The sequence below is a fragment of the Colossoma macropomum genome, unplaced genomic scaffold (genome assembly GCF_904425465.1).
Source record: "Colossoma macropomum unplaced genomic scaffold, Colossoma_macropomum, whole genome shotgun sequence".
In the NCBI taxonomy this organism is placed as follows: Eukaryota; Metazoa; Chordata; class Actinopteri; order Characiformes; family Serrasalmidae; genus Colossoma; species Colossoma macropomum.
The window spans coordinates 12,603,345-12,737,584 of NW_023494792.1; the positions used below are offsets into that span (position 1 = coordinate 12,603,345).

Sequence of the window (134,240 nt, forward strand, 5' to 3'; positions counted from 1 at the left end):
CACTTACCAGTCAGTGTGGATAGTCATTTGATTCACTCATGCGACATGTAGACAAAAAGAGGAAGACACTATATTAATTTCACTACATTGAGAACTGTACATCATTTTTCATGCAAAACATGAATATTTTAGGCAGTTTGTTTACTTACTTTGAAGTTTTGTAATTCCTCACAGTGTGGATTAAGAGGGAGGTAAAAAGTGGTATTAGTGTCTTGTAAATGTCGTCATATTCACCAAACAGTGTGTATAAGGGATCACTAATAATGTAGAGCAATTCGGTAATGTACAATTTCTATAAAAAAAATAAAAAAAAACTACTAACATGTTAAACCATTTTGACAACGTAATCTCTCAACATAAGTAGAAATTAAAACTACTGCAGTTATTAGCTTTAGCTAAAAATGCTAATAACACTTACCTGTAAGAGTGGCCAGTCATTTAATTCACTCATCCGACATGTAGACAAAAAGAGGAAGACACTGTATTAATTTTGCTACAATGAGAACTGCACATTATTTTTCATGCAAAACATGATTATTTTAGGCAGTTTGTTTACTTACTTTGAAGTTTTGTAATTCCTCACAGTGTGGATTAAGAGGGAGATAAAAAGTGGTATCAGTGTCTTGGAAATATTGTCATATTCACCACACAGTGTGTATAAAGGATCACTAATAATACAGAGAATTTCTCTAATGTACATTTTCTATGTAGAAAGAAAAAGACAATTACCAACTAACATGTTAAACTACTTTGACAACATAATCTCTCAAAGTCAGTAGTAATGAAAACCACTGCAGTGTTATTAGCTTTAGCTAGAAATGCTAATAACACTTACCAGTCAGTGTGGACAGTCATTTAATTCACTCCTCCGACATGTAGACAGAAAGAGGAAGACACTGTATTAATTTTGCTACGATGAGAACTGCACATTATTTTTCATGCAAAACATGAATATTTTAGGCAGTTTGTTTACTTACTTTGAAGTTTTGTAATTCCTCACAGTGCGGATTAAGAGGGAGATAAAAAGTGGTATTAGTGTCATTTAGATATACAGTCATATTCACTACTGACTGAATATGAGGGATCAATGACAATATAGTGAATTAACTCAACGTACATTATCTATATGAAGAAAAAATAATAAAACACAAACTAACATGTCAAACCACTTTGACAACATAATCTCTCAAAGTCACAAGGCACTATAACTGATGCAGTGTTATTAGCTTTAGCTAAAGATGCTAATATTTCTTACCAGGCTGTATTTATGATCATCGAATGTTTCTTCTGCAGGTCTCACTGTTAACTGCAGTGCTGGAGCTCCATCACTCAGATGTATGCAGGTAAATAGAGAAATATGTGATGACACAGACTGTTATTGTCTGTTTGGTGAATGAGAAACTAAATAAATCAAAACATCTTTTACCTTTTCCATGTCATCACTCCTCACAGTGTGGACCCAGATGAGGAGGGAGGTAAAAAAGTGACATTAGTGTCATTTAGAAATATAAGTAAATGAAAACAAAATAGGTTGATAACTAGAAAATAAGTTGTTATTAAAGAGAAAATATGGAACATCAGTTAAAATACACATCATTTCTGTAGCACGTTATCTAAATATGAATGAAAACCAAGAACCAACTAACTACGTCAGACCACTCTGATGCTAGAATATTGTCCTAGAGTCAGTGCAAACTAAAACTGACACAGTGAAATTACCTTTAGCTAGAAATGCTAATAACACTTACCAGTCAGTGTGGATAGTCATTTGATTCACTCATGCGACATGTAGACAAAAAGAGGAAGACACTATATTAATTTCACTACATTGAGAACTGTACATCATTTTTCATGCAAAACGTGATTATTTTAGGCAATTTGTGTACTTACTGTAAAGTTTTGTAATTCCTCACAGTGTGGATTAAGAGGGAGGTAAAAAGTGGTATTAGTGTCTTGTAAATGTCGTCATATTCACCAAACAGTGTGTATAAGGGATCACTAATAATGTAGAGTAATTCGGTAATGTACAATTTCTATACTACTAACATGTTAAACCATTTTGACAACGTAATCTCTCAACATAAGTAGAAATTAAAACTACTGCAGTTATTAGCTTTAGCTAAAAATGCTAATAACACTTACCTGTCAGTGTGGACAGTCATTTAATTCACTCATCCGACATGTAGACAAAAAGAGGAAGACACTGTATTAATTTTGCTACAATGAGAACTGCACATTATTTTTCATGCAAAACATGATTATTTTAGGCAGTTTGTTTACTTACTTTGAAGTTTTGTAATTCCTCACAGTGTGGATTAAGAGGGAGATAAAAAGTGGTATCAGTGTCTTGGAAATATTGTCATATTCACCACACAGTGTGTATAAAGGATCACTAATAATACAGAGAATTTCTCTAATGTACATTTTCTATGTAGAAAGAAAAAGAAAAATACCGACTAAGCTGTTAAACTACGTTGACAACATAATCTCTCAAATCAGTAGAAATTAAAACTACTGCAGTGTTATTAGCTTTAGCTTACCAGTCAGTGTGGACAGTCATTTGATTCGCTCATCCGACATGTAGACAAAAAGAGGAAGACATTATATTAATTTCACTTCGTGGTATTAGTGTCTTTTAGATATACAGTCATATTCACTACACACTGAATATCAGGGATCAATGACAATAAATTTGAGAAGTGCTGTGTTTCACTATATTTTGCAGATGATAAAAAGAGGTTTTACAAACAGAAGTAATTTGGGAATCAAATGACAATGTAGGGTCCCTTAAAACCCTAAGATTCCTCGTACATGATGACAGTGATAACAAACGAAAAGTTGCCAATTTCAGCTGTACAATTCTGGCCAGGAAGTGCCTGCAAGTATAATGTCAGATGCAGTACTATTCAATTGCAGAAAATTCTTAGCCATCCAAACATGTATATCCTCCAGGCACCTAGTAGCATCAGATAAAACAAGCTGTGAATTTGGCAGTGTTTGAAAATAAACTTGTGTCATTAGTAAAACAATGAAAAGATATATCATGCTTAAAAATATTTCCCAGAGGAATCATATGCACGATGAACAGAATAGGAGCCAATACTGACCCCTGGGGAACACCTAAAGTAACTCCACTAAAGGGAAGATATGTCCATTCCTTACCCCCAGTTAAAGAGGACGTGATGTTTTAAAAAATGGTAAAGTTTAAGTTCATTAGTTTACCTCACAAAATGCTGGAAACAGTAGAAATGTTATTGTCTAGGGCTGTTTTTCTTACAGTGGTGTCATGAGGTTGTGTTCATTTAGGAGATCATGAACTCATAAGTGTGCAAAGACATTTTAGATGCAAATCTGCAGAAGTCTGCAAAGAAAGTACTCACAATCTGAAACAGAACAGGTGCATTTCAATAGAAAACTTTGTAAAAAGAAAATTGTATTCTTGGATGAGTCTTTTTAGAATTAAAAAGCCACTTGATTTGACATTTTGTTTTCTAACACAATGAACTTAATACATTTTTAAATATGGCACAAATGTCTTAATACTTTTTAGAGTCACTTAAATGGGTCCTTTCCACTGATGGTCAGGGTAGAAGTTGTGTGACGTATCATGCAGCAACAGAAGAGCTACAGTAACTGGAAATGTACGAAGTGCACCTATATGCCAGGCGTATTAAAAACTATAAATTGGCAATACAATCGATCATCGCTGAAAGTAATAGTAGTAAAATATGAAGCACATATTTTTTACCTTTTGTTTTAAAGCATGGACTGGGTCTGCTCCTGAAGGGAAAACCTGGGCCTGGGGCACTGTAGCAGAACATCATGTAGAAACAACACAATACAGAGTCCAGACAGATCAGGAAAAAGCTAGCCTTAATTAAGCGCAAAAGTGCACATCGATCTGTTTTTTTTATCCTGCACATTCATCACTTATCCACAGTGAGGATAGCACATCAGCTGCTCGTTACCTATTAGCACTCATTTGGATATTTCAAAGCTAATGTTTACACTAATATCACTCAGGAAGCTGTTCAACATGAGCCTTGTGATTGAGTCAATCCGCATTGATGCTGCAAAACTAACAAAAAGGCTGCGTGGAGAGCAGCTGCAGATGGAAGAGGCTCATTTCCAAAGCGCTTTTCACCACCTGTTCACTCCACTGTGTTCTATTTCAGCGCTCACAATCAGAGTCGTGTAGAGACGCTTTGCTCACAATGGACAGTTCAGCTCGAACTGTAAACGTCATTATGACCGTTAGCGATGGTGGTCTCCTTGGTTACCAGAGTGGCTGTCCGCCATACTGGTACGATGTTAGCCGCACTGATGACATTCCCGCCTAAACCAACAGACAACAGGGACGCGAGAAAGTGTTTTAAGATGCAACTTAACATGACGTGAACGATGACGTTGTGCTAAATTATATGCCTTTTCCCTTTTTTTCCTTGTTTCCTTTTTGTTTGGTAATTTGCATCAAACAGAAGGTGTCATGCTGCACTATAATGAAGCTAGAGACGACAATATATACACATAACTGACAAATCAGACCGCCATGCTCCTCTTCACTCTGCTCTCTCATTCTGGAAGAACGTAATGCAAATGAGCTGGGCGGCGACCAATCATTCATTCATTCATTCATTCATTCCTTCATTCCTTCATTAAAAGGTCTTGACTAGTCAAAAATGAATCCTCGGTGAGCCTACAGATCAAGATACAGGTCTCATAGGGTGAAGCAGATTTAAGATCAGTTTGCTGAGTAGTTAGCAGCTGTTAAAAAGCAAATTACATGAGTGGAATTGGAATATGTTAGTTGCTCAGTGGAATCTGCAAATTGTTCTCCATCAGAGGACACTCACAAGCTAATGTTGCTAACATTTGTAATGCTAATAGACCTGCTGCACTAAAAGATAGAAGTGCTAGGTGAATGACGTGATGCCTGCTCTAATAGTTCATGCATCAGTTTGCTGGAAACATATTGTATCGAACCGCTACCCAGATAGCAGACAGTTCTGGGCTGATTCTGGCTTACATCCACGAGTGTTGGTTGAGTTCCGGATAGATATTAGGCATGTGGGCCACAACTGGGCCAGATGCTGGACAGCTGTGTAAGGTTTTGACTCATATTTACGTTTAAGGGCCAATTCTGGTATGAGTGTTGTGGCCCAACAATGTGGTTGATGGAAAAGGGCCACAGCACAATTAAGTTGTGGCAGATTCGTGCTTGGTTCATTTACACCTCAGTACTTTTGGCCTAAGTCTGGCATGTTATAAGTGGTCCACTGCAATAGCAGACCTTTCTGGGCCGATTCTGGCTTACATACGCAAGTGTTGTTTGACTTCAGGGTGGATATTAGGCATGTGGGCCAGAATTGGGCCAGATGCTGAACAGCTGTGTATGGTTTTAACTCATATCTACTTTTAAGGGCCAATTCTGGCATAAATGTTGTGGCCCAACAGTGTGGATAAAGGAAGAGGGCTGCACCTTAATGCTGTGGCAAACCAATGCTCGTTGATTTGCGTCTCAGTACTTTTGGCCCAAGTCTGGCATGTCATAAGTGGCCCATTACTGAAGTTTCAGAAAACAGCTGACACTCGTTGTAAGGCTTAAAATCCTCATTTAACGTATTTTCCCACCCAAGTTCATCATTTTCAAATGGACACACCAGCAGCCAGGGCTAAAGAGAAGACAAAATCTCTTCAAGAAGACAAAGAACAAGAGGGTAAGTAATATACTTTAAAAAATCACATGTACAAACATTAACATGATTTGTGACGTGCAACTTTAGTTCAGTGAGATTAACTATTTTGAATTATTGTTTCAGTATGGAAAATGAAAAGTTATAACTATAGCTAACACTTGAAAAGCACAGGCTAGCTAGATTAATGAAATGGTCAATCAGTTCAAGGTTTAGTTATGTTATCCCTCGTGCTAATTCGTCGTGAATAATGTTAACTTATTCCTTTTAGCTAAATGTTCAGGGTAATTAACTAACGTTAGCTTGCGGTTAGCGGGTTAGCTCGGAGCTAGCGCGTTGTCTTGACAGCAGTGTTAAGTCCTCTCATCTGCACACACATCACCCTTCTGTGTAGGTCAGTAGAACCAGAAGAAAACAGTAAAAACAGGTGCTGTCGTTGTTCACCTGAGGTGATATTTCCTAGTTCATATGAGGGTTCATTGTCGGGAGCGCTTTACATTAGTTAGACCTGTAAGTAGCTTATTTTTAATTATGGGTTTCTTAATGTTTGTTAAAACAAAACCTTTTTTGCTGATTACAAATCTTGCAGTTGTGGAGTTCTTGCCTCATTATTTAGTTTCTAAAGTAAAACCCTCTGTCCAGACGACCTGTTATTGGGGTTCTGTGACTGCTTACAGTGGAACAACTTACAAAGTGACAGAGCTCATTCAGTCTGCAGAGCGGACTGTTGGAAAAGCTGATTGTGGTGTTGCTCCAGATTGTCAGGTAAAGGGATTTGTTGTACAGTGTAACACAAACTGTTATCTGGAAATCCGTTAAAGAAGTAAATGATAGCTGAATGCTTTTCCTCTTTCCTCAGGCATCAGGAAGTGGACAGGTTTTGACCAATGTAGAATTTTAGGAATGTTTATAAATGGTACGTTTTTACGTTAGAACAAGTATTTTGAAAACTTTTATTATTATTACTATTATTATTATTAAGGTCACTGAATAACTGTCATTATCTATTTTAAATACATTTTTGAACAACAAATCACTTCAAACTTAGATTATTTATTATGTTACTATAGGTTATGTAATTAACAAAAAACATACGTTGCTTGTTTTATCTTGTGTATTCACTAGCCTTTGTGTGTTTGCTTTTGTGCATCAGTATTTTTTCTACTTTGAAAATGTTTATAATTGTGATACACAATAAACAGTCTGAATACATTCTAAATGTTTTTGCTTTTTGTTTTGTTTAAGGGATTCTGCACTGGTAAAAATGAATGTATGCAAAACGAAGCAAAATGATCATATACCCACATAAGCTCACGATGGAGCCAATTTCTAAACCCACCTCTTACTGAACTGGGATCCAATGCAAATCCCAGAAAGTGTCCATGTTTAACATTATATAAAATAAAATCATGCCTTTAAAATCATTAGTGACACAGCAGATTATCCAGTTTTGTATTTGTGTACTAAAAAAAACTTCAGTAATTATTGCATACAGAATCAGAAAAAGTAGCTGTTGATCAAGCTAAATTGCAGAACAATGTCACATACACAGTTGGCTTGATCTCAGGAATGTATGTATTTTATAAAGACATAGTGAATGGGTTGACACCTATGTTTTAGGGACATACATAACTGTTTTCATTCCACAGACTGCTTATAATATTATAATTATAAAGTATAATTTTTCAGACATTTTTGTCATCGTTGATGTAAAATAAAATGTCTGAGAAATTACATTCTAAACCCACTGAAACAGAGCTCCAAGGAAGATATAAGATTTAGCCTCTATTTCAGTGGCCTCTCCACTTGGCTCAAGAATTTTTCATCCGCCACTGTTTAGAATGAATGCAGAAATATTCTTAGAAATGTATTTATGAATGTGGAAAATATTACACTTTTTGACAAAAGGCAGAAGGTCTGCGGAACAACCAGCAGTATATGTCCTTGAAGATGTACACACAAAAACTGCAGATAATGACCTGAAGATGAATAAAAGTGAAGCTTTCTGTTTTTATTTATTTAACCAAATCAACATGGAGTTTTCATTCTGAAATGGCTTTTGTCAACACTTATCGATTATTAGGAAGAAATATTACTAATATTTTGCATGTTCTGCAATAAATGAGTGCGGCATCCTGAGGGCCACTTCCGGGCCGGGGACGAAGGTGGGTAGTCAGCTGTAACTGTGTGCCATATATGAGCCAGAACTGGCCCACACCTTTTAAATACAGTGTGTGGGCCAGATCTGGACCACAGCCATTAAACTTGCACACATTACAGTACATTGGCCAGAGCTGGGCCAGATCCCTTGGTTCTACTCACTTTACAGTACATGGGCCAGATCTGGGCCACATATGTTAGTTCTACTCACTTTACAGTATATGGGCCAGAGCTGGGCCACATCCATTAGTTATACTAATTTTATAGTGTGTGGGCCTCATCTGGGCCGCATCCATTAGTTCTTCTCGTTTTACAGCATATGGGCCAGATCTGGGCCGGGGACCCAGCCAGAATTGGGCCAGAACTCAACCAAGGATGTGAAATTTTCCTAACTGGGTAATGGCTGGCGCTGGATCCAGAGACTCTAGAGGCGTGTCCACGTAAAGGCTCAAGGTATGCGCATGCCAAAAGGGACTGTTCATGTTGTTTATGTCATTGTCTGTTAGTTAAAAGTATGTGATATGTGTCGTGACCAACTAGCTATGAGGACACTGAGGTCCGGACCTTGGTAGTTTCACTTTTCTCCATTCATGAATGTAGAAACAGCACCGTTAAGATAATACAGTCTACTTAGGGCCGCCGCCATGGTGTCACAGGCCACCCAAATGGGGACAGAATATTTATTATGCGTCATTTTTTATGATATGAAATTTGATTGTTTCCTATGAGCGCTGTCACTGTATTATGGCCAATCAAAATCTGACAGCTCTGCCTTATTTTCCTCAACCCTCCAATAACTGCTTAGCAACTGTTGCTATTCGCAACTGTTTCAGTAATCAGTCATGTTCGTAACTAGTATTGGGACGCCGAGACCCTCGGAAGTTTCGGTATTTTTTGAGATTTAGTGTGGAGCAAAGAAACGAAACTACCCAGTGGTCCTCAGCTGACCTCAGAACAGCTGTAGTTAGGTCATAGACTGAAGTGCTCGCTTTGTTTATCTCTGTACTTTGACTTCTAGACATGTTCAGGTATGCAGCATGCAAGCCAACCTATGGGCTAGGCTAACATAGGCTAATATATAACATCAATATGGTAAAATATGAAGCCAGCTGAGAGTTTATGACCACAGTCACCACATTAAAACTGTAAAATGCAAAACCTATATTTGATTGTTTGTTTGGACTGCTCGTAATGCTAAACCAGCATGCTTTGGTCCAGCTCCAGTATCTGCTCAGTTTAGGCTACACACGCCATAGTTGGCAATTTTAGTGATTAGATGAGAAATTGAAGTTGTACTGTGTTACCCAATCATAATATACTACAACCAGCATGAGAAAGTTCACTGTTACCCAGCATATTCATGGTATAGCATCATGTAGCTAACATTATTAAGAAATCAGCAGATACATTAGGCTGTTTTTTTTCTCATTAACTGAGTAGCTACCTTTCCTGCTAGTTTTAATGTGTGCTTTTTCAGTAATCAGTGAGGACAAAGATGCAGAAGAACAAGCAAAGAGAAAGTTTCAAATTTATTTTATTTCATTTATCTCTATCGCTTGATTTAATGTAGGTTTCAACACATATTTTCAGCTGAAAATGAACAAATATATAATCAAATGATTCATTAAATGAACTTAACTTATGGTTGGTGTAATACTTATATTCAGCAGTTAGTTTATTCACTATGAGATGCAGAATGGACTTCACTAACATTTTGATCCTATTTTATGGCCCTGTTTGTGATGTTCTGTGTCAGGGGGTTTTGGTGTTCGTGTATTGAGAGGTCATCGTCGGGGTGAAGTGTGTGGTTAGTGGAGACTTCACCCATCAGTGTTTCTATGTGTCTTTTCTGTTATGTGTTTTATGAGGGTTATGACTCATAACAGAAGCATTGCCACTCCTGTGTTTCTTCATCTGTCGATGTTCAATATGGAAATAGTTGTGTCCAACAGCCCTTGCAAAGGTAACAATAATTAATATGATTAAAAACATCAGTAAACCTATCCAGCCAAAATGACAGAATACAGATTAACTGGATAAGAATATGCATTTGTAGTGTAACTCCATAACTCCTATAATCTGTGCAGTTGCTAGTCGCTCGTCTGCCTTCACTCGCATATGAACTTGAGTGACATCCCATTCTTAATCCATAGGGTTTAATATGATGTCGGCCCACACTTTGCAGCTGTAACAGCGTCAGCTCTTCTGGGAAGGCTTTCCACAAGGTTTAGCAGTGTGTTTATGGGAATTTTTGACCATTCTTCCAGAAGCGCATTTGTGAGGTCAGACACCAATGTTGGACGAGAAGGCCTGGCTCGCAGTCTCTGTTCTAATTCATCCCAAAGGTGTTCTGTAGGGTTGAGGTCAGGACTCTGTGCAGGCCAGTCAAGTTCTTCCACACCAAACTCGCTCATCCATGTCTTTATGGACCTTACTTTGTGCACTGGTGCAAATTCATGTTGGAACAGGAAGGGGCCATCCCCAAACTGTTCCCACAAAGTTGGGAGCATGAAACTGTCCAAAATCTCTTGGTCTGCTGAAGCATTAAGAGTTTCTTTCACTGGAACTAAGGGGCCGAGCCCAACTCCTGAAAAACAACCCCACTCCATAATCCCCCCTCCACCAAACTTTACACTTGGCACAATGCAGTCAGACAAGTACTGTTCTCCTGGCAACCGCCAAACCCAGACTCGTCTATCAGATTGCCAGACGGAGAAGCGCGATTCGTCACTCCAGAGAACACGTCTGCACTGCTCTAGAGTCCAGTGGCGGCGCTTTACACCACTGCATTCAACGCTTTGCATTACGCTTGGTGATGTAAGGCTTGGATGCAGCTGCTCGGCCATGGAAACCCATTCCATGAAGCTCTCTATGCACTGTTCTTGAGATAATCTGAAGGCCACATGAAGTTTGGAGGTCTGTAGTGACTCCGCAGAAAGTTGGCGACCTCTGCACACGATGCGCCTCAGCATCCGCTGACCCCGCTCTGTCAGCCCTGAGTTGCTGTCGTTCCCAGTCGCTTCCACTTTGTTATAATACCACTGACAGTTGACTGTGGAATATTTAGTAGCGAGGAAATTTCATGACTGGACTTGCACAGGTGGCATCCTATCCCGGTACCACGCTGGAATTCACTAAGCTCCTGAGAGCGATCCATTCTTTCACAAATGTTTGTAGAAGCAGTCTGCATGCCTAGGTGCTTGGTTTTATACACCTGTGGCCATGGAAGTGATTGGAACACCTGAATTCAATGACTTGGATGGGTGAGTAAATACTTTTGGCAATATAGTGTATCTTTTTCTTTTCCTCTAAGACACAGGTATAAATAATAATACAGTTATGTTTAACTAACAACACACAGAATTATACATTGTTTATGTTTATTGAAACAAGTTGTTATGTGTTTAAGTGTTTGGCATGTGTAATGTATGAAAAAGCATGAGCTACTAGGCTAACAAGCATGTTATACCAACCACGACCACAAGGAGCAGATGTTTTAAGTATTTTTTAAGTGCTGAGGAAGATCCATAAATGTGGCTTTACAGGCCTCAGGGGGAGAGAACTGCTGAACTAGCTGTAGTGGCTCATTTCAGATTACAAGCACAGTGCAGCTCAAAGACAAGTTAAAGTAGTAAACAAATGCATTTTTACTCACAATAGAATATCTTGTTTGCCCTTATGCAGGGGTGGTAACAGTGGAAGGGCTGGAATTTAATTGAGCTGCATAAAACATGGCATGGTGAACTCAACATCCAGTCAGGGGTGGATTTAGGGCTCTACGCAAAAGCCTGGAATGGGGCTCTCCGGGTGCGCACTTTTAAATTTCAGGCGAGGGCTTCCGAGTGACACAACTGTCTACACTGCAAAAAAGGATTTCTTGGTAAGTGAAATCCTCTAAATCTAGTTGATATATCTAATATTTCTCATTTTGAGATTGCTGCAAGAATATTATAGGAAGGGCCCATACATTGTTCTTTTAGTTATATATTGTTCTTTTAGCTTATTTATTTAGATTTATTTAGATTTTTGTGGGTTTGTGTGGGTGAGTTTGTGTGTTTTCTTGTACCAAAAAACAGTCATAATTATTTTCTGCGTGACCATTTTCAAACCTCTCTTTATCACTTATAATTTAACAGGATTTCATTTGTTAATGTCCCTTTAGGACTGATATATGTGAATGAGCTCTGCTTCTTTCAAAAAGCCATCCAGGCTGAAACACTCCTTATAACTTCAGTGTGAATGGGTGTTGGTTGAGCGGACAGACACATGTAAATATTTTGGTGCTTGTTTTTCATGACATCACAGAAACAATTCATTTAAAATGTGCTGTTTTTGCAGCTTAGTTTATACTGGACTATATACTGGACTTTGTGTACTGGGGAGCAAACATGTTTTCACTATAACTAACAATATTTACTACATTCATCTGTGTTATTTAAAAAAGCAACGAAATGTTGGCTTTCCATGAAATGGGCCTTTTAACTTATTTCTACTTATTCTTTTACTTGTTTTAAGTAATTGTGTTAAGTGAAATTATCTCACTATATTTATAGATATATATATATTTATAGATAGATAATTTTGCTTGTTTAAAAAATATGCTGCAGAAACCAGAAGCAAAGTGGCACAGGGTTTCAGTGTTTTCAAGCCAATACCAAACACTTATATCTTGATTTGGATTTCATAAATGAAGCCTACATCTTTGCTGTGAAGTAATATATGATTAGGGCAAAGTTGTATGTCAACAAGGTTATGCATAAGTATGTTAGTTGATTTGCTATAAACTGTTATCAGCCTTTAAAGTGATGTCATTTTTTATCATGTAACACACCTCAGCAGCATGTTTATGTTACTAATCACCTTTAGTGCTATAAAAACAAAGGATATGCTTTTAAATCGCTGGAAGATAAAGAGTTGGACTTTTATCATAAAACACCTCCCAGGACAAAATAGATTTACAGCTGCTGTTCATGCTTTTAACCACCCAGTGTCAGTAATGTGCCCTGAAGGTTAGTAAGCTTGGAGTAATGAACCTTTTTTTTTATACTTTGCTGGTATAAAACCTCATCCTGTGTGTGGGCTCACAAGGACTGAACACGTCTTTGTGGTCAGTGGCAACAACATGAAACCATTTTTACAGCATATGTGATCACTGTAAAAACCCTAAAATGTTAGATCCTTTTTTTACTACCTTTTATGGCAAGTATACACATACTACTCTTGAAGAGCTTTCTAACTTCTCCATTATGATTCAATACATTCTGTACAATCTGTACATAAACATTTAAAAGTAAGATGTATTACGTTTCCCATCCCTGTAAAGTAGATCAAGTGATCAGATCATTTTGACATTCTAAAATCTTAGTGTGCCTGAGTCTCTCTCTCTCTCTCTCTCTCTCTTTGTCTCTCCTTATGTATATATACACCGATCAGGCATAACATTATGACCACTTCCTTGTTTCTGCGCTCAATGTCCATTTTATCATTTCCACTGTACAGTTATGTACTGTAGTCCATCTGTTTCTCTGCATACTTTGTTAGCCCCCTTTTACCCTGTTCTTCAGTGGTCAGGACCCCCATGGTCCCTCACAGAGCAGGTACTATTTGGGTGGTGGATCATTCTCAGTGAAACTGATGTAGCACTGCTGTATATATATATATACATATATATATATATATATATATATATATATATATATATATATATATATATATATATACACACCTACTAGCATGCTACACAAATAGCAGGAATATTCACTTCCTTTTTTAGACATGGAAGGAAGGGTGGCACATTACCTCAGAATCTTTTGAAGTATAAAGCACAATGGCCCTGATTATGTTATGTTTATAAATAGGTATGAGGTACACAACAGGAACTGCTCATTGACATTTGCCCTCCACATCTAAATGGCAGTCCAGAATACTCAAGGTCCTGTGCTTCAGAAATTCAATTACTGGTAATGCCTCACATCGATCCTGACATCAGGATAAAAATAAAAAAGCTAGTCTGTAAGCTGATTGTCTGTAATCCTAGCCATGGTGGCAAATGGGTAGGACAGAATAACAATGAGGCTTGCAGAGAGTGCAGCAGCCCTGGCAAAAAATTTGAGTGGGTGTGCGCTGTGTTACTGAAGTGCATAGAGTCAGCACAAAAGGTGTCGAACACTGTTGCTGTTTGAATTTGAATAAATAAAAACTATTAACAAAATTTAGAATTTTATTCACTTGTTACATCAGAGTGTCACAGACTTCTCATCTGCAAAGGCTTAGAAGGCTTTAATCCCTTGTTGCCACAAACTGCCTTATGCAGAGTCAAGCCAATTAGACTGAAAGCTCAAGCGGTGACAGTGACTGGAAGTGAACTCAGAGTGAGTGTGCAGGTACCAGCCCAAAGCTAAAGACATTCAAATTTACCATTAGGGTGATCACCTCTGTGTGTGTGTATATATATATATATATATATATATTTAAAATAGTTGTGAAAATTGTCATTGTAGTGATTATACATAGATAGCTAAATCTCCATTTTGGCAGATGTTTTGCTTCTTTCAACCATTACTTCATAAAACAAGTAAAAAAAAAACATAAATAAGGTCAATAATCATATGAGATTCTTACCACAATCTCAAAAAGAGAAATATTAGGTTTATCTACTTGATTTAATATGATTTAATTTGTCAAGATATATATATATATATATTTTGCAGCATAGACAGCCAGTCAGGAGCCCAAAGCTTCAAATGTTTTTTTTTTTTAAATGTGCAGATTTTAAACTTTTCTTCAGTTCTTTTTCAAAACACAACCACAGCATGATTTTTTCTTGAAGATTTTATATTTTAATCACGGGCAAACAAGCAACTAAAGGCTAGAGGTTTTAATCACAAAAAAAGTAGCAAGTAATTTATCTCATCTCAAGCAATATAAACACTGCCTTAGCCAAGCAGACAGAGTGAGGTCTTCAGAAAGTCTCATATTTCATATTAATGTGACAGAGTGCATCTGTCTGTTAAGGCTCTTCATTGATATCTTCTGTCATTGATATACTTCAGTCACTGAAAACAAAGAAGTGTGGAATCTCATCTGGCATGTGTGGGAAAATAACTTCCCAGAAAACGTTCAAACTATCCTAACCAAAAAAACCCTGAGTAATTAGACAGTATATAAAACACAATTTCATGACCACTGTCACTACCAAACATCCACAGCTTTTCACAAGGGTTGTATCCACATGTATTGTTTTTAAATTTGTACCCTGAAGTGTGAACGTGCTCTGTCCAGAGTGTTTCCTACCCTCTGCCAAATGACCGCTGGGATAGATTACAGCAACCTCCACAACCCAGGAGGACAAGCAGCTTAGATAACGTGTATGCGTGTGAACGTGTGAACATGTTAAAAAGGAAACGTGCAGACGTCTTCAATGACACTGCAGCCCATTTTCCTGAGTACAGTCCTTGAGAATGTTTGTGATGAATCATTTTGAATTTCCTCCCAGCTATTATTGCAAGGTTCTTATTTTCAGGTGATAATTGTGTAAGGAGTCTTAGGAAAATGTGACCAGTTTCCAGTTACCCATGTGTCAGTGGCTACAGCAAGGTCACAGTAGAATGCAATTACTCACAGCCTTTGTTAAGGTTTTATCTGGCTATCTATTCTGATTTCTTCTTAAGTCTTAATCATGCTAATATACATTGAAACCTGAGGTGCATTTTGCTCCCAAAGCAGTCAAAATCTACTGTACCAACATGCTACTGTAAGGGAACTGCAGCAGTAGGTGGTATAAGAAGGAATCGTTTTCACATCTACCCAATAGTGAGCACCTTGTGCCATCGTTATGGCTTCTTCTTTACTGTCTGCTCCCTGTGTTTTCTTATTTGTCATCATTAACTGAACCATCCCCAAAGCTCATCAAAACATACTGATAAGTCTATCAGTAAAATAGCTGGAGAACTTGCTCCCACTAAGGGGTAATGTTTAAATCTGATGTAAGTGATACATGTTTCGAACAGAAGATGTCATAGTAAAGAAAACCATTTGTTCAAAATTACTACAAACAAATGAAGGTGTAAGGCATACTGCTGTTAAAATTACCAAGAAACACTACAGTCACAATAAAAAGGCTTGTTTCTTTTGAAACCTAATCATTGTATCTGCCTTTATCCTTTTAATAATTGATCACTTCACACAGTGGTTTTCCATCACGTAATGGAACATGCTTAAAAATTTAAACAGTGCAGACAACGTGTTCCCGTACTAGAGGCAGAATAACATCTCAACTAATGAGGTGAAACTCTAATAAACCTGCCGTGGAGTTTTTCTGAAGTCATTAATAAACATTTATTTAGAGGCTTACATAAAGCACACGATTTTTAAGATTTCTTGTTTACATGTCCATTTATTTTTTTAATTACTGAACATTGAACTCAAAGATCTAACTATTAATTAAAAGAGAACTTTATATTGAGCCATCATTTCAAAAGTGTGCATTTAGTAAGAAAATACTGCTACATAAACACAAAATACATTGTGACAATACATAAATATATAACCATTAAATAAATACATTTTAGCTTTTTAAAACAAACAAACAACTGTTAATAAGCAAATTTAAATAATATAAAAATATACATCTTGAAAGCTTGAAAGTAAAAGTGCATGTCGGATGTCACCACACCCAGTTCTTTCTGCTCCATCTGTCAAAAGCCTATGGACCTCAGTCCCCACTGAGAACATGAATGTAACAATGCCTTTCAGTCACTTCCTGTTAAAGAGGGCGCTAACCAAGGCTTTTCTTTTTAAAAGTGTGCCCTGATGTAATTCTTTAAAACAACATAGAAACACTTAATAAACCTCATGAAGGACACAGCTATTGCTGTCCAAAACAACAACAAAAAAAACGTATGTATGTAAAATGTATGTTATTTTTAAAGTTTTATTCATAGTAATTTTGGAGAGTTTCTATTGATCATCACAAAAATTCACACAAAATTTTCAAATAAACACAATTGCTGTATTGAAATGATACAGAAAAATACTAATAGAAAAAATACAAATGTGTCTTTTTTTTGGACAGCAATGATGCTGAAATAAATATAGAATTTATGATTAATCAGGTCTATAAAGTGTGAAGTGAGGAAAGTAAGTGAAAGAGGCCACTTACAAAACATAATTCAGTTAGACAGCCATGGGAGAGAGTCTTGAGGATGTTCTTCTGACTCTTGGCCAATCCTTCAAACTTTCCTGCTGTGCTAATAATGCACATACAATAGTACCAAATTCTTCACAGGCTCATTGTTTCCTTCAATAACAGCATGGGCAAATGATGAAGGAACAAAAGATGAATTTCCCACACTAGTCACTGACAAAAGTAAACTTGTGCTTGTTGGCCACTGTACACACCCTGAATGACCTACATGACCCTATATAATCACTCACAAAAAGTGATTTGACTACCGCGGCCCTTCATGGATAAGATTTGATACCCCTGCATTACACAAACATCACATAACATTCATAACCTATTCCTTAGACTAGTTATCCAGCTCATCTCACATTCAAAACAACCTAACTTTACTCTCAGCCTTTCTTGTTAACCTCATTACTTTCAGCAGTCTAAAAATCATATGATGAAACTATGGTACAGCGGATCTCTTGCATGGAACTTCGACTTCGGCTTCATGCCCTCCTTCACCCCACACACTCAAGCCAGATCAATTTTTTTTGGATTTCTCTCAGCAAGTGTTTCTATCTTACCATTTTAAACCTTACTGAACCTGAAACATTTTCTTTTCACAAAGCCATCTCATTACCTCTTCCTGCTAGTACCTTCAGTAGTCCTTCTGTTTTGAGTGCCGTCTTGAGAATCACATTTGGGGCTAGCATTTTCTGTAATGTTCATTTTGTTTGATACAACCTCAGATATGTGAAATTTGTCAATAAGGCTAGTAAACTTGTTAAATGCTGTTGTGACGGCTTAAATTTTGCCTCATATTGCTTTAAATATCAGCCCTTGGTAATATATTTTAGTGCTCTCTTAATCAAGTTTGAGAACCATGAAACAACAGGGAGTGTCACTTTATAGCAAATGAGGCATCACTGAAGGGAGTGCCACATTTACTTTGTAACTGATCTCACTCTGCTCAGACCTCTCTGTTATATGGAACAATTTAACTTTGGGATAAACAAGATAAATTTTAGAAATCGACCTCACACCCAGGCCTACAGTTTAACAATCCTATCTGGGTCCTGCCCTATTACCCGTACACCCATGCTCCTCTGCCAAGCTTTGATGCATGATGTTAATTACTGGACAGAACACAAAACAAGGAAGCTTGAGAAAGATACTGCTCTCTAGATTAAATGATGCACTGTAAACAGAACTGCAGCAGATACAATCAATACCCATTCCTTCTGTGCTGTCATTTTCAAGGCACTGCTTCTAGTACGATCCCACAGATTGTATTTTTTAACCTTTTTGGTGTAGTCACGCTCTCTGGACTCACAAGTGTATTCTCCATAGTCTTCTGCATTGACAGCTGGTATGAGATAGAGGCAATCAGACTGTGTCTGCTGGCAAGGGCTGTAATGATTTCCGTGCATCCAGTAGTAGGTGGCATGGTGGGACTCGATGGGGCAGGAAAGGTAGTATGGGAATCCCCTGGGAACAGTGTGTTCTATTTTTAGGGGCACAGGTGATGAAGACGATACATCTCGCTTGATTCTCATGAATTTATTTGGAGCTGGAGAGGAAAATAATTATTTGAATTAAAGAACAGAAATCCAAATAATGAAGCATACTGTATTACCTTTATTAAAAGGAAAACATGCAAAATCATACCTGCATTGTTATGGCATACATGTGTCTCACCAGTGGCAATATTCTGAATCCCCCCTCTGCAATTAAAAATAGTACAGTACCATTTTAGAATTCGTATTTAGGTGTAGGATAGTTGTTAGTGTTGACCAAGTTTAGAAAACATACTTGATTTGTGAGGTGCAGCCATTTTCAGTCCATGCGCAGTATGGATCACGTGCTAGAACACAGTCCTGACAGGAGGCATTGTAGTCTTGGCACTTCTGCAGGTCTAATACGGACATCTGCCCAGGGTATCCGACAAACAGCTTTCTCTGGGGAGTTTATCAATGACTACAGTGAATACACCACCTTTTACAATTAATGTCATTACACTTCTATAAATGACTGCATTCAACACAGTCAGGTGCATAAATATATGGACATCAAAGTTATTCTCCATCACAGCATATTGAAGTTAAAATTATGTGAATATGAACTCAGACCTTCAACATTAATTTGAGAGTATTTACATCAAAATCAGATGAACTGTGTAGGAATCACAACTACTTTCATATATAGCCCCCGATTTTTAGGGGTTAAAAGTAATTCTCAGCTGTTCCATGGCCAGGTGTGTGTTATTCCCAGATGTGTGTCATTATTATTTCACTTAGAAGTAAGCAGACAAAAGGTCTAGAATTGTGTGACAAGTGTGCATTTGATGTTAATTCTCATTATAAAGTCCAAAGAGTTGTCAATGTCATTTAAGCAGGCCACCATTAGGCTAAAAAATAAAAACAAACCCATCAGAGAGATGGCAAAAACTTTGTGTGGCCATATTTTCCTAAAAAGAAAGAACACACTGCTGAGCTCAGAAGCACCAAAAGGCACAGAAAACCCACTGATAACAACTGTGGTGGATGACAGAAGAATGGTGAAGAAGAACCCCTTCACAACAGATGGCCAAGTCAAGAACACTCTCCAGAAGGTAGGCATATCTGTGTCAAAGTCGACAATCAAGAGACAGTAACCGCACAGTAATGATGGGAAAGAGAAGAGTATGAAGAAGGCAAGGAACTGCTCATGATCCAAAGCAAACCGACTCAGCTATCAAGCATGGTGGAGGTAGTGTAATAGTGTGGGACTATGTGGCTGCCAATGCACTGGTTCACTTACATTTACTAGTGATGTGACTGCTGACCAAAGCAGCAGGATGAATTTGAAAGTATAAAGGTCTATATTACCTGCTCTGATTCAGCCAAATGCTTAAAAATTCATTGGACAGTGCTTTACGGACCACAAATGGACCGAAGCATACTGCGAAAGCAACCCAAGACAAACAAGTATAATGTACTTCAAGTCTGTCACCTAATCTCTATCCAATTCAGCTTGCATTTCACTTACTGAAGGTAACACTGATAAAATGGTAAAATAAATGGTAAACAGGTAAAATGTTCCAAGAAAAAGAACTGCAATGTGAAAGCTGTAGTATAGGCCCAGCAGAGTATCACCAGGGAAGGAATCCAGCGTCTGGTGATGTCTACGGATTCCAGACTTCTGGCAGTCATTTTTTTTTTTAAATGACAATTTAATTTACGATTGTGTCCAATTACTTTTCAAATTGGGGCTATGTATGTGTGAAAATAGAGTACAATAAAAATGGAGTGGGAAATGTATTGGCCGCACACTGCTGAAAAGTCAGTCTAACAAAAATGTATATGTTATATAGTAAAATGTTAATGTTATCCATTACACAGAGTACAAAAAGCTAGACACAACCCAAGCAAACATTTCAGCTTCTTGCTATCATCAGTACTTATCTGGTTGTAATTTCTCCATCATTCACCCAATTTAGTTGTCAATAACCTTAAATTAAAGCACTTTGAGCACATATTCATTATTTCATTTCAACTTCAATATTCTGTGGTGGACAGCTAAAATAAAAACATTGTCGATGTCAAAATATTTTTTGGCCAGACTGTAGGTTTTAACCTGTCTTTAGTCTAAAATACACAGATCAATTATCTTTATGCTTTGCATTACAAAAACAAAGGCAAGGTTAACTGTTAAACCACAACTCCTTTTTTAACTCTTCAACAGCAGAGCTAACAATGGACCATTATGCCTAAATGTAAGTCAGAAATGTTTACACAATAATTTAATGTGTGTCTAATGTGAGAAATGTGATATTTCACTTCTGTTTTTATGGAATGTCATGACAGAGATGTCTTCTCTTTTCCCCTTAATATCTCTTTTTAAAATAAATAGATACTGTGCAAAATTAGCTGTACCTTCTCAGAGTTAAGCTTCATAGACTGCACAGGAGCGGAGCTGCCGCATAGGCGTGTTTCAGAAATGATGAATGCTTTGGAGCCATCCTCCAAAATCTTATGGATCATACCAGTGTCTGCACAGAACAAAATGTACACATACAGATGACTAAAGCTGATAAGAAAGCCTACGGTCTGAAATATCTAGCCAGAGTAGTCATACGTCTTCGCCTGATGCAGGAAGTCATGTGCTTTATGTAAATATAGGGCCAGTGATTCATTTCTGTTCAAAGTCTACAATGACCCATGCTTAAATTTCCCTGTGTTTCAAGATACACCATCCTTCTGATTGTCACAAAATCTCACAAAATCACAATTTTCACCCGAGTTCTCCAATAACATGAACAATACAAAATGAGTACACATTTCTCACTGTAACAGATGATGTTTTATATTGGCCACAGGTGCACTGATGACAGACCTGCCCATCAGTAAATGCAATCAGCTATGTTATCAGTTAATGTAAACCACCTCAAAGATTATTAAATGTCCCATTGCACAGGCATGAAAAACACTTTCATGGCAAATATTAAAACAGACGGGCTCCTCTCTTGCTCGATGTTAGAGTGGTTACTAGCTCTAGAAAAGTGGTCATGACTATTACACTGAGTACTTATACATTCAAGTGTCACACAACGTCTTGTTGATTCTAGGCAGTATGTCATTTAATCTGTATGGGCCTCCCTTTACCGGTATAGTAATTAACCAACTGAAAAAAATATTTATTCAGAATGGCACACATGAATTCGGAATGTAAGATAAGGGTCAGCACTAATCTCTGCAGCCTGGAAGGCCCATAGTTTATCATGCCTGGCGTAGATGATGCTAATCAGTGTCTCAGAAGTCTTGGAACTTCCTGCAATTGGAGTTTTTTGTTATCTAAAATGAGGCTCAGTGGAAATGTGTGCTACTTTATTTAGTCTACTTGTCTGCAAAGTTTTTTCAAGAATCAAGAGTTATTCTGACAGTGACGTCAGTTTCAAGAATGTCTATAAAACAGCTTATCACCATCACCATAATATCTCTAAGGTCCATGACATTATCTCTACTGCTGACAGTGTGAATGTATCTGTAGTATTTGTATAATCGTGATCGTTTTGTCTTGACCAGAATACTGCACTGTCCCTTTGTCTGTTATAGGCAAGAAATCTATAAGAAATTTGCAAAACGTTTAGACTGCTGCTGTTAGGATCCTCATACAGCTTTTAAATCTCTTTCCTGGCTTTGTACCAGTCATTATTTTCACACGTTGGAACAATACCGTGTAGAACTAATACAAGAGCACATACCTGTGGCAAGCAGCAGCACATTATACATATTTTCATCTGCAGCCTGCACTCTGTCCACTACTATTCTGGTGTAATTGTTGTTGCTGATGTAGAAAGGAGAGTCTTTCTGTATGGGGCGAACCCAGTCAGTCATCTCTGGATGATTTTTAATGATGTTGATAGTAGCCGTGGGCAGAGACCTACTGTCCTTCACACACTAAAAAAAATACAGAACAATGGTTAGTTCCCTTTAGTGGATGAAAATACTGCACAACTTGTGTAGAAACTTTAAAGTCACAGTTGAATAGTAAGTTAATAATTTCTATTTAATCACTGTACATCAACTCTCTAGGACCTGTCTGGTCACTTCATGGATTTCCACAGGAAAAAAAAGAAAAGAAAAAAAAAAAGTCAGTCAAAAACCTCAATTTAGCTCCTGCATCCATGCAGAATTTCCACACTGTGCTCCAATAGTTTTTAGACAACACAGAATGAGGAACGAACTAGTATTTCTTCAAAGTATTTTTGCAATGCCACCAAAAATGTGCTTGACTGAACATGTGGGTGATGTTGTTGATACAGTGACTTGTGGCTATGTACTTTCTGACTTGCATAACCGGTTCAAATTATTTCCTCATATCACAAACACCATTGCACAGCACATACAAAGGCCTATACAAAGCAAATACAACCCCAATTCCAAAAAAGTTGGGACACTGTGTAAAATGAAAATAAATGTAAATACACAGAATGCAATGATTTACAAATCTCATACAACCATTTTTTTCACAATATAACACAGAACATATAGATATTGAAAGTGAGACATTTCACTGCTTCATGAAAAACATTAACTCATTTAGAACTTGATGGCAGCAACGCATCTCAAAAAAGTTTCAGATGAATCAAAATTTTAAATTCTTTTTGGAAACCACAGACACTGTGTCCTGCAGACTCTAGATGAGAGGGACCATCCAGCTTGTTATCAGCACACAGTTCAAAAGCCTGCATCTCTGATGGTATGGGGTGGCATTAGTGCCTATGGCCTGGGCAGCTTACACATCTGGATAGGCACTATCAATGCTGAACAGTATTTTTAGGTTTTAGAACAACATATGCTCCCATCCAGACAATAGAAAACATTTGGCACATCATGAAACAAAAATCCGGCAAAGAAGACCCAGGACTGTTGAGAAGCTAAATTCAACATCAGACAAAAATGGGACAACACTCCTCTCCCAAAACTCACTTCCCAGACATTTACAGACTGTTGTTGAAAGAAGAGGGGATGTTGTGCAATGGTAAACATGGTCCTGTCCCAACTTTTTTGAGATGCGTTGCTGCCAACAAGTTCTAAATGAATTAATGTTTTTCATGAAATGGTAAAATGTCTCACTTTCATCTGATATGTGTTTTATGTTCTATTGTGAATATAATATAGGTCTATGAGATTTAAAAAACATTGCATCCTGTTTTATTTACATTTATTTGCATTTTACACAGTGTCCCAACTTTTTTGGAATTGGGGTTAATAATAAGACTGAGGAAATCATTAGGATAAAAATAAACAGTCGTGATGCAATAACGCTCAGAGTGCAGAGCCTGTGCTCTAATTAAATTGTTCTCATTGCTATCACTCAACTTCTCCATATGGTTTCTTATTGGGGAATATATGGGCACTAATAAGACTTCTGGTCCTAAATTTTACTTATAAATGATGCTGTCCATTCACAGAGTGGAAAAGAATAGCTTACCACTGGCAAAAAATATGACAAAGGAGGAAATACACACAGAGACAGAAACAATCTGCTCCATAGGTATGGAAACACTGAGGTAACAACCTGTTTGGGGCATGATTTGGAATATAATGATTCATCTGATTCTATTCTATTTTTATCATGTTAGAGGCAGGCAAATGTAGCATTAGAAGACTTACCCAAGGACTGATATTGGTGCAGCATAGTGAGCTCGCTTGGGTTAGGCACTGCCCTTGATACATAAATATCCCATGGCCTAATATAGCTCGCTGTATTAACCCCCATTGTGATAAGCATGACTGTTCAAAGTGACTAAAATGAAGACACACAAAAAGAAGGCAAAAAAGAGGCACGAGCAGTTCCTTACAGTTCCTGGCCTTGGGCTGGGAATCTCTTCTTCATAGTCTTTAAAGGTAGAATTCTCAAAAATGGCATCAAGTTCAAATAAGGAGTATTTGCAAACAGCTGTGGAGTTCCTGTGGCACAAGTTATAAGATGCACCTCATTAACACAAACAAGTATCTGATCAATAACAAAGAACAAATGATCAATAAAAAAAATCTAAATCAACCTGATAACTTCTCAGGATTTCAGTAAACTTGCATAAGAAACCTGTCTGTCAGCAAAGGTCTTTCAGTCTTTGTGTAAACAACTTAAGAGTGCCATTGTCTGAGAGAGGAAGAAGTCTGAGGGTCTCTTTCCTTGTACTTTTAACAAGGCCACATATCACAGACACTTTCGTAGCAGCCTTGGTAACCTGCCAGACCTAGCTGGATTTACAGCGACATTTACAAAGTTCAAATCAATTAGCTAATGTTACATGTTATTTAGGCAACATATTTTGCTGAATTCTTAACACTTCTGAAATATACTGTTATTTGGGCAGTATTAATATTTTTAGGAGGCTTTTGCCCCAGTTCAAAAGAACAAAAGGTTTGCCAGCTAGTGTGCCAGAAGGTATTCAGTAATTCTTTTGTAAGCTAATTTTAGTGTACAGAGGAGGACACTAAGGAGAATAGAACAGAAGTGAGAGCGCGGAAAAAATACTGAGACAATTGCATTACCAAGAGGGATAACATTCAAATAAACAGCTACTAATCTAGTACTCTATGATATATATATGTGGAAAGGAAGTTTACCAGCTGCTTGAGAAGAGTGCATAGACCTGCGAGTCTCTCCAGTCCTTTGAATGCAGTACAAAGACATCCTGCAGACGGTTGAAGTACAGAGACTCACCAGGAATCCCACACACAAGACGTGCCTTCAGGAAGGATGTCCATATATTCTGGAAGAAGCTCTTGGACCCTCCCTTATCAACCTGCAGAGACAAATAACGAGAACTAAACATCTGTGAAAACAAAGATCAGGGTTCTAATGTTCAAGTCAAAGTCAGAACAGATGCCTTCCAAACCACTTCAAAGACTATTTATATTACCGGTGTCTTGTGAAAAAGATTACCACATCCAGAATGCTAGCATAGTTAATGACTGAAAACATAAAAGAACGAATTGATGAAGTATCCCTTTCAGTCGCAAATGAAAAGACTATAAATATTTTCAAAGATAAACCTTGGGCTGATGCAGGGTGATCTTAAATGTTTTCATGGTGTCTTTAAAATATTGTGACGACAAGCTAATCTGTTTTCATAAGCATGGAAATGAGTACCTAAGAGCTGTTCAGATGAGGATCCTACATTCTGGTAAGATGACAGATTATTTCTCTGTGCCATGATGAACACAGCCATAGGGAAGGCCTAAAGAAACTCTAAGGCTTATTGCTTAGACCAACCCGTCAACCACATTCCACTGCACGGTAGAATAAAACAGTAACTGTAAACTTAACATAACTGTGCTCCATATCTAACAGTGGTATACTGCACCTTGCATACTCTGGCCACTCTAGAGATCCAAGGGTCAGCCTCTGGGCTGCTGTCTGAGTTTTTCTCTCGAAAGAGGACATAAATCTTCTCATGCATCGGATCCTCAGGTCTCCTGGCCAAGAAGGCAGAAATGAAGGTTGGTTCTGGAAGGGGAAAACAGAGCTAGAGTGAGTAATGACTTTATTAAAACAAATACATGTTCAATATCATTTGTTTCAATGGGCGACCTTCGGCTATAGAAACAAGTGATCTTGTTGGCTCAGAAAACACTGGAGCCATGGAAAAACGAGCTGCACAATTGTAACCCACCCATAATCCAAGAGTCATACATCCACACACTGGTTTGACTGCCAACTTTTCTGCGAAACTGTAGTGAGGTTCCCTCCCTGTATAGGGGAGCTGCAGCATAGAGGTCTCCATCTAGACAACAAGTGCACACAGTACATCACTGTTAGAAAACAATACCTGCACACTGCAAGCAGTGGTTATAAGGTCAGTCTTTGTTCTAAATGAAGGAGCCTGTTTTTCCTTAATACTTCAGAGCACAATTTTGGAAGGTCACTGTGGTAGCGGGGGCGTGGTCAAGCGTCAGCTGCAGAGCTGAGGGTCAATCCAGGCAAGTCAGCTGGTAATTAATGTATGGTCTGCACTTTTCTCAGCATGCAGATCACAGCGAAGCTGAGCTAAAGCCAGAGCTTAAGTTACCTACCAGGAAAAATGCTGAGTCGGATTTGCATTAAAACTAAAGCTTTACAATTGTCACTCCTGCTTCCTGCACAACCAAGCGTCATACACTTTTACAGTTTTGTACTGCCTTTTTGAGCTAAAACACTTGTTAAAGGTGTTCTGGTGCACTGTTCTGCTCAGCTTTCATTTGCACACTGTCATTTGCTTTGTTTCTGCCCACGACCCCTTACTGAATTCTTACAACTCAGCAGTAAGTCAGTAAAGCGTTGGCCAAAGAAATCAATAAGCACAGTACAACCAATACATGTGAGTGCCCTATCGATTTCAACCTATTCCAGATGTGTAAGTGATGGGGGGAGTTGTACCATAGAGTTTAGTTTAGATGAAGACATGAAACTTTACCTATAGGTGCAGAAAATACTAGCTCTGTATCTAGTTGTATCCCTGCTATCACAGCAACCAGCTCACTTCATAAACAGCCTATTTATGACCCTGTTTTGCTGCCAAAACAAAATCTCCAAAATGGTAACTTTAAAGAAGAAAAAAAAGTGGCACCCACATAAGAAAAAAATCATTTGAACTTCTAGGTCCATGCAAACTGAGTATGAAGGGTTTTGCTGAACTATCGCCTTCAAGCGCCAATTTTTTTTACATATTTTTAGCTAGAACTTTAAGTTGTCTGACGTCTCACATACCCACTGCAAGAGCTACAGAGTTCTGTGAACATGTGTGAGGAGAGATGCCAGTGCCATCCATACATTCCTCTACCTCACTGAAGTGATTGCTATCCCTGGGATGCTATGGGGAGAGAAAGAATTGTTTTAGACAACAGAAAGGAATCTAGTTTTGACAAATGAAGAATGTAGACGAATTATACATGTGGAACAAAGGTGTTTTACTTACCAACTTCCAACACTTTGGATTTTCTCCATTTGTACCACAAACCAAAATGCTGTTCTGGAATTCCTCAATTACAGTGACTGCATATTCACGAGAACACTGAAATTCAGGGAAATGTACATTTAATTGGTGCCCCACAAGTGTGCATTATCAGTGAAGACAGTATCGAGTCCTTCTCTCTTCATGGTATGGAACATATAGAAATGATCAAAGGTGAGAAATCAGTTTACATACATACCTTATCACAACTTTGATCTCTGTTAGCTATCAGAGTGAAGTTCTACAACAACAATAACAACAAACAATTAATATCTGGTAGGTTTCAAAGCACATCATTTGCTTAAAGTTTCTGCACTGCTTTGTTATAATGCATACACTTGTACACTACAGTTCAAAATTATGGAATCACTTATCATAATAATTGCTTTTTTGCAATAATTGCAATTTATTTAATAATAACCAACAGTGTAGAAGTACTACAAGATAGATGACAGAAGGTATTTTAAAATATTTTATTCATCATATACATCAAAAAGTTGTGAAATGATAAATAATATACTGTGGCACAGGTTGTTGTGCTTTACACTCTCTTGCTTCTAAGCTCCCACTGACACCCAGTTCCTTTCAATTCTAACGCATAAACACAGACAGTGGGATAGTCTCGCCTTCACTAATTAAAGGTCTTTGTCAGAATAAACCCAGAGATTAACTGCTGGAGAACAACATCCCAGAATCAACATGAGAATTTTCTTGAATGTGCTACAATACTGTACAAGAAATTGCTTGATAAGTATTCATAATAAAGTCACTGTATACATATATTTACAACCAAAATGGTTTTATATCAAGGAAAACTTTCAAACAGGAATGTACACGACTTTTGTATCATGCACATAATTCCTGTAACCCCCAACAGCAGCACAACAGTTATATAACTGTTCAACTGTTGTGGGCTTCAGTACATCATCAGTGAGCTCAGCACATGAGCTTCAGCCAAGGTAGCTAAGAAAAAGCACTACTGTGAGAATACTAACTAACCTTTAGCAAAATATCAGGAAGACCTGTGGACACATGTTAAAGGTCTTCTGTGCTGTTTTAGATTTATTCAATTAAATAAAGACATTTAAACTCTTCCTAAACTGGACAATTTTGTGCCAAGTTTTAATTTACCTTACAGATGACTCTTCACCAATACATCTTATTATGTACTGAAATGCTGTGTACAGGACTAAAAAGCTTTTGATTTTTAGCTCATTTTGTTTGAAAAAAAAGAGATTTTAACATCATGAATCAAATAATTACCTTCAAAACATGGCTGTCGTTTATATTGACTTGTAATACACAATTTAATCCTCCAATGAACAGGGTATCTGTTTCTTCTTGAAGGAAGAAGACGGAGTGGCTTAAATTTCTTGTGTAGGGAAGCCGGTGGTCTGAATTATCTGCGTCAGAAAAAAGTCAGAGGTCAGTAAAATAATTAGCCCCGCTTATAAGCGGTTAGTTCTGATACGGATCCATCTTCAAATCTAGCTGAGCAAGCTCCCAAACAGTTAGTCTGTATTTAAATGATAAGTAGTGCTGTTTTCATCTGTGCTAGCAGCACTAGCGCTTAGACACGATGCTATTTATTCAGCATTAGCCTAATTCAGAACAGTGAAAACTACTCAGACGATGCTCGAGCTCCCTAAAGCCAGTCTTACCTTGCCGCAGGGTTAGTCTCGGAACCTCCCCCGAACACAGTACAGACAGAACAAACACAGAGACGAGGAGAAAATACTGGCAAATCAATGGCATTTTGTCTTCAGGACCGGCTGTCCTTGCTGCAGTAATACTTCACTGCTTCAGTGCGGTACGGCGATGGTTAGGAAATGGGTGGGGGGTGGGGCGTGGCCTGTAGAGAGGGGGTTAAGACGAAATCAGTGGTTCCGCCCTCTTATTGTCCCCAACACCTGCTACTTCTTGTTTTAGTTCAGTGTTCACCAGCTGCTGGTCCTGAAAGTCATCCTTCCTGTGAACTGTAGCTCGAACCACAGTCTCCCACACCGGCTCCAGCTAATTTATTTCCACAGACGTTGGCTGGTTGAGATACGTTGGTGTATAGGAGGTGGAAGACCTCCGTGAAGCTGGCCCCTCATGTGGTCTTGAACGGAATAAAAATACTGCTGTTTGTTTGTGCTGGTTTGTGCCGCAGCATTCATCATTTGTGCTGGCACCGTTTTTGAGAAGTTAAACATTATATTTTATTTCCTGTGACGTCACTCAGCCCCCATAAACGTGCTAATTTGTTCTGGTTTTGCCGCTAAAATAACTTTTTGTGCTATTTTAATTCTCAAGTTATTAAGTTATTAAGCAATAAGCTTTGAGGTGTGACGTCAAACATTATTATAGGTCTTTCAATGTATCATACACAAACAAGCATTATTATTAATATTATTTATATTATTATAATTGTTGTTGTTGTTGTTTTGTTATTGTTATTATATATATAGCCTCATAAAACACCTGTCTCCTTTTTCGACCACCCAAAACAGGGCTATCACGAGGCACAATTAAAATGTGCGCAAAATCTATGTTGTGTCTCACACTTAGCATCTACTACACACAACTATATATTGCTGTCATTTTTTTCATGCTTTATGGTTTCCATCAAAGACTGCAAATGACAGGCCCTTGGAAGAGAGCAAGAGGTGTAGAAAGAGTTGTTTTACTCTCTAGTTGTAGAGAGTAAAACAATGTAAATAAAACAGTGAAATAGCATACAATTAAAAGAACCTAAAATTCTTATATAAGTAAATACAATTAAATAAAAATGAGAATAATTAAAACAATTCATTAATAAAAAAATGATGTACACTTTATGACTAAAAGTGTGTGGACATCTGACTGCACTCATATTAGCTTGGTGGACATCCCGTTCCAAAACCATGGGCAATAATTATGCTGGAACAGGAAAGGGTGTTCCCCACACTGTTGCTGCAAAGTTGGCTGCATATAGTTGTCTTACACATCTTTGTATGCTGTAGCAGTAACAATACCCTTTACTGGGTTACTGGTTGAGCCCAAACTCTGAAAAACAGCACCAGTCCATTGTCTCTCATCCACCAAACTTTACTGTTGGCACTGTGCATTGATCCACTGTTTTAGAGTCCAGTAGCATTGTTATTGCGCATAATGGTCTTAGGCTTGTGTTAAGCTACTCAGCCATGGAAACCCTATTCATGAAACTCCCGACTCACAGTTCTTCACAGTACTGATGTTGTTTCCAGAAACAGTTTGGAAATGTGTAGTGAGTGATGCAGCAGAGGATAAGCACTACATAGTGGCCCTGCTCTGTGAGTTATGTGGTCTGCTGCTTTGTGGCTGAGCTGTTGTTGCTCCTAGACTCTTCCATTTCACAATAATAGCACTCACAGTTGACAGGGGCAGACCTATCAGGACAGCAATTTCACAAACTGACTTGTGGCAAAGGTGGCATGCTATGACAGTGCCATGTTGAAAGTCACTGAGCTCATCAGTATGACCCATTATACCGACAGCGTTTGTCTATGGAGATTGCATGGCTATGTGCTTGATTTAATCCACCTGTTAGCAATGGGTATGGCTGAAACACCTGAAATCATACTTTTGGCCATATAGTGTATCGTCCTCACGTAGTATTAAAAAAAAAAGAAAATCCAGTAAAAAAGTTACAAATATTTGAGGAAATGTGTAATAAACTGCAAAACAATAGCATAACAATTAAGAGAAATACATAATTATTTTTTTTTAAACAGGCTCCTCCATAGACATGCTTCAAGGTTCAGTCTTTGAAGAGGGAGTCACAGTGAAACCTAACACAACTGTCTGTTTCAAATATCTATGTTTAACATGGACCTGACATGAAATGGGAAAGCACTCCAGCACTAGCTTGGTGCTAAAACACTGCAAATGGAGTGCAAGCAAAAATTAGCTTTATTGTTGTTGTGGTAATCTGTTAAATAAAAGCAATTTATATTATGAGTGATATAAATGTACTAACAAGTCTTGCATGTTCATTAAGTTATAAATATATTTGGCTCTAAATGTTCACACAATAAAATATTTCAAAATATTCAAAGCTAAAATGTTCACACAATAAAATATTTCAGGCTTCATTTTCTGTTCCTGCAGCTGTTTAGACTGTCATCTTCAGTACTTTCATATCCAAGTAAGCCAGGAGATCAAACCTCGGCTTGCAGCCATTAGTGTATTTATGTTCATTATAATAAACGTTCATTCATTCATCTTCCAAGCTGCTTATTCTCCTGGGTCTCAGAGGTGGTGGAGCCTATCCCAGTGCTTAATGGGTGGAAGGCAGAAAACACCCTGGACATGTCACCAGTTCAACACAGGGCAGACACACAGACATACAGAGTCAAACACACACATTTAGTGTTTCCAATTGGCCTGACTGCATGTGTTTGGACTGTGGGAGGAAACCAGAGCACCGGGAGGAAACCTATGCAGAGCATGGGGAGGACATGCACGCACATAAAGGGAATCAAACCCAGACCCTTCTTGCTGTATGTTATGGCCTTATTAAGTTATTATTTTTTATTTATTATTTGTTTGTTCAGTTGAAAGTTTGGTCATTGAACATTGTTTAACATTGTTCATGGAGCTGGAGTTGTCCACGGCATGCAAATGAAACTGTGGGAAATTCCTGCTAAAAAAAAAAAAACAAAACAAACAAAAACCAGCATACAGCAGCATGGTTGGTCATCAGCAAAACCAGCATATGGTGTTCTGGGTGCTGGGTGCTAAATCAGAACCAAACCAGCTCATCACTGGATCTTTTGATTTTGGTTTACAAGAAACTGTTTTCAAGTTTGTGATGTTCCTGAATAAAGACTGTAAATAAATACATATGTAACATTCAGAGTTTAAAACGCAAATATTCAACGCTGACGCAGTGTTTACATGCGGGCTCAGTGTTAATAGACGGTGCTTAGTAGAGGCCGATTTTTAGAGCCGCTGAGACAGTGTTCACTGCATACCGATAGGGGCGGTGTGGAGCACGGAGCATGTCAACCAGGTTACAGAGGAAGAAGACGCAGTAGAAGACGCATCTGCAGAACTGATGCCATGGTGACTTTCTCATTTAAAATCATTTTCTCAGGTCTTATTTTCTATGTGGAAGATATATCCTAGATTATCATGGGCTGTTCAGGCTGCGAGTGGCTTAAAACAGTCGAAGGTTCTTAGCTTAGCCATAGTTTGGCACTGCTAGTGTTAGCCGAGTCAGCTAACTGTCATTTAATCATCTGTCACTGTAACTTACTCTTTCAGCGGTTCCGATTTTGTGGAGATTTGGACTGTCCGGACTGGGTTTTAGCTGAAATCAGCACATTAGCACGAATAGTTGAGTACCTTCTTTCATTTGTTATGCCCGTGTCTATCGCTTCATTTCCTATAACCATGCACATCACGTGATTTCGCTCATGAATGATAAGACCGGTCTGTAGTAACCACTCCTGACATTATTATTATTCAGTTTCTCGTTTTTTTGCACCACAGTCAAGCGTCAAGATGAAACTACTGTGTGGACAGGTTATAAAAGACCTCCTCGACGACGGCATTGATGTAAGTTTTCAGACATTTGTTTGTTAGAGCTGTTATAGTCCATATATTTAGCCTGGATGGATATATTTAAAACGTAATTTTCTTTTCAGTATGACAAAGTCGCAAAGCTAACCTCTGATGCAAAATTTGGTGAGTTGGAAGTTTGTTTTTTGATCTGTGCAGTATGCACCCCTGAAAGAATAGATCACCCCAGTAACCAGTACAAAGGAGAGCTTTTTTTCCTGAATAATTTACTCAATAATTTGAACAACATAAATAGTTCTTTAAAACAAGCAACTTACAAGTCTCCTACAATCTGAAAACCAGACAGGCTTTCCAATGTAAATATATAAAAACATATTTGTCGTAATGTGTATAAATAGTGAAATATAAAAGAAAATGTGTCAAACATGGCATAGTCATTTTATCCCCAAAGTAGAAGAGTAAATATCAGAACAGCATTGAATTTATATGGGAGGATATGGACTTTGTGATGCAGCAAGGCTAATTCCATGGTGTTGAGGCTGTACTTTAGCCTGGCTAGCTCTCACTGTGAATTATATACATACTTCAAAATAGTGCAATATTACCTCCACCAAGAGAGAAATCAAAACAGTATAGGACTGAAAACTGATATACACACAACTCGGTAATTGAAAAAACACTTAAGATGAACAATAATACTTAATGGTACAAAAACAGTGTTTAGGGTGAATCTGGAGAAACATCTGAATGATTGCTGTGAAAATTTGAAGCTGAGGTTGCTATAGGAATCATTAAAAGCACATTCTATTTGAACATGGCTTTTATCTGCATAAAATATCCCTGTTACATTTTATCCTGTGTTAGTTTGTGCCACTCTCCCCTACAACATTAACTATATGTCCAAACGTATCCAGACACTCCTTCTTATTAATGAATTCAGCTGCTTTATGGTGCACTCATCGCATTCTATTGCACACACACACACAGTTTGTATAATGACTTTATAAAAGAATTAACAATAGAATCCCCCACTGGGGCAGCAGCACATGAGCCTAAGGTCATCATGCCCAATACCATTCGTCAGCTAGAGGATTATAAAGCTCCCCAGCTTTGGGCTGTGGAAAAGTAGGACTGTGTTCTCTGGAGTGATGAAGCTCCATCCAGTATCTTTGGGATGTGTTGAAGTTTGTGAACTAGAACTAACTTCCTGACCTTCCTGTGTGACTTTCTTGTGGCTCAATGCAATCAAATAATTGAGATCTTCAAAATAGGCCATAAAGTATAACTATTCACACTGATTATTTCTTTAGTTATTTACAGATTTGTGTTATCATCGTCTGTTTGTTGTATGTTGCTGTGTCAAACACAATTATCCTCACCATGTGCATCCTGGTTCCAGACAGTGGAGATATTAAGGCCAGTGTTGCAGTGCTGAGCTTTATTCTCTCCAGTGCTGCAAAGCATGACGTTGATGGTGAATCCCTGTCCAGTGAACTTCAGCAGCTAGGCTTGCCTAAAGGTGAGGATGATCCTGGAACTGATATGATATGAAATTGGTACGGTACAGCATGTACAGGTTTCCAGTCTTGATCTTGGAGTACCCCATCCTATAAATTTTAGTGATCTAACAATGTTACGTTAACTGGAGAAGGCCATCATGGTACTGAGCTGATTTGTTGGATCAGTGGGGAAAGCACGGAATTGTGTTGGCCAAGGTTACTCCCAGACCAGGGTTATAGGAGCTACTGATTTAATAAAACCATCTCAGCATTGTTTTACTTAATAACAAATTGCTGGTGTAAGTAGTTAATTTTTTGCCAACCTGGCAATTATTCAGTAACTAATAATACCTATATCTCGTAGAGCACACCACTGGGCTGTGTAAGTCCTATGAAGACAAACATGCAGCCCTGCAGGAGAAACTGAAGGAGAGCAGTCTGCGTTGTAAGTATAGCACAGAATGTACATATGTGAACAGAGTGCATGTGGGAATGGGAATGGTCCAGCTGTTTTATGTAGTCTTAAAGATGAACTCTTTCAGGTGAAGTTCTGTGTAATTCAATTGCTACAATATAAACAAAATCACACAAAAAGTGTTTGATGTGAAATGCTCTGGTAAAACCTACAGAGTCAGAATTGTTCACAGCAGTGGAGACAGGAACCAGACATCCAAAGAGTTTAATTCATCTATATGCTAACTCACAAAAAGTTTTGATTACAAATAATTACAAATATGTTACCTGATGCTGAGTCATTGTTTTATGATAGATTTGCAATAGGGTTTTGATCTAAAATGTAGTTTTAAAGTACATGCAGGGTGTTGTAAGGCAAAATAGTACCAACAGAAACCTTTTTTATATATTTATATATATATTCTGAATATATGTGTAGGTTCACTGGTTGTTTTTGAAAAGCAAAAAAGGTTATATTTGCAGAGTAGACATCAAAACACCTGGTTCCTATTACCACCACTGTAAAGAAATCCAAGTCAGCAAGTTCCTCTTGAATGTGCCATTTCAGATCAAACCAATCTGAACAATTTAACTATGCTGAGGCTCTTAAGACACAGTGGAGTTTCCCTTTAATGATGCGCTACTGCTTGCTTGCCAGTGAATACATGCTGAAAACTGGTGTATCACAAATGAGGATCATGATTACTTTGTGCATCCAGTGGGTCGTCTGGAGGCAGTAAACTGGAGGGTGGACTACACTCTGAGCTCCAGTGAACTGAAAGTAGTGAACGAGCCCACAGTCCAGCTGAAACTCCAGGCTCAACACCCAGAATCTGGCTCCACAGAGACCACCGTAGTGTCTGTCAATGCAGATAAGTTCAGAGTGTTACTAACAGGTATGAAGTGTTTTACTCAAAATGATAATGTTTTGCTATTAGAATGTTATTGTATTATTCTCTTTAGGATATTTGAAATCTTTGTTGTGTGACAGTTCCATTTTGTAAATATACACATTTGGTGTATGTAAAGTATTAATTTATGTTTTTTTTTCTTTGCTTTCTAGAACTCAAACAAGCTCAAGCTATTATGAATGCACTGCAGTGATTCCACCTTGTATTACGTTTTTCCTTTGAAAACACGTACAAATACAGTAGGTTCAGATAGGTTATATGACTAATGCAGATTAATAAACATTTGTGTTTTAACGATGTGAATATTGCAAGTTGTCTTGCAAATTGTAAAATATCTTTATGAACATCAATGTCATGTCCTCCATGAAGGAGCAAACATCTTGATGGATGGTGGGAGATGTTGTATTGAAACAGAAGACAAACCTGAACTTGTCCCACTACAAGAGACTTCAATAACTATGATACCCATCAGTTTCTTCAAAAAGATGTACTGAGTCTGTTTTTTAAATATTTTGTACAATTTTGTATAATTTTTGTTGATGTTAACAAAATAAACAATCTAACTGTGTTATTGACCGTAGCAGTGCTTTATTCTGGTTCCCAGAGATTTCCATCTTTTTATACACTTGTGATGCTGAAGTGGGGGTATGTTATTTATTCACATTTATGGCATTTGGCAGATGCCCTTATTCAGAGTGACTTACATTTTGGTCTTTTTGCAGAGGTAGGCAGAGGTACTGTCAGTCATTCAGAGTGTTTTGATGTGAAATGCTCTGGTGAAAACTACCAAGTCAGAATTGTTCACAGCAGTGGAGACAGGAACCAGACATCCGAAGAAACCCTTTTTTTTGTTTAGCACTATTTCACATTTTATATATTTATATATATTCTGAATATATGTGTAGGTTCACTGGTTGTTTTTGAAAAGCAAAAAAAAAGGTTATATTTGCATAGTAGACATCAAAACACCTGTTTCCTATCACCACCACTGTAAAGAAATCCAAGTCAGCAAGTTCCAAGTCTTGCTCATAGACTTCCTGTTTGTATAGTATAGGGAGCTTGCCTGAGTAGGGATCAAACTCTGCAGGGAGGAGGGCAGAGCTGTTACCCACTACACTATACCGTACAACAGTTTACTGTCTTGCTTGGGAATGTAAGAATATTTAATAATAATTAAATAATGGAAATAATTTTGCTGCCTTGTCAAGAATTAATGAGGTGCAGATAGCCAACTACGTAGATTCTTACAGCTAGTTCTGTCCAGCAAAGGAACAGCATGCTTACTAGGGAAGACATACAGGGTTATTCTCGGGAGGGGGCACTGAATTCCTATTTATTAATTTTGTTAATGCAGAAAATAAAGCAAAAAGGACATATCCATCTTTCTGCAGTATTCTTCTTTTGGTTTTCTTAAATGTATGGAATGTATGGACTGTTTTTCCCTAAATGTTAAGCTGTGTTTTGTTTATGTTTATATTTTGTTGCTCCTTGAGATTTATACTTAAATGAAAGAAGCATTATACATAAAATGAATTCTTCTTCATCTCATTATTATTATTAAAATGTTTCCAGGTTATTGTAGTATTTTTTTACTGTTGTACATCCACCTTTGTTACGTTCTGGTGCTTGTATATATTTTATCTGCTGTAGTGATTTGGAGGAAAAAAAGAACTACAGCTCCCGTCAGCCCCGTGGTTTCCGTTTCGTAAACATAAATGACCAATGCGCGTCTGTATAAGTAGTACTCGTCTTGCTGCAGCATGTAAGTTTGTTGTGCACCCCTATCGTTTATTCACGACACAATTTGGTGTTATAGAGATGTTTGTGCTGGTTAGATGATTAATGGCAGGAGACAGTGCGATGTGTTTCAGGAATGAGCTCTTAGTAGAGTTAACCTCCACATTTACCGACTTTCACTGCACAGTGGCTGCTGAACTGTTATGTAACAGCTTAGCGTGTCTGTTTTCTTGGCTAGTCAGTAATCTCCGTTTGTGATGCTAGAAGCATATTTAGGCTGCGGTTAACGGCCTGTGAGTGAATGTGATGTGTGTTTGAATATCCACAGCGCGATGCCCGAGGGTCCGGAGCTCCACTTGGCCAGCCTGTTTGTGAACAGAGTGTGCGCAGGTGTGGTTTTTAGCGGACATGTGGAAAAGTCAGACGTCAGCAAAGGACCCCAGGTGCCGTTTTCCAGCGATGCCTACCGCATCAGTGCTACCTCCAGAGGGAAGGAAGTCCGCCTCACACTCACTCCCATCAAAAGTGATAGAAAAAGCAAAGTCAAAGCAGAGGAAGACCAGCCGCCAATGGATGTGGTCTTCCGTTTCGGAATGTCCGGCTATTTCCGTTTCACAGCAGTGGACGAGCTCCCAAAACATGCGCATGTTCGATTCTACACCAATGAGGACCCCCAAAGGGCGCTCAGCTTTGTAGACACTCGCAGATTTGGCAGCTGGCAACCCAATGGGATTTGGCAGCGAGATAGAGGGCCATGTGTCATGTTCGAGTATGAGAGCTTTAGGTGGGGCCTGAAACAGTTAACCTTTACCCGGTGACTCTGTAGTCGTGCATCATTCTGTAGTCCGCGTTATGACCATTTTAGGATCTCCGGGTTTAAGCTCGATTTCTCTGGCCAGAATGAATGGGGTTGTGGAAAAATCGCCTCCATCGCGCCCTGTGGTAAAGAAAAATGTTTAGGACCTGATACGTTTTGTCCTGTGTACATATTTATCTGTACATAAAACCTCTAGGTAGAATATTTTGATGGCCTAAATCTCCGTATCAAAAAATAATATCAGCATAAAAACTACGAGGCTAAGGTCAGCTTCTTTTTTCGACAGTGTGTTGTTTGAATTTTCTTTTTCTTTTTTACCTTAAATGGTGCAGCAGTTGTGATTAGCTATCATAAACATTAAACATTGGCAAACAGGCCAAAATAAGTTAGTTACCCACCTGTCAAGCAGAAACAGAGCAACCTCCTCATCCCTTTTCATGGTTTTCAACTCTCAAGGAAGCTGGTCAGCTCCTTCTTCACCAGCTTCTTGTTGGAATTTTCCTGATCCACCTTAAATGGTGCAGCAGTTATTATAAAACCTCAGCACCATTTAAGGTGGCACAGAAAATGCGAACAAGAATCTGGTGAATGTCCTTCGGGGACTTCCTTTTATCTGCCTTCATTCTGTACACAGAAATATGCTACCACACTTGCAAAGCATGCTGGTTTGTGCAGTTGTTTAAGGAGGCTGACGCTGTAATGGCGTCAATTCAGTGCACAGTAGCAGTATTTATATTTCAGCTGTTTAACGACCTCATAATTCAGAGGATCCAGTGATGTTCGAGAGAAGAATGTTTATAGGACAAAACGTATCAGCTTTAGAACATTTTTGATTACTAAAGGATGCGACAGAGGCAGTTTTCAAAAACTCCATTCATTCTTCTCATAGAGGAGTCCTTTTTAGACCTGCAGTTTCTTTTATGGGTATAAGAGCAGGGCACTGACTACAGAATGACAACATGACTGCAGTGGTCTGTTGGGAGCCACTGTTACCACATTTTGGAGGAATTCCAAAATGTGGTAACAGAGAGGTTTGATGTGAAATGGTGCATTATAGAGAAACTTACTGACTGACGTCTTTACAGTGGTGGTGATAGGAACCAGGAGTCAAGAAGTCCACAACACAAACATAGCCAGTTTATTCACTGTCTAAATGAGCAGTGAACCTTCACGTTTTCTCAGTTTAATATCTTTTTTTAAATGGCAGATTAGTGGTAAATCTAAAAAAGTTTTCTATGGGGAATATTTTGCCTGATAACACCATGCATGTACCTCTCTGGCATGAATTTAATATATTTTGGGCCAAAACCTCAAAACTATTGAAAAACAATATATTGGGCAGCGCACTCGTAACCATTGTGTGTAGTAACTTTGTGATGTAGTTCTGAGAGGCATTAAATGCTTTGGACGTCTGGTTCCTATCAGTACCGCTCAGAACAGTTCTGCTAGAATGCTGCATTTGGCATTAGTAAATTATTTAATCCTTAATGATGTAAAAGTACAGACATTTTTGAAAAAATCTCAACTAGTCAGTTAGTAAAAATACATGGATAAATGTAATTAAACACTAATACTGCACATATTATGTTCTTTATCTTTCAGGGAGAATGTTTTGTCCAACCTATCAGACAAGGCATTCGACAGGCCCATCTGTGAGGCTCTGTTAAATCAGAAGTACTTCAATGGGATTGGTAACTACTTGCGGGCAGAGATTCTTTACAGGTTATTTCTGACTTCCCTGCTCCACATCTCTCCAAATGTGCCCTGCCAGGCCTGTGCCAGTATCATTTTAACTAGGAATGATGCATAATGGCTCTCAGACTGGGAAAAAACCATTGCATGCATCCCAGCCATTTCATGACTGGCATACATGCATACTGAGACTGACCTTTTTCTTCACCATCTAGATGTTGAACACATGCACATCAGATTTGAGAACAAAGACTCATTTTTGCCGCTGTTCCCATTCCAGAGCAAATATCCCTCCCTTTGTGAAGGCAAGGTCTGTGCTAGAGGGACTCTCCGCAAAAGATGAAAAGACAAAGGAAGTTAAAGAGGCGGCTGCAGAGGTAAAAAAAATCCTGTTGATAAAAGCGCTAGTCTTGCACATTACCACAATAACAGCCCTGTTCTTTTTCCTATACAGAAGTGTGATGCAGCTGGAAAGAGGGAGGTGAAAACTGGGTGCTCGGACATTCTTTCGCTTTGCCACAGCGTACCTCTGGAGGTGATAGACCTTGGTAAAACGTGGTCTCTGGCTTTTTACACTGTGTTATTAACAGTCTGTGAAGTATTATTAAGCAGACGCTATATCTGTGTATTGAAATATAACGTAAGCCTGATATACACATCTATACACATTGAATTCAAGTTGTATTGAACGGCACAGTCCCTGATACCAGTGATGCAGCTGTTGATTTGTTTTCTCGATGCTCGAAACTCTTTACTTAGAACAGTACACGATAATACACAATGCACATTGCATATTGAACATGAGCTCGCTGCGGCACCCCAGCCTAACAGCTTCCTCTTCTCATATGCAGGCGATGTGATCATTACTGTGAAGTTATTCATATGATTACTGTGATGGACTAGAAAGGTTTGATGAAAAATGATGCTCAAATATTATGCCTTAATGTCGTGTTTTTACATTTAACGCATTATAATATTGAAGAACGTTAAATTGTTGAATCAAACTGCTGTTTAATGAATCAAAACATTTTTAGTTTACAAATCATTTTTGAATCAAATGGATTTACAGTTCAAAGATTCACAGTTCTTGTTTGGTTAGCAGCAAGGTTTATACTAATGACTGAACTCCTGTGCCTTGTGTCTGTGCATTTTAAAAACTCTGCCTCATTCTCTACGTCAACACATTATCATCATTAACGCCCCTACTGCTTCTGCATTCTATAATACTGATCACGTGTCGTCTTCTCTCATATAAATTGACAAAGTGCTGAAATTAAGGACTGGATGTTGAATCTTTAACACAGAACCTTGTGTTTTTGTCAATACTTTTTGGTAAAGAGAGAAAAAGAGATTCACTAAACAGATCAGATCGAGACATTTTGCTCAAACATTGAGTGATTGGAATGAGCAACACTAATTTAAACTGACTGAATAAAATCAGATGACACATTTGACTTTTTTCTACTTTATGAAAGCTTCAAATGGCTTAAAATTTTTGTAGAAAGTATGTCTGAGTATTATTTTAAGTTTTACTTAATTATGCTGTCTCCTCCTGTTTTTTCTTACTTTTAGGTGGAAAAGGGTATGATCCAGGGGATGCCGATTTCACAGAATTTGAAAGCTGGTTGCAGTGTTATTATGTAGATGGAATGAATTCAATCAGTGACCACAATGGAAGAACTATATGGTTTAAGGTGATGTTTATACACTTAAGTCTTAAGTTCACTGAAAAGACTGACAATTAAAAAATAAAGCAGTTAGTTACATCATCTATGTATATATGTAATTTTTTTCTTGTGTGACTTATAGGGTGACTCTGGTCCTATGGCACCTAAAGGTAATTTATTATTGGGTTTTTTTTGTTGTTTAATCAAAAAACAAATAAGCAAAACTGACTGAAGCCATTCACTATTTAGGTTCCAAATCTCTCAAGACAAAGAGGAGAATAAAGAAAAGTGAACATGACTATACAGATTCAAAGAAGGTGAGATTCAGAAATGCCATGAAAATCACTTGAAATAACTCTGTAGCTGCTCATACATACTGTATATCTTGTCTTATCAGGCTGCCAAAAAGAAGCGAACTGGGAGCATTTCAAATGAAAAGCCTGTAAAGAAAGATCCAGGCCCTGTAAAGAAGGTAAAGTATGTGCCTAGGAGACAGAGTGGCACTAGGAGACAGAATGCAAGTAAGAAAAGACTTGATACAGAAGCAGCTGGTGAGAACAAAATACCTAAAACGCGCAAGAAAAGCAACTCGACAGGTGATTTTCAGGTTTTAATGTCCATTTTTTATTTTTCACTTTGCTTACAAAGAACATTTTTAACTACACATACTTGGTTTTGTTCCAGGGCCTCAGACTAGCAAGGCTAAGAGCACGAGAAGGCAGAGTGTACAAGAAAGCAACACTAAACCTAAGAGGACCACCAGATCCCAGAAAAAGAGCAGTACAGAAGCTTAGGATCATTTTTAGAAGTAGTCGAAGATGTGTTTAGATATTAGTAACCATTTGGAAGTATGTAAATACAAAATTGCGGGGCCACCACAGATGGGTAGCTGTGCAATAGAAGAGAAACCCTTCTTAAACAAACTTGCCATACATGCATCAGGATGCAGAAGACTAAGATCAACTACTGTATGGGACCACTACTATCATTTTCTGTCTATATTTTGTAAAAGGATAAATAAAAGGTGTTTCTAAAGCCTGTGTCCTGTCTTATGGCATTAGCTTTGTAGTTGACAAGTTCTTTGTGATGCACTAAATATGCAGTCAGTCCTTCTATTGAGACTACACTGCAGCAGGGGAAAAAAATGAAATAGCTGAAATTTAAAAGTATTTCTAAGACCAATTAAAAGTATCAGGTTTTCAAGTTTCAGAAATTACAAAAAAAACATTATAAAGTTTAATGCAATTTGTTTTTAGTGAAAAATATAAACTGCTTAACTTTTGATTATAAAAATGTCCTTTTAAAATATCACCAGCCGGTTGATCCGTACTCCGTGGTTTGCTTTAGTGCAACTGTAAAAGGAGTGAGATGATCTGAAACGGTTTAAAACTGAGGGAGATGTCACGGCCGCTCAGTGCAGCAGGGTGAGTAGGATCAGGCTGCTCCAGCAGGTCACAACTGTGGTCAAAAAGAGAAAAAATAAGCACTATTCAACCTTGGTTTGTTTTAACTGAAGTTCTGTAATGTCATTTCCAAGGGATTTGACTGAAATGTATATAGGATGAAGCATCTGTTATTTCCACAAATTAACACAGACTGAAATGTTGTATGAACATGTCAAAGTTATGTGACAGGCAGCACATTCAATAACAACAATAAGGTAAATGGCTGTGTCTGTTAGCAGGTTTTGTTACCACATTAACATGGTCAATTTGAACAGGACGAATATCCCTGAGGGAGCTTTGGGTTTGGTTGAATTTTGGAATTATTGTGACTATGAAGAATGCAGATTTGTACGAGATTTAAAATCATGGATCTTGTTGGTATTATATTACATCAACTCCCCAGCTAAAACACATCCAGCTCAAGCAAGGCTTTAGTCACATAAAATTAATGCAGTAAACATCTATACAAACAAAACTTACTGCCAAGCCCCGAGCACCGGAAGGGAGGTAGACAGCACTGCAGCAACACTGCCCCCATGAGACTCGTACAGACGAACGACAAGGGCATTCTTCCTTCCTTCAGCCTACAGGAGAGAGAGGAAGAGGCCGACTCAGCGCTGACAGAGCAGGTAGGAAACAGTTCTTTGTGAGGTCATTTCCAGCCTACGTACATGTTTCACTGTTTCCAATATGACAGCTGATGAATTCAAAGTGAACGCGCTCCAGGGATGGGCGATGCTGACATCAGGAATCAGATGCAATGGGAAGTTGAGATTGTAGGCATGCTGGATGACTGATGCATCCTGAAAAGAACCTGTTAGAAAGCCAGAGTTTCATACTGTTCATAGCTTTGGTTAAATAGCATTTTATAGCAAATTTATATGGGCTGACCTGCATGTGGCATCACTGCATATGTGAACTCATGATGTCCCATATCTGCATTGGCATCAGGTGCCTTCGGGGCCCGCAGTCTGAGAGAAGTTAAACAGTGTAAACAGGTTTGCTGTGGAATGTGGAGTGTTAATAGCATATGATCTTGATAGTCTTATTAAACTTTCAAACTTACAAGGATAAAGTCATGACATTCTGATGAACGGAATAGCCATATTTGCAGTCATTCAAAAGAGCCACGCCAAAACCATGCTCTGAGAGATCTGCCCATTTATGGCCCCAGACCTGCAGGTTTATATAGAAATCAGACATTTGTTTGGAAACTGCTAATAGATTGGGAAAGATTATCCATTTGGTATTAACAAATGCCACAGTTCAAGTGACTTCAAACTTTACATAATCAAATGTTTTATATATATATATATATATATATATATATATATATATATATATATATATATATATATATATATCTCGTATATGCACCTCAAAGCGAGCCCAGTCCCAGGAGGTGTTTCTGTGTGTAGGTCTTTGCAGGTGACCGAACTGAATCTCATAGGTGGCATTGGGACTTCGCACTTGTACAGGAAACTCCACCTTCAGGAACTTATGGGCCTCTGCCCAGTGCACCTAAAAAAGAAATCTCTTTCAAACATTGGCCTGAAGGAATCAAGGGCTTTGCACTCATTCTTGTGAGTTCTGCATTACACTACATTGACACATGCTGTCCTTACTTGTGTTTTGAACTTGACGTAGGGGCAGCTGGCATCCAGTATGACCTCCTGTGTGATACTGCTCTTTTCTCTGATACGCAAGGAAAATATAACACTACCTCGCAGGCCACCAGAGCTTGTCACTTCAGCAGGCCGTGTCACATCCACGACTGGCTTCCTGGAAACAGAATGTTTGTGACCTGCACAATATATTGCACAAATAGTCCGACTTGGGAACAGATGGACAACTGAATTACCTTACTAACAAACAAAGTGAATTCCCTTACTAATATAGTCTGGTGCTATAACAACATGTATTTAAATAAATAATGGAGACTTGACTCACCTGGTCTGAAGATGGTAATCCATCACATCCCATGCGTCCCAGTACAAAGGAACATCATCAAACAACACAAACTGGTTTCCAAAACAACCATCAGATATGGCCTCCCTATAAACAAATACATAAAAACAAGTGAATAGGTCCACATAATACAGACTCTCTACAGTCTGTGCTATTCAAGATTCCATTTTGTTTTGTCTGACCTGTTTGTCTGTACTAGAAGCAGAGACACTAAACGACCCATTTTGTCCAAGACAGCCCGCAAAAGGCCATTTTCCATTAGGACAGAACCATCAGCCTGTAATTAAGTGGGCCATACCTCAAAACTCTGATGTGTACTGAAAACAATAATTTGTTCAGATGAAAAATGTATTCCAGAACACAATACCTGCACTGTTACAGACACTGCAGACACAGGCTCAGCAATCTCTGTGACTGGAGCTACACCCACGCAGGAGGCTTTCACCAAGGCTGAGGAAAACAGGTGCAGAGCTGATAAACCTCATTGACCAGCATTGCTCACAAATAACAAATCTTTCCCAGTCTTTGTGAATCTAAGGCAATTTAAGCATCCCAAACATAACATCATGTGAACAAAGCCTTTTTTTTGAAGCTGCAAGTACCTAGTTTTGTCTGAGCACCATCTTCTGCCAGTGCTATGACTTCATTGCGTTCCCAGGGAAGAGTGTTGAAGACTGCTGTACTGGAGCCCACTCCAAAAAGGGGACTAGACCTCAGCGCATTACAAGCAGTACGCAAGAGTCCTGAGCCAGTCTGTTGAATCTCTTAAGACAAATACAGTTAAAAGGACATCTTCAGTAATTTTCAATAATTAACCGACAGTGTCATCATTACCTTTATACAAATCAAAGCTCAGATTATTTAATATTGACATCACATTCTGTGATTAACAAAATGGAAAATATAGCAACATTTACACTACTGATGTAGGTGTACAGTAGAACTTGACCAACAAATCAATTATCTGATAATACTGTTCAGTACAGCCTGTAGGTTTATTGAGGATAAGGCACAGCAACAAAACAGCTGTGCCACACAGGATCCCAATCAGAGTTAACAATAATTGTACAATAACACCAATACAGGCTGAACTGGTAAATTTCAACACAAAACACCATCATGGTAAAATTAATAAAAACATGTAAAGTGTATATAAACATAATCTTTAACATAAGCACAGTACCTCTCCTCTAAAAAAACAACTTTTTTTTTCCATAAAAGGAACTGATAAAAATATAAAAAAAAATTAAAGATAATGAACAGAAACCAAAATCGCTAACAATAATAAGTAGCTCTGCCCCAACTGCTACAATATTAATATTATTTAAGACAGCAGACATGTCTTAACATCAAGTCTGCAGGAAAAGTAGGTGAGCTCTTGCCTGTTTTGGTATACAAAGACATACTGATGTAAGCAATGCAACACATTTAAGTAAAAAAAAACAAAACAAAACCAAAAAAAAAAAACACTGAATTTAACATTTCATTAAAAACTCAGCTGCAGTCAAGGGATCCTACAAATTGGGACAGTCTTCATGTGACATTACAGCCGAGAAACCCAGCCTTCTCTGGCTATATCCTTGGCTTTAAGACACAGCTTGTAAGTTAATGTAAGAAATCCTTAAGTAAGGTTTATGTGATTAAGAAATGTGACTTGTGAGAACTGACAATATCAGTCAGTAAAGCACTTTTTACAGCCCAAAGGTTACCCTTATAATATTCTAGTGCATCCTCTACCACCATCTCAATGCAACTGCCAGGAATTACATCATGGAACTGGTTGAGCAGAAGAAGCCTACAAAGAAAGCAATACACAATGAATCTCAAGTTTTGTAAGTTCAACTACTATTATTCAGTCAAGGCCTCACCTCCATAATTTCTGGAGCTCTTTAGTTGGGTATGAAAAACCTGCAGCTTGACACAGAGCCAGGCAGCTGGCCACCTCAACGTCATGCAGCAGGGCCTCACACTGACGATTCCCCAGCTTTATCTGTGACAATGTCATACTATTTGGTCACACAGGGCAGAAAGCAAATATCATCCTAGGAAATAGAAAATACTAAAGTCATAACTGTTCTTCTGATAGAAAGCACACAAACCTTTGCTTGTGTGGTGTAAGTGCCATTGTGCAGCTCGAGGAATAGCTCACCAGACCATGTACACAGCAGGCTTGAGCTAGCCTGAATTTCAGAGAACAGCTGATCTGGGCTGGACATATGGACCCTGACAAATAAAATTCAACAAACGTTTAGTCAAAACAAAACTCACAAATGTTACTGGCACCCCACTTCCTCTTTTTGACTATGTTTTGGCTATACTAAGGAAAACAGGATTCAGAGCGGGAAGTGACCTGGGAAGACCATCCGAATCCTGCACACGTTGCAAGCGGTCCAGCATGAGCTGGGTGGGGCCACCACCACCATCCCCAAAACCGAAAAGCACTGCACTGTGATTTGCACGCCCCTTGTCCTTGTTGTTCTTGACAGTGTTGATTAACTGTAGAAAAGAGTAAATGCAATGAGTCCAGCTGGCCACTAGGGGGAGAAACTCGTTTTATGCAAAATCTTCACTTACATCCTCAACTTTGCCTTTCATCTCATAGGAATTCCCAGGAGGAAAGTGAGTAAGCACCTGGGAGCCATCAATGCCCTCCCAAAAGAAAGTGCTGTGCTGATGCAAAGGAAGGTTAAATTTAGTAGGTAATAGTGAAACTAAATGCAAAACAATGTAATTGTATTAATTATTCAATGTGAGATACTGGCAAGAGTTCTTACTGGAAATGTGTTGACAAGGTTCCAGCTTAACTTTTGAGTGAGAAAGCAGGAAATTCCACAGCCTCGCATAATCTGAGGAAACTGAGCTGAGTAACCAAATGTGTCTGGTAACCAGAACTGCAGTGCAAGAGAAGTAAGAAATACAAGCATGGCTTATTCATTAAGTTAATTCATTCCTATCATATGAGAAAAAGTAGGATTTAAACATTAATGTAGCCATAAAACTAAGCTATGATGCAAAACCTGTCATCACTATTTTGATCTTTGTTTGTTCATAAACAAAGAAAAAGCTACTTCATTTTTTGTTTTGTTTTTTAAACTTACATTACCTCTTTGCAGTATTGTCCAAACTCTGTCTTAAAGAAGTTCTGACCCTCTAGAAACTGTCTGATCATGGACTCTCCAGAAGGCAAGTTTCCATCCTGATTTAAAGAGACACTGCGTCATACTCTAATGCATACTCAGTCTGCTGTTGTAATAAAAGCTTTAATAGAAGTCACATCACAATGTATGGAACATTTTGCTATAAAAAGCAATAAAGTACACCAATATGTCTTTTATTACCCATTTTCAAGGTTTGCTAAAAATAATGAAGTAAAATCATCACCATCTCCACCCATGTTCCTCCAACTGGAACAAACTGGCCTTTCTGCATGAAGTGCTGGATCTGAGAGAACAGGCCAGGATACCAGTTCTTCACCCACTGAAACTGCTGTGCCTACACAAAAACATATGATACATGAATGTTAAAAGTCATTTGAAGTCATAAAATGTAAACAGAAGATTTGAAAAGGAGATATGTTTTTACCTGCGAGCAGGTAAAGATAAACTCTGGGTTTTTCTCCATCAAGCGAACTGCTGTGACCCAGCTGCGGGCGCATTTTCTTATGGTCTCCTCATATGGCCACAACCAGGCTGTGAAAGGAATTAAAAGCAAACACCATTTGTGAACATGCATCCTCTTCTTCCCCCACCATAATCCATTAGTTAAACTATGGTAAATCTAAGCTTTTAAGCAAGTTAACCTAATTAAACTTTGCTGAAAAGTAGCACGAATATCTTTAATACTACAAGTAAGACCTGAGTCAATGTGGCAGTGGCCCATGGCATGGACAACATGTTGGCTTTGCCCATTCCTCTGGCTGAAGAACTTCTTGGCCAAGTCCTGGGCTGAGGAGTAAGAGCTAGGATTGGCTGGGTCACACAAGTTCACCATCTCATTCACAGTGAACAACGCCTGATAGCCACGCTGCTCTCCCTCACCCAGTACCTGAGTTAAAAGAATGCAAGTTAATTATGGAAGCATATATAAATTAATTCTTAATCCAGTAAAAAAAAAAATCATGACTAACATAGTCTCTTACCTTAACAAGGTCCACAAGCATCTCAAAGTCAGTGAGAAGCTCCTGCACGTCTCGATTAAAAACAACAAGCTCGGCCTTCTGAAGAGTATACTTCCTGTTTGGGTCAGGAGCTGCTATCATAGAGCCCTGTCCAGCCCCAAACAGTCCATTACACGCTAACTCCACATATAGTGTGATGCTGTAACATATTCATGAACTCAGAGTGAGAGAATGAAACAATCAACAAACTGCTAATGGAAAAGAACATATGTGATGTATAGTTTTAGATTAATGCAATGTTGTATTGATATTTCAAAAATCATCACTGCAAAACACAAAAGAAGATTCAAAATACTTAATTTAACTTGTTCATGAGAGTGAATTATTATGGCAATACCTCTAATACTACACAAGTGCACAGCAGTATGTTTGAGTAGAGAGAATGCAGGCTGTCAGTTAAAATGTTATATCCACTCTTAATTCTTCTCAATGTGTCTTAATTTTCTGTAAAATGTCAGTCTGACTCTGTTCTCTCTGTGATACAAAGATGACTAAAAAAGTGGAAAAACAATGACTTATAACAACCACACTAACCTGTGAGGTTCGCTCTCTCTTAAGCACTCAGTCAGAATGTAACTGGTCTTTTCACCCTCTTTGGTCAAACCCTGTTAAGAAGAAAAAAATGTTCTGCAATTTAATGAACGTTTATGTAAATATTCTAAGTAATTTCTATTTCTATTTCTAAACCATTTTTATTGGTCAGTATGTCATGAAACGTCCACAATGTTACAGTTAAAAGCATTGCATATGGTAGTGCTGATAAAACTGTAACTCTCATATCTCCAAAATGGCATCTTTAGAGAAACAGAAAATCTTCTTACTTTCAATGTATGTTGTAAGAAATGTAAGAAAATTTTATTCTAAGTGGTTTTGTTCAGGGCACAAAGTATTAGCTTTGGAGACAAAGTATTGTTCGGACAATCCTTGAAGGCCGATTTCCTTGGTCAAACATGCCTACTAAACCTAGAAATCAGCAGACCAATTGTATTTTAGCAGGACACCAAGCCTCCAGAACCACAGCTGGACAACTCTGACATAAAGTATGTGTAGACAAAGTGTGTGTTTTAAATCAACCAGTAAACGTCTGCGGCTTTGTTGCACATTTATTTAAAAGGCATTTACCTGAACTGGTTCCTGGTCTCGCCAAATCATCCCCTCTCCATCGCTCTCCCATCTCAGATGAACCTCCTTCCCCTTCCAGGCCTCTGGTATCTTCAGGACAATTTTGAACCAGCAAGTCCACCATCTGTCATAAACACAGAGCACCATTCATGAACGATTTCCCACTCAGATCCCATCAAGAAGCTGAGGTTCACTGTAAACTTACGTGGGGCCGAATGAATCACCAACTTTGCATGGCTGAAAGGTTTGCTGGACTGCCTCTGAGTAGGGGATACGCTTTGCAGTCTGGAACACTGAGATGGACTCAAGAGGACAATTGTCTCCATAGAGTCTGAAAGGTATGAAGCGTTATTGAGAGCACTGCTGGTGAGCCATAAACAACTGGAGTCAGCACCCTTACACAAAACTCTCAACAACTTGCAAATAACACTGTACACACAGTCAGAAGCGAAATTAAACGTATCTGTCTATGCTTGGCATGAGTGGCTTCACAACTTTGGATTCTTCATTTAAAATGTACATGCTTTAGTGCGAACATCTGTCAAACGATGGTCTGATGTAGCTAAAACACGAAACACAGGTCTTACAGAATAGCAACCAAAGAAGCGAAACTACACGACACACCTTCCTCTCAGATTGCAGTCGGTGAAATAAACATCAGAGATAAACTTTTCTGCACGTTCCAGAAGAGTCCGCCTGTTCTTCAGCACCGGCAGGTGATACATGATTAAAAACACACTCGTTAAAATGAACGAACAGGACTCATGAGCCGTGCAGAGGCTCAGCTTCGGCTGATTTAAACTGCACTTAGCCCCCGGAAGTGCAATGGCGTTCACACTGGCAGTGCACAGTGTCTCCCTGTAGAGGGCGCTCTCAGCTTCTCCACTGCTACTGACGCTTTTTCAGAGCCGCTCATCGAATTAAAGAATAACAGTAGGAAACGTTAAAGCTCAACACTCACTATCAGACTGAATTTCTTTGTGAGACATGAACAGAGGAAAAAAGAGATGACTAAAAAGATCACCATTTGGGATTTATATTAACCTGAAAAGCTTTAACACAGCAATGGATTTAATGCATTTACACAGTTTCTCATTTTGCTGGAGGCGTAAACCTACTAATGTAGATATGTCATTACAAAGATGTTCAAAGGCTAATTTCACCTTATGTGTATAAAATCTAACTTATTATGATTAATTCTGATTTATTCTGAACAATTTTGTTATAAAGTGTTCATCAGGGGAAAATAACAGGGTCAACAAAGGGTAATAAAACATGGTGGCTTTTAAAGGGGAATTTCTCTACCAGTCTTTTTTTCAAGTCTAGAAAATCAACAACAAAAAAAAAAAGTAAAAAAATATGCAACAGAAAAATAAAGTGTTTAATGGATGCTGTAGCCCCTTTACAAAAAACACGTTAGTCACATCAAAAAAATACTCAAAATGCATTACATTAACAGGGTAGAATCTATGCAATATTTTATAAGGCAACTCTTTCATTTTGTTATTAAGAACATCCTCATAGTGAAGAGTCCAAACTGAACAGCTGTTTTGCCTTTGTTAAACTGATCCTTGAAATGTTACTAATGGAATGGGTTTATGAGATAATAGCTGTCTTATAAAATTATTGTTACATTTCTTATCAACTATATTAAACCCATTAACAAAAATCACAACTGCTGCTAACACAGGTCCTACAGAATAGCAACCAAAGAAGCGAAACTACACAACACACCTTCCTCTCAGATTGCAGTCGGTGAAATACACATCAGAGATAAACTTTTCTGCACGTTCCACAAAATCACAACTGCTGCTAACATTAAGCTTTAGGGCCTGCTAGAGGCTGCATGCAGGCTCATACAATAGCCCCAAATAGTGTGCAGACAGTTTAACCATCGCTGAAGTGAAATGAAATGAAGTTCATTTGTTTCAGAGAAAAACACTTTTAACACAACATCAAACTTATGACAAAAGTCTGGGGCTGTTTTTCTTATTATGGTGTTGATGAGCTTGGTGTTCATTCCTGGGTTTACTTTACATCCAAACCTGCAGAAGTTTGCAAAGAAATTGCTCAAACTATAATCTGCAGAACCCCAGTCATCTTTTAGAAGAACACCTTATCAAAAAACACTTCAGAGTCTTGGAAAGATCTGTTTAAAATCAATGGCAGTACGTTTTTTTACACTTTTAAGTATGGCACAAATGTCCAGATATTTTTTGGGGCCACAGTATTGTTCTACTAGCTACTAAGTAGCCGAATGAGATTAGTAAAATAAAACTTGGTCTGCGTCTGAATAGTTATGAAATGTCCTTTCCTACAGGCTTAGTAGGCCTGCTAAGTGTTTCAGGATACCACCAGAAGTGGGTAAAGTGGTCTGAAACATCCAAAAGTACAAATCTAAAAAATTATCCAACCAAAAAACAGCTTGAGTTCTTTTTTTTAACCTATTGACTTTTCACTATAGAAAGGTAGTGGACCTTTTTTAGTGACACCAATCACTTCACTGTATGCATCCATTGTACATAAATATTACACTTTGAAAATGCTCATTTAACACAAGCTTACTGAAAACAAATATAAATCCATCAACATTTTAGTTGAGCACATGCAACTGAATAATACAACCCCATTTCAAAAAAAGTTGTGACGCTGTGCAGAATGTAAATAAAAATAGAAGGCAATGATATGAAAATCATGTAAACCATATTTTTAAAGGAAAATACTACAAAGACAACATATCAAATGTTGAAACTGAGAAATATTATTGTTTTTTGAAAAATATATGCCCATTTTGAATTTGATGCCAACAACACATTCCAAAAAGTTGGGACAGGGGCATGTTTACCACTGTGCTGCATCACCTTTTCTTTTAACAACACTCTGTAAGTGTTTGGGAACTGAGGAGATCAACTGCTGTCATTTTGAAAGAGAAATGTTTTCCTGTTCGTGTTTCATATAGGATTTCAGCTGCTTAACAGTTCGTGTCTCCTTTGTCATATTTGTCATTTAATAATGCGCCAGATGTTATCAATGGTGACAGGTCGGGACTGCAGGCAGGCCAGTTTAGCACCCAGACTCTTTTAATACAGAGAAATGCTGCTGTAATACATGCAGAATGTGGTTTGACATTGTCTTGCTGAAACAATCAAGGCCTTCCCTGAAACAGATGTGGTCTGGATGGCAGCATATGTTGCCAAAACATGTATATATCGTTCAACATTAATGGTGCCTACACAGATGTGCCAGTCATCCATGCCATGTGCACTAATGCACCCCTGTACCATCATGAATACTGGCTTTTGAACTGTGCACTGATAACAAGCTGAGTGGTTTTTAGATTGGAGGACACAGTGTCCATGATTTCCAAAAAAAATTTAAAATGTTGATTCATCAGATTGCAGGACACTTTCCCACTTCCCCTCAGTCCATTTTAAATGAGCTCTGAAGACCTTGGCTAGCCAATCTTGGTTTTTTGCCTTGTCCTTTGCATACAAAAATATCTTTCGATTCTGTGAATCTTTTAATGATTTTAGAAATCCCCAAGTTCTTTGCTATTTTAGATGAGAAACGTTATTCTTGAACTGTTGCACTATTTGCCCATGCAGTCTTTCACAGAGTCGTGAACTCCTTCCTCATCTTTACTCCTGAAAGACTCAGCCTCTCTGGGATGCTTTTTTATGCCTGATCATGTTACTGACCTGTTGCCAATCAACCACCAGGTGTTTTTTTTAGCATTACACAACTTTACCAGCCTTTTGTTGCCCCCTTTTTTGGAACGTGTTGTTGGCATCAAATTCAAAACGGGCATATATTTAGATTTCTCGGTTTCAACATTTGTGCTATTTTCAATGAAATATAGGGTTTAAATGATTTGCACATCATTGCATTTTGTTTTTATTTACATTTTGCACAACATCCCAACTTTTTTGGAAATGGGGTTGTACATGCAACTAGTCACAACCTTCTGGAAATCCCACTTTATTCATTGGGGAAAATAAATACATATGATTGTTAACCAGCGATTATTTTATGTTATCTGTGATGAGCTAACAGTATATGCTCACAGATAATTCCCCTGTTTAGAATTTATTAAAACCAATTTTAGAATCTGAGAGAGTCCTTTGGGGTCTGAAAGCATGATATTAATGTATACTAATGATGAATTAGGCGTTTTACTAAGAGTTCCATTAAGCATTTCACCTGAATAGTTTTTACTGTCTGGTCCATGGAAGCATCTTCTTACCTCCATACCTCTACATGATGCTGGTAGTAGGAAGCTGGCTGCCCCATGAACAATCCATTACTTTGTGTTTATTTATAGTTTAAGTGTGGATTAGTACACTTGAATCTGACCTCTTTCTGAAGCCAAGGGTGGGCTCTAAAAAGTCAGATAAGAGTGAACGTGGGACTGGATCATGTGGTCAGAATCATGCTCTTTGTTCAGTAAGAACCATTGCCCCCCTTGTGCATGCCCACTCCACACCTCTGGTCTTTCCATTCCTATTTAAAAGAGAAGGACATCAGTAGTAGATTATATCAAACCACAAGAGCACACTTTAAGTTGACAGACTGCTGCCAGCGCTGCACTTGAAAGCCGCTCAGCACATAGGCAGCAAGAATGATAGTCCTCAGGACAGCTCTTCATTAGGCTACCTTGTGTTCAGAGAATCAAAACAACATGAAAATTAACAGACAGCGCAAGTGACGTACTTCATTATGACGTTCATGCTGAGGTCTGAGAGCATGACATGATGTCCCAGTGTGAACTTGGCTTACAAATCCATTGCGACAGTGTTTGCCTGAATTTGTTTTGTAATGATTTCCTTGTCTGAAACCAGCACTGCACTGACGTCTTCCTCCCCTGGACAGAGACTCAGCTTTGCAGTGTCATGTCTTTAGAAAGAAGTTTGGAACTATCAGATTTTCATCATCACTGTTATTTATAAGCTGATTCATCAAAAGATCCTATTTGGTTTGGTAGGCTACACATTTTAGATGGGAACTCAGAGAGATGCACTTATTTCTGTAATTGTATTATTATTTGTTTTAAATCATTTTCTACAGTGAAAGTGTCTTACTCTATTGGCAAATATTTTTAATAAATAAAGCTTTTGCTTCATTTTAAGAAATAATGCTTGAAATAAACAATATTTTGCCAAAGGAATGATACACTTTCGCTAGACACATTTATTTCAAACAAGTACAAATGTATTAACATGCATTATTTAATTTTCTAATGTTCTTATTTCAATCCCAAAATTAGAAATATTAGATATTTTAAAGGACTTTTGAGCATTTTTTATGAAATTTTAATGAAAAAGAAGAATATGCACTGTGTAAGATTTTCAGTATGCATAATCGCTTTTGAAAAAAAATATTCAAGAGACATTATGTTCATAAAGACAATTTAATTGTTATGTCTATATGTCTAACCACAACACAATAATAGTGTAAAAAACATTTTAGTGAATTATTCTTACTGTCATATCACACAACTAATGTCTACATAAATAAATATGCCATCTGTTATTTTGTCAGTAGCCCATGTCACACGTCATCAGATTACAAACTTTGATGGTTTTCTAAGTGAAAAGATTATGTACAGGGAACAAACTTAACTTGACAGTTTTTCTGCAGATGTTAGTGCACTATTTATGTATGTATGTATGTATGTATGTATGTACGTATGTATATGTGTGAGTTTAACCTATTGAGAAAAAAAACATAAAATATTAAATATGCCATAAACTTTGCACAGGCCAAATTTGATCTTTTTTCCCCTCAATATGTTAAAATCAGCAAATAAACAGTAGTTGTGCAACAAAATGAACAGAAGTGTGTTCTGTGTATAGGATGTGTTATTTTCACTTAGAAAATCAACAGAGCACACCATTTGACCACACAAACTTTTGCACAGGATTGTATGTTTCCAGGCTGTGCATACATCAAGCTCCAAAACTGAAGGGCTGAAATGAGAAGAATGCATGTGGGATTTTAAGAACTGGGTTAATACAGATAGTATCTAACAGCCATCCATCACGTGGCACATATCTATCAGTGGGTTGTAGGAACCTACAACATGCACATGATGTGAAATACTTTAATACTAATATATTTTGCAACATATATGAAAAAATTAATGGGTGAAAGTAGTGATTATGCAGTGGAGTTCATGGACTTTTTCAGCATGCCACGTTATTACTGAAAATAAAATATGAATGTATGCAACAGTTCCAGCATCATTTTCACAGTTCTTGTTTGTACAAACTCTTTTCTATGGGAGCTCTGAGAAGCTTTAGCTTGGAGCACTGAAGGTGCAATCTGCTTCAAAAGATCAATGGGAGTGCATGGGAGTTTGTCTCATGATTGGTTGGGGAGAGTTGGGTGAAAGGTCAACCCACATGCAGGCGAAGAAACAATGAGCCATTTCTGTGCCACGTTCAGTGGGAATGAATTGTGTTCCATTTGCATGAGGCATAGTGCCCTTTCATTATTCTAATCGGCCGAGCTGCACAATAGTAAATACAGGGTGGAACCGTCCTAACTACCCGTCTCAGGCCACCCTGGATCAACAGAGAACCATAATGTGCTCTCTGCTTGGACAGTGGCTGTGCTTTTCCACCACGTCTGGCTGGATGAAGAGACACAGATGTCATGGTCTGGGTGAACCACAGAGGAAGGGCATCCCAAACTGACCCCTATCCTGGTACGTCTTGCCCCGCACTGTCTGCCGGCACTGTGACTGTGAAGCTCTGCCATCATACAGTGGTTGAGCACCCTTGACACGCACGGCCTACTGGTTGTAAATGTAGGAAACAGTGGCTTTGGCTCTTTTAAGCCCAAAGAAATGCACATATACTGTGTGAAATTCAAATGCACCCGTTTCCCACTGTCTCTCCACTCAGAATGACAGTAGATTCACAGGTTCGGTTGGCTTCGGTCAAAAAGAAATCAAAGAGGGAAATCCATGCTGGAATGCGGCTGGAGGGAACCAATTCGGCCAATTGAGAGCGCTCCATGCAAACTTCTCCCCTCTGATCCAAACACACGCAAACAGTCAGCCCAGAACCCTTAAGTCAAGTTCACGAACATAAACATGAAAGATTGATGCTGTCCATCAGGAATTCGGCTCCATGTGTACTTTCAAAGGCCTGATTTGGAAGATGCTCCATTGCACAGGTCTTCAGATGTGGGGAAGGAAAAATTGTGTTACACTCTAGAGATCTTTTCTTTCCTCTCCGTAGGCTTGTAGCCATCAGCAGTGAACTTCTCTTGCTCAGTCTCTGACCTGTAAACATATTTTGACACGTGAACTCATGAAAAGCTTATTGTCAGTGTGTAAGCCACTTAGTGAACACCATAGAGTGCCCGCCCATCCTGTGCCTATTAATATGTTTTATATTTACATTGAAAAAAATAAACACTACGTGTCAGATTATGTCAAAGCAATTAGGTTTGCGGAGTCATGTTGCTTTTGTTTTTAACCAGTCTGCGCGATGTTGCTGACACAGCTCTCGAAGGTTAATGGTCTGTATGATTTAATTATGGGCTGGACAGAGAGAGCTTGTCAGTCACAGCCATGCTGACCTCTCTGTGTCAGTTACTGGGAGTCAAAGTGCTTCATTTTTAAGGCAGCATGACAGAGATGGATGACCCTAATTCTATCTCACTGAGTGGGAGACCTAAACAGTACCAGTACCAGGCCCCAGAAGTGTGCTTTCTAAGAAAAGAGTGTACATTTTCCATAGTAAGCAAACATAATTGAATAAATTACATCCTTTTTCAGTGAATAATATATATCAATGAAAAATATATATCAATAATCACAACTCAATAAATAGGCATCTATTCCTTATGCACCCATTTCTTCTATTTCATTTATTGCAACTGAACTTCATCAAGCACTCTGCCTACGTCAGTTTTACATAACTAAGCATGAGTCACTGATATTTTCTGTCACTTTCTGAACAGCTGTGAAGTTGTAATGTCTGGCTTTGTGATTTGGGAACTTGATGTAACATGGCAGCCTCTGGTGTTAGTGTCTTATCATATTAGTTTGGAAACGTCAACAAGTCCTGTTAGAGTCATCTGTTGACTCAACAGAGACATTTGTTTAAAATGGCTACTATTAAGGTCAGCATTACAGGTTACACAAAAACTACCTTTACAGTGAGGCTTAGCACCATATGTGACTGTAACACCTACCTTTTCCTCAAAAAGCACCAACAGAGTGCGATGAACAACAGCAGCCCCAACCCAGAGGCAGTCACAATTGAGATCAGAGCGCCTGTAAGAACAGCACTGCATGACTAAATTGGTCTGGGTGTGTGGGTATATAGGACTGACACACAATGGGTGTGGAAGATGTCAAAGTGCAGTTATAACATTAATGAATGCAAGGATTATTTATCAATCAACTGATTTCCAAAAAGAATAGAAGCATTGGAGAGATCTTGCTCAAACGAATTCATCACAATTGTTCCAGTTACAATAACTAATAATCAGAACCTGACAAAACTACTTTGTTTGTCCTACTATTGTATGTAAACTCCATCATTCAAAACCCTCAAACAAAGATTGTGACTCATTAATAAAAAGTTATAATAAATAAAATAATCTGATTTTATAATGTAAAAAACATTTCTATTTTAACCATAACCTTTATGTACAAACGTATGTAGACATACCATCTAATTAGTGAATTCAGCTACTTTAAGGTGCATCCATTACTGATGCCGGTGTTCAATTGCTCAAACAAAGCTTGTATAATCTCTAAAGAAAAGCATTGATGAAATAATGGGAGGCTCTGGAGCAGCCACTCATGACCATAATGTCAACTCGTCCAATGCCAAGCATCAGCTAAAGGGATATCAAGCCCCCCCAGCATGGGGCTGTGAAGCAGTGGAACTGGTTCTCTGGACTGATGGAGCTCCTCCAAAGCTCCAGATGAGTTAGAGTGGAGTTTATGATCCAGAACTGATAAATCAACATTAGTACCTGACCTTACTAATGCTGTTGTGGTGGGACACAATCAGATAATCACAGCAGTGTTCCAGCATCTAGCGTAAAGCCTTTCCAAGTAAGTAGTTACTGCAGAAAGCACCCGACTAATGCCCTTGATTTCAGAAGTAACACTAGATGAACAAGTGTCTACAAACCTTTGGACATATAGTGTACATTAAGGTGACCTGATATAAATGTCACATTACACTTCAGCAGAAAGACACTATTCTCAAGATTGGAAAAATTTACCATCCCCTGAACGGCTTACAATTTGCATCAGCTGCACCATAAATGTCCAACTGATTAGCAAATGATTACATTTGAGTTTGAAGAGTCACCCAGAAAGATAAGAATTTCAGCCTGGCCTTCCTCCCACAGATGAGTCAAGTTTCTATTGACCCACAGTTACTGTTTAGAACTTAATTACACAGGTACAAGCTATAGCTCATACAAGATACCAAGAGCTCTTCAGAAGGACTGCTGATACTCACTGACAGCTACTGTAACAGTCAATATTAATGTGCAACAATAGAGAGAGATTTCATAAGCTTGGCATACTTGAGAGTTGAACTAACTTAACTCCTGCTCTTGAAAGAATGAGCAACATGCCATTGATATAATGTCCATTATCCACCAAGTATATTGCTCGAAATATACTTAAAGTATCGCTAAGAATGAAAAGCAATATTATGGTGCATCAGTTTCACAATATACTGCTAGCACCACTAAGACCACCTTTCAAAAAGTTGAAGCTAATCCAAAATCCAAATCCTGACTTAAAGTCCTACTCAAATGGTGCTGGTGAATGTAAAGTGAACTTTATTCATATAGAAACTTTCCAGTATTCCGTAGCTGAAGTAGACCTTTGAGAAGATGAGTCACAATTCCCCCTCCCAGTTATCGTAGGAGACAATCATCAGTTAATTATCAAGCCCTTCATGAGCTGGATCAGGTGTGCTGGGGAAGGGAATAGTTAAAAACTCCCATGACTGGAGCTGAGGACCACTGTTATACTGTGGTCGTGTTAATGTACTGGTCCTTGTAATAGGGTTCATATATCTGAATGAGGTTCATCACATTCTAAGGTCAAAAAACCTTAATCATGGCATAATTTTCTTCTACACACCACTGCATATTCTCTATGAATTGTTCCTCACACTGCTCCTAAAGGCTACCTAAATGATTAGCCTTCAGGAATTCCTGTATTCACAGTAACTGGTCTCAAATGGTGCATTGTGAAATATAATGTTAAATAAATATGGGAGTTTCTCAAAAAACACAACACTAAATGTTCCTTAAGTCTATAAAGGCTTATATCATGGAAAACTGAACATTCCTCACTTTTTTAAATAAGATTGATATGACCCATATATGGGGACCCAGATAGCAAACATATCGGTTCACAGGCTTGATAAGGTCGGCACCCCACTGACTGTATGCCACTGCTGGGCCACTCTCAGACCACCCAGATTATTACTATTTTTATATTTAAAGACTAACTAATTTTTCATCTCCTCAAACAGATTTTAAATACAAATCAGCCTTTTATTTTGGAAAATAAACTATAAAGACAATTATTATAACAATTAAGTGAAACAAAAGAATGACTAGCTCTAATGAAAAAATGAAGGAAAAATAAATAAATTGGACTGCAAGCGCAAAATGAGCAATGAAAGTGCCATTTTGTCTGATACTCTGATCAACCACCAGTGGGCTGCCTGGAGGACGATGAGTAAAAAGCCAGTGGGCCACCAGTTTTGCCATCTTTTTGCTTTCTGGGGACTAAACCGCAAAAACAGTCTGTTTTGAATGGATTGTTTTTGTGATGTCAAATAACCAAATTTTCAATTCGGCCTACAGCTGATTAATTCTGCCCCCTCACAGTAAAGTTATAAGGAGTTTAAGAACTTACATATATCAGGTCTTAAAGGCACAGTAAAAAAAAACAGCCATCAGTTTAATTCAGAGGGATAAAGAGATGTTGGAAAATGGTCATGTAAAATTTCCTATACATAAAACTACAAATACCATAAACTTCAGGGGGGAAAATAAAATACAAGAAAAATATAAGATATTAGCCCTTTAAATTCTAATCCAAATAATCCAAAAAACTGAAAAAAATCTTAGCAGACTCGTTTTTAGTGCAGCTGTGATGTACATTGGTCTATTTAACACTGATGTCAACGAATGGCTTTAAAAATCACCATGTGGCATTCAGAAAGCTTAGCTGAATAACACCTGGTGTGCTACTGACCTCACTGTGTCGTACGATCATCAAACCATTTATAATTTGCAAGCTGACCATCTTCATTTGTAATCTTTAAATCAACAAAAATATGTTATTTGGAGATGATTAGTATCCTCGTTATCCCATCCGAAGCAGCCACATGTTCCAGATAAACAGTCATTAAACATCACTTGTTATGACTGTAACACAGCCGCAAAATAATGACACGTGACGAGACAAACACAAGGCCCACTGAGGTAGAATATGACTAAGAATGTGACAACTAAGTGAAGTAATTAGATTTTGATTGTACAGCATGATGTATAAAATTAGTAACAACTACACTAACATGCTTTGGCTGTAAGAATCTTAAATCATCAGCAATTGCAGCATCACCAGAGAAAGGGACAGCTCTCTGACGCAGTTTGCTGGCCACATGTCACTGAGCTGTCTCTTACTCATTCAGAGAGTGGAATGGGACTTGCATTTCACTGAATGAAGATGTCAGGCCAGTTAGTCAGAGGTGACGGACAAAAACTCATGCACACATAAAAAGAACACAATTGCAACATACAACATACCCCAGCTCATCCAAGCGAAGTCATCTTAGCAAGAAAGAGAGAAAGACAAGAAAGAGAAGGAAAGAAAAAAGAGCAATTTAAGTTGAAGAAATAGAAATTTGGAGATTTATTCCACAAATCATAGCTTGAAATAGAAGAAAAATTTGGGCTGCTGTAGCCTGCTGTTTACAGTTCAGTGAAAAAGTATTTTCCTTCCTTCTATACTTTGCATACTTTTCACACTTAATTGTTACAGATTTTCAAACAAACTTTAATATATAAGTCAGAGACAACTTAAGCAAACAAAAAATTCAGCTTTTAAATGATAAAGTGATTTTTAAAAATCACTTCACGGAAAGTTTTCCAACATTAACTGGCCCTGCGTGAGGAACTAATTGCACCTTAATTATTTGATCAATCAATTCACCAAATTTAGTTGATCATGGGTGTCAAAACTACACACTCCCAGGCTTGATAACTGCCATCTCTAAACACATCTTAAACCTTTCAAGCACTGTGAAGTAGGCTAAAAGGTCTCAACAAGCAGCACACTGTTACAATCAAAAGAAAGTTTTTGAAAAAGATCAGCCTATAAAGGGTTGCAAAGCGACCTGTAAATAACTGACAATTCTAACTTGTAGTGAACCAGAGTGAAAGCAAAAATTTGGAACAGTGGTCGCAAAAGAGCCCACTGGGATGCTGTGGCAGGACCTTAAATGAGCAGCTCATGCTCAAAAGAACTAAAACAATTCTACAAAGAACAGAGGGTCAAAATGCCCCACAGTGATGTGAAAGACTGACTGCCAGTTAAAGGAAGTGTTTGGTTGCAGGTGTTCCTGCTGAAGGTAAAACAATCAGTTATTAAGTTTATGGGTGATATAGATGTTGCAAAACATTCTCCTTCAATAAATGAAATGATTATTTAAATACAGTTTTATATTTCCTCATATTCTCCTTGTCTTATATTTCGTATTTTGCATTATATTTTGCATCTGAAACCATTTAGCGAGAAATATGCAAAACTGGAGGAAATCCAATGTTTTTTATGACACTGTATGTACAAGAAAAACGTCAAGTGCTATCATTTTCATTGCATAAACATTTATATAACACTCACAGTGGATTACATTATATTCACAAGAGATGCTCATGCACCTCACGAGTGAGAATATTGGCACAAACCTAAAAGTATTCTAAAAAAAGCAACAATTTATTCCAGAGCTGTGGTAAAAAGGCACCATTACTGCAGTTTTAGTGCTTTATATAATGCTTTTATTTTACAGTTCATGATCAAGACACTCCACGTAAAAACTCACAAAGTCAGTCCACAAAAAGGTCCCTCTCGAGAGCTTTTTCTTTGGTCTAAACTCACACCCAAAAAAGCCACACATTGCTAAAAAACATAGGAATGTTTAAATGCTTAAGCACCATTGTTTTTCATCTTTTAGCTGCCATTTTCCATCCTGCATGGCTATAACCGCTTTACTATATAATTACTGTCACACAGAAGTAAACTTTTCCCAATAAAATGCAAAAATAATCTTTGAGTTATTTAATGTAATGTTTAAATACTTTGGCCTACATCTTCCCATGCGATTTGTGCTGATGTTTAGAACAGCTACTGTTTGTCCAGACTATCTTTGGGTAGACTACTGGAATTGGGAGGTGCTGAAATCTGTGAAGAAATCTGTCCATTAGAAGAGGTGCTAGTTATATCCAGCATATTGTCCATACCAAAATCACTGGCTCTGTCACTGTTCTAAGACAATAAATAAATGTCATGAATTCAGCTCTTATTATCTCTATATATTATCTAAATATTGCAAAAGCAGAATTTATCTAACAACAGAAGCACAACACACTATTACTACAGATCCTGTTAATGTAAACAGAAATTTACAAGAACTGAACTCAAGGGTTTTGATGAGCACTGGAATGTGCTACAAAGCCTGTGTTTTCGGCCTTGGTGGGGTTCTAATCTTCAAACTCTATGGGCTCACGTTTGTGGTTAGTGGGGACCATGTTGTAGGCATTCTTAAGGCCAGTAGCTTGGGACTGTCCTGTCAGCTTGGTCAATGCTGGACCATGGTACTGTGACATGGCTCTCTGTCTTTCCTTCTTGGTGGTTTTGGTCAGAGTCTTCTCCAGCTCATCTGCGTCTTCTGTAGGTCTGGTATGGAGAAGATATTTAATGGTCTGCATGTCCAAATCAGATTTGCATTTTAAGTAGCTCCTCAGGTTTAGCTCTGGGAAGACTGCTTTTCTCAGAGTGTGGACCATCTCGCCATCTCTGTGATGTTTCCTCAGCTGAAGAGATACATTCTTTTCCAAGGACATAAAACACAGTTCATCTTCATTTACACCAAGTTTCCCCGTATAGGGGCTTGTGTCAGTGTTTTTCCAGACAGAGGGATTGTTTTCTGGCACTTTGTTCTTCTGTTGTTTCTCAGTGACTTGGCTCCATTGCTGGTGGGTTTGATTGCTCTTCCACTTCTTAGGTGCCCAGGGCTTACGTTTGATCTTTGGCAAAAGTTGCTGGAGTCCTTCATCCGCCAGGTCTGCAAGGTCTCCTTTCAGCAGCTGTTGGATGACCAGCTTCCTCTGCATGGGAGATACCACTGAAAGAGAACCATGCAGCCCCCAGCCTGTACCAAACACAGGTTATAAAGAAGTTCAATCACTGCATCACTGAGAGTGAAGGTTTACTTTAAGCCATGTACCCCAGGTTGGGCAAGCAGCAGGGCTGAAAGTCAGAAGTCAGGCATTTTTTTACTTCTTTGGTATATTCATGCAGCTCAGAAGAAAGAGTGGATGCAGAAAGAACCACAAGCAGCAGATGAAAGCAAGTTATGTTGGCAGATTACATCTTAATTTGCTGGGGAAAAAAATCACACAGAATGAATCTGCTGTGTATTGACTTTATCTCTGGTGATGACAGCAGTTTGAAACATTCTCTCATACTAAGTCTGTTGCATTTAGAACAAACTTCTGTGGTGGGCAACCACTGCCTAAAACCAGGGGTTGAAAGGCAGATTTATGTCCATAGAGGCATCTAATTAAAAAGCTCCAAACATTTGGAAGTGCAGTAGTTAAAACTGAAGGTCATTCACAAAGATTACAAGAAAGGGCACAGCTGGTTGGTTATAAGATATTCTGTAGGCAGCGAGCAAGCCAAAGTCATTTCAACAGCCCATCTTTCATCAAAGCCAGTGCTACATCCCTTCATCAAACATTTAATCTTACAGCCATTTAGCAGGTGAAAATGTACCACAAACTTCCCCAACACAGTGAGCATTCTATGCAGTACTCACCCTCCTGGAAGGACACCAGCACCACTCTGTTGTCCATTAGCTGCGGCTTACGGTAGTTGCCGAGCATAGGCATTGGGGCAGACTCTTGAGCATGAGACGAGAACAGAGCAGTGGCTAGTGCCAGGTACTGTAAACACACAGTAAGAACAGAAACATAACATTATACTGAGAGAGTTGCTATGGTTTCACTGCTTCTAGTCTTTGCCCCATACTAGTTAGCTCATTAGCAAGTGCTAAACATTCCATATTTCTATAAAGGGCTTCTGTACTTACAGCTTTCCTTTTAAAGTACCAATCAAGAATGGCTACAACTGACAGGCCAGTTTCTGATGCAGCAAAAAACACAAAACCGCTGCACTAAAAAACACAACATGTGGATTTACTTCTCTCCAAGTCATCAAATAGTCTCTGTGGTGCTATTTGTCAATTCTTGATTCTTGAAGTCAAATTGACCTTGTTTAATTTGTTAGTTATCTGTTTTCCATATTTTTCCATCAAAGGGTACTGAATTTTTCCTGCCTCTAAAATCCCTTACGATTTTTAATTACATCACTGTGCACCATTGGGTGGGAAAAAAATAATAATAACCAATAATATCATGTTTCAACTCCCCCTTCCCACCACCTATCATCAAGAGAAAACCTTCAGCTAACTCATAGACTAATACTGTATTTCACCCAGAAATTTATCACGGTATGGAAAGAAATGCATTATGATTCATGTTGACTTCAAATGGCCCCTATCCTACATCACATGTGTCAGCTCATCAGCTAATTAGCAAGGCCTTCATGAACTGCATTTAGAGCATTAGACGAGGGTAAATGCTAATATCCACAGCACGTTGGCCTGGAAGATCCCCGGTTTGACATACCTGTCCTACATCATTCTTGTATGTTATTTTTTCCCAGCGGTCCACTTACATTTGTGTGGTTGCTTGTACCAGAAACCGTCATAATTAATTTTTATATGGCCATTTTACCTCCACCTTTTATCCCCTAGAATTAAACATGCTTTTTTTGTTAACATGCCTTTCAAACTGCTATAAGCCAGTGAGTTCTGTTCTTATTGTCTACCTTGTATTGTGTCTCATTCAAAAAGCTATCTGCGTTGAAACACTCTTTATAACTTCAGAGGGAATGGGTAGAGCTGAACTGCTGTAGGCTGAATAGGGTGATAAATGTAAATTTGATGGTTAGTGTAAAATCCCAAAAACAGTGAATTCAAAACCAGCTTCATTTCCATGGGTTTCATTATGGAATGGAGAGTGAAAAATGTGTTTAAACTTTAACAATGTTTATGTACTACATCTTTTATTTAGAAAAGTAGGGAAAGTGTATTTTCCATGCCCTTTAAAGGAATGTTCCAGCGTTTTTCAACCTAATCTCTATCTGCCAAATCTGTATCATACAAATGATAACCCAGGTAATAACTGCAACATGTGTTCTTCATAAAAACCCCAGAAAAACCTGTTGACTCAAAACATACAGAAGCTGACTTCCCTTATTAGTTTCAATTTAGCAGGTTTTCAGGGCTAATAATCTGGACAGTGCTGGAAAGTACCTGTCTGAGTGAGATGGTGACAGGGTGCCTGAACACTGTCCACAACACACTCGGGTAGCAGGGTGGCGTGGTAAGAGAGCCATCATAGCGGAAATACTCATCCAGATGAGCAGGCAGCAGGTCTCGAATACTGAATGCTGGCACCTGCACTTTCTGGTCTATCTCATTATAGTAAGAAAAAGAGACATTTCAGCATGGATTACTGTACCTTCCAGCACAATGTTAGCATACTTCTGACTTTGGCACAGCAGTGTATTTAATGAACATTGATTACTGCAGTTTACTGCAATGAAAAAGGAAAAAAGCACCCTTACCTCTATACTTAATGCCGTTAACATATTTGAGGAACTGTTCAAAAGCAGGATTGAACTCGCCCACCTATGTTTCAAAGGAGCATTAAAATGTACTTATACATTTATAAAAACTTAATTATTAACCATTTTCTTTAAATGCTTGAGCTGCTTGTTTTTTCGGACATACCTCAGATAATCAACGACTTGGTATTTAAGTTTAGCACACTTATCTGCAAACTGTATTGTATGATTGTATTTTCAATTTTTTATTTGGCACTTATCTGAAAAAAAGTTGAGGCTGAACAAGCTATGCACTGTGTTACTGTCATGTCATAACCTTGTAAATCTAACTATTGTTTTCATCTTTTTTTGTACACCATTTGAAAGCAATAGTTGCATTTTGCATTGTGTGAACATTTCATGACAAACAAATCTTTTCAATAAAATCAAATATTATAATGTTACTATTTTGGACCTATGAAGTTTTGTTGCAATATAAGGTTATTTTCAGCTCACCTCAATGAAAACTCCTAACACAGCAAGACCATCAGACTTGTCCAATGCCATGGAGATGTTGGGATACTTGCCAGAGTTGAAATGTACCACATGCATCTAAGAAAGCCAAGGAAAAAGAGGAAAGAGATCACCTGACATTTTCCTGCCATTCTTCAATTAGACTTTTAAAACACAATGCATGTGCTCATTTATTTATATCTCAACCTCATCGTTCTAGCATGTGACCATCAGCATGCTGATGTGTGGGTGAAAATTGATCTGAAAGTGGCAGGTTTTTTGCCACTAAGAGTGGAAAGCTTGTGAATTTTGTGAATGTACCATAATGAGCAGAAACCAATATAAACACTAGACTTGATCCCTGAAACGACAAGCCCTAGAGACATGCTTCCAAAGATTGTGCATGGATTGTGTAAGGAAAGGCAGTTTCTTTGATGTAAACACATAACTATGTACTGGGAAAGGTATTTTTAGCCTGGGTGTAGGCCATGGGAAAAAGGGTGACAATTTTACTACTTCAGGGAAGTACTCATTTAAACATGATTCTCCCCTTTCAAGGCAGAATGTCTTCAAAAAGTACCCTGACAGAATCTGTGGTCATGAAGTCAGAGGGAAAAAAGGAAAAAAAAATCCTCTGTTCTTAACGTGTCTGGAGAGAAAGGCACATCAAACCACAGGATGCCCTAACTTCTCCCTGAGAGGAGAGGCACTGAGCCCATAAAAACACAATAAAAGATCGCTGCTTGCTTTATGTAGTCACACCCACCAGCAATCATTCTGCTTCCAAGGCTTTTTTTCTCAGCTTAAAGGAAAGCCCTCTTTTCGATCCTGAGCCCATTTTCATATGCAGATTGTTTAAAGAGGATGGTCATCAGAGCTTTTTATCTCTGGCTGTTTGAACAGTAGGGCCTGTTCCTGTGGTCTCTAGGTGTTTTCCCCTTTTTAAACTACAGTGAGCATCTGGAAGTTTATTGATCATAAAGAAAATTCCTGTTTTGTACATAAAACAAAAGTTAATATCAATATATACTGTGCCGGATTTCAACTGGTTTGTAAAAAGCTGAAAAAAAAAACTACTGATTATTCAATGATATTTGAGAAAGCTGTATATCATCAAGAATGAACATACAATAAAATATCCAGAAAGGTGGTCACCAAATAGGAGATCAAATAGCCATTTATAATAATTTTGTGACAAGACATTTTATAAATAATACAGTTTATGTTTGCTATTTTATACGGGTTGTTTTGAGTATTCCCATAACTGCTGATCTCCTGGGATTTTTGCGCACTACAGTCTTTAGCTTTTACTCAGAATAATCCAATAAAGAAAAACCATCTAGTGAGTAGCAGTTCTGCAGACAGAAATGCCTTGTTGATGAAAGAGGTCAACAGAGAATGGGCAGAGTGGTTTGAGTTGACATAAAGGCTAAAGTAACTCAGATAACCCCTCTGAACAATTGTGGTGAGCTGAAAAGCAACTCAGAATGCACAACATGTCAAAACTTGAGGAGGATGGGCTACAACAACAGAAGACCATGTGAGGGTCCACTTCTTTCAGCCATGAACAGAAAGCTGAGGCTGCAGTGGGCACATGCTCACCAAAACTAGACAGCTGAACACTGGAAAAACGTAGCCTGATCTGATGAATCTCGATTTCTGCTGTGGCACACAGATGGTAAGGTCACAATTTGGCACCAACAGCATGAATCCATGGACATAACCTGCCTTGTGTCGACAGTCCAGGCTGGTGGAGGTGGTGTGGGGAATGTTTTCTTGGCACACTTTGGGCCTGTTAATCCCAATCAATCATCAGGTAATGCCATAGCCTGTTTGAGTATTGTTGCTCACCATGTGCATCCCTTCATGGCCACAATTTACCATCTTCTTTGGCTACTTCCAACAAGATGTCACACCACGTCACAAAGCAAAAGTCATCTTTAACTGGTTTCATGAACATGACAATGACTTCAGTGTTCTTCAGTGGCCTATCCAGTCACTGGATCTGAATCCAACAGAACACCTTTAATATGTGGCAGAATGAGAGATTCGGAGCATGAAAGTGCACCTGTAATATCTGCAGGAATTACGTTACATGATGTAATCATGTCAACATGAATCTCAAATTAATGTTTCCAACATCTTGTGGAATCCAAGGCTGTTTTGAGAGCAAACGGAGGCCCTACTCAGAATTAGTATAGTGTTCCTAATAAAGTGCTTAGTGAGTGTACATCATGTTATTTATGCACTCGATTATAGTACTGATGGTTAAGTGTTCACATATGTCTATTCATATTTAGTGACAAAGCTTAGTATAATAGGGTAAACCAAAAGTGTTAATGATCCTTGCCAGACCACAGAGTCTAATTGTAAGGGATATCTAAAGAACATGTCTTAACAATAACACAGTACGTCAAAAATATTTGGTCTTGGAGATTCAGACATGCAAGTGCCTGTTTTCTCAAACCTAAATTGTTCTGAGCCTAAAATCAGAATGTTATATAGCCTGTTGGCAAAATATAAGGATGGGCTGTGATGAAATCCAAGCCACAAGAACAGACAACAAATGAGTGGTCAATTACAAAGTCTAAATACGCCATAAGCTCTTTTTGCCCTTACCAATGGGAACATGTGCCAAATGTATGCCAACTACTTGGAACTCAGCTGTTTCCTCTGCCCAACTTATCTGATCCTCCGTGTGAGCTGATGCTGTGGTGGCTGTGTTGTTTTTTGCTAGTCAAAATCAGAAGACTAACTCATTTAACCACTATGAGTGAAAGTAAGTCATATAAATGAGTTCAAATCTTATTTCACTTTGTCATATATGAGGGCAGTGTCTCACCTCAGCAGCAAACTGCTTGCCATTCACAGTGTGTTCAGAGCCAGCCAACACATTAGGTGAGCCCCAGTGGAAATGCAGCTGAGCTGCTGAATAGCGATGAGGCAGCCCGGAGACGTACATACGGGGCGACAAAGACAACTGCACTGTGAACACAAACCACACACAACAGCATGATGAAATTAAACCTTTCGCAATGAGATGGAACAATGGAAAAACAAGTTCACCTCTTTAAGTGAGACCTTACGCACATTTATATTTATGGCATTTAGCAGACGATTTAATCCAGAGCAATTTAAAGAAGTGGTTTGCTCTCCGCTCGAAAAATGTATCCTTACTCTAGAGCGAACAGGGTAGAGTCTAAAGCCACCCACCCAATAAGACACCACCAGAGTCAGTGCGGATACAGACATATATAGTTATAAAATAAACACATTATAAGAGGTTTCTTGCAGTAAGTGTTCAGTGAAGAGATGAGTATTCCATCTGCATCTGAAGATAGCCTGAGATTCAATTATTTGGACAGCCAGAGGAAGTTCATTCCACCACCTCAGCTTCAGTACAGAGCTTTGAGAGTCTTGAGGCTTGTCTTCCATGAGTCTTGAGAGATGGTGAGTCAAGTTGAATCGTACATGAGGCTTTAGGCGCTCAAGATATGGTGTGGGATTTAACTGTTATCATTGGTAGGGTGATGCTGGTCCATTTTGGGGCTACAGACATGCAGGTGTGTTTAAATATAATGCAAGCAGCTACAGAAAAACAGTAGTGGGAATCTAGCATTGAATTGATATGCATTAAGACAAGATCATTTTGAATCAGTTGGGTACTGAATTGCAATAGTCAAGTCTCGAAATGACAAGAAACTGGACACAAATCTGGGGCTGAGCCCACTTCTGTGCATGTGGCTTTGGTATGCCAGGTGAGGTCCTGAGCAATCACAGCCAACGCTGCTTCTTTTCTGCTATTACCCCAACCACCCCAAATCCTGTGTGTCTGCTTAAGCTTAGAGTTCAGTGTAACTCTACTTTCTCAAAACACCATCAGCCACTAAAACCACAGGGGCTGCTCTGAGATCAGTGTCCGTGACACACCCAGCCGTGCTGCTGTCAGAAAGACCAGCGGTGCACAGGGTGCTTTGTCAGCATCCCTCAGGCATTTACTTCTCATTGTCAGTGGCACATGCTCAGGCCCTCACCTGGCATTCGAAACAGAAGCGCCTGCCACATACAGAGGGGAGGCAGTGCTGAGGCAAGACACAGTGTGGCACAGCTCAGTCTGTGTCAAGTAAAACACGTCTACATTACTGTTAAAAAGTTTGGGATCTCTTTTTATTAATATAAAAACAGGTGGTTACAGACAAGTATGTAAAAATCTTCTTAAATGCGAATGCAGTGTAACAGGTCAAATAATTAGTATGACAATAGGAAGCTTTGAATAAAAATTAACAAATGTGTCCAGAATGCTGGATAGAAGAAGATTCAAATGATTGAGAAAGCTGTGTACCACCGACAATGAATTTAATATGTAAAATTCTTAAGCAGTCAAACAATGTATTTTCTGCTTGTAAAAACACCTTATATCACTGTGAAAAAAGTAGTTGATTTGTGTGTGTATGTGTACCTATGTGTGTGTGTGTGTATATATATATATATATATATATATATATATATGTATGTGTGTGTGTGTGTGTGTGTGTGTATATATATATATATATATATATATACACACACACACACAAACACACATACATACCCAACAGAAAAAACTAATCTAATCAAAATATTAATACATATTTCCACATTGTACATGTTATTATTACATATAAAATAATTAAAACTGTTAATGCGACAGATGACTCCTAACTTTTGAAAAGTAGTATATTTGACTCCTAACTTTTGATGACTCCTAACTTTTGAAAAGTAGTATATATATATTCATATATATATATATATATATATATATATATATATATGCTTTTACGTCTGTGCACGTAAAAGCAATTTGCAAAGTAAAATGGATTATGGTAGGGAAAGATTTCATCTGTGGAATTGCGTATTTTCTATAAGATCATTATCCAGGTTAATGCTATGTTTTAAAATTGAATTATGACTGAAAATGCAACTGAGGCCCTTAAGAGAGGTGGCATGCGCGTTGTTGTTTAACAGATTACCTGTAGTGTGAGTCATGACTAAGAACACTCCATACTTTACTTGCCCAAAATATGAGCTGCTCATTGCTTTTGCCTACACGGACGGTTATCATAATAAGCGGGTGATTACAGAAAATTGCTGTGGTCGACATGCAAAAAAGATTGTCCTGTCATTTTCTCCATGTTCAGCTAGAAATTAGCATTGAGAAGAAAGACCATTTTAGGCATTGTGGCTAATGCACGTGTCTCCATCAGTTTAACAACAGTTGATCCTTCAGCTTTTATGTAGACGAGGAGTCTGAGAAGTTCTGAGAAGTGAAGAAGTTCTAAGAGTACATTTATCATTACAGTGAGGGAGAATAAAATATGACCTTGCAATATTTGTGAAGAACTGAACACATAGTGTTGTGAAATTGTATTCATACAAAAAGGACACAGTAAATGTTCAAATGAACAGGAAAAAAAAGAAAAAGGATTCAGTCTTACCAGAGTGCCCATTGTTGCTTAAGGTGAGCTGTTCACTGCTGGACAGGTTGTAGTTCTGGAGCTGGATAGGGAGTAGGCCTGGATCATATCTCTGCAGCTCTGTCTGGAAGTTTATGGGAGACTGGAATGCTCCTCCACAGTATGGGAAGTGCTTGGGCCAGTGGTGCTCTCCATGAGGCCCTAAAACCAAAGACAATAAATCAAAACACTACTCATCCTTTGTCATAATGCATTATCTCTCTCTATTCCAAAGTTTAGATTGACTAATTTATTCAACTACTCTGAGTGAGTACTTTCTCTAAAATGCTGCCCTTTTGAACTTTATCTTTGTTGAACCTCAAAGTTCTGCTTTACCCATAACTGCTTCTTTGATAAGGCTCAAGGCGCCTGTGTCATACAAATGTTTACAGAATGCCGCCCTGCAGAAGGAGTGCCCTCAGAACAATGCCAATCCTAAAAATTGCATGTGTTTTCTCGTGCAGGCTTCACAGGCTGTCCACAACAGTTCAACCAAGCCAGTGAGAGTGTGTATCTGCAACAATCTTGTGTACACAAGGATTATTCTGAACACAGATTAGATGAATATGCCCTCAACCAGCAAAGGTATCTTGCACAAATTCCAACTTTAGTCATCCTAATGAAAATAGCTTAAGAAACAAATTCTATCAACATTATATCTAAAGCAGCTAGTGTCAGTAAACAGTCTATAGTTAGACATGTTGCAGAGGGAGACAGAGCTTGCTGGCTTGATCTTAATGAGAGGCTTGTATAATTCACTGTTTACCCAAAAAAGAGCCACGTAATGCAGGACAAACCACTTTGTCTGTCTAACAATAATGGTCATCTTATAGGCCTATACAGCTGCCTACCAGGAGAACCAATACCACACAACTTCAGAAGCTTTTAATAGAAAATATGTAATTTCAATGCATCACTTAATTGATGCAATGATGTTACTTATTTGTTATTAGAGCAAAATGATCTAATGTGACAAGATAGTATTGTAACACTGACATGCCCATCATGATGACTTCCTCTATGCTGTATAACACTATGCTCAGTCAGTCAGGAAAAGAGAATAGCTATGCAAGCTTTGCAGTGGTGTTGTTGCCAAAAATCCTCTTTTTACAGGCCTTCTTTCTTTTTTGATTCTACTAAAAAAAGTAGATACAGTTCCATAAACAACCATTGTCATAACTGCAGCAATGAAAGGCAGTAGCTTGCCAGTTACATAATTCACAGCTCACAGCTGATGTTTTTTCCTTGTTTTCTTTAACAAACAACAACTTCTGTAGTAAATTTCTCTGCTACTGATTTTTTTGACAGACAAAGGCTTCTAAAAACAGATAAGAAGGGATCATGCAAAGTCATGTAAAGGAGGAGAAGCAGGAGACCCTGAGGTGCAAGTCTGCAGAGCATTAGACCATCTGTGAATTTACACTCTTTGAGGGAAGGTCATCCAGTTAGGGGCCAACAAACTGTCACTATTAAAAGCAGCACATTATCTTTGGTCAAAATTACTCCTTGTCCAGTTTTTTGCCATTTTAATTGAGGCCAGTTTCAGCACTGTGACCACATCTACTACTCATGGCCAACTCTCATTGCTCTTTGGCACGGACAGCACTGCTCATGGTGAATGGCACCCTGTGACATAGTCATGGTGTCATGAATTCTGTGATTTCCTACGCATAAGCAAAATAGTAGGCAGCTCCTGGGACTAAATGTGTAGCATGATGTCAACAGCTTGACAGACTGTGAGAATATATAACACTCTACAGCTATAACAAATAAGAAGTCTTATTAAAGCACAACAGGTTGCAGCTTAATGTCATTACAGTCATTAGGTCAATATTAACAAAGTTGTTGATATAGCAGTTTAATTAGCTCAGATTTATAAAGCCACAAGCTACTTGCATGTTTTCTGTGGATTTGATTTTTAAAAGTCTTTGGGCAGTGAAATTTCTATTCGTGCCCGCAGCATGCGAGAAACGAGGCTTTGACTCATCTGGAGTCAGCACAGAATGCCAAAGAGGCCTTAGGGCCAGTGGTCAGAGAGGACCACTCAGCTTAGTTTAGTTTGATGAGAGAGGAAATGATCCCCCGAGTGTGTGTTAGAGGGGAGCTGTACTGGGTCTCATATCAGTGGCACGGCCCATCAGTGAACAGCTCTGGGAACTCATACTCTATGCTATGGCAGAACAATAGCATGAGAAGTCACATTGTGATATCTTACGCTTTGCAATGAATAAATTGCAGAGTCAAAAATGTACCCTGATAAACTGTTCCCAAATGGAGCTAATTGTCACTCTAATGGAAATTGCAATCTATCTTTCAATATACTGAAAACACATTGGCTAGACGCTTTTTTGTATCTTGCACACTTTGATGCAATGGAAATTAGGAAAAATTTATGGTTTTTAAAAACATAGTTTAATAGAAGAGAACAGTTAAGAACAGCACCACAGCTGGACAAAATGATATTCAATCAGGAAACACTGGCCATAATATAGAAGGACCACTACTCTGGGGGTGGTGATCCATGTAGATGAAGAATTTCAGAAATTCTATGCCCCATAGGACACACAAAGTGAAATAGCAAGAAACATTTAAAAAACACAAATAACTATATGTAATCATTCTTGATTCCATCATATCCAAATAAAATTCATGTCTTAAGATTCAAAGCTTATCCCTAAAACACCAAAATCCACCATTTTTTGCAAAATAAGCACTGTGAAGGCAGATAATACAATAATGATTAAGAAACAATATACTGTGCAGTCCTACTCTATTACTTAACATATTTAAGGAATGGTAGACTGGTGGACTTTTCTGCTGCCTTGGTCAGGTTGGTTTTAATAGACTGTTCCATGTGTTTGTTGGAAGAAAAAACACTAACTTCATAACAAATGAGAGCAACTGTGAAAATTAGCTCAACTGAACATAAGTGAGTGAAATTTAAGCAAGTGAGTTTAAATTATAACAGGGCACAACAGTTATGCAGCACCAGAAGATTTAAAGATATAAGAATATAAAAGCAATTACACATTGTTCTTTCTTAAATTTAGAAAACCAACTTAATAAGAAGTGGCAAGCAGTGAAGGGAGCAATAAATTTCTCAAAATAAAACAATTATAGCAACTCTTTATCACAGCTTGTGTGGTTTCTGTAGTGTTATTTAAAATTGCCTCACCTCAAACAAGGCTAACTTTGGGAACCACTGCACCAATATCAACACAAATCATCATTCCCTAGTGATGAAAAACAGACTATATTGAGCTTTAACAAAGATGAGAATATATCATCACTGCCCAAAGAAAAACAAGTTTCTCCAGAATGGTAACTTTACAGGAGAGGGCAAAAGCAGTTTTAACTGTTAATGCAAGTTAATGTAAAAAGATTTTATTCCAGGCAGTTTTGGGGCATTTCTACTGGTCCATTGATCAAATTTTTACACAATGTAATGGACCACTGCTGAGTTCAAATTATACAGAAAACTAAAAATCTCAATAAACTGAGATTTTTGGGACAGCAATGAAATGGTAAATGTTTCTTGTCATCTCTTTCATTTGCACAGTTCCCACTGATACATATGTCTGGTGAGTATCATAATTCTGTTTAGGATGTGTTCTTAATAGAACTAAAACGTAAGTCCTTTACATTTTCATTTCATGAATGCCATTAGATCTTCATATATACTGCAACTATAAATTAACATGATAACTAATATAATTACAATGTATCACTAGTAGTTTCTAAAGCAGACTTTAAAAGTCTTTGCTGTCCTGACTTAATTTATTAAAATGATGGGTTAGCAAAATCCAGAGGCACTGTGTAGCATAGGAAGTGTTGTTGACGCAGCATGTGTAAAGGGATTGTGCTTGGGGCAGGGTCAGAAATGAGATGATATAGAGGGTGAGGATAGAGCTCATGTCTTAGGGGACCAGTGGGTCAGAGGAAGGTCAGATTGTGCAGCATCAGGGTCCTCTAGTACCAGAGCTACTTGTTCTTTGATACTGCCAAATTAGCATTACCAAAATAGTGTCCGCTCTGGCATGACATATTGGCAGGGCTAGAGATAACACTAAAACAGCCTTTCCTATAATAGGCCTGGTGCAGAGGGGCAGTGACCAGGGCTGATTCTGTTTTACTAAAGTGGCAGGCAGTCGACCAGAAAACTGTCTGAGTCACAGAGTGAGTAAGCATGCCGGTTTATGGAAACCTGCTTATTAGTATCATGTACAACAACTTCATTTGCATTGATTTGCACAGTGACACTTTAGTTCCGATAAAATAATTTCACAATTTCAGTAAAAGTTGCTCAGTGTGAGTCATATTTCTCTAAAGTCTTTGGGTCAACTGAGGCCAGAAACGAAGGAGGGAATTTAGCAGATGTTTTCTTATGCTTTGACCCTATATTCTGCCTCTATCCTCTACTACTGACCAAGTGACCTTTTACACTCAACAGAGAGAGAGAGAGACCACTATATTTGCCCTATATGGGGCAAAGCAAATACTGTCATCTCTTATAAATAAACTCAGGTGTAGTACAGTACAAACATTAGAAGGAGGAATCATGGTCAAAAGAAAGCAGGTTTGTTGTTGCACATAGCAGTAATCAGCAAAATTAGCAAATACATTACATGAAAAGATGCCATGCTCCACAGCAACAGACTTACCATTATATGTCCACTTTCCACCTGAAACAGAGAAAGTCAATTAAACACATTTAATAAAACTTTGGACTTGAAAACAGCCTTAAATGAAAATTTGTTCTTAAAAAGTAGGGTTCACGCTGTTCTTGAGACACATCTTTCTGCTCTAATTGGGTGACGCATGCAGAGTCCTAAATCAGCCAAAATAATGCATTCCAGCACCACAGCACTGCTCCTCTGGTCAGTGCCAACCTATTTCAGTCAGCTCTGCTTTCAAGCTGTGTCTCTGACATCCAGTCTTTCCCCACAGAGAGATTATTGGGTGTCTGTGGAGAATTCTTAACGTGGGTCCGGAGATGCAGTCTGCTTTATTCAGTTCTAAACTGAAAAATGGGAACTGGTAATACTTTAGAATAATATTTTGATTAAAATGCAAAGCAATCTGTCTCAAATTACCCCAATAAACCTGTGGAGGGAAAAAAAAAATGTTTTGACAGACACTAGACACACTGTCTCCTAGACAACAATGATCAACATTCACGAAATGAGAGAAGCCAGTTAAAAAAATGCAGAGCTGAACAATTTTCTTAATTGCAGAAGGAAACAATTATATTTCTAATATGAGCTCCCTGAGCAAAAGTCCTAAAAATGGGAAGTGACAAAAAACCTTCTCAGCAATTTAACCCACACAGCTTTTCCTTAAACCTCTCCCACTCTGTGTCCTGACTGTTTAGTCTGCAGCTGCTGTAACTTCTCTCACCTGACTTGGGAAGAACTTCAGACATGATATTAGGCACAAAAAAGTCAGCCAGCACGTGAACTCTGAGCAGGACAATAGAATTTCATGCAGATTTCACTGTTTCTACCCATTCCTGGTCTGCACAGCAAAAATAAAATATCCATGAACCCTACCAGCAGCCTTCTAATATGATACATTCCCATTAAGTTTCATTTAGCTACTGTTTAATAGGAACTGCTTTCAAATCTTTTACATCTTGGTCAGTCTATCCTGCAGCATGCAGTCTCCGCATCTCCACATCCAAAAGTCTGAATCTGATGCTCGCTCTCACACACCTAGGGTCTCTAGGGTATTGCTTCTGCACTCATTCTGTGAAAGCCTAACTCTTCAAGAACTGAAGGTGAGATTCTTGATGTAGCAGAACAGCCCTTTACAATCTACAGGCTACAGAAAGTAGCACATGACACAGTCTAGGTCATTTAAACCAGCACAAATCTGTGTAACAGTTATCAATACTTACTAATAGCTGTTAAAAAATGAGCAAAAACTGAAACCCCAGGCTTTGTAAAAGATACTAAAGAAACAATCTTACCACTGGAACACACTGGAAAGGCTATTAGAAATATTATTAACTGAGTGAAGGGCATCTTGGCCAGAATCCTCTTCCCTTATCTCGCGTAAAGTGCCTCAGAAAAGAAATCATAACAGCGTAATCGGAGCTGGCTTTTATACTAAGCATGGCACGCTCATTCTGTCCGGCCATGACGTCACAGCAATGACGGAACATCTCCTCAGAGCCTGAGCTGAGCCGGGTTTGAAGCCGTGACTTCATACAAAGCTAATTAGCCACAACACAGACAAAAACACTGAGGCAAACCGACCGTTATACCATAAAGAGAATACGGAGAAGTCTTACCTCAGAGCTGAGTGACACTTTTGCACCTCAGGAGAAGTCAGTCCATTAGAGGAGGGGCAGGGAAAAGGAAAGACGGCTGGAAGTTTGAAGCTGGGTTACCGGTAGTTACTGATGTGCTGCAGAACCTCCGTTAAAGCAGAGAGGAGAAACAAAGGGCTGTTTTCTTCGCTCACTGTTCAGTGGAGATGAGCGTTTGTGCTAGGCTAGGCTACTCTGTGTTTCATGCCATTTTACTGGCTTTAGCAGGTTCAGTAATAGACTACATCATTATAGAAAACTGACGAGAGCTTCCAAATGATGTTAAAATCAGCACTGCTGATAATACAGAGCTTTTTATCAGTACACTAACGAAATGCAGGCGGCAGAAGGAGAGCGAGGTAGAGTGACGCGCTGGCCACTTAACATGTACCGCAGTCAAGTTTGCACTCCGGCTGAGCGCACGCGACAAAACAGCTGAGATGAAGGAGAGCGTGAGAGGGGATCTGTTATTAGCCTGTAGTGAGTGCTAATGTTGGTGTTAGGAGAAAAAAAAATACATTAATAAGAGCAAATTCGGTCACTCAGCAGGTGGGCTGGTGCTGTTTGGTGGAGCAGAAGGCACAATCTGGCACAGCAGCTGAAACTTTACCCCTTAAGACACGTTTAAAGGTCAGGCTTTGACTAGTCTGCCAGTTACATGAAATCATGAATCAGTTTCCTGGGAGACTTCTGGAAGGCTCTCTTAAGGTGGCATATGATCTGTCCACTGGACTGCTGTTTGGATGGCTGCTGTATTAAAGGAGTCATAATTTAGTTCCTCACTCAACACATGGCTATGGTGAGAAGGAATAAAAATAAAAATTGACATTGATTTTGATCATTAATAGAATTTATTGTCCCTTTTATTAAAAGATGAATTCCACCGATTTTTCAACATCTCAGCATTATTAAGTGGTTAAAATGTAAACAAAGTCATTCAGACTGGTTTGGTGCGGAATGCTCAGCTCTAGAGAAACTTACTGATGCAGAATTGTTTACAGTGGTGGTGATAGGAACCAGACGTCTGAAGAGTTTAATGTTTCTTAAATTTCCCTTACCGAGAGTTTTTTTTTTATATGAAATGGTTTCGAATCTGCTGCCTTATGCCTGATACTTTGTTTTACGACTGTTTTGCAATAAGCTTTTGGCATAGAATGAACCTTTAGCTCCATTTATGGTGGAGAAGCACATGCAGGACGTTACCCAAAAAACCCAATTAAGTACCTGAAAGAAAACCTTTTCTTTTCAGGATTTACCACTATGTAAAAACTCAAAAGACACATGTAGGTTCACTGGTCATTTTGGATAGTAAATAAAATGGCTACAGTTGTTGTGTAGACATCACATTACCACCACTATAAAGAAATCTCAGTCGATATGTTTCTCTACAATGCACCATTTCACAACAAACCACTTTAAATGACTTTATTTACATCTCAACAACTGAATTATACAGAATTTCTGATTGAAATGCATTTTTAATTTACAATGTTGATTTGCAGAAGCATTATACACCAAAAAGTAAAGTAAAAACCAAAAAAAAAAGTTAAAATTGTGACACTATCACTATCAACTATCAACAAAATTGAGAAAAGATGAAGGTTTAAAGCTGAGCTTTTTGAAGGAGGAGGGTGCAAAGCAGAGTTGAAGAGATTACAGTGAAGAGTTTCATAGTTTATGGGCCACGATGCTAGCAAATGAGCTTAGTATGGTTCATGAGACCATGGCAGATTATTGTGCTCGAGGACGAGGGCTTGTCCCCTGCTGTCACTGGCCTTGTCAATATTCAGTATGGCAAGTGGTGAGTGTAGGAACAGGGTGGGGTAGGACAAACCATTCAAGCAGAATCATGTATTACATGATAAAAGATGTCAGGGCATTAACAAGTGTAGGTCTAACTATGGCTGGAGGTCTAATTCTCTGAACTGTCCAATCAGACATAACTGTTAAATTAATACATTCAGAGACAGAGGATTTGTTATAGCTGAATTAATCTTCCTTCCCCTCGTTAACGTTCAGACCGTGTACTTATCAAGAAAAGTACAAAGTTCACAACGTCCTCCTCTCTTCCACTGTAATTTATGAACCCTCATTCACTTCAGCTATCACCACAGATCACACCACCATGAGGGATCTTAGCATATTTTTGGTCTTTTTTGCTGTATTCTACTCTACCAATGGGCAGACTACAGTACAGTGTAAGTTTGGGACTCTTCAACATACTTTTTTTCTACTTTATTTTGCATAGAATTATTTACATTTTGTACAAATAGTTGTACACATTGTGTCCTGAATGTGTAGTGTCATTTGAGTGTTTTAAAAAAGTATCAAGATGTTTTTTATGTATCTGGTTTATTCAGAGGCAGTTAGAAAATTAGAGGAGGATAAGTGACAAAGTTGATGAAGTTGAATATATGAATACTTGTATTTTTAGGATTTTTTAATTGTAAAAGAATATTACAAGACTGTAACTTGGTTGTGCAGTGTCCAATATGACAAACCAACTAAGAATTTATGTGAACAGTCAATCCCACCTGATTCAGTGAAATGAGCTTTGCCTTTAAATGTCTTTCAAAGGAATAAAGGAGAGAAAAAATAACAATTTTAATGTGATCAATTTCAAAGGAGATCAAAACGGATCAAGTGAGCAAACTGACTTCTGACAAAAACAGCATTATATATATATATATATATATATATATATATAATATATATATATATATATGGAAAGCACACAGCAGTGAGAACAAAGGTTGTTGTTTATGATGTTGCATTGCCGCCCAAAATGTGGCCTTCTGTTCTGATCACTCTTTACTGTGATTGAGCTAAGGAAAGGTTGAAACCAGTGTTTTCCACATCCAGTCCTGGAAATCCATATGCAGTTTTGTAGTTTGCAAATACACATCATTAGCTAATGATCAGGTGCATGAGCTGCATCAGGTGTGTCACAACAGGGAAAACACAAAACTGTGCAGTGCAACAGGTGAAGTACAGGACTTTAGCAAGTTCAAGCTCAAAAGCTCAAAATTGATACAGATTATACGTTATCACATTAGATATAGGAAAGGAAAAAGAATTATGGTTTAAATTGCTATATTCTGTTAATGTCATAATGAACTTTTGCATACTATTGTCTAATGTTACGTTTTTCCAACTAAAATCAGTAGTCTTGAAGAAATTAGCAGCTGATTTTCACAAACACTTAAATGGATAAATATATATGTGTAAAGTGCATTAAAGTATAGGGGCATTTTCCAGGACACATGGCAAATCAGTACACTGTCAATTAGGTTCACAATTAAAATTTCTGTAAGAGTTTAGCTCTAAAATTATTATTTTTCTCAAAACTTCTCCTAAAAATAAGAGACATTATTATCATTAGACATAATAGCCACTCTGCACTGAAAAACATTAATTCACTGAAAAACAATCACCTTAATGAGACTCATCACTACAAGTATATTTCAATGGAAAAAAATCCTAATGTGGGGAATACAGGTTTAATCAAAGCTTATTTAGTCGAAGACATCTAACTAGATAGGGTGTCTGGATAAACACGTACCTTTTTTATACATACTCCTTTTTATTAAGTCGAGAACTATAGCACAACCTTCGTGTATGTTATCATATGTAGAACCAGAGTCGAGTTTCATGTTGCCTAGTGAATTTACAGCCATAATAAAAACTAGGTGTGGGCTGTCTCCAAACTAGTTAAACATTACTCTTTCGAGACAGTATTACACTCTTCTTTGATGTTTTCCTACACCTCAGTTTGAGGAAAAGGACTGTCATTGAGATATTGTGGAGATATTTTCCACCTTACTTTATTTTATATTGGTTTTATTGAGGTTCAGTGTTGCCACTACTTTATCATACATCTCTGGTTCAAGCTAAAAGAGTGACATAGAGTAAATGTTACTGCAGAGGACAGAAAAAAAGGATTTGTTTATTTACATATATTTTTGTGACACTAAGTTTGACATGATTTCATTAATTAAAGACCCACAATCCAAAAATTAAAGTTCCACAATCTCTCTCTCCAACTGTAGCCCTCTGCGACCTGCCCAAAGATGAGGGAACAGGCTCAGACGTGCGTGTCTACTTGTACTACGACAAGGATACAGACAATTGCCAACCATTCCGCTACTTGGGAGAGGGTGGAAATGCAAACCGCTTCATTGCTGAGGTGTACTGCATGAGAAACTGTTCGGCCAGAGCCGACTCTCTCTACCCTCTGGACAGTGAGTTTTCTTTAGCTCTATCCAATGAAATGTATTATAGCAGTCTGGTGGACATTTTCAGTTCTTTACTATTGCTGCTGTGCCCCTCTGAGACACTGTTATAAAATGAATCAAGATAATGAATTTGTCCAGGGTGATTTCCTTTAGGATCTGGTACAAGCAAAATCTGCCACCTACTGGTAAAACATATTATAGCATCAGAGTTCTTCTTAAAGCTATAAATTATTTTCCAAGTGCAATTTTCAATCCTTTTTTTTCCAGGAACAAAGGCTTGCCATTTGCCTAAGGCTCCAGGGAACTGTTTGGGCTATTATTTACGCTATTACTATGATCCTGCTCATGGGAAATGCAAGACATTCTTCTGGACTGGCTGTGTGGGCAACGGAAACCGTTTCTTGGATATTCAAAGCTGCAATGACACATGTTCTGGAATAATAGGTGAGCGTGAAAAAGACTGATCTTAATTTATTATGATGTGCTTAAAAGACAAAATCATGCCTAAATAGATTTGTATATGTCTGATTTAAATAGATGAAGCTGAAGGAAAACAAGAGGAAGAGGAGTCAGACTCACCAGTCGGTGGGTAACTTTTCTGTGTGAAGAACCTCAGATGTGACTGTTTTTTCACAATCTTTGTCTTTTGCTATCTGAGCCCTTCCAATGAAAAACCAAATATTAACCATTCTACACTTGGATTATCAGTTGTTTAGTTTTTATTTAATTTAGTTCAACCTTTTACATTAAAAAGTCAAACTATGCATTACTTACATTTTAATGAACATTTATTTTAAATACAGGGCATCAAACAATGACATACCACGCTCATAAGATTTTTACAAATAATGGAAATATACTGTTTTTCATTGCAAGGGCTCATTTGTCATTTACTGGTATCTTCGCTCACTACAGGCATCATTCTGGGAGTTGTTTTAGGCATTATTGGAGCCATCATCCTCATCGTTGTGATTGTTCTGACACTGAAGAATAAGTAAGTGTCATTACAACACCAGCACCACCCAAATTGTGTTGTCTATACTGAATTTATTTTTTCTTTTTTAATTTTCATTTCATTCTCATGGCAAAATTAATGATGTTTGTTGATTGTCTTTATAGGTCTACCCCTCAAAACAGCAAAGCAAGGGCCAAAGAAGATATGAGCTCTTCTGGACCAGAGTCACCTCTTCAGAATGATAAAATTGAAATGGCATAAGGGAACACAGTGCAGTGTGAAACACCCAATATCAGCATTAACACCGGAAATCCCCTCCACATCTTAGACAGTGTGCCAAGGCATATCAATATTTTGGGTAGTCTCAACAGTGGGCACAGTGAATGTATTTTTTTTGTCAAAAGACCTTCAAGATATGCATAGACAAAGAGATGAAAGCTGATGAACTAAGAGATTAAGGTTATTTTATTGTTAACATCACTCTTCTCATGGCATTTAATTTTTAGAGGTCATATTGTTCAGTTTTAGCTACTTATACCATCACCAGTCTATCTATTTGATAGTGACTTATTTTACTTTGTTTTATAGAAGGTATCAACAGTTCCTTACAGACTCTTCAGTTTCACTTTAGAAAGCCTTCACTCACTTCCCCTACAGCCACCTTCACTCTGAAAAATCCATGTTGTAGGGAGAGAATGTTTTATTTTTACAGCATTATTTTTTTCTAATTCCAGTTAATGCTTTCTTGTAATCTGTAGTTTTCATATTACAGTTCTTCCGTAGACTACTCACTCTAAAATAATTTCTAATCGCAGCAATATTATTTTTAATGGAAATGAATAGGGAAAGTGAGTGACTTAAGTTTACCATTCAGTAAATGGAATTTACAAGACTTGGATGTTTGTTTGTTTTTTTTTAACAATCTTTTGTAAAAGACTTAAGAATATGATATGATTGCAATAATGACTAAAAGAAGTGATAAATAAAGACAATAAATAAGATCAAATTGTGTTCCCTTAACTTTTTGAATCTTACAAGGTCATTATTCCTTGAGCCAATTACAGTATAAAGACATATTTATTATTTTAACATGGTTTTCCATGTTAAAACTTTAGTCAAACTATTGACAGTGTTTATACTGCGCATAAAAGGCATCGCTGAAGTTGGTTTTAAATATCATAGCGTTAAAAGAAATCTCTAATTTCAAATACATCTAACAGTGAGGCTGAAGTTTTCTTAACCACCGGCTTCTTTTTCGAATTTTCCGTTCCACCTTAAACGGTGCAGCGCTTATACGTTCTTGTATCTGTACCCGAGCGAACCAGCCGCACCGTTTACTCTCTGCTAAAGGCGCAAGAATGAGCTGCACAATTTAAGGCGGAACGGAAAATTTAAAAAGAAACCGGCGATTAAGAAACCGACTTAGGCTTCTTGTCTAGCATGTTACATATTTCAGATCATTTGTACAAAAGGTTACACTACCAGGTCCTATATGGTGAAACCTTACAGTAGTACCGGATCCAAACGTTTAAGTTAGCTGCGTGTAGTCACACGCCGCATACACCTGATAATGAACATTTTTCGCCCATTTGCTGTCTTATCTGTCGAGAAATGGTCGGTGGCTTATAAAGTCGTCTTTCTTTCATGTCGCTTATTTATCTCGCTCCCAAACTCTGCGACCCCACTGACCCTTCGACGTCATCTGCTAGCGCTGCGTGCCCACTTCCTCCAGAGCCGCTCTCTCCGCTTAGTTTACCACTTAGACACAGCCGCAGCAGCGCCGAGCAAACTCTGACCCGACCCGTTATATTCCTCCCAGAGTCGAAAAAGACCGAGAGCGCGTTTAAACGGAGGCGCTTCAGCGGCAGGTTTGTGTGTGTGTGTTAGCTGTTTCTGAGCATGCAGCTAAAAACAGCTTCATCTTAGCAGCGCTAACGCCTTAGCTCACCGGTCTAGTCAGCTTAGCTAGCTCAGCTAGGTTAGCTAGCTCAACTGGCGTGTTATTCTCTGTTTTATTGACAGGTTTTACATCGAGTTTCTCGGTGAACCAGTCAACAGGGACAGTGCTGGGCGGCAAAGTTGTTCTGTGGTTAGTGTGGTACAGTAGTGGCCGTGTGGTCGTCTGTCCGCCTGTCTGTCTGTCTTTCTGATGGAGTGTCCTCACCTCAGCTCCAACCTGTGTGTGGCGGTGGACCCCGCTCGGTTCCCCAGCGGTTCGCCCTCTTCATGGTGCTGTAGCGGTGAGTTGCACTCGTTCTGAACTGCCGGGTTAAAACACAATATCTTGTGAACCAGCTTTTTACTGCAGTAATATTATGCAGCTGTATATCTAACTGTCTGGTTACTAGCTAGCTGAAGCTTCACCGTTTAAAATGTGGGCTAAGCTAAGCTAGGCTAAGCTATGCTAGCTTATGTAGCTAACGTTATATGTGCCTTGTTAGCCAGCTGGTCACTGCGGCTAAATGAACGGTTTTTGTTTGTTTGTTTTCAGTTTCAGTGAAGTGGTTCTTTATCTATGATTATCTCGCTGCTCTAGTTTTTGATTTTATTTTTGTAACGTGTTCACGCTGACGAGTCTCATGAGGTTTATATGGAATTACATGGGCGTTAAAAGTTAAATCAAATATTAGAGCATCGGTGGGGGATGATAAATTATGTGCATGAAACGGACCAGAAATTGCTTTTAGGTTTACACTTTTTTTTCCCAACATTTCAATATTATGCCAGAGTCTAAACGATTAACACAAGCTGCATTCGTGTGGGGGCGCAATTCAGCGTATAAATCACAAATATGAATGTCGCAAGTGCACATCTGAGATGATCTAACAAACATTGTTTTGCAGTGGGGCTATTTTTATTAATCTGTTTTCCTTTTTCTTTTTTTGAAGGGGGGGGGGTGCGCTGGGGAAGATGGTATTATCCCTTTTGTATCCCCTTTCAAATCAAGCCCTGCTTACCGTGATTCTAAGACGTGTCTTTTTCAATTATTTAGTTTGCCGGTCAAACAAAAGTCCCTGGGTTTGCCTCACCTGCCTGAATGTGCATTGTGGAAGGTAAGTGTTTGCTTATATTCACTCACTGGTAACCTATTGAGCCCTTGTGTGTGCTCTTATACACATTATTCACACAGTATTTACAGCACAGTGATGAGTGTGATGCATGACACAAAACAACAGCAATATAAACATGTAACATTTAATTCTAGTAATCATAAATATGTTATGTGAATCAATTTCTCTCTTTTGTAAGATATGTCAATGGCCATGCAAAGAAACATTTTGAGGAGATTCAGAGTCCAACAAGTGGTCAGAGAAAACCAGAGAAGGAGAAGTTTCAGCAGCACTCTGTGTGTATGGACTGCAGCAGCTATAGCACATTCTGGTTTGTGTCATTTCACTTGAACTTCCTAAAATTACAGAATAATAGAATGGTAAATTTATAAAATTCTAAAAATATTTGAGTTATGCATGTGGTGTTGTCATCATGACCTTCAATTGAACACTTTTCAGTTACCGATGTGATGACTTTGTGGTCAATGACACCAAACTGGGCCAGGTGCAGCGGGTGAGAGAGCACCTTCAGAGTTTAGAAAAGTGAGTACTGATGGTTCTTGTTAAAGAGACGGTGCGCTGCCACGCGGTGATTACTTGAAGTATTTTGAACAAACATTAATTATAAAGCGTGGTAGAGTTTAATGCACTCTCATATAATTTATTAAATACAAGTCCACTATTTTATACATTTTGATTTATTAGAAAGTGCAGATACAGCTTGTTCATTGTACTTGTGTGATTTACTGCGCTCTCACTGTCTGAAGTCTTCTGAATCAGGTTTTTGACTGCAGGCTTTTTCTTTGACTCTAGCTTGTTGTGTAACTTGTAGGCTGAATACGGATGGGTAAAAAAATTCATGAAGTTTGTGCTTGGACTTACTTAATTATGCTAATGTTCAACAAATAACACACTGATTGTCTCTGTTTCAGCTCTGTGATGAATGCTGACAGACAGAGAAAAAGAAAGCTCTCTGGTAGTGCCTCTCCTGACAAGATGCCAGAGGATGGTGTAAGTCGCTGCTCCAAAAATGAGAGAGATGATCTTTGAAAACGTTTATCTTAAACTGCTTAATTTAACTGTCTTAACATTATGGATAAAGAAGGAATGATACAATTTATTTGGTTGGGTTGCGAGTGATGTTTGAATGATGTGGATGGTAAATGGACCCAAATGCATTGCTAAAATGTGTTTTGGATACAAGACTATGCTTTTTTCCGTTGCTTTTAGAGTGGCAAATTGGAGGTCAGACCTATTTCAGCTCACATTATGCTACTTTGTGTTCCAAACTTTACAATCAGAATAGTGTTAGCTAGCTGTAAGAGCTAATGTTGGAGGAAAGTGTTGTTTTTGGATATTATCCATCCATGTACCTAGCTATCTGTGATTGATTATTGAAAGACTGTAAAAAAGTACAGAGAAATAGTGATAGTACAGGTACTGTGTTGATTGTTTCTTGCTTAATTATAGATGAAAGTCTGGAGCCAAATAAATACTTGAGTAAAAATTTAAAGTGTCAACTTTTAAGTACGTTAAAGTATTTATAAAAAGAAGTAAGTGGTGTAATATATAGCATTAAGAGACCAGGATTTTTTTTAACGTTAAAGTAACTTTAATGCTAGGCCTGACCTGATCACACTCTGTGAAAGACAAACTAGATACCCTGCGATGCCTTAACCTTTTTCAGCAAACTCTGTGTGTGATAACTAATGAATGGTACTGGTTCTTGCACAAAGATGAAAAATCATCTTATTTCCTTTGAGATTTGCAACAAGTACTGTGAAAGTCTAAATTAAAGTTTAATGAGTGTTTTCTTCTCTTGGAAATGTACTTCCGTAAAGCTGTTTCAACAATACATAAATAAAATACAAATCCTTCTATTCAATGTGTAGGTACAAGAACAAAGTACAATTACTCAAGTATACCCCACTCTTGATTTTTTTTGGTAACAGTGGTTGCCCAATATGCTGGATTATTATGTTGAAATATTAATCCACTTTTCCTTTGCAATTGTTGGAGCAACAGCAAAAGCAGTATTATTGATCTTGTTGACCCCCAAACTGGCACCTGTACTTTGCACAGCATCTTTTGAAACAATTCTCACTCAAGCACATTTCAACAAAGGAGTCAGTGAGTCAGCCAGTGAGTCAGTTAGGGACATTGACTGCTCTTGGCTGGGCTGCTAGGCGCTCTGGCAGAAATGATGCGTCTTCGCCCTTATGTAACCACTTTATTAAGCTCTGTAAAGGGAAAAGTGAAACCCTGCTCAAAATGCTTCAGCAGACTGTACTTTGTCAGACCACTTAATTTGCTATGTATTTAATAAATACAGCCAAAATTGTTTTGCAAGATGATTTTGCAATAAGAGCAAAAACATTTTTAGTGTGTGCCTAAAGTATGCCTAATGCATTTGTTAGTGATTTATTCAGCAATTCTAAAATGAATTATGTTATAAATTATAAAAATTTTTTACACTTTTTGTTCTTTTAGGGTGGCCCTCCAGCTTTGTCTGCCACTGGTCTGCGCAACCTGGGAAACACATGTTTTATGAATGCCATCCTCCAGTCCCTCAGGTAAGGGCTTCTCCAGGTCCTGTGCCCTGGGCACCAAGTCATGTGTGGCGAGGTGAGGAGGGTGTGGGTGGCCTTGCTTGCTGGGCTTGGAATGCACCGTGGTCCCTTGTGGAGCCGCTGAGAGGAGCTGAGCTGTGCAAATGGAGAGCACAGCCCCTGGCCGGTCAGCTGCCAGTAATGGATTCTGGTTAGCAGCCAGAAGCATTGGGCTGACTGCCTGCTGACCACAGCCAGACTTGCACTAGCTGACCTGACTGTTAAACCACACCAGTGGAATAAGCCAGAGTTCACATCAATCATTCAGTTCAAGCTAAAAGCTGGACATCAGCTTCCATCAGCTGGGCAAAATTGTCCCTTGGATTAAATGTGCCTTCACTTTATTTGATAAAGTTCTACCTACTAAGTCTGCAAAATCTGTAATTCTATGTAATCGAATGACAAAATATAGTAGCAAATTGTAGGCTATTTGTAGCACAGTGTCTTTTTGCCTTGACAGCAGAGTGCTATATAACAGCCTGTACTGTTCTGAATCTGGACCTATGTCTGTGAAAGAACACTAAATCTGCACTAAATACTTCTGTTGGCTCCCTCTCTCTCTCCCTAATCCATGGAAAACTAAACTCTGCCAAAGCTTTAATGGTAATTGGCATCTTCTGGACATTCTTTTAAGCTGTTGTCTAAAAGGAATAAATACCCAAAGCCTAGAAGTCAATAAGTTTTGGCTCTGTCTTTGCTAACATGTTGAACTTTCTCTGTTGGTCGAAAGATTAATTTTATCCTATTTTTCCCCCAGTAACATTCCGGAATTCAGTTGCTACTTTAAAGAATTGCCAGCAGTGGCGCTGCGGAGCGGGAAAACTGCAGGAAGAAGAATGTACCACACCAGAAGCCAGGGGGACAGCAGTGTGTAAGGTCCTCTCTAGTGGATGGGGAGGGGGTGGTCAATCTTGCCGTTAAGTTTTAATAATGGCAGTATTGTTTGGTCAAACAAAGTCATAGCTATAGAACTGGTCGTCTTTATCTGTTGTTTCTTCTCACATGGAGCATTCAACAAGTTAGTCTGCCTGTTTAATCGCACAGCCAAATGTGTCAAAACAAGATGTCTTTGCAGAACTTTTGAGACATATCTAGACTACTTGGTTCACATATGCTAGTTTTGTCTGGTATTTTGCTGGCATTGCTCAACATATCATGCATAGATCGCTAGTAGATTGTTGCCTGTATTGGTTGCAGTAGTTAGTTGAATGAGTCAACAGTATAGTAGATAATGCAGTCATACCCCCTGAGCATGCCTTTAGCCTTTTGCAGGCTGGAGGGCTCACATACACCAGTGGGACTGTCAGCCCCAGGGCATCTCCTGTGCTCAGAATGCAGCAACCGTGTGAAATCATACGAATATGAAGCAATGTCAACAACTCTAAATAAGTCTTTTTTTGACTAACCATAAACATCACCAGTTGCAACACTTACTGCTCGTGTAGTCCCATTTAAGTAGAATAATGCGGTAAAAATGCATTTTGAATACGACTCGCAGAGAGTGTGGTGATATGGGTGCTTGTGTTGTGGAAAAGCAAGAGTTTTTCAGTTGCCTGTGATTTCATCCTGAACTGACAGTACAGGTTCTGTGATTGTTGACAGGTCCCTGGTAGAGGAGCTCAGGAAAACCCTGTGTTCCCTTTGGCAAGGGAATCAGACTGCCTTCAGCCCAGATGCTCTGTTCTATGTCATCTGGAAAATAATGCCAAGTTTCAGGTAACGTGACTGGTTTTCTTGTAAATGATCTGCACTACTTTAGGCTCCTTTGTCTGCCTTTGACTCTAGGAGTTACGCTATAGTGCAATAGTATTTCTCAAACTCTGTTTAGGCTTTGCCTATTTGGTTGGTTTTGCCCTCTGAGAGTTGAGAAACAAATGCCTCAATTTCACTGTCTTTCAGTTTTTAACGTCATTGATGTCAAACATATTTGAGAAGACCATAGAGCTATCCCACAACGCTGAGTTTTACTGGAAGCTAGTAGCTGAGTTAGTATTAACTGGAATGTGGTACATGTTTTTCCAAATACAGTTTAGGCTCCAGTATGTTTTTAAAAAGATCATTTTACTTCCATTGATTGAGCTCACTTCAGTTCACTCTGTGCACAAATTATTTTCAGTATGATAATTTGTAAAGATTTTATTTTTTTCCTTTTTAGTAAACATTCTTATCTGTAAAGGATTTTTAAATGAATTCATGTACCACTTAGTTAACAACGTGTAAATTTGAATTTACATGAATGTATACAAGGTCCCTTTATATTACTTTGTTTTAAATTTTGGTTAATGAACTGAATTAGTTTTACTGATTTCGAATGGATCCTACACTTGCTGAAAACCTAAACTTGCTGAAAACCCAAACCTGCTGTACTATATATTTTGTAGGGGTTACCAGCAGCAGGATGCTCATGAGTTCTTGCGGTACCTGCTGGATCACCTGCACAGAGAGCTGCAGGGCAGTAAGAACGGACTACCTGGCCCCAGCCTACTTTCAGACAGGCCAAACCTTACCTCAGAAAGCAAATGCTGCATGTAAGTCCTCAGCACACATACACAGTGTTTTTTATTTTGTAGGCCCTGGCCAGCCACCCATTCTAATTTGAAGAATTTTTAAGGAATGTAATGGGTAATAAGAAGTTACATTCAATTCCAGAACATCAGTTCCATGTAGTGCTGTAATAAAGTATGCATATTTCTCTGCATGGCAGTGCCCAGATGGGTTAGAGGAGAACCACAGATTAAAGTCTCACTCAGCGGGACGCCCCTCGTTTACTGTCTTCTAGTAATTTAGTGCATTTATTCCTGCATTAATAACTTTAATGTTAACTCTGCACTGCATAGAAGGCAGTCCCTGGCCTGCATACAGACTGCTGTTCTTACAAAACCCGCTGCTGGAAGTAGAGCCATCCTGTTGTGATTATATTACCAGGCCTGCATTAGACACACTGAACGAATGAAGCCTACTGCAGTCCGAGAGGCAGCCTAAGTGGATTTGTTGGGTGTATTGAAACAGTGGTGCTGTGTTGTGGCGTGTTCATTGGGTTGTATGGACCAATACAGCAGAGTAAGCCTGTTCTGAAAGAGAGGCAGTGAGCGACGGAATTGATGGGGTAGACATACCTTACAAAATGCAGATTCTAGGGAAATGTTTTTTATGAAGAAAAGTTTAAGTAGCATTGTGCTACACACACACATTTTTATATATATATATATGTATGTTACGTATGTATGTATATCGCTGTTGTCAGAAGAAAACCTTTTATCTCCAAAATGGAAACTTTACAGGAAAAGGAAGAGACTACTTGACTTTTAATGCAAGTCATTTTGGGACATTACTTTAGGTCCGTTCATCATTAAATTTACCCACAATGAAATGGGCAACAGGTATTTTCAAATTATGCCAAAAAAATGACACTTTCATCCTATTTTTAATTTAAGTTAAATATAAAGTACCTGCACAGTAACATCTGCAGAAAGCGATAAAATATGTAATTTGGAAAGTGGTGTCCAAATTTTTGCATACAGCTGTAGGTAGAGAGAGAGAGAGAGGGATGGAGATGTGGTTCAAACTGAGTGTGCCCGTTTCTTTTTCTTCCTTTCAGTAATGGGACCCCCACAGTAGTCACCTCTGTATTTGGCGGAGTGCTGCAGAATGAAGTCAACTGTTTGATATGTGGCACAGAGTCAAGGAAGTTTGACCCATTTTTAGGTGAGCCCTTTTCCAACTTGTCTCCTCTGTATAATTTTGAAGAACTCTTGATGAATTAAATGCCTGTCCTCCAGACCTCTCTTTGGACATTCCTAGCCAGTTTCGAGTGAAACGAACTAAGGACCAAGAGCCAGGGCCAACCTGCAACCTGCACAGTAAGTGCATCTTGTTGGATGCTATAGAAACATTAATAGACCTTTGGGGAATGGTGGGCTGTGTTGTGACTAAAGCACAGTTTATGTGTGCTGGGTTTGTGTTCCTCAGACTGCCTTTCTAGTTTCACTGACCTGGAGGAGCTTGATGAAACAGAGCTGTACATGTGCCATAAATGTAAAAAGAGACAGAAGTCCACAAAAAAATTCTGGATCCAGAAACTGCCTAAGGTAGAGACCTGTGCTCCAATGCTTTAAAACCCAGCTGATTGGAAATGTAACATTTTTATACTTTGTGATTTATGCTCTTTATTTTATTGCAGGTCTTGTGTTTGCACCTAAAGAGGTTTCATTGGACAGCTTTTCTGAGGAACAAGGTGGATACCTATGTGGAGTTCCCACTGCGAGGCCTTGACATGAAGCGCTATTTACTGGAGGTGAGAGCTAAACATGTTATCTGTCTTTAACTTCAATCTTAATTCACTTAAATGTGCATCATTAAGTTCAATCTGTGTTTTTGTGTTTTCAGCCTGAAAACAGTCTTCCTGAAAGCTGCCTGTATGACCTTGCTGCAGTAGTGGTGCATCATGGATCTGGGTGAGCATAAGTCTATTTTGTTGTATTGTGTGTGTATATATAATATTTTGTATGCAAGTTCAAACTCTTATCTGTAAGAAGTGTATTCCTCACAGGATATTATGCCATTCCTGTAAAGTTAATTGAGGAAGATTTGCCCTGCATGCACTTCGCTAATCCCTAATCTCACCAGTAGGTGGAGATACTGCATCATTAGGCTTTGGCCACTATCCACTCTCCCTATTACTTTCTTTCTTCTTGCATTTATCTTTCTACAGGCTACTGTAGCACTGTGCTAGTGCTAACCATAAGTATTTCTGTTGTTCTGTCTGCTGCAGGGTGGGATCAGGTCATTACACGGCATATGGGCATCATGAAGGCCGCTGGTATCACTTCAACGACAGCACTGTGACTCTGGTCAGTGAGCAGACGGTGGCCAAAGCTAAGGCTTATATCCTCTTCTACACTGAGCGGACAGAGCAAGACAGGATGGCCTCAGAGACTGAGCCCAAGCTTTAATCAGCCTTACTGTACCAAGAAGCCTTCAAAATAATAGCCCACCTCTCTTGCACACAGTTCCATGTTCAGCTTCAGTTGGCATTTCACTCATACCAACAACAGAAAAAACCTCAGTAAAACCTAATTGCTGCTGTTTTTATTTTTTCTTTTTTTGAAAACATTCCTTTTGCTTAGTAAAGAGTCCAAAGGAGGTTGTCATATTGGTGGGGAGAATGCTTTGTTCATACTAAAAGGCAGTCAGGTGAAATGTTGGAGCAATGAAGTGTCGTAAATGGTGAAATCAGGAATGTTGGGATTTTATTTTTCTTTTTTGCTCTGCTAGTGATTGCGGCAGTCATGTCTCTCTTTTAGACACTGGCCACCTGTTTAATCAGGTCAGTTGGGTTCCACAAAAGAGCATTTATGTAAATTATCAGTATTTCAGCCTCAAATGTTGTTATTGCTGTTTGTTGGTATAGAGACATTTCTACACTGAAACTTGAAAGAGCCTAATTTGCATTCAAAGTAAATCCTTTTTTATGGCACACAACTAGTTTACTCTCACGCATAGCTCCACCTCAAAAATGTGAAAAGGACTTTTAAAGTGAAGCTCTGCTAGTCCTTGAAGTGTTGGGTTCTTCATGCTTGGACATTGTTTGTTTGTTTGTTTGTTTTGTTTGTTTGTTTTGTTTGTTTGTTTATTTATACTGTTTTACTGAAAGAAAGCATAGACCATGATTTAAAACCTGATGCTACCATAATGACATGTGAGCACTCATTTCATGCTGTCACTTACAGAAAAAAAGAGATGCCAGCTGATCAAAACTTGGGCAATTTTTTATTTATTTTTTTTTTTAAACTTAGTGTATCGAAATGTTGGCGATTATCTGAATTCATCTGTTTATTATCTGAATTAGTTTAATGCCTTGATATGATCTACAGCATTTCCCAACCCAGACCTTGGAGACCTTCGGACAGTCACTTCATTCCTGCTCCCAGCACAACTGTACAAAGCATTCAGTGTTCTTGAATGTTGGGTTCAGTCATATTGGCAGTGAAAGAGCAAAAATTGTTGGGGAGACCCCAAGACCTTGGTTGGGAACATTTGATCTCCAGTTAGGCTTTAACTTAAAGGGTTCTATGAATCTTTCTCACTCATGCATTTTATTTCTGCTGTAGATTTGTTGCTTCTTGTCTTGCCAAGCATGAATCAGAAAGTCATTCCCTTACACTATTACGAAATTGTGTCTGATCTAACTCACTAACATGGATCTTGATAAGTGAGTCAGCGTAATCCTGTTCCCTCCAACTGTTTCCTTCCCAGTGTTCTTAAAATTATATGATTGTGTAAAATTGTGGTGAAGTGTAATTTGTAGCAATTTGTGAGGAAGTGCAATGACAGCCTAAACCCATACTCAAGTAAAAGCTTTCTTAGTTCAAGGAAATGATTCGATGAAAAGGAAACATACTTTTTTCCGGGGAAAATTAGTACAAAGGTCCCAGTTCCAGGTCAGCATCTAATTGAGAACTGAGTAGCTTAAGGCTGCTGTGGAGTTTTTGGCACATTCAGGGTGCTTTAGCTTTTTAAAATTTTTATTAATGAAGTATTAATTATTGTTCCTTTTATTTCATTCAAAATAGTACAATTGTGATAGGTGGGGTCACTCAAGTGAGATATCGCTTAGCACCCACAAATGTTAAGAAACTGCCCTGACATCCAGCATTTATCAGCATATAGGGACTGAGGGCTGTTAGGCGCTACTCCGCTCATATAGGTGCACAGTTGGTCTAAAACTAAAATGATAACTCAAAAGTGCAGATGCAGAACCAACGTAAGGTAGACATAAACAATCAGTAACTAAATATTAATCTCTAAAATGTGTCCGAGTAGAAAGATTCCTTATCAAACGCATATACTTGAGTTATCATTTGAAAATACTCAGGAAAATACAAATCCATCAAAACTTTACTTAAAAACATGTAACTAATTTCTACCCACGTCTGTTTATAAACTGAATAAACTACCGGTTTTTAAAGTAGGGTGAGTAACCGCTGTATAGACAGTTGTAAAGGGCTGTGTGCCTGTAGGGTTAAAGTTCTTTGACGTTCCATTGTTACACCAGTCTTCAGTGTCGTCATAAAGGGTGGACGTTGTTTCAGTCGCCAAAACAGTACTTGATGTTCCAAACCGTGCGCGCGTGGGTGAGTCTTCAGGATGTGCACAGTGAGCTCACGCGAGCGCTTTCTCTGACCAAACCCCGTGCTCCACTTTCACACGGAACACATTTCTCATGTAACAGACAGGGGCAGGTACAGACTGTTTCTCCCCTTTTTGTTTCTGAAGGCGGGGCTAATTTCCATAGTGCTAGTATTGAAGGGCAGCTTTGATGATGTAAACCTCTCAAAGCAGCAGCTTTGGGACGCGCTTGAACCTTAAACCAATTGCTTTGTTTGATTTTTTTATGCTCGTTTTTCTTTTTTCATATCAAACGCTGCTACCCGCCCACATATACACACGCACGCACACACACAGAGACCTCTCTCAGGGCCAGAACAAACACAGGAGCTCCTCAGCTCACGTGCCGCTAAGGCAGCCTCCCTGACAGGCTGGAGGAACAGGCCCTCCTGTGTTATGAGGAGGAACAGCTGCTCAGTGTAGCTTATGCGCTCTTCTCTCTCGATCTCTCTCTCTCTTTCCATTCGCGCACACAGGTGTCCGCTGCAACACTATCCTCATTAAGTACACAACTTGAGCCGCTGCCACCCTCGTCTCTCTCGCTCCCTCCCGCTCCTTCCCTCCGTCTCCTTTCTTTCTCTCCCCACCCCCCTCCCCCGAGCTGCTTGCCGATAAGCTCACGTTGCCCTGTGTTCGAGTGTGTGCTGCCGCTTCAGTCGTTGCCTCAGCGCGTCATGACTCAGTGAGAATGAGTCACAGGGTACAGGCTGTAATCTCACTTCTCCCGGGGAATGCTTCGTCAAGGCCTGTGTGGCACGTACCAGTGCACCTAATGATATCAGATGAGTCTGAGAGGTCACAGTGACATACACTGTGTTCTTTCATGACCAATCTATACAATGTAAGGGTTTTTTGCCACCCTTGAATGGCCTATCAGATGTACATGTGCAAAGATAGATAGATTGTTAGATAAAGTCAAAGCAAACGGGTTACAACAATCTATGTACTTAAGAAAAAAACTACTGAAAAAATTCACTTAATTTCTTGCTTAATGGAATAAAAACTTACAATAGACTTCACACTTAACACAAAAAGGAAGAACATTTGCAACTCAGTCGCGAGAAGCTGCTGATGTTCTCAGTACAATGGACTGACCACCACAGAGTCCAGATCTCAACGTCACTGAAGGTGTTTGGCATTACTTGGGTCATGAGAAGTAGAAAATTGAACTTCTAAAACTGAACTTTGGAGCAGTGAAAAAATATCTTTGCCTTTTTTTGTTGAAAAATACAATAAAATAATGAAAGCTGTAATAAAGACTGGATACACTTAATACTGAATATACACATCATGGCCAAAAGTTTGCAGGCACCTGCTCATCCAATGTTTCCTCCAAAATCAAAAGTGTTAAAAAGGAGTTTGTCCCTCTCTGTTGCAGTCACTGTCTCTACTCTTCAGGGAATATTGCTGTAAGGAATCAGATAGCATTCAGCAGCACGAGCACTAGTGAGATCAGGTATTGATGCTGAATGTTAGTTTTGGATCACAAACACCACTCCAACTCATCCTAAAGGTATTGGTGCTCCATCACTCTAGAGAACTTCCACTGCTCCACAGCTCAATACTGGGGAACATCATACCCCTCTAGCCCACGCTTGGCATTGGTGCTGGTGACCTTCGGCTCCAGGGCATCTTGTTCTATTGTCAACAGGAATATGATTTCTGACTTTAAAACCAATTTAACATTTTAGAATTTACCAGACTTAAATAAATGTAACAGTATATATTATAAATAACAGGTATATTATACATATGTATGTATTGCTTTAGCACAGATAAAAGCAGGATAACTGTGCCCTGCTCACACAGTGCACTATACTGACAGGCAGCCATTCTGTAGCGTCCAAAACCAGACAAGGATATCCAGGGCACTTTTACAATCCCATAATGCACCACAATGAGCAATGTACAAATGGTGTGCTCTAGCAGACACAGAGTACCCATAATGCACTGTGTAGAGATTATAGTGATTATACTGTGATTAGGGGACCGTTCTAAACTGGTGTCATTTCAGCTAAAGTTAACCCACGCTGTCTCACACATCTGACCACAACTCAGCAGCATGTTTCCACTGTACAGGGCAGCTGTTGTTTCTGTTTGTGAGGATGTTAATTTGAGGACTATTGATGCTGTCTGTGTTAAACTGAAAGAAGGCTGTGTGAATTGTTTCACATGTTTTTATATCATGTATATCATCATTATATCTTGGCCATTTTTTTTTATTTTTACATTTGAAGATGTCCATTAAAGTAAGAACTACTTCTTCCTATTTTTATTTCAGAGATACAAGGTTTTGATATTACAGTGATATTACAGGTCAAAAGTTTGGAATTACTTGTTATATTACTAACTGTTTTCAATAACATCTTTTTCAGTGTAGATTGAAATGTTATAACCTACACAGTAAAACAATGTGATGGCTTATTTACAATGTAAATTTTTTTGAGAAAAACAAAAAGGTATGACATAGCCAAAAAACAAAACCAAAAAACAAAACAAACAAACCTAAATGAAAACCTGTAATTGTCTATTTATAGCATTTAAACCTATAGTTCCATTCATCATCAAGAATGTCTTGATTTTTCACAGCTTCCTACAAAATGTTTGAAAAGCACTGGCAAAATATTAGCATCATATATCATTTATATTATTGAAGTCAGTGATTTCAAACTTTTGAACTGTAGTGTTTGTTGTTATGTGTCCTGCCCTTTTTAAACTACAGTACTGTGCAAAAGTCACAGATCTCCCTTCATTTACTTATTTTCCAGTCAAAATGGCCATTAAGTAAAAGTTATTAATTTTTCAGCATCTGGGGAAAACAAACAAAAAACAAAAAACTGAAAACATATATTTAACGGATAATTAAACAGAAGTCTCAACAACAAAATATTTCAACATTTTTAAGTATTAAGTGTGACCAACCTTTGTCTTTATTACAGCCTCCATTCTTTTCAGGAGACTTACTTTCAGTTTTTCAAAGAAATCTACAGGCATATTTTTTTAACACCTCCAAAGTTCAGTCTTACAAGTTGGTTGCATTTGCTGCTTCTCAAAATCCAAGTAATCACCCACATTCAGTGATGTCGAGGTCTGGACTCTGGGGTGGTCATTGCATTGTTTTGGGAACACCAGCTGCTTCTTTTAATTTGCAAACGTCAAACACAGCACTGAGTTGTTTTCTCACAGTGGAAGGATGGACAGAAACACGTGTTTTTTTAGTTCTAAAGCAAGAGTGATTTTCTCTAATTTCTCAAAGATGAAAGCTTAAAGTACTGTTTTAAGCACTGTTGTTAGGAGGCCAATTTTCTCCATATCCTTAGGCAATATTTTTTAGAAAACTCCAAAACTCACTTATTTTCTGCAGACATTCCCCTTCCACTTCCAATCCATGCAAGTGGATTGTCTTACATCTAATCTCTTCAGAAATATCTCCTGAAAAATGAATAACTTGTACTTAATGGTGGTTTTGAGTAGAAATTAAATAAATGAAAGGGTGATTTCTGACTTTTGCATGGAATTTCCTAAGATAAGCACACTAAAGATATACTACTACTAGATCAGTTTATAACAGGCAGCCATAAGAAAAAAATGTTTTGACTGGTGTAGAGCTTACCCACCTTATATCTTTCACTCACCTCCTTAGTGTGAGAATTTGAAAGCCCTCTCTTGATAAAAAGCCTCTACTGTGAGTGATAAACACAAGCCGCTGCCGTCCAAACATCTGCCTGAGTCCGGCCCAGGCAGGAGAGACAGATGGAGCAGCACCGTGTGTGTGTGTGTGCAAACGCTTTTACACATTTCCATTTTTGACCGTGCCTGCTGTTGTCCTCTCAAAATAACTCCCATTCTTTACGACCTTATATGTGCAGGGCTACTGTGCATGAGGAAGAGCCGGGGAAGGAATCATGTATCCAGGCTATGCAGAGCAGACTGCAGGCTCATTGCTGCTGCTGTTGCTCAATGTGTGGGTGTGCATGTGTGTATGTGCAAGTGTGTCAACAGGCCAAATCTCAGCCTGAGTTAAAGAGACCCATTTAAGCTTTTTCTTTTCCCTTCTCTCTTATTCTCTTTATGATGCATCTGACTGATCTCAACCAAGAGTGCCTGCTACATCTCTTCTCTTTCCTGGACAAAGACAGTCGGAGGAACCTGTCCCTAACCTGCATTCATCTCAGAGAAGCCTTCCTGGACCCCCGGCTGTGGTCTCTGCTCCACTTTTTCTCCCCATGCGAGCTGAAGAGGAATAACTACATCCTGGGCCCGTCGCTCAGACACCTCAGTATATGCTGGCATTCCAGCAGGGTCAAAGTGTGCAACATAGAAGACTGGATGAAGACCACATTCCAGAGAGACCTGTGCAGCAAGCATGAGAAGCTGGTCAGCCACTTCCTGGAGCGTGTGTGCCACATGTGAGTGCTTTTTTGTTTTGTCTGAACTTCATCCACCCCCCAGCATTTTCATCGTCATGCTTTTGATCTCGCAGATGTTGAGCAGATAAAAATAGCAGTAGCTGAAACATCAGGGTTTTCTGCACGTATTAAAGATCTGAATTGCTCTTTATCTGAGGAAAAGTTTCAACCATGTTACTGAACAAATCCCATACATTAAAACAGCGCTTCCTAAGCCTGGTTCCTGAGTCCCTGCCCTGCAGGTTTAGGTGTTTTCCCTGTTCCAACACACCCACTTCAGCTCAGGAAAGGCTTGTTAATTGATGTTTTTATGCTGTGCCCACACATGCATTAGCAACCTAATCCGAGGGTGGACTTGTTTTGAAGAACTTTGGCAAAAGTCCTATTCAAATTGTAGCATACAACTCAGTTTATGTGAAAATTTTATACAAACAGTATGTTTATTACGTCCCATTATTAGATAGATAGATCGGGTGTAGTTTTTTTTTGTCATGTAATCAAGCTAACATTAGCATTATGGCAAATTCATTGTCCTTTCCAACCTGCCTATAATTGATTAGCACAGAGTGTAAACTCTAATTTGAACTTATTGAAGAGGTATTCCACCAATTTTTCCGTTTTTCTGCCAAATTTATTGTTTACGATGTAATGTTTATGATGTAAAACGTCATGCTTTGACTTGAAATGCTTTGTTCTACAGAAACTTCTCTAGTCAGAATTCTTCTCAGTGGTGGTGATAGGAACCAGACATCCAAAGAGTTTAATATCTCTAAAAGCTACCATATAGAAAGCTATTACATGAAATGGTTATGAATACACAATCTAAAGCCTAAAAAATTGTCTTTGAGATCTTTTTTTAATTCATGCATGTCAGAGAGGTACACGCAGAACATTGCTAAATTTGTGTTGTAGACATGGTGACCTCTGGTTCCTACCACCACCACTGTGAAGAAATCCAATTTGTAAGTTTTTATAGAATGGAGAATTTCACATCAAAACACTTTGTATGACATTGTTTACATCTCAGCGATTTAATTATACAAACATTTTGAAAAATCAGTGGATTTTCCCTTTAAGCCACAGCGGCAACAAAGTAAAATAGTCAGCTTCTCGCTCGCCAGCTTCTTGGTCGAATATTCCCGTTCACCTTTAAATGGTGCCTGAGGTGCCAGAATGTAGCTAACTATGTAACCAAGCTAACTGTTGCACCATTTAAGGTGGAACGTGAAAATTCAAACAAGAAGCTGGCGAGTGAGAAGCTCACTTTAACTTCACAACTTTTTTGTGTTTGAAAGTTGCAATCTTGTTGCAGATTAAACATATCAGGAAACCAACTGGAGTGCTTATGAATGCAAATAAGTCAATTTATCTCCAAAGTATTGAGGTTCGTCTTAAATCTTTGCCTTTTCATTAGCTGCTAGCTAGGTGAGATTCTTGTTGGTGTCGCTGTGTGACCAGCAGTCTGTGTGCCAATCTCCGTGGTTAAAGGGTGAATATAAGCAGTTATACATATAACTCCAGTGTTTAAGACCATTTATAGTTAAAACCATGTTAGATCGGTGTGTTAGAACGATCAGCAGAGTTTAATTTTACTGCAGAGGAGGATTATTTTATTCTAATTAATTATTCTAATTCTGCTCGGGAGCCGCAACAGGGCAGTAAAAGAGCGGCTACAGAGTCGTGTGTTGCCGACCCCTAAGCTAGAGCATTAGATCGGGACACTGTCAAGCACAGCTTTTGTTTTAAATATTGTGTTTTTAGAACGTTGAATGTTTAAACTGAAAATGGAAACTTTAATATTTTAACATCAGGCACATTTTCAGCCACTCTTTATTTTTGCTCTATCGAAATGAGAGAACATTGTATCGTATCAGATAATACATTTTGTGAATTGCTTCATTTGATGTAACTAATGGACAGTTAGTTAAATTGGATGTATTTGAGCAAGGAAAAATAACAAAATATGCAAGATAAGGATACTCCAGCACCATGGAAATGATGACTGGAAACCTCTGCATTAGAATACATACAATTTCAAGTCTCAGGTGTCTATTTGGCAGGGTAATAACTGCATTTTGAAGGAAGGACATTGGCATGTTAATGCAACAGTTTGCTCGTGGCCTAATTTTGCACACCTCAAAGCCCCTCTGAGACTGTCACTCAAACCCACAGGATGTAAACCTGCACTTCTTCTGGAAGAAGAAGAAGAAAAAAGCATCCATATTGCCCCAGGTACTCAATTATTTTTCCTCAAGAGGGCTTTGGAGAGAAGGATGCAAATGGCTGCCACTCATTTCTTTCTTTTTTAAACAAGCATGATGGTAAACAACCAACTTTGCCTGTGGGTACAGATAAACGTACTCTGCAGTAGCATTCAACAATCAATCTACGTCTTCGGGGAGCACATCTGAATGGGAACGGCATGAGGAAGTCATTTGAGTGTCTGCTGGAATGAAGTACACATTTTAGTGAGAGGAAACTCGAAATGACTTGAGCATGAAAGCCAGTCCGATTCAACTGTATAATCCCACCAGAAAGGGTCTAACAGTTTCCTCTACTCTGTCCCAACCTCTAATCACAAGCATGCCTGAAGGTCCAGAAGATGTTATCGATACAGAGCACAATATGGAAACGTCCTGCCTTTTTTCACCTTGTTTAACTTGGAGATTGAAAGAGTAGTTGCTCATGATTTTGAGTGACAGAAGGTCCGAGGAGTGGCGTGCGGTACTCAGAGATGAATTTGCCACTGGAGTTTTAATGAGGGGCCTGCACAGTTTCAGTTAGGCAGCCCGTAATGACTGGAGACAGTATGAAGCTCTGTGGCTCAGCTTCACGGTGCTGTCACACAAGATGGCTTCAGAGGGGCAGTGATCTCTCTACTGAAGCTCCAGAGGATAGCCAGGCTTGTAAAAAACCTCCCACTGTGCAGCCATGACTCAAAGACAAGAGACCCACACCCTCTGCTGAGTATGCGGAGTCACAGAAGGGCAAAAGTGAGATGAGGATAGCTTTCGGTGCCTGAAAAATGGCCAAAGAAAATTGGAGTAACTTAAAAGAGAGAGGGAGGGAGAGAGAGAGAGGAATTAGAGGAGAGATACAAAGTGTCTTGCCCCTCCCCCATCTGCTCCTCTCCCAAGATTTACATTTGGCAGGTGGAGCCTACAATTGCCTCTTTGTTGACGTAGGTGGAATGCACATGTGTGTCGCAGTCTCTCTCCCTCTCTCACGCTCTCTCTCCCTCTTTCTCTCTCTCACATACACACAGGCTGATGCCGTTATGGAGACATATTTCATCTGCAAAGGAAAATCTATAAAACATTGAGTGCCCTGGGAAGCTAGTTTTAGATGGTGTTATTAAGTTCATGCAGAGATCCAATTTTATTTCTCATAACAGTGTCTAGCTCCATTTTCATTCAGTTGACTGTTACTTAACACATCGCTGTACGATAGCTGAAAAGCTGCAGGGCGACTTCATCACAGTCCTGCTAATCAGTTTAGACTGCGCGAAAATGAACTTAAGGTCTACAGTTTTCAATGTAGTCCTCTGTGTTTTGGATTGTGCAGCTTGACCTGATGTATTGTTTTACAAATATTAGTTGATGCTACGCATAACTTTTCATTATGTGGACCTGTGCGCTCAACACAAGGAAAAAAATCTTGCTCTATGCCGCAGAGAGAAAGACTGATGAATATTATATAATGGTGTGTCAAATGAAAAATGACATGCCTCCAAACAGACCATTTAGAAAGAAAATAAAAGGCCTAACTGTGTTTGACCACAGTCATCTGTGCACACAGCTGTACTTTGATACTCTTGGCTTTGACTGGTCATTAGGTTGGCCTGGAGTTGGGCAGCCTGTGTGCTTTTCTGTGTATTTCAGTTATTCCAGAGGCCATGGCAACACAGGACATTAGGCATGTTATATCACCACTTTATATTGAAATATTGTAAAATAAAATAAAATAAAATAAAAATGAGTGGCAGATCAACAGATGGGGCATTTAGTAAATTACTGCACTAATACCGTCCAATTACAGTACTATTCAGTTATAGTGGGCTGAAAGCTACATACAGTACTGTGCAAAATTCAGAGACCACCTTTCATTTATTGAATTCCCAGTAAAAATGACCATTACAAGTCATTCATTTTTCAGGGTAAAAGCTGATCATACAATTAATAGGAAATTACACAGAATCCTCAACAGAAAATATACTTTTTTTTTTAGTAAATAGTGTGTTCACCCTTCTCCAGGGACATTTTCCACACCTCCAAAGTTCAGTCTTAGAAGTTGTTTGTATATTCTGCTTTTTACATTTCAAACACATTTAGTGATATTGAGGTCTGGACTGGGGTGGTCAGTTCATTGTTCTGAGATCACCAGCAGCTTCTTAGTTTGATTTGTAAATCTTCTACTTTTTTGACTATTTCCTTTTCTCAGTAACAGCTTCTAGACAGCTACACATCATTTCAGACTCATAGCGTCTTAAAGATGAAAGATAAAAGCTTTTAAAATGAAAGCTGTAAATACTGTTTATCTGATGGTGAAAATTTTGGTGGTCTACCAGGTCTTTTACGGTTGTTAGGAGTCCTATTTTCTCTGTATCTTTAAATATTTTTTGGAAGTTTTGGAAACTCCTGTTTATGACCTGTTTCCATTTGACTTTTCCCTTTGTTGATCTCCACAGAAATATCTTCTGATAAATTAATAACTTGTACTTAATGGCCATTTTTACTGCAAATGAAATAAAATAAAAGTGGTCACTGACTTTTGCACGGTACTGTAAAAAACATACTGTAATGCAAAGGGCCATTTACATTGTTTTTACTGAGCCTCCACCCAAATGGGGAAATGGGTACACGGTGCATGTTTTGGAAAATATTAGTCAGGTCTGTTCCCGCTCTTGCACACCAAGCCTCTTTTTCACAATTCACCAAAAATGAGATTGAGACAGAGATATGCATGTGTGTGTGTGTGTATGTGTGTGTGTGAGCGTGTGTGTGTGTGAATGAGTGAGTAAATGAGACTGAGCGAGTGACGGAAGTGCGAAACTGCCTGACGGTCAGGCTGCTTTGTTGGAAAAATGCCTGTGCTTTCAAAAAAAGAGAAAAACAAAAGGAAGGCGGTGCCATGAGAGAGGAGGGCATGATTATGTAACTGGGAAATGAGGCACGTATATCTGCCTTGTTTACTTATACTTTGCTCACATGAATGCATCTTCTGCTGCAGGACAAAGACTAAAACCAACACGAATGAACCCTGTCTAACCTACCAGTCCCTCAGGCTTTAGATTCTTGTCAGTCTAACTCCTCCTTCCTCCCTGTGCGATCCCTTTTTTTTGGCTTGCTGGTGCCATCAATAGCCAGTTGTAGTAATAAAAGGAGGGGCACGTGTTGTGCACCGCCCTACGTCCAGGTTTATTGGGACAGTACCATAACACTCAGAGGCTACAGGAATGCACTGGCCTCACATGTGGTTAAGTGGTAAGATTATGTAAGCTTTTATGTAATCCAGATCAGCAAACGTGAATGACATCCCAAAGCTGCAGCCATCAGCCGTGTGTACGCGTGTTTACATGTGTTTGTGTGTGTGCAAGTCCACCAGCAGGCTGCAGCACCTCTCCTGACACTATGGGGGGAGAATGCACTAGAAGGATCTACACATCAACAGGCTTACCAATAACTTTTTGTCACCATCGATAACAAGTAATATGCTCCATAGCAATAACAAATAAATATGATTCATTTAATAAATTAAAACTAATACCAAGGGAATTTTTATAGTCAAAAAACAGCAGAGCCCTTGAGCTCAACAATGATTCAAATCATCTATGCACCACAAACATCTCTGTGGTTAGTTCAAGTTACTGTCTGAAATGTCTCTATTGTCAGCGGAATCAGATTGCTATGTCAGTACGAGTGTTATTTACCATCCCATTGACGCCTGGCTTAGATCAGTCCTGTCTGTGCTGGAGTGCCTGTCACTTGATGCCTCCACTGATCAACCAAGAGCTTTCATCATGCAGTCAACTCACGAGTCTATGTTCACTCAAAAGCAAAAGGCAAACACAACTCGCGCACTCAGAAGCCATACCCAGCTCACAGACATGCTCCCACTCAAAACAAGAGCAGAAAGAACAAAAATGTAATCTTACACAACTATACATCACATTCAAAGAGGCTGAATCCGAGCCAAAGCTCCTCAGGCACTCGTCTTTCTTTTCCTCAGCTATGTACAATAGTCAGTATACAGTAGGGGTGCGGGAAAAAATCGATTCTTAGATGCATCGCGATGCAGACGTGGACGATTCTGAATCGATTCACAAATGTCAAAAATCGATTTTCTACATATTTAATTTATAACGTAATGTTGACGGAACGCAAAGGGCGGAACTTGGAAATGGGTAAGTGCAGCGCCCGGACAGTCTGTGGCGGCACATAACAAAAACACAACTGGATGAGTGAGAAATCCGACCAGCTCCCTCTGCATTAAAGCCAGGTTAGATCAGGAGTCACAACCCGAATATTAAGAAGAGCCGTTTTGTCCTTTCAACAAAAATCAAACCACCTTGGGAGCCACAACATTTAATGTCCAGTATGTCTCAGTATGTGATAATGTCCTAGTATAGGCTAAACAATATAAACGAAAACGCGGGCGCTCTGCTTTAAGCTTCAGCTATAGCTGCTTTCCTCCCATCTCTGCCAGAAAACCTTTTCCTCAAAAGTTGAATAGTTTCTTGTAAAATGTCTCTCAGCTTTCGGCTGTTTTACGAGGCTGAAGTCGCTTCTTATTCGCCAGCTTCTTGCTGAACTTTCCCGTTCCACCTTAAATTCTGACTGAGACGCCGAATGTAATTGTGGCACCATTTAAGGTGGAACGGGAAAATTAGACAGAGAAGCGACTTCATCTTCGCCACTTTTTAGTTAGTGTTTGACAGTCTCTCGTTGCAGATTTAACGTACCGGGAAACCAAGTGCGCTGCTTATAAATGCAAATAAGTCCATTTGTCTCCAAATGTTCGTTTGTCTTTCTCTTTTCCTTTTTCGTTCGCTACTAGCTCGGCGAAACCTCGTTGCTACGTGACCTGCAGTCAATTTTTCACAATGTAAAGGACATATGATGTGTTCAACTATGTGGAAAAGAAAAATAGAGAAAAAGGAGATAGTGACAATATAGTGACAATATGCTATTTTCTCATATGACAGCACTTGGGATTTGAATCTCTGACCTTACAATTCTATTTTATTACAATTCTTTAGGAGGTGATGCAGTGCATCATGAAATTTCAAATGTCACAATGATTTGCTATGATTCACAATTATTTAAAACCCTTTATTTAGCTACGTCCTGCTTGTGGGTTCAATACAAATACACTAAATATACAAATGTGACCGGAGAAACTATTTACACAATAAGTTGTTTAAAAATAGCACAGAAAAAGCACAAAAATAGCACATACTTCAGTGAAAATTATTAACATTGATTCTAACATCCCAAAACTGATGCAGTTGAATCACCTCTTTCAGACTGATGCACCCCTATGATTTATTATGTCCTGCTATTCTGCTAAGACTCTCTTTTTATCTCTCTTAAGGTGTCCAAACCTGCTGTCCCTGACCCTGTCCGGCTGCGGACACATCACAGATCATGATGTCATCAGCGTGCTCCGGAGCTGCAGGCGGCTCCAGAAGCTGTGTCTGGAGAACTGTTGTCGGGTGACGGACACTGTCCTGCAGGCGGTGGTGACCCATGGCAACAGCCTGGTGGAGGTCAGGTTGGATTTTTGCCGGAACATCACGCAGATGGGTCTGCAGGGCATCAGGCAGACGAGGCCTGATGTCCGGCTGAGCGCTGAGCGCAGTGCGGGAATGATCCCAGAAAGCCAGCCTGAGGAGAAGCTGCACATCAGGAGGGCTCTGCAGAAAGTCCTTGTGTTCTCCTGAGGAACGAGCTCTGGGGTGCGTTCTCAGCAGATGTGAAGAAATTTCTCATCAGTTCTCCTACAGCTCTGTCACCTGCAGGCACCTCACTTTGAGCCTGCTAAAGAACAAAACTTTTTCATTAAAATTTTGTTTTTTTCTACTCTCTCTTCCTTTTCATGTTTGTAATTTGTGTTATTTGTAATTCTATTACTGTGGTGTTATCATTTCAAATGTAAAGTTTGTAGCCTTCAATGTTTTTTTTCTTAAACCCGTCAAAGCCTTTCAAAGCATTTTGTACCAGTCATTTTTAATTATCCTGTCAGAAATGTGTTTCTTGTCTTTCAGTTTTCATTCCAAGAAATCAGTCAGCTCTTTTATGTAAGAGCTAAAGTGTGTCTTCCTTTGTCTTAAACTGTCAAACTCCACAATGAGCTCTACTTAGATGATTTAAAGCAGTGTAAACCTGGAAAATCCCAGACTGCATACAGGGATATTCAAACAGGATGCTTCTTCCAATTTAAACATACTGAATGCCTCAAATTATTTGTAAATATTATTTCAATGAAAAACGCAGGTTTAAACAGTTGTTGATATTACATCAGTGATTTTAAGTGGTTCTCTTGACTCATTTGGTCTTAATTTATTTGCGCAACTTTCTAAATGACCTTATGCAATGGTATGGTTTTTTCATACGATTCACAACAGCCTTGTTTTAATCCTCAAAAGCAGAATCAGTATTTTTTTCCCTTACAGCCACTCCAGAATGTGAATTTACAGGAATTACAAGCTATTCATTCTCATTTTGTCTGTGTTAGAGGTGCCAAAACTTTCTGTCCTGGGAGGGCAAAGTCCAACATTTGTGGTGGGCCAAAGGGCAAAAAGACAAAACAGTAAACAAATAAAGAAGGAAGGTTTCAAATCATGTTCTTACAAAATGCATTTTACAACATTACTCAAGGCATACATTTTGATTTGTCCCAAAAATAAAATTTTAAAAGGGTAAAAAAAGAATTTAATAAGTCAGATTTGGTATAAAAATATGCTCTCATTCTGCGAGGGTGTGGGGTTAGGATAACTTTCTAGTTAGCCAATTTAAACGGCCACACTTTGGTCCACAGGGTTCCTGTACGAACCTCATAGTACATCTGTACACTTACTATAGTCCACTACAGGATACTGTTATAGATCACGTTAAGACAGTACTACAAGAAGACCACACTGAGATATACAGAAGTATTACACACTAATATAGAAGAATTATACAGGGCTGTAGAAACCTTATACTATTTTATACTATTATTATACATCTTTTTTGCAAGGGTGCGTTCAGATCAATAAAGTGTTCCATGTGGACTACGGTCATTCATTAAGGATGCTGTATGTTGTACTTGTATAATCTCAGGTTTACTCATAGTTTATGTGGCCATAGCCGCAGTAGACACTGGCCGCAGTCCCAGACCAGCTCCTCAGGGCTGCTTCACCGACCCCGGCTCTCTGACCGCCGCTCTGCCGAGCTGCTGTCCTGCTCTGTGCTTCCAGAAAGCAGACAGGCGCGGGAGCTGCGTCTGCAGTCTCACTCGCGGCGAGCTGGACTGACCTGAAGTGAGCGCGTGCGGCCGGGGTCCTCTCAGGCCGAGCTGGCACCGCGCCACACACGGGATTAGAAACATTATGTAAAAGAGTTCGAGGCGTATGGAAGTAGGTTGGCCGGTGTCTGCGTGCTCCACGTGACCGCGCTGAGGTTGGCTGGCTGCACTGCAGCGCTCCTGCAGGTGGGGGGCGCTCCACGCCTCTTCCCGACCACATCCAGGCAGGCAGGCAAGGCAGAAGACCTCTAGCACTGGAGCATAGAGGCTCGTTTAGTGCCTGCTCACAGCACTACTGTACACTCCACTAATCTCTGTTTTTATGCTCTTAGACGGATTCCTCAATTTTACTCTCTTCCATACGTTAGAACAATAATGACGTAATCACAGCTATTCAACAGTAAATACGGCATTATGCACAGACCACAAAGTGTCAAAATCAAAATATCTCCTATTTTAGATTATTTTAGAAAGTAACTCCCCTCTGCATTGATGCCCATATATCCATCTATGTGTGTGTGTGTATATATATATATATATAGAGAAATATTTGTTACTAGTCTGTGTGCTGTCTGTTCAGTGCATTACATGTCATGTGTGCACTCATCAAAACAAATTCCTTGTATGTATAACACACTTGTGAAACAAGTAATTCGGATTTTGAAATTTATAGTCTTGGGATTCTTTTTTCTTCTATTATTTGTAATTGTGTTGTTACTTCACAAAGCCATTGCTTTACAATGTTTAACTTATCGCTTATCTTATTTACTTACCTCTTTTCACTTAAATTCTTCTTCTTCTTCTTCTTCTTCTTCTTCTTCTTCTTATTATTATTATTATTAATAATTCTTCTGTGAGGTGACCAAAATGGCCTTTAAAATGGTATTAACGATGAACAGGCATATCAAGTTACCTGACCATAAGTTACCTAAAGTACCTACACCTGTCTGTCTCAAAATGTTCCCCAATATTATTTACATTAAAGAATGCTTAGATAAAGCCGTATAATATCCCCTGTTCTTAAAGCCAATGTCCTCTTGATACTGTATCATTGTATGCAAAGCTTTTTTTCTTCAGTTGAAGAGACATTAGACTGAAATACTATGTGAATCAGCACTTTTGGGTTCTCTTGGTGTAAAGATAAACGAATACCATAAATGTGGTTTTCCTGTGTTAAGATACTCCTGCAGTTGTAGCAGTAGTTGGTATATACTCCAGCTTGTTGTGAGCAACAGTTGGAGCCAGAGTTGGTTATGTAACATCTGTCTATAAATGCTCTGAGTAAATCATCAGACTGTTTGTATCTAGAGGTATCTAAGATATTTTAAGCTCCTTTTTTGGAGTCCTTTATCATTTCCTAAGAACTCCAGAGAGGAAGTGTTACCATGAAAAATGAAAACAGAATTCAATGAACTGTGATTGCCTGAATTTCCAGTCAGGTATTTCTTTTGTTGTGGATGCCAATCCACTCCCAGGAGTTATGTAATCAAGCTGAAACCTCGCAGGTTTTTAGATAGCCAGATAAGGCCATGTGTTTGGCATAACAACATGTGGACTCCAGAGAAATTACAGAATGACCAACTTGTCTCCTGCTGATGGCTGGACAGATTACATTAACTACACTCATTGCAATCATGTGAAAGATGTTTCATACTCCCTCTGGCAGCACCCACGTTCCTTTTCTGCAATTTTGTTACATGCCCTCGCTTTTCCAATCCAGAGTGAGCTTGAAGTGGTAGAAGCAGCTGGTTGGTATGACTTAGAGGGTCCTTGACCTTAAGGCAGAAGATGCAAGAGGGTAGTGTTGGTGGTCTTATCCCAACTTGCAGAGGCTTCTTTCTGGAATTACAGAGCTTCTATGCACATATAGCCAATAGTTTTTATGCAGATGCATGCACAATCCAGTTTTTCATTCTTTCAGAATTTCCTAATAGTATTACTTTGTAACAGGTGGCATGACCTGCAAGGCATCCATTTGAAGTGTTATTTAGTTAAATAAACATTATCTAGTCCCAAAAAGTCCCAAAGCAAATTTCATAAAGAACATTTAAGGCCTCCTTTCTAGTTATTTTCTTTAAATCAACATGGTCTATTTAAAGATAAACCTTCTCTTTAAAAGCATCTCAGCATCTGTTCTACTGCCTAATTGTTGTGGCTTTATCTCTTTGACTGTGTCTAAATAAATAGGACTTTTATCAAACTCAGTAGAAAATCTACCAAGCACTCTAAGATCAAACACTTGAATAAAGTCTCTGAATTTTTAGATTAAGTCCCAAAGGAAACTATGCTTCACATAGGCATTTTCCACTTGCCAGGTGTAATTAGTTATGTGGGATTATAAGTTCCAGGTGGGCTGGACCGTCTGTTTCTCTGTAGGTCTCCTGAGGCACGTCCAGCAACCTATAGCTCCAACCACAGACATGAGCATTAGCATGTCTCCACATGTGGGCATAGGCAATTGGTTGTCTAATGTTGTCCTCCCCCTATAGCTGTGTGTCACAGCAGCGTACGTCTGAAAGAACTGTTGCTTTAAGTACTAAAATTGGCACGTGAATGTGAAAGTTAGGGTGAGTCCTCATCTCCTGCACATTTTTAGTCTGTGATGTAAAATTTGCCTGTAGGCAGAGCACAGCACCACCCAGACGTTTGTACAAGAGGAAACCACCATGCAGTCTACTTGTATTGCCCCATATGTTAGTTTTCTCTTCACTGCTGCCTTCAGAAATGTTCCAATGTTCATTTTTGACAGTTGAAAAAAATAGAACAAAAACAGAGGTCCTCAGCTTAAGTGGTCCTCAGCTTGGATATGTGTTTCTAAAAATACTGTAATAGGTATAGAAATATTACATAATGGTTCTCTAACTTTAAAAAGATTCTTCACACTTGTGCATGTTATTTTTAAACATTGTTCTTGTGACAACACAGAAGCCTCAACAATTAAATATAATATAATTTTTTTCAGTCATTTATGTGTCCACCGTTGGTCCTTATTACAGCTTACATTCTTTTTGGGAAACTTGCTTTCAGCTTTTCTGACTGACCAAGATTCAGTCTCAGAAGTTGGTTGCACTTTCTGCTCCTCACAATCCAGGTAATCCCGTACACATTCATTAATACTGAGGTCTGGACTCTGGGGTGGTCAGTCCATTGTTCTAAGAACACCAGAAACTTCTTTGTTTGATTTGCAAATTTTCTTCTTTTATGACTGTTACCTTTTCTCGGTATTGGCTTCTTGATGGCTACACATCCTTTAGACTCATAGTGTTGAGTTTTCTTCTCACAGTGGAAGGATGGACAGAAACACTTCTGGATTTTTTCAGGTCTGAAGTAAGAGTGGAGCTTGATTTTCTCCTCTCGCTCAAAGATGAAAGGTTCAAGTACTGTTTATCTGATAGGGACAGTTTTGGTGCTTCACCAGGTCTTGCATGGCTGTCAAGAGTCTCGTTTTCTCAATGTCTTTTCAGAATTTTTTGAACTCCAATTTTGGAAACCCCTGCTTTTTTTTTGTTTTTCTATGAGTGTCCTCTTCATTATGCAAATGATTTATCTCCACATAACTATCCTCTGAAAATTGAATAACTTGTAGTTAATGGTTGTTTAGGAAATGAGTGGAGGTCTCTGACATTTGCACAGTACTCTTCACTACATACTTTGGAGGTTATGGATAATTAAGCCAAAACTGGATGTTTTCTCTTTTCTGAAGGGATTTCTCATCATAGCAATAGTGTATCTTATGGAGTGAAGGAGTACAAACTGAAAACAACCTTTATATCCGATTATATGTAAGTACACATATTATGTCAATGACTGTATAGATAGCATATGTTGTACTGAGCTCCATACACGTGACATGCTTCTCTCATTTCATTCTGCTTATAGGCAGTAAGCTTTACGTACATAGGTCCTTTCGAACACTTTCTCTTTCACTCTCTGTCTTTCTCTCTCTGTGTCTCTCTCTGTTTCTCTCTGTTTCTCTCTCTCTCTCTCTCTCTCTCTCTCTCTCTCTCTCTTTCTCTCTCTCTCTCTCTCTCTTTATCTATCATTTTCTCTGTCTCTTTCTCTGTCTCTCTGTGTTCCTGGGTGGAATGCAAAGGCAGCTGAGGCCACAAGCTGTTTTTTCTTTTTTTTTTTTGAGAAATGTTGGTGGGAAGTCACGTTGTAGCGAGCCTCACAGGCTGAGCGGAAAAGGAGGGGGCTGATTTATGTCATCCAGGAATCAGTGCTGCTTTTTTACACTCTTACAGCCATCGTCATTCCTATCACATCTCCTGTGCACTCAGCCTCCTGAATATTTCAGAAGGCCTTTGCGCATCTGTGTCGATTCATAAAATTTCGGGCGACGTGCGCACACCTCTGTGCCTTGAGTGTCTTTGTTCACTAGTGTGAAATAATTAAGACTGCCATATGTGACGTGTGTGGGTATGAGTATGTGTTTATATGCAAGCTGTCCTTACATAAATCTCACAGGTGAAGACCCAGCAGCTGGGGATAGAGTGAGGGGCACCTGGTGGATGCAGGGGGAGAAGGGTGACAAGGGATTGCCTTTAAGAGCTGTGAGCTTTATGAGGTGTTGCTTCCTTGTGAATTTTGTGTGTCGTTAAAAAACAACACTGTTACTACTGTGAAACTTAACATCCTATTAGCATATTTCAAGTCTGCATTTAGCATATTTCAGGTCTGTATTTAAAAATACAGGTGCAAAAAGAGTTCCTTGGAACAACGCCATTAGTTCCCTCAAGAATCTTCACTGGATCATTCTTTAAAGAAATACTCTTGCTTTTTTCAACCTAATCTCTATCTGCTGCATTTGCACCGTACAGTTTTTTATCATGAACAATAATTTTAAAAAATGTCAAAAAACAAGAAAAACACTATTACAATTATGCTAATTACCTCTATAGAGTTTCTAATTGTATGTTAGTGTTAAGTTTGTGCTGGTCATCTTGGATATTCTTGATCAAAAATGAACATTTGAAGTCATGTAAATGACATTTCATGTGTTTTATTTATAGCTTGAAAAAGAAATTAACATGTATTTTACCTTTTATGTTGCAGTTTTACATTGTCTGTTTCAGTAAAGAGCCCTGGAATAGAGCTATTGGTGTTTCATTTCTAACCACTGACTGAAATAAAAACAGCTCAGGTTCTCAGACAGTGATGTATATAGGACATCCAGAAAGCCTTGTTTTTTTCTCATGACATTGGTCCCACCGTCTATAAATCAAAACGTGATGGGTTGATTCCACTGTCAGGTCCTAATTATGTTGGCAGCTAATCTACTGAGTATGGGCTTCAGTTCAGCTCCTGAAGGTTTAACCAATGAGAGAGCTTGCTTGGCTGTATTTACCTAGATATCACAGGTAAAACATTTTGATAATTTTTCATTGAGCATTTCAAGATATTAGCTCTCTTGTTTCCAATCAAAGTTTAACAATAAAAATAAGAGTAGCGCTACAGTACTTGCAATGTTTCCAGAAATCATTATGTTTTTCCTAAAGGCCTAGAAGGCCCTAAAGGTTTGCCATTGTTGTTTTTAATCAACAGATTTCCTATTATTTGTAAGTAAAGGAAAAAGTGTTAAAAATATAACCCTTATAATCATTTGTGTGCTACAAACACAGGGGATTAGGGTCAGGTTGAAAAATGCTGGAGTATTTCTTTAAAGAGTCATCCATTGATAAGTTTCCTAGGACAAGAATTGGTCCAAAGAACCTTTTTGGCACCTTTATTTTTAAAAGAGTAGGGCCTGTTGCCTGTGTAAAATACCACCAATCATTGCAGGGGTGTAAGGAGTGAATAGATTTGCTCAGTGTGATATGAAATGGATTTCTAAGTCAGAAAGACATTTGATGAATCTCAGTTCTTCCCAAACATCAGGCCTTGTATCAGTGCCAGCTTTTCTTCTTCCATGGTTTTCCAGGTCTGCTTTCTTTTATGGTTTAAGTGGGGTAAAACCAGTCTAAATCAAATAGTGTGCCTGTCTCTTGTAGAAGATGAATTCTAAGTAAGCTTTGGGTAGAAATTAGTAGGCCAATAAAAACATAGCCACAGTTCTGCAGACACAGCCCACTTGTCTGGCGGAGATACGAAGTAGATTTATATTCATAAGGGCAATATGTGAGGATTATCATAGTGCTCAAGTGATGATATTGTGATGTCTTGAATATCTTACCTTTGTAGAAATATGCCTCGGCTTTTCTTCATTTCAGCAGTAAAACAAAACCAGATGAGTCTAGAACTGTGTGCTGGAGACTTAAAGCAATCAAGGAAAGATCGATAACCAGTGCACACTAATGATGTAGCGATTCAAAGCAGACAATCTCATTGAGAATGCTACTACTTCAACTGGTTATATTAGTCTGACAGCACCACCAATGTAGCACAGTTTGACAGATATAACAGGAGTGACTGGCCTAAATCAGAATATTGGAAATAATTGTCACTTCTTGTTGCAAGCACATTTGATGTAAATAAACTGTGGCAACTGTCTTTGTGTCAGCTACGTATTTTCCTCTTGCATTTCCTTTCACATAAAATGCCACTACAAGCCTGCTGGTCATGTCCATCACTGCTCACTTTCAAGGCCTCATTTTCAACATCTGTGTCTTCATTTGAAAAGCAAATTGTGTTGAATAAACTCTCTAGACAATAGGAAATTATATGCAGACTAATCAATCTTAATCAGTTGTTATGCAGTATGCAAAAAGAATTGCATACTGATTAAAAGGCATTGCCTTAGGTTGAGACTGAGGTGGAGATGGTGTGGAGCCATATTAATGTATATAAGTGTGCAAAATACATTTTACGCATAATTACACTCCTGCTGTGGTGCAGATTTGTAAAAACACACCCCTATCACACAGATGTGTGATACTTTCTGTAAGAATAATACATACACACACAATGGGGTCAACTCTAGCATTCTTTTCTAATTGTATATATATATATAATTGAAGGAATAATCTTTTTCATTACAAATTAGTTTGTCCTTCTATGGCTTTAATGACAGTGTGCACATACGGTGACATGGACTCCACAAGTTTGACTAAAAAAAGCATGGTCAATGTCACAAATTACCTGAAAATTGAATAATGACCCAGAAATGTGCAGAATCTTGAATATTTTACTTGTTGTAACTTTTCTTTCTTCTATATTTTTTAAAACTAAACTGTATATTTTAACTAAACTACTTCTAAATCTATTTATTTCCATCTTTAAAAACAAAAAGTAATATGTGGTCTCAGACATTTGGACCACACTGTACATACCTTCTTGCCTACCTACCTACATACATACACACATACATACATACATACATACATATGAACATACATATTTTCTAACAATTCTACAGTTTAAAATGCTTTAGCACCTTAATACTAAAGCAATACTACATAATAAAATTAATGCTAAAGGTATAATAAAATAAAGCATAAAAATCAACAAAACCATCACACTTTAGCATAAATACTGTATCTGTATCATTCTTTTACTATTACAGGCTTACTTAAAACGTTATTGATTTGATGGAATATAGCCTAAGTAAAGAATTTTAAACTTTAGTAGAAGCAGAGTGTCCAGATCACTAATTAGCCCACACAGCAGCTAGTAATTATCAATGCTGACCTCTGATTAAAGAACCGAGTAGACAGTGTAGCTGCTGATGCCACATTGGATCAAAGCTACTAGTGAAATTCTGCAGAAAGCTTTAATGCTACACTCTGGCTTTTCCGGATATATATAAATGGAGAGACCTTTTAATCACACAGAATGGCTCTGAACTATTTGTGGTATTTGTGTGTAAGTGTCTATGTGTATATGTGTGTGTGAGGGTGAGAGAAGGAGAGCGAGAGAGAGAGGGAGAGAGAGAGAGAGTGTTAGTGAGTGAATGTAAATGTGTGTGTTTATGTATATGTCACTGTGTGTATGAGTTGTGTTGAATTAAAGCTGCTTTTGGTGCCAGTGAGAGGGTGAGTCTGGCCTACAGAAAGAGCTTCTCTCACTCAGTGGAAGATCAGATGATAGCGGGGAGGAAGCTGTGGGTAATGGAGAGTGGAGTGTGTTTGAGGAGAGGGTTGAAACGGGGGGAGGGTCAGAATGTCCCGAGTAGTGAAACATAAAACGTGCAGCTCCCCACGGGCTTTGGCAGGCATATATTTTGACAATACAGAGCCATACAAAGCTATCCTTTTCCTTCTTGTCATGAGGACGCAGAGTGTAGGAGATTGATTTTCCGTCCTCTTTTCCCCTGTGCTGCTTTAAACACAGCATGTTGTTATTGTCCAGTATATACATCTATATAATTTTGTTGCATATATATATATATATATATATATATATATATATATATATATCTCCACCATACATCTCCATGGAAATGGTCTAGCATGGTCCTTTGCATTTACTTGCATAAAAAGTAAAGAACATTGTTGCCTTCTCCTGTAAATTATTTTAGAGATACATGACAGCAATGATATGGAGGCATTACCCTCTTAGAACCAGGGGTTCTACATAGCACAAAAAAAGGCTCTGAAAAAATTATTTGTGAAGGACCAAAAAATGCCTTATACAATAGCGACACTGTTTTGGTGCTATATAGAAAAATATATGTCTATTACTAAGAAAAGTATTATTAAGAGTAAAGGTTCTCTTGCATCTCTTTTGCAAAAATGGTTGTTTAAAGAGCCATCCCTTGAAAAGTTATTTAGGGAACCAAATGTGGCTCTTCTATAGCATCGCTCCAAAGAACCCTTGTTAGGACCTTTAATTTTAAATTTCAAAAAGTGTACAACTTCCACTACTAATAAGTATTATATATGCAGTAGAGAAGATAATAACTAATAACCTTCAGCAAATAATAATCATCATAACCTTGTGGAGGCAACTGTACCATAAATAAACTAACAAAAAGAACCTTAAAAAGAATTATGTTCTGAATTGGAAAGCATCATGTTTCTGTATTTCTTGTCTTCACTGAAAAACCCTTAAACAACACCTTTTTTGAGCATGTACAGAAAGTGAAGTAAAATCTATAGAATGTAGGACAGAGCTGTTGGGGGCTTTTGGGGTTGGGGTTGAGGGGGCGGCGTCACACATTCAGAAAGTAGACTAGAGCAAAGGTAAATGTGTTATCTGATCCAATTGGTAATTTCAGATGTCCATGGGGACACGCACATCAATACGGGCCTTTTTTCCAGAGCAGGATGCAAACAGGACATGATAGCAGACACTGAGGCTTCAGTGTCATCTTATACCACTCCCCATATAATTTAATAGGTTGCTTGAATGTGATGTTGTCTAGACATCTCTCATAAACCTTGTAATAGAGATAGCTTTTATTCTGTTTTAATTAGAGGGCCGGTGACAAATGTGTGCGTTTGTTTATGATGTATTGCAGACAACGGGAGTCTTGGATTTGCACCAGATTGTTATTAGTCGGCTATGTGCATGTCTATATTTGGCTGCATCCTCACAGTGTGCTTGCAGCTTTATCTCAAATCTGTAGTTTAACACCTGCTCAGGTGTGTATATCTGCATGTGTGAGCCCATTGTGCTCTTGCTTATGTGTGTGTGTGTGCGTGTGTGTGTGTGTGTGTGTGTGTGTGTGTGTGTGTATGTCTCTTCTCGCTGTGAGCGTGTTGCATCTTGTGGCGAGTGTGCAGGTGCTGTGGAAGCTTTTAATAATGCACAGTAAGGCAGGTTGGAAGCTGTTTGCTGCTGGTGCTGAATATTCCTCCTTTCCCTCTGGATTGCCCTGTCAGTTTTCCAGCCTGAGGCCAAGTTGCCTCAGCGATCAGCCTGCCTGCCAATCACCCACCTAATGGTGCAACACACTCTCACCAGTCTGGGAATTACTGTAAATGTAGTAGCTCCAGCTACCAAGTCCTTCTCCAACCAATTCTGAGTATAATCTGGATTAATTTCTCTCTGTAGTCTTAAGCAAGGTGCCAAAAGGTTCTTTAAAGTTATGTGAAAAACCACTTTTGGTTCCCTAAAGAACCTTTCAGTGGAGGATTCCTCATACAATCATTTCTATGAGATGTGTGAGTGTGAAGAACTCTTTAAAGAACCTCCACATTATGTAAAAGGTTTAAATGTTTCTATTTAACATTTAATGTTTTTGGCTTGGGTGTGTGGTCAAGGAAAAAAAACTTAATTGTACACTGTCAGAATCAGTGAAGATTACTGACTTGTCCAATGTGACCAGAGGTAAGAGGCCTATGTCTACAAGGCTTGAAGTGGCTCAAAGCCTTGGACAATCCATTGGATAAACAATTAGCCCTCAAATGACTTAAAAAAGTGTTTATGAATGTTATCTTTTTTCAAGCCTATTTTCTTTTTCAGTTATAATTTATTCATGGCGTATTGTTGTTGGTATTTAAATGGGACGTTAGCGGTTACCCTGTGTGTAAGACTTCTTATGTTTTTGGTTTGGCCTGAAAGCAAAAGAGAAGAAATCCTGATTCAAATCCTATACAAAAACTGTTATGATGCAAACACAACATGATGTTGCACGTCCATAACGCTAATTTTATTTGTTTTCAAAACCAAAAAATAAACAAATTTCCAGTGTTGCAAAAAATGTGCAAAAAAAATGTGCAAAAAAACACAAATATGAAATCTTGCTTAATTTAACTCATTTTTGATTTATATATTCATTTTTTAATTATTACTTGTTATTTTTGGAGTATGAGGGGCCTCTAAAGACTCTTGTGCACAGGGCCCTTGACCATGATCCATCCCTGGCCAGAATAAAGGGTACTGTCCATGTAATTTTTGTCCCTCAATATACAAATAATGTAAATGTACCCTCAAAAGAACAAAACCATCATTAAGGCCCAATTGTGTACATTAAATGAGTTTTATAGGTACACTACATTCACTTTTCCAGGGGAATGCTGCATATTTGTACCATTATATTAACATATATTTTTCAAATGGAAAAATAAAATAAACAGCTTGGAGTCAACACAGGGAGTATGTTATTCAGTGCAACTGAAACAATATAAATGAAATTGAATATGGTACAATTATGTTCCCTAACTAATGGTACTAATGATGGAAGCTTTGAGGGTACCATCACAATGACAGCGTTTGTACACTTTTAAAAATGAAAGGTGATATGAAAGCTCTTTGAGTGATGCAATGGAAGAGCCACTTTTGGTTCCTTAAAAAAACATATTTGAAAAAGGTGTGAAGAACCTCGACAAGGCTTAAAGAACCTTGTCATAATATAAAATTTCTTCAGTTTAACAGTTTTAGAACTGTTGAGTCTCTAAAAAGATTCTTCACAATCATACATCTCATGTACAAAACTGAAATGTATACATTTTGGGAGTCTTTGTTTTTGAGATTATAACAGTCCAGACGAAACATGTTCTGAAGCTTATGATCATGTTCTTGAGTTCAAATCAAGTGAACAAATAATAGCAGATAAATTACATGGAGGAGGTAAGCTTGCTCCCACAGTATCATTTTAAAGCTCCTCTAAGATGTAGGCTATACATCTCAGCTCCGGCAAAGCCGTATCTGCTTAAAGAGAGATTGGCTCAAATTCTCAGGTGTTTATTTTTTAATCCTTTCATGGTAACCTGAGACACGACCCTCGATCTTATCCTCCGTACCGAAGCAGACAGCCCTTATGAGAGCCAGACACTAAGTAGGTGCTCTCATACTCACACAGTCTGTTCAATGAGGGGTTCTCGCATGGTCACGTGGTGGGCTGCAGGGTGGATGGAGACTGTGTGTGTGTGAATGTAAGGCCATCTCAAGGACAGGCTAGCTGTGTTGTCTAGGCAGAGAGGCCAGTCTGCCAGAATACGACCTGCCTGCCAAACAAACAGGGCAAGATACAGTTCATATACACAGGCAGTTATGCATACATTCGCAAACACACACACACACACACACACACACACACACACACACACACACACACATAAATACATGAGACCATATCCTGATATTATAAAATGTAAGGATATGGTGTCATGTATATGTGCATATATATACAGCTACCTATATGTAATAAGAATGAAGGCCTATCTAATGTTTCGAACACTAAACCTAACTTTAATCTCAATCTCAGTAACAAAACGTTTCCCTTTCAGTAAAAAAAATATGTACAATCTCAAAAATAAAAGTCTCTGAAAAGAGTTCTTTGGAGCAAGACCAAAGAAGAACTGCTTTTAGCTACCTAAAAAACCTTGAGATGAACACATCTTTAAAGAACTATTTTTGTAAAAGATGTGCAAGCATGAAGAGTTTTTTTCCCCTTAAATGGCCATGGTCCTGCTGGTGGCCCCAAAGCTTTATTACACACTTCTACAACCTAAGAATGGCTCAGCCAGTTTGCATTGAAGTCAGTGTTTTACAAACTCTGAAAAAAAGGTATGAAACTGTCACTGGGGTGGTACCCCTCTTTTCACTGGGGTGGTACCCTCAAGGAAACATCTCAGTACCTTTATTCAGGGAACATAATTGCACCAAAATCCACTGATATTATATTTTCTACGTTGTATTGACTCCACACACCTCGTCTCATCTCCAGGCTTTTTAGATTATTGTTCTGTTTTAAAACGTTAGATTATGAAAAGGTACAATTATGAACTTTTTCACTGGGAAAAACATATTTAAAGTATACAATTGGACCTTAAAACCACTGTTGTACCTATGATGGTACAACATCAGTCCTCATTCAATTTCAAATAATGAAACATTTGTAAAAATCAGAAAGTCCTTATATTGTTGGTGGATCACGTTTTTCTCTGTTTTCCTGACAAAATCAGAACATTTTTGTCCCCATAAAGGTATACACATATACACACTCATCTATCAGAAAATGACATTAACTGACATGCTGTAAAGTCGGCTCGTCAATCATGCTATTTTCTCGTGTATGGTACACACAAAACTGGCAAGATGTGAATTTGGTGTAAAAGACAAAATGATCATAGCAGCAGGCTTATCATCTGCTGCCAATGGCTGTAACTGCCATCCTCTGCCAGTGCTTGAAGTTTCTTCTTTCAGCAGGGCCTTCAGATGACCTGGCAGAGGCAGATAACCCTAGCGTCACTAAACTTGTATGGTGATTTGAAGCCAGTATTGCTGTTTCTTGTTTACAGATGAACCAGGAATTTGGACGCAGGCACTGGTCCTGGATCGGCATAACGGCGTGATGCTGTCTCAGAGGCCCAGAGCGTGGGTAACCTAATCCCAGCGCTGTCTGTTTCCTGCAGGGGAGAGAGCCGAGGGATCCTTTCATCTCCTCGTTATCGTTGCCTGGATTTCTGCTTTAGGTGACACTCAATGACTTTTTTCTTGCTCCTCTAACACATTCTATTCCCCTGATAGGCACAAAAGTGGTACTTGACAGACAGGGGAATATTTTTGCCCCCAGGGTAAAATAGAAGTTTAGGGATAATGTACTTTGTCATATTTGGTGTTTATTTAGTATGTCAGTTTAACATTAGGAATCAATGCAGTGTTAAAGCATTACTTCATCACTTAACAGTACCAGAAAAAAACAAAAACAAAACGTGTACCTGAAATCAGCTTATTTTAAAAAAATGTGTTTATGTACGGGTGTCTGTCTTCGGCTGTGTTGTGCATAGTGATCCAGTAATTCCAAATTTAATTTCCCAGCGGTTCTCCACTAACTTCTTTTGGCCTGGGGCACAGGCGAAATGAGAGGCGAGTGCGAGCAGAAGTGGGGCTATCACTCCCCTGTGGGTCGAGGGACGGGTCTATTTGTGGCTCTGTTTCTCTCTCTCTCCGTCTGTCACAGCATCCATCACAGCTTGCACCAAGGCTTGGCCCCAAAAGCACAGGAGACGAAGGAGGAACTGGAGCACCCAGAGAGAAAGAGAGGGAGGAATGAAAAGAAAGATAGTGCATGAAGGCAGTGAATGACAGTCCTGTTATTGTCCTATGTCTGACAATTCATTCATACTAGTAAAAGTGTCAAAAAGGGTTCTTTGGAGTGATTTGAAAGGGTTCCCTAAAACTATAGTCCTGGATGACCCCTGTCCCTCACGTTTTCCTGCTCCAACACATCTGATGCAAGTAATCAGCTAATTAACAAGCCCTTCCTGTATTAATCTGGGTGTGTTAGAAGAGGCTTGAGAACCACTGCCTTAGCGAAACTTTTCAATTAATGATTTGTTTAAAAAATCACTGAATTGAAAGGTTATTTGGGGAACCAAAGTGTCTCACTTTATCGCTACAGTACTGTGCAAAAATTAACGACAACCAAACAGCGCAGATAAGTCATTCATTATTCATTTCTCAGGAGATACAATCTTAAGAGATTAGATAAATCTAATGTCTGTTTATATATATATATATATATATACATATATATATATATATATATATATATATACAAACAGTTTCCAAAACTGCCGTTCCAAAAATGATAAACGATATAGAGAAAACGGGACTCCTAACAACTGTACAAGACCTGGTATACCACCAAAACGCTCGCTTAATGTGTTTAGGATTACTTGGACTACAAAAAGTACAAAAATCAACTTTTAAGTCTCCTCAATGGAATGGAAGCTGTAATAAAGGCAAAGTGTGGACACACGAAATCAGGGGTAGCAAACTCCAATCCTGCGTCCAGCACAGTTTACTGATTTTCCTACACCTGATTAAACTCAGCAGTTAATTACCAGGTTTAGTTACTGTGTTAACAGGAAAATCACTAAATTGTGCTGGACACTGGATCTGCCAGGACCGCGGTGCACCTGCATTAAATAGTGAAAAAAATGACATTATGTTTAGTTGTCAAGGCTTTTGTATAATTTTCTGTTAAACATGTGTTTTCTTTTTTTCTGTCACTGACAAATTGATTATCTGTACTTGATGACAGTTTGACTGGAAATAACATAGAAAAGTGTTTTTTTGACTTTTATACAGTACTGTATACAATATATGTGAGCAGAAGATTAAAGAAGCCGATTATGTTCTTCACACTGAAATGTTGTTTCTGTAGGAGTCAGCTCAGTGACTGTCAGCAGAGAGGACAGATTTAGTGAGATATGTGCTGTCCCTGAGTTCTTTCAGTCTTCGGTCTAGCGTGGAAGCAGAGATGAAGGTCTAGGAGAGAAGGAGACGGAGTGTGTACTCCATGACCGTTCCTCACCCTTCTCCACAGTGTCTCGGATGACTAGTTCTGCTGACGTGATTGAAACAGGACGGGAAGAAGACGGAGCAGATGCCATGTGAGAACCTATGTGGGAGGATGAGTGGAAGGTACACTTGCCAGAGACAACACAAGCACACGGAGATCTTAACGTAATGAGCGGCTTTGATCATCAGGACCTTTCAGCACCCTGCGGCTCCTCAAGTCTGAGGAGAGCAAGACAGAGAGACAGAAAGACAGAGACAAGGGCACATACCAAGTAAGCACACAATCATCCTCTACTTGAATGAATGAATAAAGAATATTCATGAGGTTTAAGGATCCTCTAGCAGTGTTTTCATTAAAGCCTCTTTTCTATGTTATAAACTTTTCTCTCAGTGCCACACAGCACATTGGTAATTTCTTTTCCAGTGCCAGCAGTGATTTCATGTGCAAAGAGGAAGAGAAAGGAGTCTTTACTGTTTGAGTTAACTCAACTGAACGGCAGTTGTACCTTAGTGTTACTCATCAGTCAAACAGTAGGGGTAAAGCTATAAGAAACCCAAGCATTTGTGACACAGGCGGCAAAACACTCACTCACTCCATGAGGTCAACACACACCAAATGAGCTAGAGGCTGGGAATTCTGAGTATGATATGGCACTACAATTCAAAAAAAGGCAAATATCCAAGACAGCTTGTTGTACATGAGTGTGTTTTTATAATAAACATTTGGTTTGTTGATCATTTCCACTAGGGACATAAATTATTAAATGATCAACCGCAAACTGACAAATGATTCATTTTTGACTAATGCTAGCAGTTAAAAAATGTTAATTTACTTTTATTCCATTTCATATAAACAACAGCTCCTGTTTGAATAGTCAGGTTTATCATTTAAGTAGATTTTTGAATTGTGAGCATGAGGGTGCAACAGGAAATTGGCAAGCCACTAGATAGGCTAACTAAAAAAATTAAGTGCACAGCTAAAAATAGTGGAGGTCAGGATCACTTTTTGAGAGGACAGTAGCACCACAACTACAACAATGTACCATACTGAAAGCAGACACTGCCAGTGACAGGCAGACGACTGTTTCATCTGTGTTGCCTGAGAGAAAGGCTGTGAGGAAATCACACATGGATGTGCAAAATTATAGAGAAGGACGTGCTGGACAGTGATTGATTTTGAGAACTAGTGAGGTATCCTGAGCAAAATTAGCCCTGGTCATGGCATATGTGTTAATTTGAACCATATAGGGAACATTTTTTAAGATTGTTGCTACCCACTACTGGCCGGCGCTGGCTCTGAGAGACTCTGGAGGTGTGGCAATGCAGACAACCACACACAAAGGCTCATGGTATGCGCGTGCCCTCCGAGAAAGGGACTTATTGTATTGTTTAGTGTTGGTTGTTGTTGGTTTAAGTTGTGTATGTGGGTTTGTTGTACTGTCCTGTGTCAGGGAGTGGGGTTATTGTGAGTATTTGTGTTGGGTTTGGTCTCTGTCAGGGTGAAGCTGGTGGCTAATGGTGACCTACCCCACCTTTTCAGTGCTCTGTATGTGGCTTTCCTAATGTGTGTTAAAGGGGAATTCCACTGATTTTTAAAAAAGTTTCTACATAATTCAGTAGTTGAGATATTAAGAACGTCATACAGAGTGTTAGGGTGTTTTGATATGAACCAGGAGTTGTAACCAATGTATGTATATGCTTAGAAAGTTAAATAAAATACTTCAAAGATTTGATTGACTTGTTCTACGTTAATTTGTTCCAAATTAGGTTTCATTTATCACTTCAAGTTGCATTTGTTACTTAAAGACAGAGTTAAGCCGTTGTTAGGCAGTACAACAGTGATGCTAAGCTTACTGCCAATGAGGAGACTGCTTAGTTTAATCACCCCTCAAAAGAGTCCAGTAATGCTTAAATAAAATCACACTGATTTATCAGTTTACTCATGCTTTCACAGGAATTTCAGCATTTGTAAAGATGTCCTTTAAATGAATAGTGCCTTTTGAAAATGTAACATGGACTCAATACAAATGCTTATTGTCTGTATTCTGAATAAATGTATTCTGTTAAATCCCAATCCTGGTATCAGAATTAGCCTTTTTTGCTGGGGAAAAAACTCTTTCATGACCTCAGATATATATTGGCTCTACATCTGTTGTTCTGCTGTATGTAAATCATTCAAGTAAAATCAATACGGGGACTTACAGCTTCTTGCAAAGGATCAATGCCGTGGTAAATTATTCAGTGCAGACATGGAAATCAGTCTCTGTGACAAATGTTGGCAAGATACAAACAGGATAAAAAAGGAATTTAGAATATAAACGAGTGTGTTCTTTGAAAATGAATCAGATCCGGTTCTTTAAATCTGCTCGTGTTGTGATGTGATGTGTGGGAGAACGTGAGATGTTTGGGCTCGTGATGAATGATCTGTGCTGTGTCGTGTTGGGGGGAAGGGTTAGAGGCAGTCCTCAGAGAAGCTGCTCACTGATTGATCTGGAGCAAACCTACCGTCACCTTCACCCTGTTTGCTCTTCACTTGGTGTAGACCGCGTTCTGAGGAACCCTGTGATCCCTGCTGAAGAACCATGGATTCTTCAAGTGAATCATTCACCAGTGAACGAGTCTTAGAAAAAAACAGTAGCTCTGAAGAAAGGCTTCTTTCAAGAATCGTTTTACCAGTGCATTTTCATTGCCAATGGTTTATTTGAAGTGCCTTTTAAAAAAGCTTCTGAAACAGAGTGAAAAAACAAAAGCGTACAAAAGCCTCTCTTTTTCAAAGAATGCTGCGTCACACTGTGACACTATTCCCATAAGCAGGCTGCAGTGACAAGAAAGGAAGTGTACAGAGGAAGTGCGCGAGTGACTTTATCATCATCTGAGTAGCACGATCCCAGCGGCTGAGAGGGTTTAATCCTAAGGAAACTTTGGTATGCTGCCTCATGTCCTCACAACAGCAGGTTCATCAGTGAAACATTACCCAAAGGCCTGAGGCATCTGAGATTGACCTCAAAAAGGGAATGGCATTGTGGGTCAACAAGACCTCAAATTTCAAGCTTCTAACATGAGGGCAATGTCAAAGGTCCAGTCAGAAGGAGCTAAAATAGATGCTCTTTTGACCTCGCTGGCATTCTTTTGGGCCCACTGAAATGAACACTTTGCAAAGCTATTTTTGCAAACTAGTTTTGAACTAGTTGTGAAATGCAAGTTTCTTATTCCTTTAAAAGTTGTTAAGATGAAGTAGCACTCTCTGTCGGAGGCAAATCAGCATAGAGAGCCTGAATCCAAGACAAATGGCTTCATCAAACTCCCTGTGTTGAACCTGCCAGAAGGGCTGAGAGCTTTTGGCTGCATCAGTGCTAGGTCTCAAGTGTGAGAATGCACTACCTGCCAGAGTTTAAGAGAGAGACAGATAGAACTAAATACAGAGAAAAGGAGGATTTGAACCTACATGAACTAAGACTGTCAGAGAATTACTTAATGGACATGAAAAGCTCTCTCTCAGTATCTCACTGTTTAGGGTGAGGAGTTAAATTTGAGACTGAATTTCAGATCCATGTGGACATGATTCTATTGTGACTCGTCTGTTCAAATTAGTTAATTCTCTCCATGAATGCAACTTCATCTAGGAAGACCTGCAAGTAAACAAAGGCCCTCTTGACATAGCCACAGGGATGAATAGAAGCACCACATTTTTCTTGGATGTGTCAGAGCTTACACCTCCTCATATGACCTTTGACCAACAGCTCATGTGACGTTTTGACTCTGCATAGTTTACAAATTTGAATCATTTGCTCTGGCTTTGTTCTGATGCCCTCACCCTGTGTGCATTTTTCTCATGCAGCCTGTACAACTGTGCCTGGTTGAGCTGCGATGTATGTAGTGATATTTTAAATTTCTTTAGCTCCCTTTTGTTCCCTTTTGTTTTACCCTGACAAATATATATATATATATATATATATATATATATATATATATATATATATATTTCACACCTCCAAAGTTCAGCCTTAGCAGTTGGTTGCATTTTCTCAATCCACGCAACCCCAAACACATTCAGTGATGTTGAGGTCTGGACTCTGGGGTGATCAGTCCATTGTTTTGAAAAAAACAGCAGCCTTTTTGTTTGTTTGCAATTTTTTTTTTCTTTTTATCTATTTTCTTCTCTCATAATTACACATCCTTTCAGACTCATAGTGATTTTAGTTATCTAGTTTAGTTCAGACTCATAGTTTAGTTGTCTTCTCAGAGTGGCAGGATAGACAGAAACACCTGTGGATGTTTTTTAGATCTAAAGAAAGAGTGGAGCTTGATTTTCTCTCTCAAATATAAAAGCAACTTTAACCACTCTTTATCAGATGGACATGATGAGGTCTTGCACGGTTTTTCTCTATATGTTTTCATAATTTCTTTCATCTTTTCTTCACTTATTTTCACTTCTTTTTCTTTGACTTTCCACTTCTTTGTGCAAATGCATTGTCTTTTGACTGGAAAATAAATAAATAATCGTTAGTCTCTGACTTTTCCACAGTATGTCGTACATGTCTGTTTTGTTGAGAACACATGTCTGCACTTAATATTTTCAACATGTTTTTTTCAACATGTTCAATTTAGCAAATAAATAAAACTGTGCTCTAAAATGTACATAAAGAAATGCTGTATTGAAGTTTCTTTACTACAGAGGATGTGTAAATTTATTTTTACTACTTAAAAATCAAGAAAACATGTAATTTGACCAAGGGTGTTCAAACATTTGCATATGACTGTATCTATTATACCTTTTACAAATGCTATACTTTGCATTCATTCAATATTTATTGATTCTCAATTTTCAAGAAAACACAATCCAGAACATTTTGATGTGGAGTATAACATTACATTGACATACAAAGGCAGCTCAGTGTTTTGTGTAAAGAACTGTCCCATCAACAAGTCCTGTGAAACATCAGTGGGCTCTAATGTATTTAAAGCGTCAGCAGAGCCTCAGATAATCTGCTGTCGCAGGAGATAGTGTTTCAGTCAGGAAAACTGGACCTCTCAAATTCCGCTGTTTTTAACATTTGAGCATGCTCCCTGCAATAATGGCAAGTATACATTTTCTTTAACATACGCACACATGCATGCGCACACACAATTGGCATGGATCCAATGACCTCAGGAAACACTACCCCCACTCTTTCTCCTCTACTAGTCACTAGTCACATCTATATGGAGTAATGTGGGCTAAAGCTCAGAGGCTGATCCACATGTGGCTGTAGGCACTAATAAGAACCCAGTGGCTCTGCCTGAGCACAGCTCTCTACAATTGGGCTACAAAACAGCCTCTATCTGTCACCAAGACAGTGACTGACAAACACAAGTTGTCTGCCTTCACTCAGCACCTGGCCTAATGTTACTGTTGTATGTTGAGATGTAGCGTCAGATCCTCTTATTTCTCTGAGTAAGATGTTAAGCATTTGAGCTTGCGTAATCAAAAAGTGGGATTATATAAGATTATGCAATTATGTGCTTTTGTACTTTTATTCTGTTGTAACAGAACCTTGAACGTCTGAAGTGGTGGTTTTACAGGAGAAGGAAAAAAACGTTATTAACATTAATTCATGTTAATGTGAGGATTTTGTTCTAAGTCATTTTGGATCATTTCTATTGGTCCATTCCTCATGAAATGTTCAAAACCATGTAAAGCATAGTTAGTGTTTTCAAATGGTGCAAAAAGTTTTGAGATGACGTAACATCAACACAATGCAGTCATCATGTTAGCTAGAACAATAACAGCTAATTTTAAAAAATGCATGAAACGCTAAAACATGAAACATGAGAAAAGATGAGAAAAAAACAAAAAAACAAAAAGGTGTTTACATAGAATACAAACATGAATCTGCTGTGTACCTAAGCTGACATTTAGGCAATCATTAACACAAAGGATGATAATGACATGAACTGTTCATATTTAGACAGCACACAACACACAAACACAGTAGAAGTTTAGGCTCTGCTGCTCGGCTTTGACTTGCCCAGCTTAAACACAAAACTACACAGCAGCATAACGTGACAGACATAAATCACACTAACCCAGCCTCGAGCTGAGCCGAGAACCCGAGCACAGCACAGGAAGAAAGTGAATGAGTGTTGGAGACAGTTAAAACTACTGTGGATCATACACTTTGTATATTCATACTGACATGATCAAATCTGGCTTTAACTCAGGATCCATCCATGGAAAAAAGCAAGGTCAGCATAGTGAAATGAGCTCCTCCACACAATACATTTATGAACATGCTGAGCAGTGACGTCTCAAGCTCTCTTCATCAAACTGTGGATATGTTTTTTCTCTGTTTTTGTGCTTTTACCTGAGAAATACTGCATTCATTTACAGCCAGAAAAAGGCAAATCTTGCAAGATTTTTCACTTATCCTTTGTTGGCTATCCATTACCATATTGCAAGTAAATACAAAACAAATGTGTTGCAAGTTGAGGAGTTGCACAATGTTTTTTTAGTTGGTTTCTCCAATGTGAAATATTAAGTTCCACCATCTAGATCAGGGTTTCTCAACCTTGGAGCTGGAGGCCCTCTTTCCTGCACATTTTAGACACAGTAACAAAACATTCTGTTTAATTCTAAGGAGTGAAGACAGGTTAGGAAGTAGTAAAATGATAAAATGATACCTGTTAAAAATTGTGAACTGAACTCAAAAAGGCTGCACCCCAAATAACAAAGGAGCTTGCTGTATTTTGTGGAATGAGGAAAATCAACTCAGGGCTAAATGACGTTAATACAGTTCTCCCCATCACCTGCACACATATGATCTCTCTCACAAAGAAACAGCTCACACACAGGCATTCACACCGAGACTAACACATACACAGTAGTACACATACTGTTGGAATGGAAACTACCATAAGTTTAGGGTTACTCCATGCGTAGCCTTTGTGAACTCTGAGAGCCTGCCACAGAGCTGACCCTCACAGTTAGATTAAAGCTGTCAGTCCCACTGTTTACCAGAGGACTGACTGACAAAATCAAGTTCAGCTCTCTGCAACCATTTCTCACTCTTTACTGACCTAACCTAACCCATGCATTCCTTATTACCATCTGCGCATGCCTTCAGCGACTGTAACATCAACCACCTGCACACTCTGTACTGCATCCAGATTTCCAGACTAAGATGGCTTGTTATACACATCAGCTACAGGGACTGAACAGCTCAAAATATATAAGACGTATAATTATGTTATCTTGTAAGTCTTTCATATCTCTGGTCTGAAACCTTTTAGTTCTGTTCTTGACCTCTCTCATAGGGACATTATTTTTATTTATTTTTTTATTTAAATTTAATTATTTAAATAATTTTCTTCTTTAGTGTGTGGATTATTGGTTGAATGTTTGAATGCTG

At 38.6% G+C, this 134,240-nt stretch overlaps 8 protein-coding genes across 13 annotated transcripts; 5 read left to right on the plus strand and 3 right to left on the minus strand.

The window, feature by feature from the left end:
* Nucleotides 1–16,501: 16,501 nt before the first annotated feature.
* Nucleotides 16,502–29,332, minus strand: sema7a (semaphorin 7A). The gene is made up of 14 exons (XM_036576035.1): nucleotides 29,167–29,332; nucleotides 28,769–28,908; nucleotides 27,705–27,746; nucleotides 27,470–27,565; nucleotides 27,262–27,364; nucleotides 26,189–26,299; nucleotides 25,880–26,022; nucleotides 25,140–25,318; nucleotides 24,368–24,476; nucleotides 22,265–22,460; nucleotides 20,937–21,052; nucleotides 18,835–18,980; nucleotides 18,691–18,746; nucleotides 16,502–18,592 (listed from the first exon to the last, which is right to left on the minus strand). The coding sequence occupies exons 1-14, from the start codon at nucleotides 29,258–29,260 to the stop codon at nucleotides 18,204–18,206; spliced, it is 1,920 nt and encodes a 639-aa protein (XP_036431928.1). The 5' UTR covers nucleotides 29,261–29,332; the 3' UTR covers nucleotides 16,502–18,203.
* Nucleotides 29,333–32,489: 3,157 nt separating this feature from the next.
* Nucleotides 32,490–36,463, plus strand: commd4 (COMM domain containing 4). 2 transcript variants are annotated; one of them, XM_036576037.1, is made up of 9 exons: nucleotides 32,490–32,572; nucleotides 32,774–32,845; nucleotides 33,002–33,067; nucleotides 33,157–33,196; nucleotides 34,431–34,550; nucleotides 34,895–34,975; nucleotides 35,703–35,879; nucleotides 36,047–36,133; nucleotides 36,264–36,463. In XM_036576037.1, exons 1-8 carry the CDS (start codon nucleotides 32,570–32,572, stop codon nucleotides 36,085–36,087), a joined length of 600 nt encoding a protein of 199 aa, XP_036431930.1. In that variant the 5' UTR covers nucleotides 32,490–32,569; the 3' UTR covers nucleotides 36,088–36,133; nucleotides 36,264–36,463. The 2 variants fall into 2 exon arrangements, with proteins under 2 accessions (XP_036431930.1, XP_036431929.1); XM_036576036.1 differs by having other exon boundaries at nucleotides 36,047–36,463.
* A 1,106-nt stretch (nucleotides 36,464–37,569) lies between these two features.
* Nucleotides 37,570–42,842, plus strand: neil1 (nei-like DNA glycosylase 1). Its single transcript, XM_036576042.1, has 10 exons — nucleotides 37,570–37,656; nucleotides 37,960–38,415; nucleotides 40,051–40,170; nucleotides 40,421–40,517; nucleotides 40,595–40,688; nucleotides 41,713–41,834; nucleotides 41,950–41,977; nucleotides 42,057–42,124; nucleotides 42,205–42,403; nucleotides 42,492–42,842. The coding sequence occupies exons 2-10, from the start codon at nucleotides 37,964–37,966 to the stop codon at nucleotides 42,599–42,601; spliced, it is 1,290 nt and encodes a 429-aa protein (XP_036431935.1). The 5' UTR covers nucleotides 37,570–37,656; nucleotides 37,960–37,963; the 3' UTR covers nucleotides 42,602–42,842.
* man2c1 (mannosidase, alpha, class 2C, member 1) lies at nucleotides 42,405–52,283 on the minus strand. Of its 2 annotated transcripts, none has more exons than XM_036576041.1 (26): nucleotides 52,254–52,283; nucleotides 50,725–50,850; nucleotides 50,520–50,643; nucleotides 49,932–50,002; nucleotides 49,359–49,536; nucleotides 49,075–49,264; nucleotides 48,803–48,909; nucleotides 48,602–48,712; nucleotides 48,324–48,416; nucleotides 47,995–48,111; nucleotides 47,795–47,890; nucleotides 47,571–47,716; nucleotides 47,320–47,443; nucleotides 47,089–47,210; nucleotides 46,930–47,015; nucleotides 45,823–45,984; nucleotides 45,588–45,670; nucleotides 45,403–45,497; nucleotides 45,203–45,307; nucleotides 44,878–45,034; nucleotides 44,630–44,773; nucleotides 44,319–44,428; nucleotides 44,144–44,223; nucleotides 43,924–44,066; nucleotides 43,733–43,836; nucleotides 42,405–43,265 (listed from the first exon to the last, which is right to left on the minus strand). In XM_036576041.1, exons 3-26 carry the CDS (start codon nucleotides 50,547–50,549, stop codon nucleotides 43,151–43,153), a joined length of 2,769 nt encoding a protein of 922 aa, XP_036431934.1. In that variant the 5' UTR covers nucleotides 50,550–50,643; nucleotides 50,725–50,850; nucleotides 52,254–52,283; the 3' UTR covers nucleotides 42,405–43,150. The 2 variants fall into 2 exon arrangements, with proteins under 2 accessions (XP_036431934.1, XP_036431931.1); XM_036576038.1 differs by lacking the exon at nucleotides 52,254–52,283 and adding an exon at nucleotides 51,144–51,330.
* An 11,255-nt stretch (nucleotides 52,284–63,538) lies between these two features.
* Nucleotides 63,539–83,611, minus strand: ca12 (carbonic anhydrase XII). Of its 4 annotated transcripts, XM_036576048.1 has the most exons (10): nucleotides 83,351–83,611; nucleotides 79,771–79,895; nucleotides 78,140–78,160; nucleotides 73,461–73,640; nucleotides 70,829–70,971; nucleotides 67,990–68,085; nucleotides 67,495–67,558; nucleotides 67,181–67,338; nucleotides 65,621–65,747; nucleotides 63,539–64,954 (listed from the first exon to the last, which is right to left on the minus strand). In XM_036576048.1, exons 5-10 carry the CDS (start codon nucleotides 70,946–70,948, stop codon nucleotides 64,284–64,286), a joined length of 1,236 nt encoding a protein of 411 aa, XP_036431941.1. In that variant the 5' UTR covers nucleotides 70,949–70,971; nucleotides 73,461–73,640; nucleotides 78,140–78,160; nucleotides 79,771–79,895; nucleotides 83,351–83,611; the 3' UTR covers nucleotides 63,539–64,283. The 4 variants fall into 4 exon arrangements, with proteins under 4 accessions (XP_036431941.1, XP_036431940.1, XP_036431937.1 ...); XM_036576044.1 differs by lacking the exon at nucleotides 79,771–79,895 and having other exon boundaries at nucleotides 63,540–64,954; XM_036576046.1 differs by lacking the exons at nucleotides 79,771–79,895; nucleotides 83,351–83,611 and adding an exon at nucleotides 79,447–79,744 and having other exon boundaries at nucleotides 63,540–64,954.
* Nucleotides 81,877–85,328, plus strand: si:dkeyp-73b11.8 (BPTI/Kunitz domain-containing protein). Its single transcript, XM_036576049.1, has 6 exons — nucleotides 81,877–81,986; nucleotides 83,838–84,029; nucleotides 84,291–84,467; nucleotides 84,561–84,608; nucleotides 84,939–85,017; nucleotides 85,143–85,328. Exons 1-6 carry the CDS (start codon nucleotides 81,914–81,916, stop codon nucleotides 85,237–85,239), a joined length of 666 nt encoding a protein of 221 aa, XP_036431942.1. The 5' UTR covers nucleotides 81,877–81,913; the 3' UTR covers nucleotides 85,240–85,328.
* A 1,181-nt stretch (nucleotides 85,329–86,509) lies between these two features.
* Nucleotides 86,510–96,921, plus strand: usp3 (ubiquitin specific peptidase 3). The gene is made up of 16 exons (XM_036576043.1): nucleotides 86,510–86,846; nucleotides 87,001–87,218; nucleotides 87,971–88,031; nucleotides 88,228–88,359; nucleotides 88,488–88,571; nucleotides 88,961–89,039; nucleotides 90,519–90,601; nucleotides 91,395–91,508; nucleotides 92,240–92,353; nucleotides 93,019–93,165; nucleotides 94,236–94,342; nucleotides 94,417–94,497; nucleotides 94,607–94,725; nucleotides 94,818–94,931; nucleotides 95,024–95,091; nucleotides 95,409–96,921. Exons 2-16 carry the CDS (start codon nucleotides 87,128–87,130, stop codon nucleotides 95,587–95,589), a joined length of 1,575 nt encoding a protein of 524 aa, XP_036431936.1. The 5' UTR covers nucleotides 86,510–86,846; nucleotides 87,001–87,127; the 3' UTR covers nucleotides 95,590–96,921.
* A 4,954-nt stretch (nucleotides 96,922–101,875) lies between these two features.
* Nucleotides 101,876–110,274, plus strand: fbxl22 (F-box and leucine-rich repeat protein 22). Its single transcript, XM_036576050.1, has 2 exons — nucleotides 101,876–102,213; nucleotides 109,807–110,274. Exons 1-2 carry the CDS (start codon nucleotides 101,876–101,878, stop codon nucleotides 110,153–110,155), a joined length of 687 nt encoding a protein of 228 aa, XP_036431943.1. The 3' UTR covers nucleotides 110,156–110,274.
* The last annotated feature ends 23,966 nt before the right edge of the window (nucleotides 110,275–134,240 follow it).

Coding starts and splice junctions, on each gene's coding strand:
- sema7a (XM_036576035.1), bottom strand. CDS start 29,260: ATGCCATTGATTTGCCAGTATTTTCTCCTCGTCTCTGTGTTTGTTCTG. Junction 27,365..27,469: donor ATCCAAAGTGTTGGAAGTTG/GTAAGTAAAACA, acceptor CTCTCCCCATAG/CATCCCAGGGATAGCAATCA. Junction 21,053..22,264: donor TGTGCTGCTGCTTGCCACAG/GTATGTGCTCTT, acceptor TGTTCTGTGCAG/ACACTGGTATGATCCATAAG.
- commd4 (XM_036576036.1), top strand. Junction 32,846..33,001: donor TCAGCACATTAGCACGAATA/GTTGAGTACCTT, acceptor TTTGCACCACAG/TCAAGCGTCAAGATGAAACT. Junction 33,197..34,430: donor AACCTCTGATGCAAAATTTG/GTGAGTTGGAAG, acceptor TCCTGGTTCCAG/ACAGTGGAGATATTAAGGCC.
- neil1 (XM_036576042.1), top strand. CDS start 37,964: ATGCCCGAGGGTCCGGAGCTCCACTTGGCCAGCCTGTTTGTGAACAGA. Junction 40,171..40,420: donor CGGGCAGAGATTCTTTACAG/GTTATTTCTGAC, acceptor TTCCCATTCCAG/AGCAAATATCCCTCCCTTTG. Junction 40,518..40,594: donor TTAAAGAGGCGGCTGCAGAG/GTAAAAAAAATC, acceptor TTTCCTATACAG/AAGTGTGATGCAGCTGGAAA.
- man2c1 (XM_036576038.1), bottom strand. CDS start 51,244: ATGTATCACCTGCCGGTGCTGAAGAACAGGCGGACTCTTCTGGAACGT. Junction 45,498..45,587: donor CAGTGTCTGTAACAGTGCAG/GTATTGTGTTCT, acceptor ACTTAATTACAG/GCTGATGGTTCTGTCCTAAT. Junction 45,308..45,402: donor CTTCTAGTACAGACAAACAG/GTCAGACAAAAC, acceptor ATTTGTTTATAG/GGAGGCCATATCTGATGGTT.
- si:dkeyp-73b11.8 (XM_036576049.1), top strand. CDS start 81,914: ATGAGGGATCTTAGCATATTTTTGGTCTTTTTTGCTGTATTCTACTCT. Junction 84,468..84,560: donor CACATGTTCTGGAATAATAG/GTGAGCGTGAAA, acceptor TGATTTAAATAG/ATGAAGCTGAAGGAAAACAA. Junction 85,018..85,142: donor GTTCTGACACTGAAGAATAA/GTAAGTGTCATT, acceptor TTGTCTTTATAG/GTCTACCCCTCAAAACAGCA.
- ca12 (XM_036576044.1), bottom strand. CDS start 83,465: ATGGCTGTAAATTCACTAGGCAACATGAAACTCGACTCTGGTTCTACA. Junction 70,972..73,460: donor AAGCAACAATGGGCACTCTG/GTAAGACTGAAT, acceptor TTGTGTTCACAG/TGCAGTTGTCTTTGTCGCCC. Junction 67,559..67,989: donor TGTTAGGAGTTTTCATTGAG/GTGAGCTGAAAA, acceptor TTTGAAACATAG/GTGGGCGAGTTCAATCCTGC.
- usp3 (XM_036576043.1), top strand. CDS start 87,128: ATGGAGTGTCCTCACCTCAGCTCCAACCTGTGTGTGGCGGTGGACCCC. Junction 90,602..91,394: donor GCCATCCTCCAGTCCCTCAG/GTAAGGGCTTCT, acceptor TTTTTCCCCCAG/TAACATTCCGGAATTCAGTT. Junction 94,726..94,817: donor GGATCCAGAAACTGCCTAAG/GTAGAGACCTGT, acceptor ATTTTATTGCAG/GTCTTGTGTTTGCACCTAAA.
- fbxl22 (XM_036576050.1), top strand. CDS start 101,876: ATGATGCATCTGACTGATCTCAACCAAGAGTGCCTGCTACATCTCTTC. Junction 102,214..109,806: donor CTGGAGCGTGTGTGCCACAT/GTGAGTGCTTTT, acceptor ATCTCTCTTAAG/GTGTCCAAACCTGCTGTCCC.